This window comes from Heptranchias perlo, chromosome 1 (genome assembly GCF_035084215.1).
Source record: "Heptranchias perlo isolate sHepPer1 chromosome 1, sHepPer1.hap1, whole genome shotgun sequence".
NCBI classification, from domain to species: Eukaryota; Metazoa; Chordata; class Chondrichthyes; order Hexanchiformes; family Hexanchidae; genus Heptranchias; species Heptranchias perlo.
Genome location: NC_090325.1, coordinates 153,181,009 through 153,325,187, shown reverse-complemented (window position 1 = coordinate 153,325,187; position 144,179 = coordinate 153,181,009). Strand labels below are relative to the sequence as shown.

General features: G+C 45.6%; 1 long non-coding RNA gene across 2 annotated transcripts; it reads left to right on the top strand.

Annotated features, from left to right (window-relative positions):
* The first annotated feature begins 86,401 nt into the window (after window positions 1-86,401).
* On the top strand, window positions 86,402-131,857 carry LOC137300290 (uncharacterized). 2 transcript variants are annotated; one of them, XR_010958059.1, is made up of 4 exons: window positions 86,402-86,484; window positions 117,306-117,561; window positions 130,905-130,994; window positions 131,668-131,857. It is a non-coding gene; the product is annotated as an uncharacterized lncRNA (long non-coding RNA). The 2 variants fall into 2 exon arrangements; XR_010958060.1 differs by lacking the exon at window positions 86,402-86,484 and adding an exon at window positions 106,283-106,603.
* The last annotated feature ends 12,322 nt before the right edge of the window (window positions 131,858-144,179 follow it).

Below are 144,179 nucleotides of genomic sequence, written 5' to 3'. Positions count from 1 at the left end.
TAAAAAAGAAATTAGGAGATCAAGGAGGGGCCATGAAATAACACTGGCGAGCAAAATAAAGGAAAATCCTAAGATGTTTTATAAGTATATTAAGGGTAAGAGGATGACTAGGGAAAAAATAGGGCCCATTAGGGACAAAAATGGCAATCTGTGTGTGGAGCCGGCAGATGTAGGAGGGGTTCTAAATGAATTTTTTGCATCTGTTTTCACTATGGAGAAGGACGATGTAGACATAGAAATACGGCAGGGGGACTGTGATATACTCGAACATATTAACATCGAGCGGGAGGAGGTATTGGCGGTTTTAGCAGGCCTAAAAATGGATAAATCCCCAGGCCCGGACGAAATGTATCCCAGGCTACTGTGTGAGGCAAAGGAGGAGATTGCGGGGGCTCTGACACATATATTCAGAACCTCTCTGGCCACAGGGGATGTGCCAGAGGACTGGAGAACCGCTAATGTAATACCATTATTCAAGAAGGGGAGTAGGGAAAAACCGGGGAACTACAGGCCAGTGAGCCTAACATCAGTGGTAGGAAAATTATTGGAAAAAATTCTGAAGGACAAAATTAGTCTCCACTTGGAGAAGCAAGGATTAATCAGGGATAGTCAACATGGCTTTGTCAAGGGAAGATCATGTCTGACTAATTTGATTGAATTTTTTGAGGGGGTGACTCGGCGTGTGGATGAGGGTAACGCAGTGGATGTGGTATACATGGATTTCAGTAAGGCCTTCGATAAAGTCCCCCACAGGAGACTGGTCAAGATGGTACGAGCCCATGGAATCCAGGGTGCCTTGGCACTTTGGATACAAAACTGGCTTAGTGGCAGAAGGCAGAGGGTGACGGTCGAAGGTTGTTTTTGTGACTGGAAGCCTGTGGCCAGTGGGGTACCACAGGGATCGGTGCTGGGTCCCTTGCTGTTTGTGGTCTACATTAACGACTTGGATATGAATGTAAAAGGTATGATCAGTAAGTTCGCTGATGATACAAAAATTGGTAGGATGGTAAATAGCGAGGAGGATAGCCTCAGTCTGCAGGACGATATAGATGGGTTGGTCAGATGGGTGGAACAGTGGCAAATGGAATTTAACCCGGAAAAGTGCGAGGTGATGCACTTTGGAGGGACTAACAAGGCAAGGGAATACACAATGAATGGGAGGACCCTAGGCAAGACAGAGGGTCAGAGGGATCTTGGTGTGCAAGTTCACAGATCCCTGAAGGCGGCGGAACAAGTAGATAAGGTGGTAAAGAAGGCATATGGGTTACTTGCCTTTATTAGCCGAGGCATAGAATATAAGAGCAAGGAGGTTATGATGGAGCTGTATAAAACACTGGTTAGGCCACAGCTGGAGTACTGTGTGCAGTTCTAGTCGCCACACTACAGGAAGGATGTGATCGCTTTGGAGAGGGTGCAGAGGAGATTCACCATAGCTGGAGCGCTTCAGCTATGATGAGAGACTGGGAAGATTGGGTTTGTTTTCCTTGGAGCAGAGGAGGCTGAGGGGGGACATGATTGAGGTGTACAAAATTATGAGGGGCACAGATAGGATGGATACTAAGGAGCTTTTTCCCTTCGTTGAGGGTTCTATAACAAGGGGGCATAGATTCAAGGTAAAAGGCGGGAGGTTTAGAGGGGATTTGAGAAAGAACTTTTTCACCCAGAGGGTGGTTGGAGTCTGGAACTCACTGCCTGAAAGGGTTGTGGAGGCAGGAACCCTCACAACATTCAAGAAGCATTTGGATGAGCACTTGAAATGCCATAGCATGCAAGGCTACGGACCAAATGCTGGAATATGGGATTAGATTAGACAGGGCTTGATGGCCGGCGCGGACACGATGGGCCGAAGGGCCTCTATCCGTGCTGCATAACTCTATGACTCTATGACTCATTTCAATCAAAATGGGAAAGGTTGTCACACATAGTTACTGTATGTGAAATTAATTCCACTTATGCTAAGGAGCATGTGTTAATAAAAAATATTGAGGGATGTATCAGCAAAAGAGCGCTTATCCCCCCAACACAAGGGTTGGATAGATGCAGAAACACCAGTAAGAATATGGTTTAAGACAAGCAAAATCAAGTATCCCATCTCACATAGCGCCCAGACATTTAGCAAGAGGGCGATGTTGTTGGGATGGAGCTCAGCATCTCTGTGAGAACAAGGGCAGCTTGAAAGCAGAACAGCAGTAAGGATGACAGTGAAAGACTGCTTAAAGAAGTAAGAATTATGGAGACATACTAAAGTCAGGAGGTGGCCTACACCAGGACAAGAGATTTGGTGACCAAGGGACCAACATTCCACAGAAATGATAGCATTTAGAAACTGTAGAGATGGTGAGAATTATAGAGCGACACAGGGCACTCAAGGCCATAAAGCACTGGTAAGGAAGAGGCATGCACATTCTGGGAGGACAATAACAGCTTGTAACAACAGAGATGCAGCTTGAGGTGATTAGTTATGCAACGTAAAACAGCTCATATTGAGTTGCTAACGTGGCGTCAGTCTGGCGGGATAATTTAAGACCAGAAGATAAGCCTAGAGATGCGTACATGCAGAATATAGCAGCCAAATACTATAAAGATAGGGCATGCTCCCTCCCAAAGGTTAGAGCTCTCAAGATGACATTTGGAAGTCCATAGCCAAAGGCAGCCTACGGAGGTCGAGTCTGATCATCTTGAGTGCGTAGGATAGTCAGGTTGTATTACTCGCTTGTCATTCAATGTAATGCTGCAGACAGTTGTATTATAATGCTGATTGTTAGCTTGTTATTTAATAACCACTTATGCCCGAATCACACGGAAGTTTTGTTGAAGGACTAACAACCCTTTGTTCTGACAGTAACGGAAAAGATCTGCATACACCACCATAATGCCTCTCCATTAAATCTATAAACTGGACATTCCCAGCCCCATTAAACATCTACAGGCTGATTCCCCAATCGGACATTCACAGCAGCTTTGGATCAGAAATTGTAAGACAACAGTCTTTGATTTTCCATCTAATATCCTGACCTGAGCTCCCAATGAAAGGTGCCCCTGGGCAGGAGTGACTGATCAGGAAATCAGCCTCAAGTAAGGAGGTTGTTTCATTTTATAATCTGAATTATCATTTACATGCCATGTAATTAGGAGTCATGCCCACTGCCAGAATATATTGCAAAAACACGCTTGCAATTTTCCACTTTGTACTGATGATGAAGGGAAGCCTGGCTGCTGATGTGTGCTTTAAAAATTCTCCTTTGTTTGCAGATATATTTGCATTTTGTAGTAAAAGAACAGAAATATTTTCCCAATGTATCCTTGTGCTGTCTAAACTGTAGTCCATATTATATTCTCCAGTTAGCAACAAACCAGTTCAATAGATTGATAAATATTTTGCTTAAGTCAGGTTCACAGTGAACATTAATGGTAAGTTGCAAACTCTGACCTCTTCAGCGCATGGCAGAAACACAAGGCAAGCTTATAGGCCAATGCTTAAACTATGACCCTGATTTTGACTGGGGGGCCAATTTTCAGCAGATGAGTATTGATGTCAGTTCAAAAGTTACCCGCTGCAGCAAGAGGTATTATAACCCCTGGGCCTCATTTAAATCCTGCCGGCCAACTTCCCACCCATTCCGGGTGGGAAGCAGCAAAATTCATGAGACCAGTTCAATGGCTGGATTGGCTTGCAGGCTGTCCCGTGGCAGTCCTCATTGATAGGGGGGTGGGGTGTGGTCGCAACAGGTGAAGCCTAAAGTTTCCTTGTGAGGCCCAGAGGAGCACATCTGGTCCTCCTGGCCCAACAAGTAAAGAAACAACAAAGAAAATGAAATCTTCCCATCTTGGGCCTCTTCTGGCCCCGATTCACTTCCTCGCTGGGTTTGCCTGGTGAGAAATTTACTGCAGTTTCCTACTCAGACCATCGAGTTAAAATTGCAGTCATTGGATCTCAATTGGCAGCTACAAGGCAGGTAAGTGACCTGGATGATTTTAACTGCCCATTGGCACCATTTCCTCTGGGTGGGTAGGGTTAAAATCATCTCTATTTTTTGGGAGTATTAATATGAATAATCTTTTCATTACCTTGTCCTTGATCCATACACCCACAGGCAATAAGCATGTTTTCACTGCCCAGTTAAAATTACCACAGAAATTCAATATGTGACAGGAGTGAGTGTGTTTTCTAACTGTCAGTGGCTTCAAGCAGCACAGTATTCTGAGCAAAACAGTTGCTTTGTTCTTCAAGGGAGCCTTGAAAGCTTGGCTGCAGAAGAAAGGGAACAAATGCAGATGAATCAAAAGTGTTCTGGTCTTGTAATAATTGAGAGCAAAAAATGGCTGCAGGAATATCTGCAGGAACTGAGTTTCCATAGCAGTAAGATGAGTCACTGCTGAGCAAAACAAGGCTGTTGATTATACCCAAGGATACTCTCAATTTTTCTTGGGGGAAGGGAAAGATAGTGGTTTGAAATCTGGGTTTAGGAAGGGCAAAAAGGGACAAGAAGAGAAAAAAGCAACTTTGTAAATAGAGCCTCCCTTTTAGCATCTGTTCCAAGTGGTTGCTGTGTGACTGGAATGTTGTGGAGATGCCGGTGATGGACTGGGGTTGACAAATGTAAGGAATCTTACAACACCAGGTTATAGTCCAACAGTTTTATTTGAAAATCACAAGCTTTCGGAGCTTTCTCCTTCACCTGACGAAGGAGAAAGCCTCCGAAAGCTTGTGATTTTCAAATAAAACTGTTGGACTATAACCTGGTGTTGTAAGATTCCTTACATTTGACTGGAATGTGGCTGAGGCACTCCAGTCACATTATGGAGATTCCTGCTAATTTAAATGAAATGTAGGGCCTTAATGAATCTTCATTACCACAGGGAGAGCGGTGCAGGCAGATGATCAGGGCTGCATGATTTCATGCAGCAGGTCACGGAAATGCCCCATTGCATCTTTGGTAAAACACACTTCTTATGCAGAGCTCCGCAGAGAAGTGCTGATATGACCTGTGCTGCCTGTATATTCTTCAGGGAGATGGGCTGCATCCTTCTTGAATGGAGCCCCACTCTCCTTAGCTCCATCCTGTGCTGCTTTTCCTCCTCCTCTATGATAATATCATTGTGGCATGCACATAGGAAAAGCCATACCTGCTCCTGAATTGCCCTGAAAGCGGGCGGAGGCCCAAAAGTCTTCCAGTGAGGTGCTCCTGTGAGAGACTTTCAGAATCAAGTAAAAAAGTCTTTGTAGAAATTTTTTTTTAAAAATGGCTCAAAAAGTGTTTCCAATGGCTAGAATCCAGAGGCTGTCAGAATCAAGGGGTCTTTGTAGAATTTTTTTTAAAAAAAGGTTTCAAAAGTGTTTCCAAGTGGCAGGAATCACTGTATAAAGTTTCCACACTCTTCAAGTTCACAAACTCCTTACATCTGCCTTGATCAAGTGATCCTGGCAGCTGCTGTGCCTCATTTATCTCATGATGTGGAGATGCCGGTGATGGACTGGGGTTAACAATTGTAAACAATTTTACAACACCAAGTTATAGTCCCCCGAAAGCTTGTGGGATTAAAAATAAAATCGTTGGACTATAACTTGGTGTTGTAAAATTGTTTACAATCATTTATCTCAGTCCAACTTACCCTGAGTTCATTAACAGTGCAAACCCAGAAAACACAGAGCTGCCATGCTACTGGCTCTCACTCTGACTAATGCAAATGAGACCAATGAGGACTGATGGGTGAATCACGAGAAGGCTCGAACAACACAAGCTTGGGTGAGGGGGAGCGTTTTAAAGGTGCACAAGTGGCTGAAATGGCTTCCACCTGAATTTCCTCCTAAAACAGTTCCTGCGCCATTTCTACATGGTAAGTATACTGTAAAATTAGGAAGCCAACACAACAATATTATCCGATTGTTTTCTGTTCATTTTGTATTAGCACCAAATGTCCATTTAATGGCTGCACCAAAATTCATTTTTTCAATAAAAGAATCTGAGACACTGCCTCAGAAAAGATATTAGATTGATTCTTTATGTTACATTAACATTCTCTAAAATGGGTCTCTCAGTATGAGTAATAAAGCAACAAGACTATAGAATGATAAGTGCAATACCCCCTGATATCATTCTGGGCCAAACTTGTTGGATTTCCTGAAGTCGACCCTAATTGTTTTTTTATGCGTTCATGGGATGTGGGCATCGCCAGCAAGGCCAGCATTTATTGCCCATCCCTAATTTCCCTTGAGAAGGTGGTGGTGAGCCGCATTCTTGAACCGCTGCAGTCCGTGTGATGAAGGTTCTCCCACAGTGCTGTTAGGAAGGGAGTTCAAGGCCATGGAGAGGGTGCAGAGGAGATTTACCAGAATGGTACCAGGGAATTCAGTTATGTGGAGAGATTAGAGAAGCTGAGATTGTTCTTCTTACAGCAACAAAGGTTAAGGGAAGATTTAATAGACGTGTTCAAAATTGTGGAGTGTTTTGATAAGAAGATAGGGAGAAACTATTTCCACTGGTAGGAGGGTCGGTAACTAAAGGACACAGATTGAATGTAATTGGCAAAAAAGCCAGGGGGAGATGAGGAGATTTTTTTTTACGCAGCGAGTTGTTATGATTTGGAATGCAATGCCTGATAGGGTGTTGGAAGCAGATTCAATAGTAACTTCAAAAGGGAATTGGATATATACTTAAAAAGGAAAAAAAAATGCAGGACTATGGGGAAAGAGCAGGGAAGTGGAACTAATTGGCAGCTCTTTCATGGAGCTGGCACAAGCATGAGGGGCCAAATAGCCTCCTTCTGTGCTGTATAATTCTATGATTCTAAGTATATATATATATATATATATATATGAAACTTAACCTTGCCTGATAATCTGTTCCACTTTTATTGCTGTTTCATGCAAAGCATGCCGACAACCTTACCGCTCTATAATTGTTGATCATATGTACACGTAATCCAGTCAGCCACTCATTCAAACTGCAACTTACAACTGAAATCCTCGGCACACTCACATCTTCAAAGGGCTTCACACAAAGTCATAGCAAGACAATCTACCATGATTCATGCACTGCAGGATGGCCATATGACTGTCATCAGTGACCCCTCTACTTTGAGAAATTAGGTAGCGTGGTGACATTGGGCAGGCGCGTTATGATTCTGTTGCTATTCAGAGGGAAAGATGAAAGTTTTGGGCATGCTGAACAAGGCATCAGTCATTTGTTTGATACATGCATGGCCAGCACATTGGCTGATACATCAGATGATCCCTACATTAGCCTGGGAGGAAGCAGAGCCAAAAGAATTGAGGTGGGAGGTGATCTTGACTGCCAGTGACAGTGCTGTCCAATGTTATGGTAAAGTTGTAACATTCTTGCAGCTGATGGCACAGATTTTCAACAGACTTCATACTGATCCAAAGTCTGCAAAGCTAATTCCCCATGGTCATTGCCAGTTGGATGTGCAAGGGCCTGCAGATATGATTGGTGGCATAATGGCATGTGCAGGTTATCTGGCAGTGATACCTGTAATCCCTGGCAGTCTTCTTCTATCTTATACCACTTCAAGCATGAAATATTCACTTGGGATTTACATCGGGTTCTTCCAATCACCCGCTGTAACTTTGACGGAACATTAACTGAAACCCCAGAGAAACAGCAATTGCTATTTATACCATTTGTCCAGGGTTTTTTTTTTATTCGTTCATGGGATGTAGGCGTCGCTGGCAAGGCCAGCATTTATTGTCCATCCCTAATTGCCCTTGAGGAGGTGGTGGTGAGCCGCATTCTTGAACCGCTGCAGTTCATGTGGTGAAGGTTCTCCCACAGTGCTGTTAGGAAGGGCGTTCCAGGATTTTGACCCAGCGACGATGAAGGAACAGCGATATATTTCCAAGTCAGGATGGTGTGTGACTTGGAAGGGAATGTGCAGGTAGTGTTATTCCCATGTGCCTGCTGCCCTTGTCCTAGGTGGTAGAGGTCGCGGGTTTGGGAGGTGCTGTCGAAGAAGCCTTGGCGAGTTGCTGCAGTGCATCCTGTGGATGGTACACACTGCAGCCACGGTGCGCCGGTGGTGAAGGGAATGAATGTTTAGGGTAGTGGTTGAGGTGCCAATCAAGTGGGCTGCTTTGTCCTGGATGGTATCGAGGTTCTTGAGTGTTGTTGGAGCTGCACTCATCCAGGCAAGTGGAGAATATTCCATCACACACCTGACTTGTGCCTAGTAGATGGCGGAAAGGCTTTGGGGAGTCAGGAGGTGAGTCACTCGCCGCAGAATACCCAGCCTCTGACCTGCTCTTGTAGCCACAGTATTTATGTGGCTGGTCCAGTTAAGTTTCTGGTCAATAGTGACCCCCAGAATGTTGATGGTGGGGGAATTGGCAATGGTAATGTCGTTGAATGTCAAGGGGAGGTGGTTAGACTCTCTTGTTGGAGATCGTCATTGCCTTGCACTTGTCTGGTGTGATTGTTACTTGCCACTTATCAGCCCAAGCCTGGATGTTGTCCAGGTCTTGCTGCACGTGGGCACGGACTGCTTCATTATCTGAGGGGTTGTGAATGGAACTGAACACTGTGCAATCGTCAGCAAACATCCCCATTTCTGACCTTATGATGGAGGGAAGGTCATTGCTGAAGCAGCTGAAGATGGTTGGGCCTAGGACACTGCCCTGAGGAACTCCTGCAGCAATGTCCTGGAGCTGAGATGATTGGCCCCCAACAACCACTAGATCCACAGATCTTTCACCATTACAGCAGGAGATCGGAAATCGCCTAAGGAAATTCTGTGCCATAATATTTAGGACACTTCAAAAGCAACCTCCATCATTAATTTTACCTTGATGGCATCAGCCTTTTCACTTTTATGCCTTGTCACTCCATGACTTCTTATGAAGATTTGTATTAAAGAGTTCCTTTTTAAGGACTCTATTTTTTCATTTCTTCCTGTTCTGCTGAAATCTTGTAAATTCTTCAATTACAGTCAGCTTTTAAAATTATTCTCAGAAGGCTGTATTTATTGCCCGTCCATAGTCACCCTGAGAAGGTGGTGTTGGTGGTGGACGATTGCTGTCCTTGTGGCGCTGGTGTTCCCACAATTAGGTAGGGAATTGCCGGATATTGACCAAACAAGAATGAAGGAACAGTGGTATTTGTCCAGGTCAGGATGGTGTATTACTTGGAGGGGAACCTGGAGATTCATCACAGTGCTCCTCTTGTCCTTCTTGGTGGTAAAGGTCATTATGCTGGAAGGTGGTGTCGAAGCAAATTTGGCAAGTTGCTCCATTGCATTCTCTATATAGTACATACTGCAGCCACAGTGTAGCAATGATGGAGGGTATGGATATTCAGTCCAGCGGCAAGGGCACTGATTAAACGAACTGCTTTATTCTGGATAGTGTTGAACGGGCCTCTTGAGTGTTGCAGCTGCGTCCATCCAGGCGAGTAATAAGTATTCCATCACTCTCCTGACTTGAGCCTTGTAGATGGTAGAGAGACATTGAGAGGTCAGGAGGTGAGTCACCTGTGAAAGAGTACACAGTCTTTCCCTTGTTTTTGTAGCCATGGTGTTGGTCTGGCTGATTAAGCTTCTGGTCAATGGTGACCCCAGGTGATGGTGATGGTGGACTCAGTAATGATAGTCCCATTGAAGGCCAGAGGGAGGTTGCTGGGGATGGCAGTTAATAGGCATAGATGTTACTTGCCACTTGCCAGCTCAAGGCTGGCTTTTATCCATGTCTTGCTTAGACTGGCATAGGCTGCTTCATTATCGACGGAATTGTGAATGGAACTGAACACTGTAGAATCATTAGTGAAAAGCACCACTCCTGACCTTATGACAAAGGGAAGCAGATAATTTGGCTGTTTTAGGGTCCATATCAAAATAAGGGCCAATTTTACAAAATTGTGCTCTCGGTGGAGAGACTCACCCACTGGGAGCACGTACTGAGAATTCAGTCATACACTCCCAATAACTTTCCATCTGATGGAAGTAGAGACAGTTAATTTAGTAAAATGTTGTGTACTGTTATGAGGGAAGATGGGGTTTCGGTTTAGAATTATCCGAAAATCAACATCTCTGACAGTGCAGCACTGTCTGGAATGGAGCTTGAACCCACAACCAACTGATTCAGAGGAGTGTGAGTTAAAAGGCGTGGATTCAAAATGAAGGTGTGTGCATGTATTTATGTTGGGCAGATAGGAATTCAGCTCTTTAGCACTATTTTACGCAATTGCAATACTTCACTCATACCTGTTACAATTAAAGAGCATTCCAAATCTGGAGATTTTACAGATGGAGGAAGGGAGAGAAAATGGGCATAGTGCTATGACATTGTGCTTCCACGGAAATAAGCTGGACTGGAGGAAGTGAGATACTTCTGTAAATTCTGTACACTATAAAATGCCTCTACTTCATCTTGTTGACTCCTCGGTCAGACACTTGAAATTATGAGTTACTATGGAAACAGATTTCTAAAGCCTCTGAAGTATATCTATTTTAAATAAACCAATAAGGGTGATACTGGATTGACCCGGTGTAACTAACAGAAAAACAGCTCTACAAGTGCTGCCTCACCACTAATATAATAGAAACATAAAGTCCAATTAAACTAAAGGAAACTTATAATTCTAAATCATAATCTTATGATTTATGTCTATTGGACATTCTATACCCCGCGGTACCCACCGGTCACGGAAGGCCCCGAGCGTACCAGTGGATACCGCGTGCTGTACTTCATCTCACATTGTTCTCTTTCTTCTTATCTTTCAGTTTTCTTGAATTGTTCTCCTTTCTATGCCGTCTTTCTTTTCATTCTTTATCTGTTCTCGAGATTTTGGCTACCTAATCTGAAAATCGCAGGAATAAGTTTAAAATGTGCAGCCTTACTGGAACAAGAATGTAATTCATTACTGCCATCATTCAGTGGCTCTGCAATGACTCCATTTGTATGTGATTGCTTTCAGAATGAAAAAGAACAAATGAAAGCAACAGAGCATCATCCATTGACAGTACATTTAACTAAAATGACAAGTGAGCAGCTGTTATACTGTAGCGGTCATTTATTATTACTCAGTAAGATGGAATGATTTGGCCAATAAAGCATTATTTGGGAAAACAGTTCATATTACAAGCAGCAGAAACATTTTGTTAAAATTCTAATGTAACACCTTCAATTGTAGATACTATTGATCTTCATAGTGTTGTTATATTTGTAATGAGATTGGATATTTGACAGATTTTTGATGTACTTTGGTCTCCTTCTGGCATTCCTTCCTTTATTAACTGCTGTTTCTTCTTGATCTCACTGTGTAGAAAGATTATACCTTCAGACTTCCTGTGAAGACAATGTATGATCTGTACAGGGAGGCTACATGCATTTTATTCTGTAGCACTCTACTCACAGATATAGTGACAGGTTGTATCATTAAAAATAATATACATTGACTATAATGGGCCTAGAAATTGCTTTTAAAATAACAGTGAGCTTAACAGTGCTCATCATTATTAATGGTGAAATCATAGAGTCATAGAGTCATAGAGTTATACAGCACGGATAGAGGCCCTTCGGCCCATCGTGTCCGCGCCGGCCATCAGCCCTGTCTACTCTAATCCCATATTCCAGCATTTGGTCCGTAGCCTTGTATGCTATGGCATTTCAAGTGCTCATCCAAATGCTTCTTGAATGTTGTGAGGGTTCCTGCCTCCACAACCCTTTCAGGCAGTGAGTTCCAGACTCCAACCACCCTCTGGGTGAAAAAGTTCTTTCTCAAATCCCCTCTAAACCTCCCGCCTATTACCTTGAATCTATGTCCCCTTGTTATAGAACCCTCAACGAAGGGAAAAAGCTCCTTAATATCCATCCTATCTGTGCCCCTCATAATTTTGTACACCTCAAATCGAAGAGCAAGTTCCGGCGACCGCACATGCACAATTAAACGTGGAAATCCAGTACTTGCTCTTCCTGGTTCGTCAGCAATGTGACAGCTTCGCCTTAAAGGGATATAACCGGCTGCAATCAATGAAATCAACGGTCCAGTGCCAACTTGCTCTCCTGCCCAACTAACAAACTAATCCCACCACAAAATAGGTATGCTCAGTGTTTTAGATCTAATCTAAGTTTAAACAGCGTGGTAAGTCTTAATGAATGCCAAACAATCTCTCTGGCACTAAAAAATAACTTTTAAAAATATGGAGTCTCATTACTCCTGATTGTAATAGTTATTGGGCATTTTTTTAAAAATTAATTATTTTTTTTACTTTTTCCTTCTGTCTCTTTTATCTCAGTCTTTTAATTTTATCCTCTCTTTATTTTGCTTTCTCTATGTCATTTTATAATATTTTATTGGGCACATCCAGATTTTTTTGTCTGCGCTGTTTGTCTATGAACTGCACTTCCTGGTTCTCAGAGCGTGACTTGCTTCAAGCTGATTGGTTGAGGGGCCTTAGAGATCCTTTCACCACTCACATAGCCCGGGAAAGAACGCTGATGTTATTTGAACTCACAGTTCAAGGAAGTTGCTGCCAAAAAGAACACGGTAACTTAGTGGGTGAACTTAAAACTAATGAGTGACGACCACTACTGGTCCCGGCCCAATAATTTCTTGAGCTGGGTTCCTTTTTCAAGACCCTTGTGAAGTGCAAACTAGTCGTGGGTCAAATGGATAACAGTTAAACAAAAAGTTAATTGATTCATGTGTGTTTACATAAAACGTGCATTTAATGTGCCATTGATGACAGGGCACGGGATCATATCAGTGATTCCTCACCCTGTCAGTGACCTGCCATTTGGGATTGGTGCTGCTTGTAGATCGTACACTTTCCCACAGGGAAGGAGGAAAAATTGGAGAGTAAGTCATCCCAGGCAGCTACTGTGCACTTCTGCAGAGCCAACACAACAATTAACAGATGTCTTGAAGCAAGCCTTCTCCTGGGCCTCTATGTCAGTAAAAAAGAAAGACTACAATTTATATAGCACCTACTCACATGTTTCAGAAATGTCTCAACAATTTTCACAAAAAATGAATTATTTTAAGTTCATTGTCTGGTGTTATGTATAGAAGAGGTTTTGTGCAAAACCACAGACTAAGAAAATAAACTAAAAAACAAGGTCATAAATATAAGATAGTCACTAATAAATCCAATAGGGAATTCAGGAGAAACATCTTTACCCAGAGAGTGGTGAGAATGTAGAACTTGCTACCACATGAAGTTATTGAGGTGAATAGCATAGATGCATTTAAGAGGAAGCTAGACAAGTACATGAGAGAGAAAGGAATAGAAGGATATGTTGATAGGGTTAGATGAAGCAGGGTGGGAGGAGGCTCGTGTGGAGCATAAACCAGTTTGGCCTGTTTCTGTGCTGTAAATTCTATGCAATTTTTTGAGAAGTGGACTTTCAGTGCAGAAGTAGCATTCTACCCCAGCACCCCACCCTCCTTTCATTGCATCAAGATGCAAATTACAAATCTTACAATCTTCCAGGGACAAAACATTTTATATGACATCACCAATATGACTCGACTGAAGAACCTTTGTGTCATCTGAGACATTTAAACCTTTGTTACACAGTAAGCTTCCAGCCCAGGACCATTGCAGACCTCTATAGGTGTTCAAAATGTTGAAGAGGGAATTTCACTATTAGGATTCACTTTAGAAATAAACCAAGGTTTATAATCAAAACGACCATTTTTTTTTAGTTTTATTGTGTCGTTTCTGTTAACAGTTTTTAAAAAGGAATAGAAGGTTATGCTGATAGGGTTAGATGAAGTAGGGTGGGACGAGGCTCGTGTGGAGCATAAATACCAGCACAGACAAGGTGGGCCAAATGGCCTGCTTCTGTGCTGTAAATTCTATGTAATTCTATGTAATAAGAAGTTTCTCTAAATCAGCCACCCCAATGATGTTATTTGGAATTGATCATTTAAGATAATGTGACTCCATGAACGCTAAAGACTTTACATAAGAAAGCATGAAATGAGAAAAGGCCATTCAACCCATCAAGTTCAATGCTTCCCCAGACAGTCTTCAATCTGCCTATTCTGTACTCTATCCAACCTAATTCACCTGCTGATAAAAAGGAAAACTGCAAAATACCTATCTGGCCTTATATCCAACATTATTGTTCCTTGACCAGTTGCCTTCCTTGACATTATGGCCAGGGTGTTCTGTTTCTGCACTCACCAGCCTGTGATTTTCTGCCCATTCACTTTAATGCAGAGAAAACAGACTGGAAAGTGCAAAATTGGAAGACCGCAGCCAACATTTCCATGGTCCCAACAGTCCAGGAACCATTATGTTCCAATCAACAATTGATCATCTCCATCTTTACTTATAACTCTCAATCCTGTTCTGAATCACATATCCATACCATTCTTTGTTAACCTGAACGGTATTAATTGCTTTAGCTACGAATGTATTTCTTATCTCAAGGAGGCAAAAATGTCCTTCTCATTTTGAGTCTTCCTTGAAGCGAGGTAATTTATGCTCTTATATATTCCAGTTCATAGTCCAAGTTAAATCATTTGTTTTCATCCACATTATCCATCCCTCTGAGAATTTTAGAAGCCTCTACCAAATTTTTTGAATTTTCTTCTCCAATACAACAAGTTCAGCCCTCTCAAGGGAACCATACCTCCTCTGATTGCGGTGAATTTCTTTGGGGCGGATCGGGGTTCCACCTAAATTTTCCGACCTTTATGGGCAATAAATCATTGCCACATGTGCCCAGATTTTTGATATTTGCTGCCAGCAGGCAAATCTTCCCAAAATATTCACGAAAGTCAGCTTGGGTACAAAGCAGGTTACTCTCAACTGGTTTTTACTAACTTTAGCGAACTCAGGAAAATAAAGCTCAGTATCTGGCAGTGGTTAAGAAGAAATCCAAAGGCTACAAGGGCATAAACACCACACTGCAAAGGATAGGCACCCACAGTTCATAAATTTGTAAATAAATAATTTGGTACTTCATTGCTCATTTCGCTTGTTATTTCTAAGGTTGCCAAATAACTTAATAAACATAACATAATTTCTACAGACAAATACTACAGAGTTCATATTTATATGATTAAAATACTACATAGCTATGACATATAACGATAAATATGGTGGGCCTGAAATTGCACACATGTTCCCTCAATCTGCAGACGTAATTCTGAAGGGAGACAGTGGAACCTCCAAGGAAATGACGTTGACCTGGCTCAGGTCTCCACCACTCCTGGGAGTTTCCTTCGTGCCTTGTAAGGGGTGAAACTTGCTACCCTTACAAGGCAAATGATAGGCTGTGGTGGGACTGGGAGCAGGACTTCCTCAGCCATGAAGTCCTGCTCCTGCTCCACAGTATGGTCCCGAGTGTCGCAGTGGTAGTCGATACAGACAATGAAGTAAGATGCACTGGCCTCCATAAGGGCACATGTGGGTCTCACAGGTGGGTTCCAGTCCAGGCAAGTGCCCTGGGCCCCTGAAAAATCAAAAAAACTCTTCTTTTAAAATCCAGCCACATTGGCCTCTCTGCTCACAGGACGAAAGGGATTGACAGCCTTGGGGAGGGAGTGCTGGGCAACCTCTCTCCCAAGGATGGAACAAGGCCTATGTTTCCGGCAAAAATGCACCTAAAATGATACTGGTACCTGTCTGCCCCATGCAAATTCTGCCAGGGTCAGTGAAAGAGGGCACCGCTGAGATCACAACCATTATAAATCACATCTATTAAGCATCATCATGAACAATGGTCAAAAGCTACTGTCATTGTAGACAATCTTGGTAAGTGAAATATAATTTGAATCTGCACCCAATAAGTGGTTACATTTTTCATTTTTAATGCTTAACTGCATCTAAATAAACATAGAGCAAAAAATGTCAATTGAAATTCACCAAATTTTGCCAAAACCTTGGGCTGATTATGTATTGGGGACGGGTCAGTATTGGTAATATTATTGCTTATTGGTTTACCACTGCTGGGCGGGAGGAAAATTCAGTACTGTTGCACCATTTAAAAAGCTGCTGCTGATTAAAAGAGAACATTTTTTGACAGGGAGCAGCAAAGCAGTGCAGCAATGAGTCGGGAAGGAGCAGCCTTGGGAAGGGCGGGCAGCAGCAGGTAGGGCTCCCAGATTTACAGATGCTTCTAGCAAAAATAAGGTCCAAAAGGATTTCTGGGGAGAGGGCATAAGGCCCCGTAAGATGATGGTCCAGAAGTTATGGAGGGAGGTGGCAGAGTCAGTAAGTGCAACCAGCACCATCTTACGAACTGCCACACAGTGCAGGAAAAGGTTTAATGACCATACACGATTGGCCACTATTCCCGAAGCACAACCTGTAGGAATGACACAGGCATGACTCACTTCCTTACCTCTCATGGCCTCTTGGTTTCATTACCTGAGTGACAGGAAAACTGGCCTATTCACAGGGAACTTCTGGAACCAATAATGTGCCCTATTAACACAAAGCCACTCACGTTGCCCACCGCAATGAGTTTTCCTCGTCTTGAAAAGGAGCTGTTTAAATGGAGCCTGCACTCGTAAGTCTGATTACAATGGTATGCATACAAACATAAGGATAATAAATGAAAGCCAGCACGAACTTATTAAAGGAAAATCGTGTTTGACTAACTAGATGGAGTTCTTTGATGAAGTAATGAAGAGGGTTGATGAGAGTGGTGTGGTTGATGTGTATTTAGACTTTCAAAAGGCATTTGATAAAGTACCACATAATAGACTTGTTAGCAAAATTAAAGCCCATGGGATTAAAGCCCATGGCAACGTGGATACAAAATTGGGTAAGGGACAGAAAGCAGAGAATAGTGGTGAACGGTTGTTTTTCAGACTGGAGGGAAGTATACAGTGGTGTTCCCCAGGGGTTGGTATTAGGAGCACTGCTCTTTTTGATATATAATAATAATCTGGACTGAAGTATAGAGGGTATAATTTCATAGTTTGCAGATGACACGAAACTCAGAAATGTAATAAACAATGTGGAGAATAGTAGCAGACTGCAGGAGGACATAGAAAAACTGGTGAAATAGGCAGACACATGGCAGATGAAATTTTACACAGTGACGCATTTTGGTAGGAAGAATGAGGAGAGGCAATATAAACTAAATGGTACAATTTTAAAGGGGGTGCAGGAACAGATAGACCTGGGGGTGCACATACCCAAATCTTTGAAGGTGGCAGGACAAGTTTTTTTTAAATTCGTTCATGGGATGTGGGCATCACCGACAAGGCCAGCATTTATTGTCCATCCATAATTGGCCAGATTGGATTTGTCCTGCTTTTTGTGGACAGGACATACCTGGGCAATTTTCCATATTGTCGGGAAGATGCCAGTGTTGTAGCTATTCTGTAACAGCTTGGCTAGAGGTGCGGCTAATTCTGGACACAAGTCTTCAGCACTACAGCCAGGAGGTTGTGAGGGCCCATAGCCTTTGCTGTATCCAGTGCACTCAGCCATTTCTTGATATCACGTGGAGTGAATCGAATTGGCTGAAGACTGGCTTCTGTGATGGTGGGGATATCGGGAGGAGGCCGAGATGAATCATCCACTCAGCACTTCTGGCTGAAGATAGTTGCAAACACTTCAGCTTTGTCTTTTGCACTCACGTGCTGGACTCCACCATCATTGAGGATGGGGATGTTCATGGAGCCTCCTCCTCCCGTTAGTTGTTTAATTGTCCACCACCTTTCTTGACTGGATGTGGCAGGACTGCAGAGCTTTGATCTGATCTGTTGGTTGTGGAATCGCTTAGCTCTGTCTGTAGCATGCTGCTTCCGTTGTTTAGCATGCATGTAGTCCTGTGTTGTAGCTTCACTAGGTTGGCATCTCATTTTTAAGTATGCCTGGTGCTGCTCCTGGCATGCTCTTCTACACTCCTCATTGAACCAGATTTGATCCCCTGGCTTGTTGGTAATGGTAGAGTGAGGAATATGCTGGGCCATGAGGTTACAGATTGTGCTGGAATACAATTCTGCTGCTGCTGGTGGCCCACAGCGCCTCATGGATGCCCAGTTTTGAGCTGCTAGATCTGTTCTGATTTTATCCCATTTAGCACGGTGGTGGTGCTACACAACACGTTGGATGGTGATCTCAGTGTGAAGTTGGGACTTCATCTCCACGAGGACTGTGCGGTGGTCACTCCTACCAATACTGTCATGGACAGATGCATCTGTGAAAGGTAGATTGGTAAGGACGAGGTCAAGTAAGTTTTTCCCCTCATGTTCGTTCGCTCACCACCTGCCGCAGGCCCAGTCTGGCAGCTATGTCCTTCAGGACTCAGCCAGCTTGGTCAGTAGTGGTGCTACCGAGCCACTCTTGGTGATGGACATTGAAGTCCTCCACCCAGAGTACATTATGTGCCCCTGCTACCCTCAGTGCTTCCTCCAAGTGGTGCTCAACATGGAGGAGGACTGATTGATCAGCTGAGGGAGGGCGGTAGGTGGTAATCAGCAGGAGGTTTCTTTGCCCATGTTTGACCTGATGCCATGAGATCTGAAGTCAATGTTGAGGACTCCCAGGGCCACTCCCTCCTGACGGTATTCCACTGTACCACCAGTCTGTCCTGCCAGGTGGGACAGGACATACCCAGGGATGGTGATGGAAGAGTCTGGGACATTGGCTGAAAGAAACAATTCTGTGAGTATGGCTATGTCAGGCTGTTGCTTGACTAGGGACAGCTCTCCCAATTTTGGCACAAATCCCCAGATCTTAGTAAGGACGACTGGGCTTGGTTTGCCTTTGTCATGTCCGGTGCCTAGTGGTCCGTCCAGTTTTATTCTTATTGTGACTTTCCTGTAGTGAGATTGTACAACTGAGAGGCTTTCTAGGCCATTTCAGAGGGCAATTCAGAATCAACCACATTGCTGTGGGTCTGGAGTCACTTATAGGCCAGACCACAGGTTTCCTTCCCTAAAGGGCATTGGTGAACCGGATGGGTTTTTACGACAATCCGGTAGTTTCATGGCCACCATTAGTTTTTTTTCATTGAGAGACAGCAATAACTGTACAGGTATCTCTCTGAGGAAGGGACTGAGAGCTACGAATCACGGTCCAGATATCACCCAGAGGAAAGAACAGAGAGACATCAATCACTGTACAGATATCTCCCTAAGGAAGGACTGAAAGACACCAATCATTGTACATTAAAGATTTTCTTTAATTAATTGAATTTAAATTCCCCAGCTGCCATGGTGGGTTTGGAACTCATGACTCTGGATTACTAGTCCAGTAACATAACCACTATGCTACCACAGCCTTGAAAAGGCTGTTAAAAAAGCATATGGGATTTATTAAGTTTTGTTAATAGAGGCATAGAGTACAAAAGTAAGGAAGTTATGCTAAACCTTTATAAAACACTGGTTAGGCTTCAGCTAGAGTATTATGTTCAATTCTGGGCACCGCACTTCAGGAAGGATGTCAAGGCCTTAGCGTGGGTGCAGAAGAGATTTACTGGAATGGTGCCAGGGAAGAGAGACTGGAGAAGCTAGGATTGTTCTCCTTCGAACAGAGAGGTTAAGGGGAGGTTTTCAAAATCATGAATGGTTTTGACAGAGTAAATCAGGAAAAACTGTTTGCCAGGGCAGAAGGCTCAGTAACCAGAGGACACAGGTTTAAGGTGATCGGCAAAAGAGCCATAGACAACAAAAGGAAACATTTTTTTAGGCAGCGAGTTATAATGATCTGGAATGCACTGCCTGAGGGGGTGGTGGAAGCAGTTCAATAGTAACTTTCAAAAGGGAATTGGATAAATACTTGAAGGGAAAAAAATTACAGGACTATGGGGAAAGAGCAGGGGAATGGGACTAATTGAATAGCTCTTTCAAAGAGCTGGCACAGGCACAATGGGTCAAATGGCTTCCTCTTGTGCTGCACCAACTATGATGCTATGATAAGAAGTGTCCTTGTCTGTCATATTCCTTTTAACTCTGTATTCTCTTGTCACAAAGGAAAAAAGCACATAACCAGCACCAAAGGATTGCAACTGGAAAAGGAACATCATATTGAAAATGTTATGTCTTCACAAAAAGAAAGATTTGCAGCTAGTGGGAAGACAAACAGGAGAGGCTGTTGGAGATGGGGAAGTAGAAGACAAGGTCCCAAGATGAGGTTGGTAAAGGCAGGGGAAGAGGGAGTACAAGTCATTGTACAGCTTGATGTGGATGGCCAGAGTTCAACCATTATTTCTTCAAGGATCTTGTACATGAAGGTATGGTAGCATAGTGGTTATGTTACTAGACTAGTAATCTAGAGGCCTGGACTAATAATCTGGTGTTTTGAGTTCAAATACCTGCCATAGTAGCTGGGGAATTTAAATTCAATCAATTAAATAAAACTCAGGAACAAAAAAAGTTTAGTATCAGTAATGGTGGCCATGAAACTACTGGATGAATTGTTGTAAAAACCCATCTGATTCACGAATGCCCTTGAGGGAAGGAAACCTGCCGTCCTTACCCGGTCTGGCCTATATGTGACTCCAGACCCATAGCAATGTGGTTGATTCTTAATGGCCTCGCAAGCCACTCAGTTGAACAATCTCGAAAGTCATAATAAAAATAAAACTGGACGGACCACTAGGCACTGGACAAAGGTCAAACCAAGCCCAGCTGACCCTGCAAAGTTCTCATCAGCGAACATCCCACTGGCGGTACAGTGATATACAGTCAGCAGGGTCCTCAACAGCTAGTCCAGACCCCATGAAATCTCCTGGCATCAGGTCAAACATGGGCAAGGAAACCTCCTGCTGATTACCACCTACCATCCTCCTCCATGTTGAGCACCATTTGAAGGAAGCACTGAGGGTAACAAGGCCACAGAATGTACTCGGGGTGGGGGACTTCAATGTCAATCACCAAGTAGTGGCTTGGTAGCACCACTACTGGCCGAGTCCTGAAGGACATAGCTGCCAGACTGGGCCTGCGGAAGGTGGTAGAGCAAATCAACATGAGGGGAAAAACCTACTTGACCTCGTCCTCACCAATCTACCTGTTGCAAATGCCAGTATTGATAAGAGTGATCACCGCACAGTCCTTGTGGGGACAAAGTCCCGTCATCACACTCAGGACACCATCCAACGTGTTGTGTGGCACTATCACTGTGCTAAATGGGATAGATTCAGAACAGATCTAGCAGCTCAAAATAAGGTGCTGTGGGCCATCAGCAGCAGCAGATTTGTACTCCAGCACAATCTGCAACCTCATGGCCCAGCATATTCCTCACTCTATCATTACCAACAAGCCAGGGGATCAATGAGGAGTGTAGAAGAGCATGCCAGGAGCAGCACCAGGCGTACCTAAAAATGAGGTGCCAACCCGGTGGAGCTACAACACCGGAATACATGCATGCTAAACAGCAGAAGCAACATGCTATCGATTAGAGCTAAGCGATTCCACAACCAACGGATCAGATCAAAGCTCTGCAGTCCTGCCACATTCTGTCATGAATGGTGGTAGACAATTAAACAACTAACGGGAGGAGGCGGTTCTGTAAACATCCCCATCCTCAATGATGGCAGAGTCCAGCACGTGAGTGCAAAAGACAAGGCTGAAGTATTTGCAGCTATCTTCAGCCAGAATTGCCGAGCAGATGATCCATCTCGGCCTCCTGCCAATATCCCCACCATCAGAGAAGCCAGACTTCAGCCAATTCGATTCACTCCACGTGATATCAAGAAATGGCTGAGTGCACTGGATACAGCAAAGGCTATAGGCCTCGACAACATCCCGGCTGTAGTGCTGAAGACTTGTGCTCCAGAACTAGTCACGCCTCTAGCCAAACTGTTCCAGTACAGCTACAACACTGGCATCTACCCGACAATGTGGAAAACTGCCCAGGTATGTCCTGTCCACAAAAAGCAGGACAAATCCAATCCGGCCAATTACCGCCCCATCAGTCTACTCTCAATCATCAGCAAAATGAAGGAAGGTGTCATCAACAATGCGATCAAGTGGCACTTACTCACCAATAACTTGCTCACCGATGCTCAGTTTGGGTTCTGCCAGGACCACTCGGCTCCAGACCTCATTACAGCCTTGGTCCAAACATGGACAAAAGAGCTGAATTGCAGAAGTGAGGTGAGAGTGACTGCCCTTGACATCAAGGCAGCATTTGACCGAGTGTGGCACCAAGGAGCCCTAGTAAAATTGAAGTCAATGGGAATCAGGGGGAAAACTCTCCAGTGGCTGGAGTTGTACCTAACACAAAGGAAGATGATAGTGGTTGTTGGAGGCCAATCATCTCAGCCCCAGGACATTGCTGCAGGAGTTCCTCAGGGCAGTGTCCTAGGTCCAACCATCTTCAGCTGCTTCATCAATGACCTTCCCTCCAACATAAGGTCAGAAATGGGGATGTTCGCTGATGATTGCACAGTGTTCAGTTCCATTTGCAACCCCTCAGATAATAAAGCAGTCCATGCCCACATGCAGCAAGACCTGGACAACATCCAGGCTTGGGCCGATAAGTGGCAAGTAACATTCGTGCCAGACAAGTGCCGGCAATGACCATCTCCAAAAGAGAGAGTCCAACCACCTCCCCTTGATATTCAACGGCATTACCATCGCCGACTCCACCACCATCAACATCCTGGGGGTCACCACTGACCAGAAACTGAACTGGACCAGCCACATAAATACTGTGGCTACAAGAGCAGGTCAGAGGCTGGGTATTCTGCGGCAAGTGACTCACGTCCTGACTCCCCAAAGCCTTTCCACCATCTACAAGGCACAAGTCAGGAGTGTGATGGAATACTCTCCACTTGCCTGGATGAGTGCAGCTCCAACACTCAAGAAGCTCGATGCCATCCAGGACAAAGCAGCCCGTTTGATTGGCACCCCATCCACCACCCTAAACATTCAGTCCCTTCACCACCGGCGTACCGTGGCTGCAGTGTGTACCATCCACAGGATGCACTGCAGCAACTCGCCAAGGCTTCTTCGACAGCACCTCCTAAACCCGTGACCTCTACCACCTAGAAGGACAAGGGCAGCAGGCACATGGGAACAACACCATCTGCACGTTCCCCTCCAAGTCACACACCATCCCGACTTGGAAATATATCGCCGTTCCTTCATCGTCACTGGGTCAAAATCCTGGAACTCCCTTCCTAACAACACTGTGGGAGAATCTTCACCACACGGACTGCAGCGGTTCAAGAAGGCGGCTCACCACCACTTTCTCAAGGGCAATTAGGCATGGGTAATAAATGCTGGCCTTGCCAGCGATGCCCACATCCCATGAACGAACAAAAGAAAACATATTTACACAGCTAAACGAGATTTTGTGTTTTTGAAATCCTCGAGGACTACTTGGACGAAGAGGCCAGATTGGGCTCATAACGATCCACACCAATCTCAGATAGGATCTGATCTGCTCCAGTACCAGCTCTGGTGCATCCACTTGGGAGAACGTGGTCGGGATTTTAACTTGGAGCCGAGAAGAGAGCAGGGGGGATGTTAAGTGAACGCGAGTCATGGAAGTGAAGTTGGTGGGTTGGAATCTGCGATCGCAACTTACTTGAAGGATAAAAATTTTACTTCTGGATTGACAGGCTGGCTGCCTGTCAGCTGGGGAGAGATCAGGATCTTTGGAGGTTGGATGGGGACCGGACCAGGGAGAGATCGGAATCATTGGGGTTAGATTCGGGGGGTGGGGGGGTGTTGGCGAAGAGATCGGGATCTTTGGGTTTAGATGGGGGGGCATTCGCGGGGGGGTGGGTAGGGAGGTGAGAAGTCGGCCACCGCTGGAGAACTGAGAAGTGGGACATTGGGAAGGTGAGCAATCAGACATTGGGGGGCTCTCGGACATCGGGGGGTGGGGGCACTGCGGACATCGGAGGTCTCTTGGATATCAGGCGGGTCTCGGACATCGGATGGGGTCTCGGACATTGGAGGGGTCTCGGACATTGGAGTGGTTCTTGGACATCGGGGGGGGGTCTCAGACATTTGGGGGGGTTCTTGGACATCGGCGGGGGGGGTCTCAGACATTTGGGGGGGGTTCTTGGACATCGGTGTTGAGGGGGGATGGTCAATTGATCACAGGGATCTGATTGAGGCTGGTAAAGTTGTTGGGCCGGGTGGAAATACTCCTGCTCCTCCTGGCCCACAAGCAGTGCAATAAAAACACTTACCTCATGATCCGCCCTTCTCGCCTCCTTTTCACTGGCGAGATTCACCATTCCCGGGAAACCCGCGCCGAAGGCTTAAATTTAAAGTTAATCAAATTCAATTTAAAAATATCTACTTAACGCCTCACAAGGACGTTAATCGATGCTATAAATACCTGCCCGCCTGAACTAATTAAGACCCTGACTGCGGCAAGTAGGTTACTCACACGCATCCAAATGCGGCGAGGTTAAACCCGGAAATGGGCGCGTTGGTGCTGGCTTGCTGTCACACTCCAAAAATCAAGTATTTTAACTACCCACCCACCCCCAACCCACCCATTCTTGGGGGTTAGAAAATCCCCCCTGTGAGTCAGAAGGGTTTACACTGGCTGAAGCACTATTGAGCATGAGGACCTTACGTGGAAGATCGGGAAATTGCTATTCCTTCGCAAAGCATGGAGAAACAATTTTCCTTGTCTGAGGAGCCTAGGGGTCCAGTCTTCAATTGAACAATGATTCAGGAGCATAACTCAATTGTGCAGGCATTAAAGATAGTTAACACACATATGGTTGAGATGAAGGAGAAATGGGAAGAGTCGATTACATGCATCTGCAACACATTGCAGGAAGTTTCTCATAACATGTAGAGCACACTGGGGAGTGACATTTCAAGAAATTTCTGCGACCACAAGGCACCCGGAAGAAGTCCTAAGGATATTGGTGGCTCCCAGAGTAGCAGTTATTACTGCTGCAATAGATGATTTGAATATGACCATTTCACAGGGTTTGCAAAGCTTCTTGAGTCTATTCAGTCTGTAATGACACCAACCAGTAGCACTTTTCAGCCTATGCCCTGCACCAGTGGACTGCAAGGAGTGGTAACAGATCTGCTATCTCTCATGATAGTAACAATGGGTGTAATTTTCACCTTCATCACCTGGGTGTTAATCTGATGGGACAGATTGCCCGCCCATTATAGAACCTGTCCAATATGCATTCCAGTGAAATCTGCCAAATTACCGTTTAGGTGGTGAAGGTGAAAATTAACCCCAGTGTGTCTCTTTCTTCAAAACCTCACCAATGGGCCCAGCTGTCCTTAACAATCCAAAAGAATGGCAATCAAAAGCGAGTCATTCAGGGACAGCAGCTTTACTGAGATGAGAGTCACCTCTCTCATGAATGCGTCAATGCCAGATTCATCAGCCGCACTCACAAGACAGTCCAGAATGTCACCCGAGCACAATGCAACGCCATCGACGCTCTCAAGACCAACCGCAACATCGTCATCAAACCAGCGGACAAAGGAGGAGCCGTCGTCATACAGAACAGAACGGACTATTGCAAAGAAGCATACCGACAACTGGACAACCAGGAACACTACAGACGGTTACCCGCAGATCCGACCAAGGAACACATCCATCAGCTCAACAAACTGATCAAGACCTTCGACCCAGACCTTCAAAGCATCCTACGCGCTCTCATCCCACGTACTCCCCGCGTGGGAGACTTCTACTGCCTCCCTAAGATACACAAAGCCAACACACCCGGACGTCCTATCGTATCAGGCAACGGAACCCTGTGTGAGAACCTCTCTGGATACGTCGAGGGCATCCTGAAACCCATCGTACAGGGAACCCCCAGCTTCTGTCGCGACACTATAGACTTCCTACAAAAACTCAGCACCCACGGACCAGTTGAACCAGGAACACTTCTCACCACGATGGATGTCTCGGCACTCTACACCAGTATCCCCCACGATGACGGCATCGCTGCAACAGCATCAGTACTCAACACCAACAACAGCCCATCTCCAGACGCCATCCTACAACTCATCCGCTTCATCCTGGATCACAATGTCTTCACCTTCGATAACCAGTTCTTTACCCAAACACACAGAACAGCCATGGGGACCAAATTCGCACCCCAATACGCCAATGTTTTCATGCAAAAGTTCGAGCAGGACTTCTTCACTGCACAGGACCTCCAACCAACGCTATACACCAGATACATCGATGATATTTTCTTCCTATGGACCCATGGCGAAGAATCACTGAAGAGACTACACGATAACACCAACAAGTTCCATCCCACCATCAAGCTCACCATGGACTACTCCTCAGAATCGGTTTCTTTCTTCGACACACGAATCTCCATCAAAGACGGGCACCTCAGCACCACACTCTACCGCAAGCCCACGGACAACCTCACGATGCTCCACTTTTCCAGCTCCCACCCTAACCACTTCAAAGAGGCCATCCCCTATGGACAGGCCCTGCGAATACACAGGATCTGCTCAGACGAGGAGGAACGCGATGGACACCTACAGACGCTGAAAGACGCCCTCGTAAGAACGGGATATGACGCTCGACTCGTCAATCGACAGTTCCGACAGGCCACAGCGAAAAATCGCATAGACCTCCTCAGAAGACTAACACGGGACGCAACCAACAGAGCACCCTTCGTTGTCCAATACTTCCCCGGAGCGGAGAAACTACACCATGTTCTCCGCAGCCTTCAACATGTCATCGATGACAACGAACATCTCGCTAAGGCCATCCCCACACCTCCACTACTCGCCATCAAACAGCCACCCAACCTCAAACAGACCATCGTTCGCAACAAATTGCCCAGCTTTCAGGAGAACAGCGTCCACGACACCACACAACCCTACCACGGCAACCTCTGCAAGACATGCCAGATCATCGACACAGATACCACCATCACACGAGAGGACACCACCCACCAGGTACATCGTTCATACTCCTGTGACTCGGCCAACGTTGTCTACCTCATACGTTGCAGGAAAGGATGCCCTGGAGCATGGTACATTGGCGAGACCATGCAGACACTGCGACAACGGATGAACAGACACCACGCAACAATCGCCAGACAGGAGGGTTCCCTCCCAGTCGGGGAACACTTCAGCAGTCAAGGACATTCAGCCACCGATCTTCGGGTAAGCGTTCTCCAAGGCGGCCGACGAGACACACGACAACGCAAAATCGTCGAGCAGAAATTGATAGCCAAGTTCCGCACCCATGAGGACGGCCTCAACTGGGATCTTGGGTTCATGGCACGCTACACATAACCCCACCAGCGAAAAAAAGTTATCTGTTTTTAATACAACGGGTCATTCTCTGTCTTTCTCTTCCTTTCGGATGTTTCTCTCTCTCTCTCTCTCTCTGTCTTTTGTTCTGGCCGTTTGTATATTCGGTGGTCCTGTAGGTAACATCTCTCTGTCTGAACACTTTGATTGCCTTGACAATGGGCAGTTGGAAAGATTATCTGTAATCACCAGATATTCTTCTCTGACTATAAATGCAGTAACCTTCCATGGAATCCCACACTCACCTGACGAAAGAGAAAGCCTCCGAAAGCTTGTGATTTTCAAATAAAACAGTTGGACTATAACCTGGTGTTGTAAGATTCCTTACATTTGTCAACCCCAGTCCATCACCGGCATCTCCACATCATGAAGGATCTAGAGGAATCTTCCCAACCATCCACCTCTCATTTAGTCCATTTCATTGTGCACAGGAGCCCAAGTGGCAGAATATGTATAAACATTGACTCCCTGAATTATCAGAAAGCCAGCAGATCTGTAGAACTATGCTGCCCTATTATGCTGGTGTTGTTGGTCAGTAGTAAAAGCAATGAAATTCTTGGCCTTGCATCTGTCACGTCCTTGGTACATCTGGGGAAAGCAAACTGGTTGAAACTCCATATATTATATGTATTTGCCTGGAAAGAACCTAATACATAAACATTGAGGGTGGCGATGACTTTCATTGCTACTAGCAGTGCTCACAGATGTTCAATAGGGCTGAATTTACTTCAAGAGCGGACTCGAGATTGGACTTCCACCTGCCATCCTGACCCCGCCGTGACCCTGACCCATTTTCCTGGGTTGGGGCTCATCAATGTTTGCAGGGCAGGCTGCCAGTAAGATCCCCACCCCACAGAGGAAGCCTGCTGTTGCTGCTGGGACATGCACTGCAGCGCCATGAGGAGGAAGAAGAACAGTTAAATGTGGCAGAAGTGCCCCAAGGTTTTTCGAAATTTTTTAAATGAAGGCCTCGAACTGGAACATGACCTTCAAATGATTTATTTGGGGCCGTAATGGAATAAGAGATGGCCACAACTAGGCCCTCAAAACTTTAAGCACTGAAATAGCAGGCTGTCCTCAGCTGTCCCAGGATATACCACGACCCCTCTGCTGATGGTCCCTGAAGTTGGTGCGAGATGTAGAGGAGGGCAGAGAAATCAGCCAGCTTCTTGTGCTTTATCATTTACATGCTGCAAAGCTATCAATGGGTAGCCGGCTGCCTTCTCTACTATGGAGGGGGAAGGAAAGTCTATGACGTTGCTGGTATGGCCCAATTTCCCTTGATTTTATGCCTAGTTTTAGATAGTATAGCAGAAGAAAATCCAGCTCATCGTGTCTGGAAGTCTTCATTGCAGTGGCACAGCTCCATCACAGCTTCAGTGTTTTCTGTTGGCTTTTCAGAGTACTGCTTCTCACTCGCTCCCAAATGGCTTTACTGAGATAATGGACTCAATACATCAAGTGCTGGCAGTACCTCACATTCACCCTTAATGCCATCACCAACAACCCTTTATTACACTTGCTCATACTCCTCAGCTGATTGCAGTGCAAGTGGAGCACTGAATCCAATAACCATTACAGTCAAAGTACTCTTCGTTGTACCTCTGTCCTGCAGCAGATCACCCACTAGCATATTCAGGCAATCTGCAATCTCTGCTGTAAGACCTGTTTGAAATGAGGGTTAGGAACCTACTCTATATGTGAAGTGGGAGCCTTGTAAAATAGTTTGGTTTGAATTTAAACATCAATTATGCCAATATTAACGAACTTAACACACCTAATGCTCGTCTTCAGCACTAAAGTAGAGCACCTATATTTCCCCTAACAGTAATTTTACAGCATGCGATTACGAGGAATTAAATGTGCGGTGAGCAACAATCACAAAATTATTGTCTCTAGCACATGAATAGTGCAGGTGTATATTGTAAAACCAACAGTAATTTCTGGGCATTTGTATGCAGATTGTGCATTCATCCAAGTGTTACATTTACTGTATTTTTATTGACTTTTGTGGATGCAGAATGTCTCAATTTACTCAGAATTAGAGCTGCATACTTGTAGCAATTCCCATTGCTGCTGGTCTAATAATCACTTTTTGCACAATAATTATTTATCAGTATTTAAATTGTTCTGTTAAAGTTTATTAATAAGGCAAATAGTCACTTCATATAGGTTGTGTCTTAAAAGGTTGTCATGATCCATTGCTTAAAAGGCCTTAGGATAAATAAGCTGAGTGAAGCCATGTGCAAGTGGTTTTCTGATTTCAAAATAACATTTCTACTAAAAACATCAGACAAACGAATGTCAGACGAAAATGTTAAATGGTCAATTGCTGTTATCCCACAATAAAATGTCAAGGCTTTAGTTACTTTAGGTGGAAAATGACTCAGGATCATTTACTGAATGATTCATCCTCCTTTGTCACAATGCAAGGACTTGAGATAACCCAGAGAAATTACTGCTGCAGAAAATTCTAGGTTCTGTTGTTGAAAAGGGTAGTAAATCTCCAATATTATTGATCAATTTGTAGATCTGTCAACATGCAGTTGCTAATGCTGAATGTTTATGAAGGCATTGTCATCCTTTTCAGGAAGTTCTCAGGAAGCTCAGACTCATCTGCTTGAGCAGCCAGGAACAGTCTGGTATGAAAACAGTTTTCACAGCCACCAGATCAGCTGCTAGTAGAATTTGTGCTGCAGCAGATTTCTGCTGTTTGTGGTGTGACATTTGTTACAGTCCAAAATAATGGGTTGAAGTTTTCACAATACTGTTCATACTTTTTTTAAAGGCCTTAAAAAATTACATTAACATACACAGTCAATGAGACAATGATACATCTTTTGGCATTTCTTTTCACAAATATCGCCATCATTTTATCAGCATAAGTGTGCCTCCTTAAAGAACCAAAAGTTATACATTTTAAAGAGGATCTTAAAGGAAGAGAGTGAAGTGGAGATGCAGAAGGGTTTAGGTTGGGTTTAGAGTGCGGGACTTAGGTGGCTGAAGGCACAGCTTTCCACGGCAAAGGGAGGGTGATGCACAAGAGGCAAGAGAAATGGAGAATTCAGAGGGGGAGGGTGGGGTTTATATAGAATTTTACAGCTTAGAGATAGGCCATTCGTCTTAACAGGTCTGTGCCGGTGTTTATGCTCCACACGAGCAGCAACCAAATTAAGAAGATTAAAATTCATCTCTTTCCGCTTGTTTTCAAGGAGGATTTGAAGAGGAACCAGAAGCATACCCATTAACACCTAAGACATTATCAGCCCCATCATCATCCCTATATAAAACACTTGTAAGACCACAGGTGGAGTACTGTGTGCAATTTTGGTCTCCATACTATAGGAAGGGTGTTCAGGCAATAGAGAGGGTACAGCGCAGATTCACTAGAATGCTGCCTGGTATGAGGAAATGCAAATATCAAATAAGACTGAAAAATTGGAGCTGTTTTCATTAGAACAAAGGTGATTACTGGGTGATTTGATAGAGGTGTTTACAATTATGAAGAGATAGGCAGAGTAGATCAAAACAGATCGTGTTCAGTGTTTAAGAGGTCTAGAACTAGGGGACATAGATATAAGATGAAATGTAAGAGATTTAAGACAGAGGGCAGGAGGAACTTTTTTAAAAAGTGGGTTATGAGGCTGCGGAATGCAATACCGGAGTTGGTAATTGAAGCCGAGACTATGGGAACTATTTTCATGTTTAGCATCGATAGGTTGGGCAGTGGACTCTGTCCATCTGGTAACATCAGCGGGAGGCTTGATCTTTGTGGTAAGGCCTCATTAGCTTTGAGTGGGCGAGCTGCTAGCATTAATCGCACAGTTAATGCTCAACAGCTCGCTGTTTGGAAGGGTGCAAAATCTAGTGGGGCAGACTCTGATCATGGGCTTTGAGGATTACCTTAAAGGGAAGGGCTGGAAAGATGGAAGGTCAGTGGAGCTGCTTATTTCAGCAACGGAGAAATTTAAAAGAGTATATCCAACAGGAAGGAGTTGAAGTTAAGGAGGCCTTAAGGCTCAAAACTCACAAAGAAATCAAGGAAAAATATGAGAGCCAGAGCTGCTTTCAGCTTTTCCTTACTGCAGTTAATGATCCCTTTAAGTAATGCTGCAAGTGGTCACCTCCTGACCTGTACCATCCATGATTTATGGGTAGGTTGAAGAACTACCAGTGACAGTACTGATTAACAAGAAAGTCACGGGGTCTCAACTGCATCATTTGACCCCTATTTACATATGATCCCCACTACCTATCTCCAACAGGAGCACTAGCCTGCTGTATCAAGGTCTACCCAAAATTTGGAATGGACAGACCTCCAGCAATAAGTCGGCAATTTTTTCTTCGCAATTTTTGATCCGCTACCTTGGTCTAAACTGGGCGATAGCAAAATAAAAAATCAACCCCCATGTCAACATTTAACAATAGACTGAATAGTTGGTTGAAGGAAAGGGGAATAATGGGATATGGGAACAGGGTAGGCACATGCGATTAGGACTGCAGCTCATGTGGAGAATAAATGCCAACACGGACTAATTGGTTTGAATGGCCTCTTTCCATATTGAAATTTCTATGTTTTTTTTGGACCTAGAGGAATAGATTGTTCCCACAGCCAATGTCCCCCAGCACCCTGCACCACTCTCACTACTGTTGGCAAATACCAGCACAGCCACAACCCCTCCCCCACCCCAAAGATAATAGTGAGCTTGAATGTGTTGCATCGAGTAAGTCAAAATGCACAGGTGAGGAGGAGTGATGGTGTCAGCAGAAGAGCAGGCATTTGTTGCCCTGAGGGCTGCAGTGCCTAGGGATTCTTACCTAACAGGGCCAGATTTTGAAAGGGGATTGCTGCCTGAAGTGGATTGTCTACTTTTGTCAGTACAAAATACACTGCAAGTGAAAAATATGGACCTGCAGTCATGGATGAACAGTTGTCTGCACTGCAGTGCATCATGGAGCACATGTAACTCATGTGGCATCTGCACCAGACCTCTTACTGATTAAGGCCTTAAGGACAGTGGGAGTATCTCTCATGAATGTTCTGATTGCTGCTATAGAAGCTTTAGGCTTAAACCTAAAGGGGGATCTTATGTCTGGCTTCAACGTGCTGCATGATCGGATGGAAATGACCTTGAGGTAGGGATTCACAGGGCTACTCTGGCACTGATTCTAGATCAACCTCCTCCTTCTTCATGGTTTGGTCTCTTTGTATAACAAACTAATGGTCCACACAGCAGAAGACAATCATCCTGAAGACCTTGAATGGGGCTGTACTGTAACATGGCACCTGATCTTTCCAAACATTCAAGATGCCAATGGCTTGCTCAATAATGATCCACATGGTTGCATGGGTTCTCATTATATCAGCAGTCAGGCTCTGTCTGTGGCTTCTGCAAGAGTATGATTAGCTGGGGGTGAAGAGGGTGGCCTTGATCTTCAAGAGCTAACTTTCTGGTGTCCTTTTGCCTTCAAGTGAGACTGGCACAAAATAAAAACAGTGTGGGTACTCCCTGGACAGCAGGCATTGACCTGCATGATGTAGGACTGGTGGTTACAGACTAGTTGCACATTAATGGAGCAGAACCTCTTTCTGTTGCATTATAGATAGAGTCCCAGATGGACACATGGGTGCAATCAATCACCTCTCATAATCCAGAAAATCCAGCAGTCCTGTAAATTGAACAGCCCCGAGCTGCTGCTGCTGATGATCAGAGGGAAAGAAAATGAAGGTATTGGGCTTCCTAAATAAAGCATCAGTCATTGCTTTGATGCATCTGTTGCCACACAGACTGCAGCGGTTCAAGAAGGTGGCTCACTAAAACCTTCTCAAGGGCAATTAGGAATGAGCAATAAATGCTGACCTTGCCAGCGATGCTAACATCCAATGAATGAATTAAAAAAAAGTTCACACTCTCTCCCAACAATCTTTAGTTTTGCTCATGGCAAAAGGCAGCTTCCATCTACAAACCTGTACCTATGATACAAAACTTAGAACCTTATGCATGGTGTGAATAGGTTAAAATGCTGCAAATTACCAGTACGGGATCCTGGGCTTTATAAATAGAGGCATAGAGTACAAAAGCAAGGAAGTTATGATGAACCTTTTTAAAATACTGGTTTGGCCACAACTGGAGTATTGGGCAGCATTTTAGCACCCGCTATCGAGTGTGTTCCTGGCGGGGGGGCCCCAAAAATCATGAGATCCAGGAGCGGGACCGGAGCCAGCCTCGAACCCGCGCACTTCCGGGTTCCCCGCTGACGCGTCGGCGTGGGCGCGCAGCCCCCGCTGGTGGGAATCCTGCAGGCAATTAAAGCCAGCGGGATGCCACTTGAAAGTATTTATTTAGGTATTTCAGGTCATTAACTGACCTGATTAAGGGATTATGTGAGGAGGGGTGGGATTTTAGAGCAACCTGGGACTGTTTCCCATACTCCTCCTGACAATCAAAGTCACCAACCTGCACACTTACCCCGGTGTCCAGACACATGTACCTACCTTGCGGACCCCCTCAGATGTACATCTTCCGGATGGGGGCCGCCGTAGCTGCAGTCATGACCTCCTCGGAGGGCGAACAGCATCACCAGCCTCACCATCCACGCCGTCCACCTCTGACACGTGGAGCTCCACAACACAGTGCTGTGACACATCCACCTGCACAGCAGGAGGGAGGGCTACCGCAGAGAGAGATGCGTCGCAGTGTCCACAGACCGAGGCTCAGCCTCCTGGACCTCTCTGAGCAGCAGTGCACACGGAGGCTCAGAGTCACTCGACATGTAGTCGTGGACATCTGCAGCCTCTTTCATACCGAGCTGCTCCTGGCTGGCCCGAGCAGCATCTTCTTACCTGTCGCTGTCAAAGTCACCACTACCCTCAACAACCTCTCCTCCGCATCCTTCCAGGGTGCCACCGGGGACATCGCCGACGTCTATCAGCCGCCTGCACAAATACACCTATACCCACTCTGCAGTGACACAATGGGTGGCATCAGTTGTGGGTCTTCATAGTGATCCTCAGGAAAGGGCATTATTGCACAAACCAGACAAGATTCGCAAAGACGTGACAGTAGTGCTGCCAATATATTATGTAATGTGAGTTGGTCAGAAATTTAATATAAGTAACAACCATGACAAACCCTCAAACACCCTTGTGCATCCCCTTCATGCTCACGACACGTTTGCCTTACGCTGCCTACTGCACATATGTGATGCATGCCCTGTGGCTGCAGCACAGGTAGTGGCAGGTTGAGTGAGGCTGGCCGTGAAAGAGATGCATGAGAGGGTGAGTACGAGATAGAGCCATGAGATTGTATGAGGATTGGGTTGAGTGGTAGTGGTGGGATGAGTACTGGCGAGGTGAGTAAGTGTAGGTAAGATGAGGATGAGGTTTGAGTGGGTATGAGGGGTGATGTGACAGAGTAGTATTGGCAGTGCAGAAGGAGATGTGGGTTGGGGGCGGTGATGTGGCAGACGGAGTGTAGGGGAAAGAGTAAGTGTACTCACTTTGGCTGACCTACTGAGGTCATTGGAGCGCCTCCTGCACTGTATGCAGGTGGGCGATATGTTGGTGGTGCTGGTGACCTCCTCTGCCACCTCGAGCCAGGACTTCTTGGTGGCAGAGGCAGGCCGCTTCCTCCCGCCCGCCGGGAGGAAGATCTCTGTCCTCCCCCTCCTCCTCACCCCATGTATTGATACATGGAATGAGGCATCATTAAACTGGGAGCAGCCTTCCCCCTTGGCTGCTCCATGCTGTGATTTTTTCTATTTGTTGCAGCATCTGTCAGTGGAGGACTGCCCCTTTAAATAGAGCTCCTCCAGCTGACAGATCTTACTGCGCATGCGCAGCCCACCCGACGCGCAGATCAGCAGTGGGGAACCCAGAGGACCAGGTAAGTGAATCCAATTGGGCTACGATCGCGCGGGGAGCTGACTGATTTCGCCGGGCGCGTTACCCACGTGCCCGATAGCCCCCCCGCCGAGAACCCGCAGCCCTGCTAACATCGGGCCCATTGTGTCCAATTCTGGGCACCACATGTTAGGAAGGATGTGAAGGCCTTAGAGAGGGTGCAGAAAAGATTTACTAGAATGGTTCCAGGGATGAGGGACTTCGGATACGTCAATAGACTGGAGAAGCTGGGGTGTTCTCCTTAGAGCAGAGAAGGTTGAGTGGAGATTTGATAGAAGTGTTCAAAATCATGAAGGGTTTAGTTAAAGTAAATAAAGAGAAATTGTTCCCATTGGCGGAAGGGTCGAGAACCAGAGGACACAGATTTAAGGTAATTGGCAAAAGAACTAAAGACGACATGAGGATAAACTTTTTTACGCAGTGAGTAGTTATGATCTGGAATGCGCTGCCTGAAAGTGTGGTGGAAGCAGATTCAAACATGGCTTTCAAAAAGGAATTGGATAAATACTTGAGGGGAAAAAATTTGCAGCGCTATGGGGGAATGGCCTCCTTCTGTGCTGTAATCATTCTATGCTTCTATTCTATAATTACTCTTTTACCAAATAACTTTGCACCAGATTTCCATGTGGGTTGACCATCATGTGCCCCTTTCCTTTTCAATGGATGACTGTTAGACCATTTAGTTCAGGCAAGAGTACTGCAAAAAAGTGTTCGATTTACACATTATTTTTTCTTGACTTGAAAATAAAAAGAACTCATATCTTAGTGTCCCTTTGCATAATCTTTTGAACTGAGATCTTTGAATATCTCTTACATGCACCCTCAGAGTCTGGCTCACTGTTGTCATATGGAAATATGTTTGAGCTAATTGAACTAAATGTCTTGAAGAACTTAATTTATTTGAAGAAGCCTGAGGCTCTTTCTTTAGGCCAATAATTATAATATTAATTATTTCTATCATCCCATCGATGGGGGTGTGGTAAGCAACACTAGCACTGTTTGGGGAGATGTTTAGCAGATCAGGGTTGACAAAAAGGTCATGTAATTTTTGTCTGCCATGACACCCCATTAATGGTTTGACGTTAATCACTGACAATGAGCTCCATTTCCCTTACAGTGGCAAACCTATGATAGCAGCCAAACAACCTTAACCTGACTAGATTTAGTTTATAAGCCATATCATAAATAGAAGTGAGTTGCTTGCTTCTGAGTTAGCAACTATTCTGCAGATAGAATTGTCTGTTAAAACTCAACCTAAGGCAAAGACAAAAGAAATGTCATCAGAAGCTAACAGGCATAGCCCATTTTAAACTCACAATGCAATGGTAAAGCTCAACTTCATATAAACAAGATATAATACCGAAATATCTATGACATGAAACAGACTGGAGCTCATGGCCATCATAATTTCTATGAACAGCATCTTGGCTGATGTCCCTGTACTAGCCTGGAAGATGCTGAAGGTAAACACTATGGAGGTTAAATTGGTTAACCCCCGAAAACGGGTGTTGGGATCGCGGTGGGCGATTACCCCGCGCCCGGTCGTTGAGACGCAGGCAGCGCGTAATATTCATGCGGCCTGGTGATTTCAATGATTGCTGCGTGCAGCCAACGCTACCTGCGCTGTTGATTTGCTGCACGCACCAGCAGGGGGCCCCGATATTGGGAGTGGCTAGCACTACTTAAAGGCAGCCTGCACCTCTTAAAGGGGAGGTGCAATCTGGCTGCAGGGAGACCTGGAGTTGGTGTGGCAACTAACTCTGTGGTGGAATATACTAAAGAATGGCTGGGCCTGCGAGAGAGCTTACATCAAGGTTCTCAGACGACGCAATAAAGGCCGTAGTGGAAGAGGTGGAGGCACAGAGGGGCATCCTTTATCCACATGGGGGCAGAAGGCCCTCCAGACACATGCTGAAGAGGCAGTAGGAGGAAGTCGCGCATGAGGTAAATGCCAGGAGCATCGCACCATGCACATGGATGCAGTGCAGGAAGAAGTTCAATGATTTGACATACGTGATCAAGGTGAGTGACTTCAACTGTCAAGGGGCATATCCTACCAACTGCACCACTAGCCTCATCCACTGCTCCAAGGACGACAACTCCCGCCACCCACCTACCAACAAACTCTTTCCATCAGTACGCAACTCTTCAAATCAGATGCTGCATCTCACTCACACACATTACCACTCTTGCAAGCCACACACCCACAACTCACAGGTCACGCACACTGGCAGCTATTCAACCATGACTGCCACATCACCCAAACATCTTACAGGACACTCACTGACACACTTCCCTCTTTCCTACAGGAGAAGATGGCGCATAACAATAGGCAGCAGGAAAGACCTGGGGGAGGACAGGCACGCCTACACATCCTCACCCCCCATAGAGGAGACAGTGCTGTCGATCATTGGGCGAGCCGTCACTGCAGCCGTGGCCAATGGCAGTACTGGAGGTATCAATGATGAGGCTCTCTGCCTGCATACCTAATCCTCCTTCTCACTCCCCACTTCTCCCTCAGCTCACAATCTTTTCTGACTCACATGCTGCAGACGGTGTAAGTATGCACGTCTTACTTTCTCCTCTCTCCTCACCACAACTTAACCAGTGTCCCTTTGTCATTTCAGATATCCAAGAACTGGAACTTGCACTGAGGAGGTAGAGGAAGATGACAGTGATGATGCAGACACATTGTCACTCCATCTTCCACTCACAGAATCATAGAATCATAGAATGGTTACAGCACAGAGCGAGGCCATTCGGCCTATCAAGCCCGTGCCGGACCTTTGTAAGAACAACCCAGCTAGTCCCATTCCCTCGCTCTTTCCCCATAGCCCGTCAAATTTTTTCCCTTCGAGTATTTATCCAATTCCTTTTTGAAAGCCATAATTGAATTTGTTTCCACCAGCCTTTCAGGCAGCGCATTCCAGATCATAACCACTCGCTGTGTAAAAAAGTTTTTCCTCATGTCGTCTTTGGTTCTTTTGCCAATCACCTTAAATCTATGTCCTCCGGTTCTCGACTCTTCTGCCAATGGGAACAGTTTCTCTTTATTTTATCTAGACCCTTCATGATTTTGAACACTTCTATCAAATCTCCTCTCAACCTGCTCTGCTCTAAGGAGAACAACCCCAGATTCTCCAGTCTATCGATGTAACTGAAGACCCTCATCCCTTGAACCATTCTAGTAAATCTTTTCTGCACCTTCTCTAAGGCCCTCACATCCTTCCTAGAGTGCAGTGCCCAGAATTGGACACAATACTCTAGTTGTGGCTGAACCAGTGTTTTATAAATGTTGAGCAAATTTTCCTCTATGTACTTTGTACTCTATGCTTCTATTTGTAAAACCCAGGATCCCGTATGCTTTCTGAACCTGTCCTGCTACCTTCAAAGATTTGTGCACATATACCCCCAGGTCTCTCTGTTCCAGCAATCCCTTTAGAATTATACCATTTAGTTTATATTGCCTCTCCTCATTCTTCCTGCCAAAATGTATCACCTCACACTTCTCTGTGTTAAATTTCATCTGCCACGTGTCAGCGCATTGCAACTCAGAGGCTGACACTGCGTGTACTTTAGAGGCTAGGTTAGAGGAGGGATCTGCACGTGTTGAGACACTGAGCCCAAGTGCGCAGGAGCCAGGTCGGGGAGAACAGATACCACTGGTGTCAGCTTGCCAGAGGGCGAGGTCGTACACTAATCCTGCCGCGGAGCAGTCAGATGATGACTTTGATGGGCCAGGCTACAGAAGAAGGCTGATGGGCATTCAAAACCAAAACCTGCCAGAAAGCCTGCACGAAATGTCAAGGGGCATGGAGGAGTCCAGTTCCAACTTGGCACAGGGCTTTGTGCAGAGCTTGGAGCCTATCCTTGCTAACATGGAATGGGTGGTCACCTCTATCAGTGCACCTATGGAACCCAACATGATGCAGCGTCTGATGACCGTTATCACAGCTTCCATTGCAGCACAGACATCTGTCATCCAAGGTCTGACTGCTGCCTTGGAAGCTCAGACTGCTGCATTTGGAGCTCAGACTGCTGCTATCATGGCTTTGGGTTCCACAGTGGAACAGGGCTTCCAGGGCATCACAGCAGTCCAGCAATCTGTTCTCCAGCAGATCACCGGGATTGCTGAAGCGCCGCTGTGGGAAAGTGGCAGTGGCGCCATGGAAGACGAATCTGCTGTCCTCCCTCAGGATGACAGCATTACTGCTCCCACCCCTGTCACTCCGCCAGTGCCCTTGCTGTTGCCTGTCAGCCAGCCGGCCCAGACTGCTGCAGTCCAGGCCGAGATGATGCAGTCTGAAGCCGGGCCCTCCCGGCCCAGAGCCACTCGAGGTCATCCTCCAAGGCCATCTGCACGCTCCTCCATTGAAGGTCAGCAGCCTCCCACCACCCATGCTCCAAGGAGCACTAGGAAAGGTAAAGGCACACAAATAACAGGCACTAAGGGCATGCACAAAGGTGAACAGTCTTATTTTGTTTGAAATATTACATGTGTTAATTTATAAATTTGGATTTGAATATGCATTTGGTGGTGGTTTTCATTTCTGCGATGAGCTGAGGAAGGAAGCAATGTGTAATCATAATGAGGACGATTTGATGGTCATGTGAGAGAGGAAAGGCAAGGAGTGTAGGACTGTTGGCGAATGGGGAGGTGTCGTTGAGATTACTGGTATCGTGCATTAATAATCTGATCAAGCAGAGCCCTGGCAGACAGGGCCTGTCTATCTTGTTGCCTCCCTGCCTCTTCCTCCACTTCCTGCTGCACTTCTTCCTCCTCCTCCTCCCTCTTCTAGCAGCTTGTCCTTCACTGCGTGGCCTCTCTGTATGCTCCCAGTCATGTTCAACTCCGGCAGCAACCTTGTTCAGTACAATATTTTAAATGCCACTAACAGTACTGCATGACCAGTCAGACCACTCTCTATATAATAGTGCAACTGTCTCCAAGTATAGGTAACTTCCACAAACACCCACAATTGTACCAGCAGCCAGAATAACTAATCCAGAAACTAACCTGTAACTCCTGCATGCTTCCTTTAAATAGCACTGGTGGGAGGGATCCTTCATGTCCTTTAACTCCTGTTCAGCTGTGCGAGGTTAGGACAGTGCGTTGGCTGGAGCCGGGAGTTCAAAAATGGTGCCAGTGCTTCAAATCAGTGTTGCACACTGATTAATGTCCTAATCTCCCTACTTTACATGCTTATTAGGCAATTCATTAGACAACCCCCTTTACCAAGATGGCGTCCTGCGCACATCATGCCGGAAGAGTGTCTCGGACGCCATTTTCAGAGCTTAGGAGTCTGCATAACGCATACAACGGGCGCTACATGGTCTAATTTAGTCCCCATTGAGATTACAACGTCTAAAAAGAGTCAAAGAGATTAAAATGAGAGACTTACCTTGGCAAGTCATTAGATTCCTTCCTGCATTGAGGCCATGTCCTTGGAACAATACTGCTGGCATTGACCTGCTCAGCCACCTGCCTCCATTGCTTCCAGCTAATTTGACGGGATAACCATCGCCCATCAAAGAGGAAGAAGACATCTTTCCTTTTCTTCATTTGCTCGTCGAACACCTCCATGGCTGCATCAGAGAATGTGGAGGCCCTGGATGACATCATGATGCCTGCTGCTTCAATAACACACTTTCCACTGACCATCTTTGAAAAGTATACCTCCCCTTAAAGGGCTGCAGGCTGCCTTTAAGTAATGGCCACCTACCAGATTTTACACCCTTCCAATCAGTGAACTGCCTATAAGGAGCACGATTCACCTGCTGCATTCAAATGAGGTCTGACTATGAAAATTGATAAGGTCTTCTTCCAACCTGATTGGGAGGGTGGGTAGAGCATGCTCCACCCACTTTCCGCCATATACATGCTCCATATGAAAATCGACCCCCGAGTCATAGAACTGACCATACTAGAGTAAGTTGGGATTAATTTAAATAACAAATGTGAATTTTCACAAAACAAATTCCTGCAACACAATGTCGATCAGGATAGGGATAAACCCAGAAAAGGTACAAACAATCAGAAATAGATTCAGCTTCAAATATTCGTAATGTTCAATCTTTCCTTGGCACAACTAAATAACTTGGAAAATTCCCTCCAAATCTTAAAGAGATGTCAAAACCAATCAGAGTTGCTGCCCAAGTACATTGGGTGGACATGGCATCAACCCCATAAGATGGCACTTAAATACAAGGAGACAAATGCAGTTCCCTGCTGGTGTTAACATTGCAAACCAAAGCATGATATAATTGTATCAGCAGACGAGCCTTCATAATAAATGGGCTTAATTCTTTCTGTAGAAGCAAACTGGTGGACACAGGAATCCACTTACATATACTCCACATTCATTAGTGAAGACAGAAGAGAGCTATTCACAAATAAAGTAGGAAGAGGTAAAATATGAAATTTAAACAGAAAATATGAGAAATACACATCAGATCCACCAGTATGTGTAAAGAGTAAAGACAAGTTAACATTTCAGACAAAGGGTCTCGGCGAACCCATCTTCTCTTATTTTAGATGTTGATGAACCCGTTATTTATTTCCAACATTTTCTGTTTTTATTTTTAATAGATAAGGAAGCTTTGGCAATAACTTGGGCATGTTTAGTGATTCATAAACTATCTCATAGGGAGAGTTTTACACATTGAAACCAACCCCAAACCTTTGAAGCCTTTGCTTGGTTCAAAGAATTGAGACAAACTGCCACCAGGAATACATCAATTGCAAGTGAGATTGATGAGAAATAAGTGGTACTTTTCACATGTCAATGGTATGTGTGAGGCATTATGCACACACCTTAAACTTGGAATGTGTTAAAATATATGTATCTATGCTATTTCTTTACTTAATATATAACAGTCAATATCAAATGTGCGGCCAATATAATTTTGCCATGTTAAGGTTAGCTGGAGCTAAAACTTCTGTAAAATTATGTAATTATGACCTTGGAATGCTAGGTGGTGCTGTTGGGCTACATGAGTTACATCCGCAGGATGAGGAAAAAAAATGGATTTTTGCTCATGTTTGTTTTTCATGCGTACAAGTTACAGTCACTTGAATGTCGGACAGAAAATAGCCGAAAAGATGTATTTCCTACTTTGTCCTTTTAAACATGAGCAAACATTATCCTGTCAAGGTTGTGCAAACTGGCACTGAATTTCCTCAAGGGTACTCCAGATCAGCTGTTATAACTTCGGCAGAAGATCGGCACAAACGTCCTTTGTGCATGTATCTGGCATTGCATGAACCACCAAGAAAATATCTGGCATATGTGTAAGATTTTCAATGAGTCCCAAGTCAGTCATGTAGCCGAAGACATAATGGGGGTGAACTCCCTCAAGAGTTCTCTCACTCGGCTGCCCAACTTTGTGGAAACCCTGGAAAAACAACATAAACATAATTTTTCCTGGGTTTCCATGGCACTTCCACCAAAGTTATGCCAGGCAATCAAGAGAAACCCCCAAGGTAATTCCCGGCACACAGTTAACGGCAGCAAACTGCACCACATGCACTACAGGGATGGCTTGTCCATGCTGTAATATACTGTGTTATTGCTGATGCAGTCACTGTGTGTTACTGAAGCCTCTAACCTGAATGAAATAACATAAATCATGTCGGAGTTGGTGGTCTGGATTTTCTAGTTACCAAGGGGTACAGAGGCTGTACAGCAAGTGAAATGGGGCTGGAAGGCCAACTGCTGAAGCCCCATGCTGAAAAATGTCCATCATTATTTTCCTGCAATGGGTTTCCTTTTGGAATTTCATAGTTCCTGTGTTTTAAGGAACAGGGGATGAGGATATGGAGGAAGAGTGGATGGAAGCCAGGAAGTATGCAAGCAGCATCTGACCTGTGGTTATCTATAATAGAAGACCTAAAGACCAAGGAGGTCTTATCTGGATTTTTCCTATAGGTAATGTTTGAGAAGGCTGCAGTTCCCCCCGAATGTAGTAAGTGAGATATGCCAGTCTTTGGCACCTGATCTGCAGCTCCTTTCCACCAGGGGCTTGTCAGTGGGGAGGAAGAAGGAGGAGACAAGCAATGTCCTGATCATGAAGAGAGAACCCGTGAAAGAGAGGAGGTGGCAAAAAGCAAAGTACTGCAAATGCTGGAAATCTGAAATTAAAACAGAAAATGCTGGAAACACTAGGCAGGTTGGGCAGCATCTGTGGAGAAAAGGAATAGGTTAGTCCAATGTTTCAGGTCATACTGACTCTTCGTCAGAACCCAAGAATAGGTGGCACAAGACCACCAAGTGCCAACAGCATACAACATCAGGCAGGAAAGTAGCACCAACATTTTCCAGTTGAACAGTAGCACTAATTCTACATAAAACAAAATGACAGATTCCTTGTCTTGCCCTCAGATAACCATTATACAACTCTGTAATACATTTAATATCCTTTCAGGGAAAGGACTCTTTCAAACCTTGATTGATTAAGAAAGGGAAGATAGATTATGAAAATAAATTAGCAAAAAATATAAAAACAGATAGCAAGAGTTTCTATAGTTATATAAAAAGAAAAAGGGTGGCTAAGGCAAACGTAGGTCCCTTAGAAGATGAGACCAGGAAATTAATGGTGGGAAACATGGAGATGGCAAAAATGCTGAACAAATATTTTGTTTCAGTCTTTACGGTAGAGGACACTAAGAATATCCCAACACTGGACAAACAGGGGGCTCTAGGGGGGGAGGAGCTAAATACGATTAAAATCACTAAGGAATTGGTACTCAGTAAATTAATGGGACTCAAGGCGAATAAATCCCCTGGACCTGATGGCTTACATCGTAGGGTCTTGAGGGAAGTGGCAGTAGGAATTGTGGATGCTTTGGTAATAATTTTCCAAAATTCTCTGGACTCGGCAAAGGTCCCGGCAGATTGGAAAAATGCTAATGTAACACCCTTATTTAAAAAGGGTAGTAGGCAGAAGGCTGGAAATTATAGGCCAGTTAGCTTAACATCTGTGGTGGGTAAAATTTTGGAATCTATTATTAAGGAGACAGTAGCGGAACATTTGGATAAACATAGTTTAATAGGACAAAGTCAGCATGGCTTTACGAAGGGGAAGTCATGTCTGACAAATTTGCTTGAGTTCTTTGAGAACATAACGTACAGGGTGGATAAAGGGGAACCAGTGGACGTAGTGTATTTAGACTTCCAGAAGGCATTCGACAAGGTGCCAAATAAAAAATTATTGCTCAAGATAAAGAATCACTGGATTGGGGGTAATATTCTGGCATGGGTGGAGGATTGGTTATCTAACAGGAAGCAGAGAGTTGGGATAAATGGTTCATTCTCGGACTGGCAACCAGTAGCCAGTGGTGTTCCGCAGGGGTCGGTGCTGGGTCCCCAACTCTTTACAATCTATATTAACGATTTGGAGGAGGGGACCGAGTGTAACATATCAAAGTTTGCAGATGATACAAAGATGGGAGGGAAAGTAGAGAGTGAGGAGGACATAAAAAACCTACAAGGGGATATAGACAGGCTGGGTGAGTGGGCAGAGATTTGGCAGATGCAATACAATATTGGAAAATGTGAGGTTATGCACTTTGGCAGGAAAAATCAGAGAGCAAGTTATTATCTTAATGGTGAGAAACTGGAAAGTACTGCAGTACAAAGGGATCTGGGGGTCCTAGTGCAATAAAATCAAAAAGTTAGTATGCAGGTGCAGCAGGTGATCAAGAAGGCCAATGGAATGTTGGCTTTTATTGCTAGGGGGATAGAATATAAAAACAGGGAGGTATTGCTGCCGTTATATAAGGTATTGGTGAGACCGCACCTGGAATACTGCATACAGTTTTGGTCTCCATACTTAAGAAAAGACATACTTGCTCTCGAGGCAGTACAAAGAAGGTTCACTCGGTTAATCCCGGGGATGAGGGGATGGACATATGAGGAGAGGTTGAGTAGATTGGGACTCTACTCATTGGAGTTCAGAAGAATGAGATGCGATCTTATTGAAACATATAAGATTGTGAAGGGGCTTGATCGGGTGGATGCAGTAAGGATGTTTCCAAGGATGGGTGAAACTAGAACGAGGGGGCATAATCTTAGAATAAGGGGCTGCTCTTTCAAAACTGAGATGAGGAGAAACTTCTTCACTCAGAGGGTAGTAGGTCTGTGGAATTTCCTGCCCCAGGAAGCTGTGGAAGCTACATCATTAGATAAATTTAAAACAGAAATAGACAGTTTCCTAGAAGTAAAGGGAATTAGGGGTTACGGGGAGCGGGCAGGAAATTGGACATGAATTTAGATTTGAGGTTAGGATCAGATCAGCCATGATCTTATTGAATGGCGGAGCAGGCTCAAGGGGCCAATTGGCCTACTCCTGCTCCTATTTCTTATGTTCTTATGTTCTTATAACCTTCATCACCAAACAGGAAAGAGAACAGGATGCCACCATTTAAATAATCCACAAACACACCAATCTGCCAAACATTTCCACACTTACTGATTGTCTCTTCATTTTATCCTATTACTATTTTGTATCATTTTCCTACCCCATTTGCCTAAAAGTGTTTTTACACAGCAACCTAACTTCTTATTCCTACATGGCGCTAACTCAGTGTCAGGAGGTTATGAAGATGGTGGCTGGGACTGTACTGATGGAGCCCTCAAAGACTGAGGTGACACTCATCTCAATGATGCAGATGGCCTTGTAAGACCTGCTTCTGGTGTCACATCACTTGCACATCTAATCCCTACCTGACCTAGACCAGAAGCTCTGCCCTGTGCTGACATTGGAGAGGGCTGGATTGATGCAGCCGCAATGTCAGTATCATGAGAAACAGTGAAATCTGCGACCACTCCTTGCAGCTAATGGGTGCAAATGGTCTGTGTGTAAACAGATCAAATAGTCCCAATTAAGTCATTAATATCCTGAGCTACGGCAATCTTCAGGGTATCATGCATGGAATCCATGGATGCAGTCATGGTTGCCACTCTGGAAGCCACTCTGACGTCTTGTTTCCGCAGAAATTTCCCGGAGAGCTGCATTCACCAGGATAAATGCTTGGTTAATTGAACCACCTGCTTGGGGTGGGTGTCTGAGGTAACTAAATCACATTTCCCTCTCTCCCAGTGATGCAGCACCAGTGTTTTAAACCCACTCTGCAAACTAAATTAGCCTGCCCCACCCAGGAAAATGCTAACATCTGCTGGTGGGATTATATGGGCAGGCAGAAGTGCTTCCAATGAACCCAAGAGAATCCAGGCCCATGATACATTCCTTGCCTGCAGCATCATTACAAGGAAAATAGCCTTTGTAACTTCCCTCCTTCTTCAAAGATAAAAAAAATGCTTGGGAAAAAGCTATTTCTACAAAGAGTGTGCCACTTTGTAAACAGTGAGAGAGACTGGAAACAATTACCTTGCTCTTCCCTTCCCTCCAGAAAACACAAGGACTAAAAGAAGTGAAACTTCAGCATTTCTGTCTAAGAATTAACAGAAGATTTGTTTGCAGCCTATAGATCTGTCAGTACAATACAAATAGTTTCATTTCAGCAAGTTGGCATTTAGGGAGTGCAGATATTTGCTGGCACTAGGTTAAAGTACTGATGTTTTCCTTCCTTTCACATGTCACAGTCTATATCTTACTAAATGATTCCTAGCAGCACATGTACACTAGTCATCACACAATGTGGAACTTGCACTGAGCAATAGATCAGCAAAATCAGCTAAATTACATCCCTGTGGCAATATCTACACAATTAAAACACCTAAACCCAAATGGCAGTATAACCAATCAAATCAAAATGTACAACAATGCTATTCCTCTTTGAATCCGTATTAATTATATTTTATATTTTATGAATTTTAACAACCAAATGGGAAACTCGCTAAATCATTGTTTATTTAATAAATTTGATTGATATCCTTAACTAAAAACAAGGTCTGATGTGATACTCAACCACTTTCAAAGATTGAAATGAGACCTAATGGAGGCATAAGGTAGTCTAGTATCAAACAGAGTTGGCTATTTGTTTTCCCAGAAATAAAACTTCCCTGGATTTCATGAATAGGAAAACTCAAAGGTTTTGGTAGCGGGGCTGACTCATGAGTGTGGTGAAAATCATAAGACCCATAACAATGTAAACTAAGTAGGTTTAATAGGACCCAAAATATAAGAGGAGTGCATTTTCTGATTGACCAATTTCATGTATGAACTTTTAACACACTTGTACTACATCCTTTTGCAGGATTTAATCAATTTATTTGAAACAGGTTAATGCCTGACTAAAGGTAACACACAGAGGAATGTAGTATGAGCAAGTTAAATGCTTGTACCTGAACTTTGTTGATCAGAAAATATACCTTTAAATGCTGGAGAACACAAATTTCAGGCGCTCCGAGGCCAACTTTGAAAACAAACTCTTAGGCCTGGAATTTCCTTGGACCTGCTTCCACTCCAGTGCCATAACTGCACCAGAAATGCAGCAGAAACATTTTGGTGAAAACGCAATGATTGTATTCAGGGGAAGTTTCACAAACAGGGAAGGGGAAAATTGACAGAACTGTTACTGGTGGAGGAACATTAGAACTTTGAAGTTAGATGATCAGTGTTGGAAAATATTATTACTGTTACCAAGGATTGATAATCCTTTTCAATAATGTGCCACATGGTTTGGACATGAGTGTGTTCATAACAGCAAGCTTTATTACAGACCCAAAAATGATGTTTTAATACAGTTATATCAAACAACAAGCCTTGTACAACTTGTTTTTTCCCGTAGACTTCAAGGTGATCAAGCTTGGCCTCCGTAGGGTTGTGGACCACTGAACGTCTTGAAAGCTCTAAAATTAGGGACCCATGTGCCCTGATTTCATATTATTCGGCTGCTATGTTCTGCTGATATCAGTTCTATGGTGATAGACTGCTTTAGAAGTCTGAATGATCAGTTCTATGATGCTAACTGTTTCAGCAGTCTTTCAACGATCCAAATCATTTCAAACGTTCTTAGTAATTGCATCCCTTATCTAGCTGCAGAATTCATAGGTCGCATCTATTACCACCACTGCGGTGGAGCTAACATAGTCTGCTATTGTCACCGACAATACTCACCCAACCCTTTGTTTGGAATGTGTAATTTGATCCAGTCTGCTGCAGAGTAATTCAAGTTCTCTGCAATGTGTAATTTGATCCAGTCATTATCAGGCAGGCTGCAAAGTTCAGACATGGCACAGTGCTAACACAACTGATTTCAGAGAACAGACAGCGCAGACACTTCCGAGTTCAGGGAACACACAGCGCTGACAGAACCGAGTTCAGAGAACGCGCAGTGCTGACACTACTGAGTTCAGAGAACACAAGGCGCTGACACTACCGAGTTCAGAAAACGCACAGTGCTGACACTACAGAGTTCAGAGAATGCACAGCGCTGACACAACCGAGTTCAGAGAATGCACAGCGCTTACGCTGCCGAGTTCAGAAAACGCACAGTACTGACACTACAGAGCTCAGAGAACACACAGCGCTGACACTACCGAGTTCAGAAAATGCACAGTACTGACACTACAGAGTTCAGAGAACGCACAGCGCTGACACTACCGAGTTCAGAGAACGCACGGCGCTGACACTACCAAGTTCAGAGAACGCATGGCGCTGACACTACCGAGTACAGAGAACGCACAGCGCTGACACTACCAAGTTCAGAGAACGCACAGCGCTGACACTACGGAGTTCAGAGAACGCACGGCCCTGACACTACCGAGTTCAGTGAACGCACGGCCCTGACACTACCGAGTTCAGAGAACACACAGCGCTGACACTACGGAGTTCAGAGAACGCACAGTGCTGACACTACCAAGTTCAGAGGACGCACAGCGCTGACACTACCGAGTTCAGAGAACGCACAGCGCTGACACTACGGAGTTCAGAGAACACACAGCGCTGACACTACTGAGTTCAGAGAACGCACGGCCCTGACACTACCGAGTTCAGAGGACGCACAGCGCTGACACTACGGAGTTCAGAGAACGCACAGCGCTGACACTACGGAGTTCAGAGAACACACAGCGCTGACACTACCGAGTTCAGAGAACGCACGGCCCTGACACTACTGAGTTCAGAGAACGCACGGCCCTGACACTACCGAGTTCAGAGAACGCACGGCCCTGACACTACCGAGTTCAGAGAACGCACGGCCCTGACACTACCGAGTTCAGAGAATGCACGGCCCTGACACTACTGAGTTCAGATAGGAAGGTGTGAGGCCATGGAGGGATCTCGACATGAGGATGAGATTTTTAAATCAAGGTGTTGGTGGACCGGGAGCCAATATAGATCAGCGAGCACGGGGGTGATGGGTGAACGAGACTTGCTGAGAGTTAAGATATGTGCATCAGAGTTTTGGATGAGCTCAAGTATATTGAGGGTGGGAGATGGGAGGCCAGCCCTGACAGCATTGGAATAGTCAAGTCTGGAGGTAACAAAGGCATGGATGAGGCTTTCAGCAGCAGTTGGGCTGAGGCAGGGGCTGAGAAGAGCAATGTTGTGGAGATGGATGTAGGTGGTCTTTGTGATGGAGAGGATAAGCAGTCAGAAGCTCAGCTCATGGTCAATTAGAATGCCAAGGTTACGAACAGCCTGTTTCAGCCTGTGAGAGTGTCCATGGAGGGGGATGGAATCAGTAGCGAGGGAACGGAGTTTCTGGCGGGGACCGAAGACAATGTCTTTGTTCTTCCCAATGTTTAATTGGAGGAATTTGCTGTTCATCCAAGACTTGATGTTGGACAAGCTGTCTGACAACACAGAGGCAGTGGAGGGGTTGAGAGAGGTGGTGGTGGTGAGGTAGAGCTGAGTGTCGTCAGTATATATGTGGAACTTGATATTATGTCTTCGGATAATGTCACCAAGGGGCTGCATGTAGATGAGAAATAGGATGGGGCCCAAGGATAGATCCATGGGGGACTCTCGAGGTAACAGTGCGGGGGTGGGAAGAGAAGCCATTGCAGGGGATTCTCTGGCTACGCCTGGATAGGTAATTTTGGAACTAAGCAAGGGGCATTCCCACACAGCTGGACAATGGAGGAGAGGCGTTGGAAAAGGATGGTGTGGTTAACCGTGTTTAAAAACTACTGAAATAATGATGAGAAGGGATAGTGCATCACGACCACAGTCACATAGGATGTCACTTTTGACTTTGATCAGGGCCGAAAACTGATCGGAGAGGTTCAAACCTGGAGTTGAGGGAAAGATGGCAGATAGGTATGGGGCCTTTACTCCACAGCTGCAGATAATACACTGTGTATTTTGGATCACAGGTGATAGCTATTGGGAACTACAGGGAACACAAACTACACAATGCCTCCTCTTCACTCCTACAGTGGCTCTGCCAGTTGGGTTATGTGTATCTATGAATGTTGCTGATCCTCCTTCCATTGCTCCTTCTCGTCTTCATTCAAGGAAAAGAGATCACAAGATAACAATGGATGAACAAGGCCATTTGGCTCACCTTGAATCAAGTGTTGATCCCTCTTTGTGTGAAGAGTGATTTCTTGATATCTTTCCTACATTTGAATCTATGTTGATTTCTCATATACTCGTGATCCTCCTTGTGGCTTTTCTCTGCACTGATCACAGCACATCAGTAGCTTCCTTGTGCCTCGATGACCAGCACTGCATAAGAGAGTCAAGGTGTGATCTGAGCAGCAGACTGTTCACAATTTCCTCTGACATAAAGGCCTGGACTTTTCCAATGGAAACTGCCCACTTCTGGGTGGTGGTCTGGCAAGTGAAGTGGGTCAGGGCACTTTAGCCAAAATTCCACACCAGAACTGGCCCCCTCGATTTCTGCCATGATTTCCCTCCCATGACCCCTCTGTGGTCCTGATTATTCTGCTGGCAGTGCACCCACTGGAAGCAAATGAATGGGGGGTGGGGGTGGGGTGGGGGGGTGATATTTCTAAATTCAAACACATGGGCAGTAACTGTTGCCACTACAGAAGCTCTAATACCCTCCTCCTAATGTTTGGCTGGCGGCTATATTGATCTCCTGGACTGCCTCAGGAACATAGGAATAGCAGTCGGCCATTCAGCCCCTCGGGCCTGTTTCACCATTCAGTTAGATCGTGATTGACCTGTATCGTAACTCCATCTACCAGTCTTGGTTCCATATCCCTTAATACTCTTGCCTAACAAAAATCTTTTAATCTCAATTTTGAAATTTTCAATTGGCCTACTCTCAACAGCTCTTTTTTGGGGAGGGGGAAAGTTCCAGATTTCCACTACCCTTTGTGTGAAGAAGTGCTTTCTGACATCATGTCTCAACGGCCTAGCTCTAATTTTAAGGTTATGCCCCTTTGTTCTGGACTCTCCCACCTGAGGAAATCGTTTCTCTCTATGTACCCTATCAAATCCTTTAATCATTTTAAGCACCTCAATTAGATCACCCCTTAATCTTCTATACTCAAGGGACTACAAACCTAGTCTACGCAACTGTCCTTATAATGTAACCCTTTTAGCCCAGGTATCACTCTAGTGAATCTATGCTGCACCCCCTCCAAGGCCAATATATCCTTCCTGAGGTGCGGTGCCCAGAACTGAATGCAGTACTCCAGATGGTGTCTAATCAGAGGTTTATATAACTGTAGCATAACTTCTACCCCTTTGTATACCAGCCCCATTGAGACAAAGGCCAACATTACATTAGCCATTTAAATTATTTTTTGTACCTGTCCACTAGCTTTTAGTGATTTCTATATTTGGACCCCTAAATCTCAATGCACTTGCACAGTTCCGAGCTTCTTGCCATTGAGAAAATACACTGATCTATTTTGCTTAGATCTACAGCGGATGAACTCTCACTTTCCCACATTAAATTCCTTGGGCTCGATTTTCGGGTGACAGAGCGGGTGCATTTGGGCGGGGGAGATCCAAAAATCGCCTAAATCCCGAGCAGGTTCGGAGCCCGGCTCCAACCCGCCGACTTCCGGGTTCCCCAGTGACGCGTCCGGGTGTGCACGTGCCTCCCAAATGCAGAAGTCCCACCGGCAATTAAAGCCAGCGGGATGATACTTTGCATAGTATGTCAGCTAGTTGAAGTATTTGAAGTATTTAATTGTCTTGACATTTTGGCAGGTGTGCAGTTTTGAAGCATCCTCAGTGTGTTTCCCGTGCTGTGGGAAACACTCCCTGTTGCAACAGACGTGTTTCAGCCAGCAGCCAGTGGGAGATGCAAAGGATTATTTGACAGGTGGAGAGAAAACCTCATTTATTGTAGCAGGGCGCTCTGTCACTTCAGACAAAGTTTTGGCTGCAACACCTTTGTGTTTCCACTCAAAATTGTTACTTTCCACCCAAAACTCTGCTGTTCAAACACAGTTACCTACTTTGCAGACCCCCTCAAACTCACACCGTCAGGATGGGGGGCATCATGGCTGCATTCACCACTACATCCGAGGACGAGCAACATCACCAGCCTGGCCAAGCACGATGTCCACCTCTGCCATGTGGAGCTCCACAACACAGTGCTGCGCCACAGGCACCTGCACAAGAGGACAGAGGGCAACAACAGAGAGAGCAACGTCGCAGGAGGCACTACCCTCGCCACAGGGTCTACAGACCGAGGCTCAGCTAGATATAACGACAGCCACATCGCTACCAGGTCTACAATTGAGCATGTTATAGGGCTGCTCAAAATGCGCTTCAGGTGCTTTGATCGTTCTGGGGGAGCGCTTCAATACGCACCAGACAGAGTAGGAAACATTCTAGTCATGTGTTGTGCCTTGCACAACATGGCACAAAGAGAGGGGTGCCGCTTGAGGAGGCCCCATCCACATCTGCCATCCACATTGAGGAGGAGGAGGAAGAGGAGGAACTCATGGGCAAAACAGCGGCTCATCTGGCTGCTCGTGAGGCCAGGGAGTCACTGATATGTGAACAGTTCTCCTAACATCAGACGGTGTGAAGAGTCCAGTCCTCACACCACCTGGATAGAGCAGCGCCCACACCAGCGCCACCACCCCCACCCCCACCCCTCCTTGCACAAAATAGTCGTGCAACTACACATACACCCACTGTAGAGTGACCCAATGGGTGGCATCAAGTGTCGGCGTTCATGGTGAACCTCATGAAAGGGCCTTATTACAGAAGCCAGTCAAGAATGGCCAAGATGTGGCAGTAGTGGTGACAATAATAATATTTAATGTGAGTTTAACAAAAAGCAAATATAAATAAAAAACATGACCGACCATCAAACACCCTTGTGCATCCCCTTCGTGCTTACAAAACCTTTGCCTTATGTTTACAACTACTTCTACGTGGTGCATCCCCTGGGCTGCAGCAGAGGTAGTGGCAGGTTGCTCTTGTTCATGCCCTGACCAATTAGATGCTTTGTGCCTACGCACTCTGGGTTTTGGTGCCCATGAGGGCCTCTCCAAAGACTGCTCCACCTGCACCTGTTCAGGGGCAGACTAAGCAACCTGGAGAGGAGGCAGCATTACGGGTATTGGTTGAGAGCGGGGGGCAACGGGTGAGAAATGGGAACGCTTTGAGTGGCGTCCCCACTTCCATGTCCCCTTTCACTATCATTCCTCCCCTTGGCCAGGGCCACATCACTTCCACCACTCTGCTGGACAACAGTTTGGAGGACATGTGTGAAGCCCTGTAAGACCAGTGCTAGTGTATCTGCCTACCTGTTTAAGGCAGCAGAATGTTGTTCACTGTGAGTCGGAACAGCCATTGTCAGGGCCTGAACGGACTCATTGGTGAGCCGTGCTTGAAGTTCAATGGAGGCTAGCTTTCCCTCTATCGCAGACATTCCCGCATTTACCCGCGACAGTATCTCAGAGATGCCCTCATGTCCCTGTGACAATATCTCAGAGATTGCCTTCCGTACCTGTGCCACCATTCCACTCATGCAGGAGTTGGAATCCTCCATCCTCTGAGCTATTATGGAGAGTGCGGTGGCACCTGTTCCAGCACCTCGCAAATGTGCTGCTGCCCCTCGATCATTCTCCTTTTAAAGGATGGCTCCCAGGGTTCAGTATCTGTGTCCAGCTGAGCAGAGCCTGGAGAGGAGTGCTCCCGCCGACGCTGACTCTCCGCAGCTGCCCCTGCCACCAGTGTCTGCTCGTGCTCACATATGTGTGGTAACTCACCATGCGAGACCCCAACTAACTGCGGACTCTGACCCATCAAGGTGTGAGTATCTGCGCTGGTGGGTGGCTCGCTCAGATGTGACGGTGCACCCTCAGAGGCCGGCAGGTCCTCTGAGGAATCGCCCTCTGTCGTTACAGCGGTAAGAGAACAGAAGGCAATATTAAGCATGATCACAGATGTGTCATGTTGCGATGAGCATACTGAGGTGCTGAAGATGGCAAGGCATGTTAACATCAATTCATATTGTGTGTGCTGAATGTTAAAGTTCTGTTACCAGCCGTTTGTCGGGTGCCAGTCTCGGCGTCCCCGAGGGACAGGCACTCGAGGGTGCGGCTCAGCTCCAGCGCCTCCTGCTCCGTGTCTGTGAAGACGACGATCTGTTGCCGCCCCCCTCCGGTCCTCGTCCTCTCCCGTGCATTCTGGGCTCTTTTCTCCTATAAGGGGAGAAAGTACAGATGCGTGAGTGAGTGATGGTGACGTGGCCAACCGATTAATGCATTGGTTTGGGTGAGCCTGACCGTGAAAGAGATGCATCAGAGTGTGAGTATGAGACAGAGCCATCACATTGGATGAGGATTGGGTTGAGTGCTAGTGGTGGGATCAGAAATGGGGAGTTGAGGAAGTGGTGAGTAAGTGCAGGTAAGTTGAGGATGAGCCTTAAGTGGGTGTGAGGAGTGATGTGATAGAGTAGTGTTGGCAGTGAAGAATGAGTTGGGGGGGGGTAGGGGCGGTGATTGGAAGTTGGAATGTAGGAGAATGAGTAAGTGTACTCACTTTGGCTGACCTAGTTAGGTCATTGAAGCGCTTCCTGCATTGGATCCAGGTGCGGGATATGTTGCTGCTGCTGGTGACCTCCTCTGCCGCATCGAGTCAGGCCTTCTTGGTGGCAGAGGCAGGCCACTTCCTCCCGTCCGCCGGGTAGAAGACATCCCTCCTCCTCCTCACTCCATCCAGCAGCACCTGGATCGAGGCATCGCTAAATCTAGGAGCAACCTTTCCCCTATGCTGCTCCATTGTGCTGTGTGGGTGTTTGCTTCAGGAGCAGCCATTGGAAGACTGCCCCTTTAAATAGAGTTCCAGCTGACAGCCTGTGATGCGGGTCCGCAGTTCGCCCGCTGCGCAGCTTTTGAACGGCAAACCTGGAAGCCACATTAAGTGGCTCCAATTGACCCGCAATCGCACGGGAACCAAACATTTTTTATTGGGCGGGTTACCCACGTGCCCAATCACCCCCCCACCGCCCCCCCGCCGCTGCTATCCAGCCTCCCCACTAATACTGGAGCCCATCTGTCATAGTTTTCCCCATTCACCTAATCTATTAATGTCCCTTTGCAACTTTCTGCTCCTATCTACATAATTTATATGCAAATATAACATCGCTATTCACAAATGCAACACCGCTATTCAAGAAAGGAGGGAGAGAGAAAACAGGGAACGACAGGCCAGTTAGCCTGACATCAGTCATTGAGAAAATGCTGGAATCTACTTAGAAAATCATAATATGATTAGGCAGTGTCAACATGGTTTATGAAAGGGAAATAGTGTATGGCAAACCTATTAGAGTTTTTTGAGGATGTAACTAGCAGGGTAGATAGAAAATAGGAGCAGGAGTAGGCTATTCGGCCCTTCAAGCCTGCTCCACCATTCAATATGATCATGGCTGATCCTCTATCTCAATACCCGCTCTCTCCCCATACCCCTTTTGTGTCTAGAAATCTATCTATCTCCTTGTTAAATATATTCAGTGACTTGGCCTCCACAGCCTTCTGTGGTAGAGAATTCCACAGGTTCACCACTCTCTGAGAGAAGAAATTTCTCTATCTCAGTCCTGAATGACCTATCCTGTGTCCTGAGACAGTGACTCTTGTTCTAGAGGGAAACATCCTCCCTGCATCCAGTCTGTCTAGCCCTGTCAGAATTTTATATCTTTCAATGAAATCCCCTCTCATTCTTCTAAACTCTAGTGAATACAGGCCTAGTCGACCCAATCTCTCCTCATACTACAGTCCTTCCATCCCAGGAATCAGTCTGGTGAACTTTTGCTGCACTCCCTCTATGGCAAGTATATCCTTTGTTAGGTAAGGAAACCAAAACTGCACACAATACTCCAGGTGTGGTCTCACCAAGGCCCTGTATAACTGCAGTAAGACATCCTTGCTCCTGTACTCAAATCCTCTTGCAATGAAGGCCAACATACCATTTGCCTTCCTAACTGCTTGCTGCACCTACATGTTTGCTTTCAGTGACTGGTGTACAAGGACACCCAGGACCCTTTGTACATCAACATTTCCCAATGTATCAACATTTAAATAATACTCTGCCTTTCTGTTTTTCCTTCCGAACTGGATTTATCCACATTATACTGCATCTGCCATGTATTTGTTCCATTCACTCAACTTGCTAAATCGCCTTGAAGCCTTTTTGCATCCTCCTCACAACTTACAATCCCACCTAGTTTTGTGTCATCAGCAAACTTGGAAATATTACATTTGGTTCCTTCAACCAAATCATTGATATATATTGTGAATAGCTGGGGCCCAAGCACTGATCCCTGCGGTACCCCACTAGTCACCGCCTGCCACCCCGAAAAAGACCCATTTATTCCTACTCTCTGTTTTTTGATTGTTAACCAATTTTCAATCCATTACCACCAAACCCAAGTGTTTTAATTCTGCACACTAACCTCTTATGTGGGACTTTATCAAAGGCCTTCTGAAAATCCAAATAAACCACATCCACTGGTTTTCCTTTATCTATTCTATCAGTTACATCCTCAAAAAACTCCAGTAGGTTTGTCAAACATGATTTCCCTTTCATAAATCCATGTTGATTTTGACTAATCCCATTGATATTTTCTGTTATCACAGCCTTTATAATAGACTCTAGCATTTACCCTGCTACTGATGTTAGGCTAACCGGTCTGTAATTCCCTGTTTTTTCTCTCCCTCCTTTTTTAAATGTCTTTGTGTCACTGATTACATCATTAATTTTCTCCTGAATCTGCAAAAAGTTGTCAACCATCTACTTCGAAGACACTAAAACTTGATGTTGTTCATCCAATGTCCCTGTCACTATCCTTGTCTCCCCTATCATAATGTCCTTCGCACGACTTCATTATGTTCCCACATGCTTCCTACATCTATCCTGTTTCAAGTGGCCGTCCATGATGTAGCCCCTATACCCAACATTCAGCCACTTTCCAACTTTATCTCTGTCCACTGCAGGGTGTGAGGTTATTCCTTGGGTCTGCATCTACATCTCGATCTGAGTTTCTCGCCATAAACTGTCTAAGTTTCTTGGACAACATCTGTTGGTGGAGCCTCTCATAAGTTTCACTGCACAAACCTGGTTACAGTGCAATTTTTGAAAAATTAAACAGAACAGGGAAGATTTCAAATCTCACATTATTATGTAGGGTCTGGCATGTTTTGAAAACCAATAAACTATTGCTGGGGCCCTTGTCCGCAACTGGGCATCCGGTAGAGACCGAATGGGCAATTGCACCTCGACTCTGCATTCTAGATTACTTTAAAGCAGAAGGACCAGGATGACACCCTACTGGCTCCTCTACTGGGTATGCAATCGGCATGTTGCTTTCAGACCTGAAGGAAATTGAGAGAGCTAGTCGTAGCCTGTGTCCCATATAGAGTATGCCAAAAGGCCCAATGTCTCAATCTTTACTGGTGTTCGCACTCATCCGACATCAGTTGATAGCAACCGGTTCTTTTCCCTTGCCGATACATGTACACATCAATCAAAGCCCTTTGCCTGCTGGGGACATGTGCTAAAAAGTCCAGTATTGACCATGACCTGGTATCATTGGTGATATAACTCATGACACAGTCCCAGCTGTCCTGAAGGTGTTCAGCTTCACCAAGGGGCAAGATGCAGCTCAACAAGATAGCTAGCAATAGGTTCATTGTTCAACCTTGGTAATATGTAATATTCCTGCAAGATGTAATATATGCTCTTGGTTACTATCTGACACAATTATTTATTTATTTATATGGTAAGCGTAAAACATATGACTTGCATTGACCAAATTAAGGAAACAGTGTTTTGTACAAATGTAAAGCACAAAAGTTTTCTTCAAATCTCACATATTTTGGGGGCACAATCTTAAATTGAAATAAACTTATTTGACAACCTTATTCATGCTTTCAAGCACCTTAAAAATATTGATCCCTGTAATGGGTTATGAACTCAGATAGTGGCAAATTTTATGTGATAATTATGGGTCTCGAGCCCAAGAATATCAACGTAGTTTAAATAACTAGCTGTAGTGGCCACTCAGAGAAAAACAGTCATATAATTTGATAATTTAATCAAACACACAATCTATCAATTACTCCAAATTAGTTCAAAACTAAAAACAGAAGGACTCAACATCTCAAAAATAATATGCTTATGGAAAAGATATTGATAAAGAGGGTAGAGTTGACACCAAAAACAAACATCACACAGATATTTTTAATAGAGACTTTCAAACAAAAGAAGTGCTGTAGCTTGTTAAACGTTTGTAGCATTCTTAATGTTAAGCCATCAGTAAATTTACTGCTTACTAAATCACAGATTAATTGACACCCTCCTGACCTTCCTCCTTGGTTTCAGTTGAGGGGGTGTCACGTTGTATTCTCCTGAGGCAAGCCACTGTGGTCTTGCAATAGGTCGAACTCGAAGCTCCATGTTTGTTACATTCATAGGATTGGGGTGTGGCCACCAGTCATCAGCACTCTAAATCTCATGCTGGCCATGCTACCCTTAAGTTCGGGTCTGCTATACCGTTTTAACTGATTTGAATGAACCAGCAATCGTGGGATTGATGGTGGGTCCCTGACAGTGTATTTTGTATGCCTGTGGACTTAGTTTGTCGATAATGGGATAAGGGCCTTCAAAATTTGGTTTCCATTTTCCTTCACACCTGTTTAGGCGGACCATCACTTGGTTGCCTATATCATACCCTTCTGAATTAGTCTGAGTCCGGCCCAGTGGGCCTATTCGGGCGTGTCAATAATTGCACTTGTTGTAAGTGCAGTTGTAACTGCTGCATCCGGGTGTCCATTTTTACGCCCTCTAGCTGAGGTGCTGATAAATGCCATCCACACTTCAGGGAGGCACATCTTTCTACCGGTCATTATTTTGAACCGGTTATACCCTGTGCTTTTAGAAGGAGTGCCTCAAGTGGCCATTAGAAGGAGGGGTAGTAAGCCATCCAACAGTTTTCCTGAATCGGAGAGGGACTTGGCTAACCTATTCTTTATGGTTCAATTCATTCGTTCCACTATTCCTGCCACTTGAAGATTATATGGAGTATGGAATCGCTGCTGAATTCTTAATAATCGCATAACTTCACCAGTGAAATGGGTTCCTTGATCTGATTCAATAGTTTCTGGCAACCCCCATCGGGTGAATACATGTTCATTCAGGACCTTTGCTGTATGATGGGTGGTGTTTCTTACCACAGGAAAGGCCTCCATCCATTTCCAGAAACAGTCTACCACTACCAGGGCATATTCCTTCTTTTGCGCAGTGCGAGGCAAGGACCCAATGTAGTCAATCTGCAGGCATTTCCATGGCCCTGTTGTGGCTTTATTATGTTTCGGTGGAATTTAAATTTTTGGGCCAGGGTCATACGTGGCATATGTGGGATACATTGGTTTACCACTTCCTTAACAGTGTCACCCATTGCAGGCCACCATATGTTCTGGAGTAGCCTCTGACTCAGGTCACCTCCCTTCTGATGTCAGCTGGATCTCCAAGAAGATCGCGCATATTGACACAGACATCAAGTTTCTACAGAGCTGCAAGAAAGCAGACAAGATCCCAAAAGGACTACAGATCACGAACCCAAGATAGAGTCCATACTCTCAGCCTATACTCAGCACACAGCAGACCAGCTACGAGACACCGCCAAACAGACGAGGCAACGGAACTACGCTGCCTACATGAAAACCAAAAGCAGGAAGCTTGAGAAACTCTGCATCACCACCAGCATCAACCAAGCCTCCCCCGGTACCACGGTTGCAACCACAGGTGAGAGTGACTGCTCTTGACATCAAGGCAGCATTTGACCGAGTGTGGCACCAAGGAGCCCTAGTAAAATTGAAGTCAATAGGAATCAGGGGAAAAACTCTCCAGTGGCTGGAGTTATTCCTAGCACAAAGAAAGATGGTAGTGGTTTGTTGGAGGCCAATCGTCTCAGCCCCAGGACACTGCTGCAGGAGTTCCTCAGGACAGTGTCCTAGGCCCAACCATCTTCAGCTGCTGCATCAATGACCTTCCCTCCATCAGAAGGTCAGAAATGGGGATGTTCGCTGATGATTGCACAGTGTTCAGTTCCATTCGCAACCCCTCAGATAATTAAGCAGTCTGAGCCCGCATGCAGCAAGACCTGGACAACATCCAGGCTTGGATTAATAAGTGGCAAGTAACATTCGCGCCAGACAAGTGCCAGGCAATGACCATTTCCAACAAGAGAGAGTTTAACCACCTCACCTTGGCATTCAACGGCATTACCATCACCGAATCCCCCGCCATCAACATCCTGGGGGTCACCATTGACCAGAAACTGAACTGGACCAGCCAAATAAATACTGTGTCTACAAGAGCAGGTCAAAGGCTGGGTATTCTGCGGCGAGAGACTCATCTCCTGACTCCCCAAAGCCTTTCCAAGTCAGGAGTGTGATGGAATACTCTCCACTTGCCTGGATGAGTGCAGCTCCAACAACACTCAAGAAGCTTGACACGATCCAGGACAAAGCAGCCTGCTTGATTTGCACCCCATCCACCACCCTAAACATTCACTCCCTTCACCACCGGCGCATAGTGGCTGCAGTGTGTACCATCCACAGGATGCACTGCAGCAACTCGCCAAGGCTTCTTCGACAGCACCTCCCAAACCCCTGATCTCTACCACCTAGAAGGACAAGAGCAGCAGACACATGGGAACAACACCACCTGCACGTTCCCCTCCAAGTCACACACCATCCCGACTTGGAAATATATCGCCGTTCCTTCATCGTCACTGGGTCAAAATCCTGGAACTCCCTTCCTAACAGCACTGTGGGAGAACCGTCATCACACGGACTGCAGCGGTTCAAGAAGGCGGCTCACCACCAACTTCTCAAGGGCAATTAGGGATGGGCAATAAATGCTGGCCTTGCCAGCGACACCCACATCCCGTGAACGAATAAAAAAAAAATGATTTGCAAAATTTGATCAAAGAATTATGAAATCCCTGGGGTAAACAGGTCCACTTATGTTGCTGCTCGCTCAAGGTAAAAGTGAACTTATGCTGACACTCTTGGGTCAGGGGAATGGACTAAAATCCATTTGAAATGTCCAGCACTGAGAAGACGGCGGATTCCGCCGAGGTCTTCCTGGGGATCTCGGGGGACGAGGCAACTGTTGGGGTATGGCCAGGATGTATTTGTTAACCTTCCTGTAGTCTATGGTCAAATGCTATGACCCGTCAGGTTTCCTGACTGGCCAGATGGGGGAATTGTAGGTGCTGTCCGTTTTGCATAGTACGCCCTGATCCACTAGTGAGTGCAGCACATTCATCACTGGTCCTTCTGCCTCCCTTGGGAAGTAGTACTGCCTCGCTGGCCGCGGGGGATCAAGTTCTGGTATCTGGACCTCACGATCCATCCTACCGCACTCGTTCTTATGTGTAGCCCAGCAACCGGCATTCCCCAATATGGTGTCAATGTCCACCTATTCGTTTTGTAGAAGGCGCCTTAGATCATACATTTGTTTTATCTCCACACACCAGATCTTCCCCTCATGTTGAATAACTATTACTTATTGTCTTGCACCTTTTTCTACTTGCCACAGACAGCAGTTAACTATATCCACCATAATGTCATGGCTACCTAGCCAGTCCACTCCCAATATACCATCCTCTGGCTCTCCCTGCTTTCTAGTGCGTACTATATTATGATGCGTAGTCATATTTCCTATGGTTAATCCAGTTTTTTTTTAATTCATTCATGGGATGTGGGCGTCACTGGCAAAGCCAGCATTTATTGCCCATCCCTAATTGCCCTATTGCCCTTGAGAAGGTGGTGGTGAGCCGCCTTCTTGAACCGCTGCAGTCCGTGTGTTGAAGGTTCTCCCAGATGGTCATTGCCTGGCACTTGCCTGCCGCAAAAGTTACTTGCCACTTATCAGCCCAAGACTGGATGTTGTCCAGGTCTTGCTGCATGTGGGTATGGACTGCTTTATCATCTGAGGGGTTGCAAATAGAACTGAACACTGTGCAATCGAACGTCCCCATTTCTGACCTTATGATGGAGAGAAGGTCATTAATGAAGCAGCTGAAGATGTTTGGGCCTAGAACACTGTCCTGAGGGACTCATGCAGCAATGTCCTCGGGCTGAGATAATTGGCCTCCAACAACCACTACCATCTTCCTTTGTGCTAGGTATGACTCCAGCCACTGGAGAGATTTCCCTCTGATTCCCATTGACATCAATTTTACTAGGGCTCCTTGATGCCACACTCGGTCAAATGCTGCCTTGATGTCAAGAGCCAGTCACTCTCACCTCACCTCAACTCTTTTGTCCATGTTTGGACCAAGACTGTAATGAGGTCTGGAGCCGAGTGGTCCTGGCAGAACCCAAACTGAGCTTCGGTGAGCAGGTTATTGGTGAGTAAGTGCCGCTTGATAGCACTGTCAACGACACCTTCCATCACTTTGCTGATGATTGAGAGTAGACTGATGGGCCAGATTGAATTTGTCCTGTTTTTGTGGACTGGACATAGCTGGGCAATTTTCCACTTTATTGGCTTGATGCCAGTGTTGTAGCTATATTGCAACAGCTTGGCTAGAGGCGCATCTAGTTCTGGAGCACAAGTCTTCAGCACTACAGCTGGGATGTCGTCGGGGCCCATAGCCTTTGCTGTATCCAATGCACTCAGCTGTTTCTTGATATCACGTGGAGTGAATCAAATTAGCTTCTATGATGGTGGGGATCTCGGGAGGAGGTCGAGATAAATCATCCACTCAGCACTTCTGGCTGAAGATTGTTGCAAATGCATCAGCATTGTCTTTCACACTCAGGTGTTGGACTCTGCCATCATTGAAGATGGGGATGTTCACGGAGCCTCCCCCTCCCATTAGTTGTTTAATTGCCCACCACCATTAGTCAAAATCTTTTCCCAAAGGTAGGGGAGTCTATAACGAGGGGGCATAGGTTTAAGGTGAAAGGGGAGAGATACAAAAGGGTTCAGAGGGGCAATTTTTTCACTCAAAGGGTGGTGAGTGTCTGGAACGAGCTGCCAGAGGCAGTAGTAGAGGCGGGTACAATTTTGTCTTTTAAAAAGCATTTGGACAGTTACATGGGTAAGATGGGTATAGAGGGATACGGGCCAAGTGCAGGCAATTGGGACTAGCTTAGTGGTATAAACTGGACGACATGGACATGTTGGGCCGAAGGGCCTGTTTCCATGTTGTAAACTTCTATGATTCTATGATTCTATTCACGACTGGATGTGGCAGGACTGCAGAGCTTTGATCTGATCCGTGGTTTTGGGATTGCTTAGCTCTGTCTATAGCATGCTGCTTCTGCTGTTTAGCATGCATGTAGTCCTGTGTTGTAGCTTCACCAGGTTGGCATCTCATTTTTAAGTATACCTGTTGCTGCTCCTGGCATGCTCTTCTACACTCCTCATTGAACCAGAGTTGATCCCCTGCCTTGTTGGTAATGGTAGAATGAGGGATATGCCAGGCCATGGGGTTACAGATTGTGCTGGAATACAATTCTGCTGCTGATGATGGCCCACAGCCCCTCATGGATGCCCAGTTTTGAGCTGCCAGATCTGTTCTGAATCTATCCCATTTAGCACGGTGGTAGTGCCACACAACATGTTGGATGGTGTCCTCAGTGTGAAGACGGGACTTCGTCTCCATAAGCACTGTGAGGTGGTCACTCCTACCAATACTGTCATGGACAGATGCATCTGTGACAGGTAGATTGGTGAGGACGAGGTCAAGTAGATTTCTCCCTCATGTTGATTCACTCGCCACCTCCCACAGGCTCAGTCTGGCAGCTATGTCCTTCAGGATTCAGCTAGCACCGTCAGTAGTGGTGCCACCGAGCCACTCTTGGTGATATACATTGAAGTCCCTCACCCAGAGTAAATTCTGTGCCCTTGCTACCCTCAGTGCTTCCTCCAAGTGGTGCTCAATGTGGAGGAGGATTGATTCATCAGCTGAGGGAGGGTGGTATGTGCTAATCCACCTAAAGTTTCTACTATTTCCCCTTTCTCTCCACCTCCTCCAAATCCTCCTAACTCTATAAATCCCTTAAAACCAAACTGTTGTGGTTTGTCTCTCCACAGACACGTTTGAGATGCCCCGGTGTGAACTAGTAGTACTCTGGAATGGCCTCTTACCCAAGCGTCAACACGGGGTTTGCTGTGGGGGTCCATATGTAATCGACTAATGGACCCGTTTACCAGCGAGGCTGAAAATCGTCAATTGTATACTGGCCGCAGTCATCTAGATTGGACGGCTGGGTGCTGTCTATCTGCCCTTCTTTTCAGGTTTACCCATATGCCTTTCCAGTTGTTCTACCTTTTTCCTCAAGTGTTCTTTCTCTGACTTCTCTCCCTCACTACTTCCCTTTGGGTGAGCTGTGCTTGTCATCTTCTTAGGCTATTCTCGGGATGAAATTACCTGTCTGGCCACATTGCCAGCAGTCTGGTCCTGACCGGTCTCTGGTTAGAGCAGGAAGGGGGCAGGACGGTACTGCGATCTTCCCTCGTTCCTCCAGAGTGGAGACATTGGGCCTCTCTGGGGTTGTACTGCATGTATTTTGGCTGCCCCTGCCTTGTGCTGTTCGCATTTGCGGTTCATCCACCCCATTACCCATGCCTCATTATGGGTTTCTAGAATGGGGGATCACATATCATTAATGGTTCCGTATCTATCATTTAATGCCCCTGGAGATACTGGATCCATTGCTTTGTGCCAGAGATGCCCAAATTCATCCGATCTACAGTAGGGAAGGCGCCTTTATAGTGGTTCCATATATGGTCCGAAAAAACCTGTAGGATTTCGCTAGGTTCCTGTCTACATTCTAATAGCCCTTTTAAGGCCGTTCAGTTTGAATTTGTTCCATGCCCCTTAACTTGCCATACAATCCCTTTTGCTTCATCCCAGGTTCCTTCTCCATTTTTAAGGGTTCCTGGGATTGCCTTATATACCTCTGGGTGGCATACATGAAGTAATAACTTCACCCTTTCCTTAACATCACTGTCGTGTCAATCAGAGGCTTGTTCGATCATAGCCAGACTGGTACCCGGGTCCTCTTGGACCTTTATGGCTGAGATGTTATGTGCCATCTCTTTTAACTGTCGGGCATCGTAGGGGCTGGCCGTCTCCCCTGTGGGTTCCCCTATTGCATACCTTTATCGGCATCATTCCAGCCATGGGACTTTGGCCAGTGTCTCCCTCATAAGGCAGCTCTCTCTCCCTTTCTTCCTCTTTCCTTCTCTTGTACGTCTTGTACTCATAGGCTGCCAAATCCTCTCGGGGGAGGATATCATTGGTACTAATATACCTTTTGGCAAACATTATACCCTTGTGTTGTTTCAATTGCTCCTTTAATTCACTAATCTATTTTTTACATTGCTCGTGATTGCCCCATTTATTAGCCTTACGCACCCACCACAGTGTGGACCCTAATTCCTCCACGTATACCTCGAGTTTCCCCGCTAGCTCCTTTTGTTCTGCTAGATCCACCATGTACTCTCCCACTCACCATGCCTTATTGCTACTATCTGTCTGCAGCCGTGACGCCGCGAGACTTTCACGGCACAGTGTTTTGATGGCTAACACTTTCTGACTTTCTTCCGTTTCTAGATTATGCTGTTTAATCATCTCTCCTTGCCTACTTAATTCTGTCTTTAATTTGGTTACCTGTAGAGTTTACCACAGTGAGAGTACTGCTTTCCAATCATCTTTCTTAAGTTTCTTTTCCTGTAGCACATCTGTAGCATGACTTCTATCGGTATCTTTTATCAATGTTCTACATAACCCTAATTTACCATCGACATATTTCTGAAGTGTCGTCACCAAACCTTCTTGCATCTCTGCCATGGTTTCCGCAAAGATATATATATATCTCTGCCCCGAGGAATCGGCTACTGCTTTTTGGTTCCAACTGTACACTCCTCCCCAGACGTCTAATTACTTTGGAGCGGCCTTATAAGAAGTCTCACATATTACAATCACTTAAACAACTTGTGCCCACCCAGGGATATCACTATGTTGGAAAATATTATTGCTGCTACCAAGGGTTGTTAATTGATTAGGGACTAAAAAGGAGACCTACACATGGAGGCAGAGGGCGTGGCTGAGGTATAAAATGAGTAATTTGCATCTGTCTTTACCACGGAAGAAGATTCTGCCAAAGTCACAGTAAAAGAGGTAGTTGAGATGCTGGATGGGCTAAAAATGGATAAAGAGGAGGTACTCGAAAGGCTGGTTGTACTTAGAGTAGATAAGTCACCAGATCCGGATGGGATGCATCCTAGATTGCTGAGGGAAGTAAGTGTGGAAATTGTGGAGGTACTGGCCATAATCTTCCAATCCTCCTTAGATACAGGGGTGGTGCCAGAGGACTGGAGAATTGCAAATGTTACACCCTTGTTCCAAAAAGGGAGTAAGGATAAACCCAGCAACTATAGGCCAGTAAATTTAACCTCGGTGGTGGGGAAAAATTTTGGAAACAATAATCAGGGACAGAATTAACAGTCACTTGGACAAGTGTGGATTAAATAAGGAAAGTCAGCACGGATTTGTCAACAGCAAATCATGTGTAACTAACCTGATTGAGTTTTTTGATGAGGGCACTGCGGTTGATGTTGTGTACGTGGACTTCCAAAAGGCGTTCGATAAAGTGCCAGCAAAGTAGAAGCCCATAGAATAAAAGAGGCAGTGGCAGCATGGATATGAAATTGGCTAAGTGACAGGAAACAGAGAGCAGTGGTGAACGGTTGTTTTTCGGACTGGAGGAAGGTAAATAGTGGTGTTCCCCAGGGGTCGGTACTAGGACCATTCTTTTCTTGATATATATTAATGACTTGGACTTTGGTACAGGGAACAATTTCAAAATTTGCAGATGACACAAAATTTAGAAGTGTAGTGAACAGTGAGGAGGATAGTGATAGACTTCAAGAGGACATAGACAAGCTGGTGGAATGGGTGGACACATGGCAGATAAAATTTAATGCAGAGAAATGCGAAGTGATACAATTTGGTCGTAAGAACGAGGAGAGGCAATATAAATTAGTGGGTACAATTCTAAAGGGGGTGCAAGAACGGAGCGACCTGTGCACAAATCGCTGAAGGTGGCAGGGCAGGTTGAGAAAGTGGTTAAAAAATCATACGGGATCCTGGACTTTATAAATAGAGGCATAGAATACAAAAGCAAGGAAGTTTTGATGAACCTTTATAAAACACTGGTTTGACCATAACTGGAATATTGTGTCCAGTTCTGGGCACCGCACTTTAGGAAGGATGTGAAGGCCTTAGAGAGTGTGCAGAAAAGATTTACTAAAATGGTTCCAGGGATGAGGGACTTCAGTTATGTGGATAGACTGGAGAAGCTTGGATTGTTCTCCTTAGAGCAGAGAAGATTGAGAGGAGATTTGACAGGTGTTCAAAATCATGAGGGGTTTAGGCAGAGCAGATAGAGAGAAACTGTTCCCATTGGCAGAGAGGTCGAGAATCAGAGGATACAGATTTAAGGTAATTGGCAAAAGAACCAAAGGCGACATGAAGAAAAACTTTTTTACACAGTGAGTGGTTGCGATCTGGAATGCACTGCCTAAAGGGGTGGTGGAGACGGATTCAATCGTGGCTTTCAAAAGGATAAGTACTTGAAGGAACAAAATTTGGAGGGCTACAGGGAAAGGCCGGAGGAGTGGGACTAACTGGATTGCTCTTGCAGAGAGCTGGCAAGGGCTCAACGGGCCGAATGACCTCCTTCTGTACTGCAACCATTCTATGATTCTATGATTCCATGATACTAATCCTTTTCAATAATATTCCACACGGTTTGCACATAAGCGTGTTTGTAACAGCAGGTTTTAATACACGCTCAAGAACAATGTTCTAAAACAGTTATATCAAACAACAAGCATTTCCCGCAAATGTCAAGGTGATCAAGTTTGGCCTCCGTAGGGTTGTGAACCTCCGACTGTCCCTAGAGCTCTAAAATTGGGGTCCCATATGCTCGGTTTTTATATTGTTCGGCTGCTATGTTCTGCTGATACCAGTTCTATGATGATAGACTGCTTCAGCAGTCTTTCAATGATCAGTTCTATGGTGCTAACTGTTTCAACAGTCTTTCAATTATCCAAGTAATTTCAATTGTTCTTAGTAATCACATCCCTTATCTAGCTGCAGACTTCATGACCCAGCATGTCTTTGTAACCCAGAGATGAGAAGCTCCGTCTCCACAAGTACCACTGTCTTGGAAATGCCTGGGGCTTGTTGGGATACTTGACTATGTTTTGGTATAAACCATATTCTTGCAACCACACAAGAAGGAAGTTTTGTAGCTGGTAGGAAGACAAACAGGAAAGGCTGTAGGAGCTGTTGTGCCACAATCAGGTTAGTAAAGGCAGGGCAAGGAGGCACATATGTCATTTCAGCTTTATATAGACTGACAAAGAACAGCAATGGACGTATTATTTCTTCAAGGTGTCATGCACATGTATATAAAGCTAAACAAGCTTTTGTGTTTTTGGATGACTTGGAGAAAGAAGCCAATGGCTCAGACGGTCAGCTGAGCTCATCAAGATCCACAACTCTTGCCCCACCTTCATCAACTCCATTATGGAACCTGATCTGCTCCAGCACCAGCTGGTCCTTCTCAAGATGTAGGCACCTTGAGAAGGACATGATGGGGATTACAGTTCCAAAAGGCTTACAGAGACAGTCAGCAGCTCTGGCATCTCAGGTAGTAGTTAGAAAAAGTACCAGATTAGATAGCTGTGCAAGATTACTGGCACCATAAGAACATAAGAAATAGAAGCAGGAGTAGGCCATATGCCCCCTCAAGCCTGCTCCGCCATTCAATCAGATCATGGCTGATCTTCGACCTCAACTCCACTTTCCAGCCTGATCCCCATATCCCTTGATTCCCCTAGATCTATCTATCTCAGCCTTGAACATATTCAATGACTCAGGATCCATAGCCCTCTGGGTTAGAGAATGCCAAAGATTCACAACCCTCTGCATGAAGAAATTCCTTCTCATCTCAGTCTTGAATGGCCAACCCCTTTTCCTGCGACTATGCCCTCTAGTTCTAGTCTCTCCAGCCAGGGGAAACAATCTACCAGCATCTACCCTGTCAAGCCCCCTCATAACCTTATATTTTTCAATGAGTTCACCTCTCATTCTTCTAAACTCCAGAGAGTATAGGCCCGTTCTACTCAACTTCTCTTCATAGGACAACCTACCCATCCCAGGAATTAATCTAGTGAACCTTTGTTGTGCTGCCTCTAAGGGAAGTATATCCTTTCTTAGAAACGATTGGTTGGTGATGTGCTGCAAAATTGTTACTACCAGTCAGGAAACAAAATAAATGTTCAGAAACTGGTACAATTCATATCTTAACTTGCAATGTTTTAGAATGGTTTGCAAGTGTCTGGGCTGATATTTGATAAATGGGAGCAATGTGGTTTGCTGGGAATGCTGAAGATTTTTGGCATGTTGGATTCTGAGGGAGAGGCAGTGGGACAGTGTTGTTAGGACTGTTAATGCAGTGGGAAGATGTGGCTCTCCAGAGAAGGTGCCCTGAATCAGTTGATCAACAGCAATGGATTCTCTTGGATTGCCTTTCCTTGGTTCTGCAGGCTACCTTCATTCCCCTGATACTTTCGGCTATACTCCTGCTCCTACACAACAAGCCCTGTTTTTAATGTCAAGTTATATAGCATGCAGCACATCATCGCTCTCCCGGACCCTCGTGCTGGATTGCACTGCGGAGCCCCAACAAACCTGTCAAGGCATCTGGAACGATCCTTCAACGTTCCAGTCCTTGCTTTATTATAATCCTGGTTCAAGAATGGAGCTGTTTACGTCCTGAGGAACTGCACAGGTGTCAACAAAGGGTATCCCTTATCACCCAGGGTCTAAGCAGGCACTTGTCATTTTGAAATAGCAATGGCGCCGTGGACTGCTTCAAAATAAACAAAACATGGCAGCTCCCAGGGAAACAACGCTAGTGGTAACAAAATCCAGGTTGACTCTCCAGTGCCATACTGAGGGAATGCTGCACTGTCGGAGGTGCAGTCTTTCAGATGAGATGTTAAACCTACCCTCTTAGGTGGATGTAAAAGATCCCATTTCGAAGAAGCACAGGGGAGTTCTCCCTGGCGTCCTGACCACTATTTAACCGTCAAACAACATCACTAAAAAAACAGATTCTCTGGTCGTTATCACATAGAATTACAGAGAATTACATAGAATGTACAGCACAGAAACAGGCCATTCAACCCAACGGGTCCTTGCCGGTGTTTATGCTCCACACGAGCCTCCTCCTTCCATACTTCATTTAACCCTATCATCATATCCTTCCATTCCTCTCTTCCTCAGTGTTTATCTAGTTTCCCCTTAAATGCATTTGTGCTAGTCGCCTCAACTACTCCTTGTGGTAGCAAGTTCCACATTCCAACCACTCTCTGGGTAAAGAGGTTTCTCCTGAATTCCCTATTCGATGTATTGGTGATTATTATATATTTTGCCCCTAGTTCTGGTCTCCCCTGCAAGTGGAAACATCTTCTCTACGTCTACCATATCAAACCCTATCCTAATCTTAAAGACCTCTATCAGATCACCCCTCAGTCTTCTCTTTTCTAGAGAATAGAGCCCCAGCCTGCTCAATCTTTCCTGATAGGTATAACCTTTCAGTTCTGGTATCATCCTAGAAAATCTTTTTTGCACCTTCTCCAGTGCCTCTATATCCTTCTTATAATATGGAGAACAGAACTGTGCGTAGTACTCCAAGTGTAGTCTAACCATGGTTCTCTACAAGTTTAACATAACTTCCATGCTTTTCATTTCTATCCCTTGAAAAATGAACCCCAGAGCTTTGTTTGCCTTTTGTATAACCTTATTAACCTATGTTGCTACTTTTAGTAATTTGTGTATCTGTACCCCCAGATCCCTCTGCTCCTCTACTCAACAATGACTTTTATTATCCAAGCAGTATGTGGCCCCCTTATTCTTCCTACCAAAATGTAATATCTCACACTTATCTATATTGAAATTCATTTGCTAATCACATGCCCATTCTCCAAGTTTATTAATGTCTTCCTGTATTTTGTCACAGTCCTCCTCAGTATTAACTATACCCCCCAATTTGGTGTCAATAACAAGGAGACTAACATGGTGGGCATGGCATCAGAAGAAGAGATCAAAAAAGATGTAAACATTTGAGATAGAACGGGGGGAGATAATTGATTAACTAATCAAACTTATCCTCTCTAAGTTTGATTAGTTAATCAATTATCTCCCCCCGTTCTATCTCAAATGTTTTTACATCTTTTTTGATCTCTTCTTCTGATGTCATGCCCACCATGTTAGTCTCCTTGTTATTGGCAAAGTAATTATTTAATATTTCTGCCATTTCACTGTCACTACCTGTGGGTTTATCATGTGTAACCCTTAGTGGCCTATCCCTATCCTGATTTTTCTTTTGTTATTTATGTGTCTATAGAATACTTTATTTCTTTTTATGTTCCTTGACAATTTATTTTGTAGTTTCTCTTTGTCTTCCTAATTGTTTTTTTAACTTCTTTCCTAATCTCTTCATATTCCCTTTGTCATCCTTTCCTTTATTGTTTATGTACTTAGAGTATCCTTTTTCTTTAGTTTCAACTTTGTCCTTATTTCTTTATTCATCCGTGATGTATTATTACTGGCTTGTTTGCTCTTGCTTTTTAATGGGATATATTTCTCCTGGACTCTACTGATCACCGCTTTAAATGTTTCCCACTGCTGTTCTATTTCTTTGTTTATCAGTAAATTTTTCCAGTTTATTTTCCCTAGTTCCATTCTCATCCCCTGAAAATCAGCTTTTTTTCCAATATATGCAGAGGGCATGGCTGAGGTACTAAATGAATACTTTGTATCTGTCTTTGCCAAGGAAGAAGATGCTGCCAAAGTCACAGTAAAAGAGGAGGTAGTTGAGATACTGGATGGACTAAAAATGGATAAAGAGGAGGTACTAGAAAGGCTGGCTGTACTTAAAGTACAGCCAGCCTTTCTAGTACACCGGCATCTCCACATCGTACTTAAAGTAGAAAGTCATCCATTCCAGATGGGGATGCATCCTAGGTTACTGAGAGAAGTAAGGGTAGAAATAGCAGATTTGTTAAAGGCAAATCATGTTTAACTAATTTGATTGAGTTTTTTGATGAGATAACAGAGGACAATGCAGTTGATGTTGTGTATGTGGACTTTCAAAAGGCGTTTGATAAAGTGCACATAATATACTTGTCAGCAAAATTGAAGCCCATGGAATAAAAGGGGAAGTGGCAGCATGAAATTGGCTAAGTGACAGGAAACAGAGAGTAGTGGTGAACGGTTGTTTTTCAAACTGGAGGGAGGTGTACAGTGGTGTTCCCCAGGGGTCAGTACTAAGACCACTGCTTTTTTTGACATATATTAATGACTTGGACTTGGGTGTACAGGGCACAATTTCAAAATTTGCAGATGACACAAAACTTGAAAGTGTAGTAAACAGTGATGAGGATAATAATAGACTTCAAGAGGACATAGACAGGCTGGTGGAATGGGCAGACACATGAAATTTATTGCAGAGAAGTGCAAAGTGATATATTTTGGCAGGAAGAATGAGGAGAGGCAATATAAACTAAATGGTACTATTCTAAAGGGGGTGCAGGAACAGAGAGACCTGGGGGTATATGTACACAAACCTTTGAAGGTGGCAGGACAGGTTGAGAAAGCGGTTTAAAGGATCCTGGGCTGTATAGAGGCACAGAGTATAAAAGCAAGGAAGTTATGATGAACCTTTATAAAACACTGGTTCGGCCACAACGGGAGTGTTGTGTCCAATTCTGTGCACTGCACTTTAGGAAGGATGTGAAGGCCTTAGAGAGGGTGCAGAAAAGATTTACTAGCATGGTTCCAGGGATGAGGGACTTCAGTTACGTGGATAGACTGAAGAAGCTGGGGTTGTTCTCCTTACAGCAGAGAAGTTGGAGCGGCAGAGGCGGCCGGAGTGGACCTAGTGGAGCATCAGAGGCGGGGGAGTGAATGAAATAAAGCCCAGGATCGAATACCTACTCTCACTCGGAGAGGCGAGTCTTCCGGAGACAGTCAGTGGGAAACGAAAAGAAAACAAGGAGTAACGTCATAGGACAGCAGGTAGGTGATTGGCTGGTAAGTTTTACAGCTTTTTGCCCTCTGAGTCAGGGAATTGGGTAAAATTAAATTAAAAGCTGGAAGCGTAAAACTGCTGTTAGTTAATTAAATTTAATAGCTTAAATTAGTTTATTAACTAGACTAATAAAACTATATGTAGGGGAAGGAGCTGATTGGCTGGTAGCTGGTGAGCGTTTCTTTTTCTGGAAGTGTTTTTTTTAAGGCTTAATTTATTTTTGTTAAGTTTAGTAAACAACAAAATAAATCGAGGCATGGCAGGGCAGCTCACACCCGTCGAATGTACGGCCTGTGCCATGTGGGAACTCCAGGACGCTTCCCAGGACTAACTGGATTGCTCTTACAAAGAGCCGACACGGGCTCGATGGGCCGAATGGCCTCCTTCTGAGCTGTAACCATTCTATGATTTCATGATTCCATGCTTCTTATTACTTTGGTCTTTGTTGTTTGTGGGACCTTGCTGTGCACAAATTGGCTGCCACGTTTCCTACATTACAACAGTGACTACACTTCAAAATTACTTCATTGGCTGTAAAGTGCTTTGGGACAATCTGAAGTCATGAACGCTGCTATATAAATGAAAGTCCTTTCTTTCTTTAATCTGCAGCTCCTTGTAAATACCTTCAATTATCTTCAGTTAAACCACACCAAAGATTTGTTGCTCTCACAAGTTATAGAGATGTGGGCCAGGATCATTAACCCTCTGCAGAATCTGATAATGTAAACCACCAAGAGAATGTCATGTATCATGTGGGGTAAAAATCAAATCTTTTTATGTGGGTAAATAGCTATCAACTATGATTATTTGTTCAGGACTAATTTTTAAGATGATTTCTTTAAAATTATGTCCTTTTTGCTTTCTTATTAACTTTTATGTTTGAAAAGTGGGTCTGGATTTAATTGATGGCTCGATTCTTTCAATGTTGCTAATAAAATGGAAATATTTTGGATACCACATCAAACATGACCTCTTTATGTACCATTATGTACTCTTTTAGATCAAAGCAACACTTAAATTGTTGATTTAAAGTATGCTGTGCGTAAGAAGCAGCATACCCATGATATAGTACGAAGCTGGCCAACTGTAAAATGGCATCTGCCAATGTCCAGCATTCTGGTTATGTGTGATATGGTTGTTCATAATTCCAAAAATGACAGCAAAATTTTTTCAGCTATTGCGTTGACCAGGATCTGGAAAGAGCATGTTGGAATAAGAACACAGAAACAAGTGTAGACCATTCAGCCCCTCAAACTTGTTCTGTGACTCAATTAGATCATGGCTGATTTATACTCCATTTACCTGCCTTTGTTCTATACCTCTTGATACCCTTACCCAACAGAAGTCTATCGATCTCCAAATTAAAAAAATTCAATTGACCCATCATCCACAGCCTTTTGGGTGAGTGAGTTCCAGATTTCCACTACTATTTATATGAAAAAGGGCTTCCTGATTTCACTTCTAAATGGACCAGCTCTAATTTTAAGATTGTGCCCTCTTGTTCTGAATTTTCCTCAGCAGAGGAAATAATTTTCCTGTATCTACCATATCAAATCCCTGTATCATTTTAAACACCTCGATCAGATCACTTCTCTACCTTCTAAACTCAAGGGAATACAAGCCAAGTTTATGCAACCTGTCCTCATAATTTAAACTTTTAAGCCCTGGCATCATCCTGGTGAATCTGCAATGTACCTCCAAGGCCAATATATCTTACTGAGATTCGGTGTCCGAAACTGAACGCAGTACTCCAGGTGGATTCTGACGAAGGCTTTGTAGAACTGAAGCATCACTTCCTCACTTTTCAATTCCAAACCCTTTTGAGATAAAGATCAACATCCCATTAGTCTTTTTGATTACTTTTTACACGTCTACAATAGCTTTTAGCGATTAGTGTACATGGACACCTACATCCCTTTGCTTCATCACAGTTCCTAGTCTCTCACCATGAAGAACACACTCCAATTTATCTTTCTCAGATCCAAAGTAGATGGCCTCACACTTCCCCTTTTTGAACTCCTTTTGCCATAGTTTTGCCCACTCATTGGGCATCATTTTAGCACCCGCTATCGGGTGCGTTCCTGGCGGGGCGGCTCCGAAAATCGGAGAATCCCGGAGTGGGTCGGGTGCCCGACTCCAACCCGCCCACTTCCGGGTTCCCCACTGACGCGCCAGCGTGCGCGCGTAGCCCCCGCTGGTGGGAATTCCGCAGGCAATTAAAGCCAGCGGGGTTCCACTTGAAGCTATTTATTTTGCTTGTTCAGGTCATTAATTAACCTGATTAAGGGATTATGTGAGGAGGGGTGGGATTTTATAGCAAACTGGGACTGTTTCCCGTACTGGGGGAAACACTCCTAGTTCAAATGGACCTGTTGCAGCCATCAGCCTGTGGCAGATGCAAAGGTTCATTTGACAGGTAGGGGGGGAGACCCTCACTCATTGCAGGAGGCAACTCTGTCACGTGGGACAAAGTTTGGCCTCCACCACCCTCCTCCTGATAATCAAAGTCACCAACTTGCACACTTACCCCGGGGTCCAGAGACATGTATCTACCTTGCGGACCCCCTCAGATGTACATCTTCCGGATGGGGGCCGCCGTAGCTGCAGTCATGACCTCCTCGGAGGGCGAACAGCATCACCAGCCTCACCAGCCTCGCCATCCACGCCGTCCACCTCTGACACGTGGAGCTCCACAACAGCGTGCTGTGACACATCCACCTGTACAGCAGGAGGGAGGGCTACCGCAGAGAGAGATGCGTCGCAGAGGGCACTACCCTCGCCACAGGGTCCACAGACCGAGGCTCAGCTTCCTGGACCTCTCTGAGCAGCAGTGCACACGGAGGCTCAGAGTCGCTCAACATGTAGTCGTGGACATCTGCAGCCTCCTTCATGCCGAGCTGCTGCTGGCTGGCCCGAGCACCATCTTCTTACCTGTCACTGTCAAAGTCACCACTGCCCTCAACAACTTCTCCTCCGCATCCTTCCAGGGTGCCACCGGGGACATCGCCGACGTCTCTCAGCCGTCTGCACAAAAGAGCCCTGCAAATACACCTACACCCACTCTGCAGTGACACAATGGGTGGCATCAGTTGTGGGTCTTCATAGTGATCCTCAGGAAAGGGCATTATTGCACAAACCAGACAAGATTCGCAAAGACGTGGCAGTAGTGGTGCCAATATAATATGTAATGTGAGTTGGTCAGAAATTCAATATAAGTCAAAACCATGACAAACCCTCAAACACCCTTGTGCATCCCCTTCATGCTCACGACACGTTTGCCTTACGCTGCCTACTGCACATATGTGATGCATGCCCTGTGGCTGCAGCACAGGTAGTGGCAGGTTGAGTGAGGCTGACCATGAAAGAGATGCACGAGAGGGTGAGTATGAGATAGAGCCATGAGATTGTATGAGGATTGGGTTGAGTGGTAGTGGCGGGATGAGTACTGGTGAGGTGAATAAGTGCAGGTAAGATGAGGATGAGGTTTGAGTGGGTATGAGGGGTGATGTGACAGAGTAGTGTTGGCAGTGCAGAAGGAAGTGTGGGGTGGGGACGGTGATGTGGCAGATGGAGTGTAGGGGAATGAGTAAGTGTACTCACTTTGGCTGACCTACTGAGGTCATTGGAGCACCTCCTGCATTGTATGCAGGTGGGCGATATGTTGGTGGTGCAGGTGACCTCCTCTGCCACCACGAGCCAGGCCTTCTTGGTGGCAGAGGCAGGCCGCTTCCTCCCGCCCGCCGGGGGAAAGATCTCTGTCCTCCCCCTCCTCCTCACCCCATGTATTGATACCTGGAGTGAGGCATCATTAAACTGGGAGCAGCCATCCCCCTGGGCTGCTCCATGCTGTAATTTTTTCTATTTGTTGCAGTATCTGTCAGTGGAGGACTGCCCCTTTAAATAGAGCTCCTCCAGCTGACAGACCTTACTGCGCATGCACAGCCCGCCCGACACGCAGATCAGCAGTGGGGAACCCGGACGACAAGGTAAGTGGATCTAATTGGGCTGCGATCGCGCGGGTGGCAGACTGATTTCGCCGGGCGTGATAGCCCCCCTGCCGAGAACCCACAGCCCTGGTAACATCGGGCCCATTTAGTCTGTCTACGTCTCTTTGTAACTTCCTGCTCCTATCTACAAAACTTACTGTACCTCTTAACTTAGTGTCATCTGCAAACTTGGATAGACTACTTTCTATTCCTTCATGCACATCATTAATAAATATGGTGAAAAGCTGAGGCCCCAGTACTGATCCCTGGGAAATACCACTTGTCACATCCCACCAATCAGAGAATGTTCCCCTTATCACTTCTCTCTGTCTCCTACCTCCCAACCAATTACCAACCTATGTCAAAAGATAACCTCCAATTCGGTACACTTTCATTTTTACCAATAATCTCTTGTGCGGAACCTTATCCTATGCCTTCTGGATGTCCATATAGACAACATCCATAAACACTTCCCTTACCACCATGCCAGCAACCTCCTCAAAAAATTCAATTAGATTAGTCAGACATGATGTACCCTTCACAAATCCTCGTTTTGGCAGCAAACAGCAGAAACTCTGGGGCATTTTAAGGAGCTTGAGTTTGTTTACAATCTCTGCCTCCTGCATGCTGAAGAGCCTAAATACTCAAGCTCCCTAAAATGTTCCTTAAAAGACCGTAGCCTTGAAATTCTGCAGGGGTTCCCACCCGAGTTATAAGCTATCTACATGAGTGTGCTGCCTCTTCCACAGAGCATACTTCAAATGAACAATTGTAGTGTTGCTTTAATCTAAAAGAGAACCTCCATGGAATTTCAGGGCCATTTTCCTTTCTGAGATACAGTGGGGTAGATTTTCAACTTGGCACCCAGGTGTAAAAATGGCATTGCCGACCGGCCGCTAGCTATAGAAGCAGCCTGATTTTTATTCCCATTGATTTTCAAAACGGGCAGTTTCTATAACTAGCGGCTGATCTGCAACTCCAGTTTTACGCCCATGTGGCAAGTTGAAAATCTATCCCAGTGGCTTTACAACAATCCATTACAAGATCTTAAAATAGGTTCCAATGAAGAAGGCCTTTCAGCCCATTTGATGTTACCTTTCAAAAGTAGCAACCTTACTACATTCCCATTCAATGAATCAACTATCCTGGCATCAACTATCCTTTCAGAGAACCTATTAAGGCTGTTGATTGCCTGCTTTATAAAGAAATACTGTTCCTGGTGGGGCATTCTGTGTCATAAGAGGCAAAAAATGGCACAGATCCTGGCGAATGGGAAAGATACAAAGATCAACAAAGGGTCACAAAACAGATAGTAAGAGCTACAAAAAGAGAGTATGAAAAGAAACTCGCAAGGGATATCAAAACCAATACAAAGAACATTTATAGTTATATTATGAAAAAGAGGGTGGTCAGGAGCAGTTTTGGCCCCTTAAAAACTGAAAGTGGGGATATTGTCATTCACAATGGGGAAATGGCGGACATGTTGAACAATTACTTTGCGTCAGTATTTACAGTAGAAAAAGAGGATAGCATGCTGGAAATCCCAAGAAAACTAATATTGAATCGGGGACAGGGACTCGATAAAATTAACATAGGTAAAGCAACAGTAATGAAGAAAATAATAGCACTAAAGAGTGACAAATCCCCAGGACCAAATGGTTTCCATCTCAGGGTTTTAAAGGAAGTAGGTGAGCACATTGCGGATGCCCTAACTATAATCTTTCAAAGTTCTCTAGATTCAGGAACTGTCTGTCTAGATTGGAAAATTGCACATGTCACTCCGCTTTTTAAGAAAGGAGAGAGAGGGAAACCAAGGAATTATAAACCAGTTAGCCTAACATCTGTTGTGGGGAAAATGCTGGAGTCTATAATTAAGGATAGGGTGACTGAATACCTCGAGAATTTTCAGTTAATCAGATAGAGACATCATGGATTTGTGAAAGGTAGGTCGTGCCTGACAAACCTGATTGAATTTTTTGAAGAGGTGACTAAAGTAGTGGACAGGGGAATGTCAATGGATGTTATTTATATGGACTTCCAGAAGGCATTTGATAAGGTCCCACATAAGAGACTGTTAGCTAAGATAGAAGCCCATGGAATCGAGGGAAAAGTACGGACTTGGTTAGGAAGTTGGCTGAGCGAAAGGCGACAGAGAGTAGGGATAATGGGAAGGTACTCACAATGGCAGGATGTGACTAGTGGAGTCCCGCAGGGTCTGTCTTGGGGCCTCAATTATTCACAATATTTATTAACGACTTAGATGAAGGCATAGAAAATCTCATATCTAAGTTTGCCGATGACACAAAGATTGGTGGCATTGTAAGCAGTGTAGATGAAAACATAAAATTACAAAGTGATATTGATAGATTAGGTGAATGGGCAAAACTGTGGCAGATGGAATTCAATGCAGGCAAATGTGAGGTCATCCACTTTGGATCAAAAAAGGATAGAACAGGGTACTTTCTAAATGGTAAAAAGTTAAAAACAGTGGATGCCCAAAGGGACTTAGGGGTTCAGGTACATAGATCATTGAAGTGTCATGAACAGGTGCAGAAAATAATCAAGAAGGCAAATGGAATGTTGGCCTTTATATTTAGAGGACCAGAGTACAAGGGGGCAGAAGTTATGCTGCAGCTATACAAAACCCTGGTTAGACGGCACCTGGAGTACTGTGAGCAGTTCTGGGCACCGCATCTTCGGAAGGACATATTGGCCTTGGAGGGAGTGCAGCGTAGGTTTACTAGAATGATACCCGGACTTCAAGGATTAAGTTACGAGGAGAGATTACGCAAATTGGGGTTGTATTCTCTAGAGTTTTGAAGTTAAGGGGTGATCTGATCGAAGTTTATAAGATATTAATGGGAACAGATAGGGTGGATAGAGAGAAACTATTTCCGCTGTTTGGGGATTTTAGGAGTAGGGGGCACAGTCTAAAAATTAGAGCCAGACCTGTCAGGAGCGAGATTAGAAAACATTTCTACACAAAGGGTTGTAGAAGTTTGCAACTCTCTTCCGCAAACGGCAATTGATACTAGCTCAATTGCTAAATTTAAATCTGGGATAGATAACTTTTTGGCAACCAAAGGTATTAAGGGATATGGGCCAAAGGTTATGGAGTTAGATCACAGATCAGCCATGATCTTATCAAATGGCGGAGCAGGCACGAGGGGCTGAATGGCCTACTCCTGTTCCTATGTTCCTATAACATCCCTCTTCATTAAAAAAATCCTAACTTCTCCTGTAATTCTTTTGGTGATGAACTTTAATTGATGTCCTCTAGTTACCAGCTCACTGATTAATGGAATTAATTTTATTATTTGTATTTAATATTCCGTAGTGTCTACTTGGCTCAGTGCTAGTTCTCTCACTGCTGAGTCATGAAGTTCACGGGCTTAAGCCCCACTATAGAGTTGAGCACAGAATCTAGTTTGAAATTTCAGTGCAGTACTAACAGATTGCTGCATAATTGGAAGTGCCATCTTTTGAATGAGAAGTTAAACCAAGGCTTCACCTATCTATGCAGATCAATGTAAAAAATTCTATGGCACTCGGTGTCCCGGGTAAGATTTATCCATAACAGATTAACTGGTCATTTACCTCATTTTATGTGCAACCTTGCTGTTTGCAATTTGGCTGTTTTATTTACCCATAAAACAGCAATGCCCACAAGTATTTCATTGGCTGTAAAATGCTTTTGAGACATCCTGAGAACAAAAAAGGACTCATATAAATGTAAATTCTTTCTTTCTTTTTCCTATCAAAACTTTTCAGAACTTTGACCACCTCTATACGATCTCTTCTTGACCTTCTCTGCTCAAAGGAAAGTAGCCCTAGTTTTTCTAGCCTTTCTTCATAACTGTAACACCAAGATGAAACATCAGTCCTAAGGAACGGAACTTTTTTTCTTCTTGTTCATCCATATTGGCTGCCCAGTGTCAGTGTCAAGTACTTCTAGGTTAGATTGAGCTTGGGCCAGCTGCACAATAAAGCTCACTGCTCTGTCCAACCAATGTGCCTTTACTCTGAGTTCAGTATTGTAGCTCCAATCCCTGAGTATGACTTTTTACTTCCCACTATAGCCATTTTATTTCTACTTTATTTTTGCTCTATTTTTCTTCAGTTTCTTCAGTTCAGTGAACAAGTTAGTAGAGAAAACTACTACTGAAACGTCAAGTTGAGGATGAAAGCAGTTGATCAAACTTTGAGTTTCGTGCATGGTAATTCAAGTGTTGAGACAACTTATCCATTTTCTTCTCGCAGTTGTGCTAACAGTCCTATAAACTTGTGATATCATAAATGTTGAATGGCTGAATTTCTGCCAAACTAGTAAACGTTGTATGAGTCTGAATAAATTAGGTGACTAATACAACACTACATAGGAACATAGGAACAGGAGTAGGCCATTCAGCCCCTCGTGCCTGCTCCACCATTTGATAAGATCATGGCTGATCTGTGATCTAACTCCATATACCTGCCTTTGGCCCATATCCCTTAATACCTTTTGTTGCCAAAAAGCTATCTATCTCAGATTTAAATTTAGCAATTGAGCTAGTATCAATTGCCATGAAACACTAATAAGGTCCAAAATTCCATGGGCCAGCAATCGCAGCAATTATGTCAGGATTGTGCCTGCTCGGAACTCCATTGTTGACCCCGGTGGTTGTCCAACGTTGGATGAGGTTAGATAATTAGCCTGTTATTGGCAGACACCTGAGCCAAGAGGGTACATCTGTGGTGCCTGCCACAGTCTGGTAAAGGTACCCAGGCTTGGGGCCTCCACTGCCTGCTTACGAAGGGGACCAAATTTAAACATTTTAAATTTTTTCTTGGCGGGTCCAAGCCACGATCTATGCTGGATACCACTGAAAGTCCAGGGCACAGGAACTCCTGGTGTCGGGAGTCCCCACCCCTGCACAAAATGTGTTTACAGAAAGAGGACTGTTATAGAAGAGATGCCTTATATGCTTTTGTTAAATAGGAAAGAACCTTCAACTATACATGAGCTATGCTAAAGCTGGAGTGTTACAGTTCGTAGTTCCTGTACTTTTAATGAGCCACAAATTACTCACCCGAGGACGTCATATTGCAACCTCTCTGACCACCGGCGAATCGATGAAGTAAGTTCGCGAAAGCGCACATGCATAGTAAAACCCCAAAATCATGAACTTGATCCGATTGGTTCACCGGCTTTTTGACAGTTACAAATTAAAGGGACACCCACGCTACAATCAAACACAATTATTAAACATTCGTAAACTTACCCATCTGCCCAGCTGAAACTAAGCTACTTACACCACCAAAAGATAAAATGGAAAATACCAGCCCTACACTACTTTTTGAAAACACAGTGACTGTTAATGACTGCGAAACAAAAAATTAAATTTTAAAAATGTGAAATGTCAAATTACTCTTATTTGCTATGACGTATTCAAATTTATTTTTCAGGAAATTTTGCCCTAAATTTGCAATGGAAAGGTCGGGGCACGAAGTAGTGTAAATTATGCCTTAAGTCACTGATTGCGCCATTCCAGAAATTTCCAGCTGGCGTATTTGCTACTCAAACTTTCAACAGCCTCCAGGCTCAATACCTTGTGATTCCCACCAGTCTCAGCTGATCTTGGTAACTGCTGCACCTTGTGTTTGTTTTGTGCAAACTTACCCCGAGTGTAAATCCAGGAAATTTAGGGCTCAAGTATCACTGAACATCATTCTAATATATGTTAATTAGGTGGCTGGGGACTCGGTGAGCAGATTGCGGGGAAGGGCCAAATTTTGCGAGGAAATGCAGGGGTGGGAGGGGCTGATCAATCTTGGGGTGAAAAGCGATGGAAACCACTGGCCAGAATAATATTTGCCCTGATTAAACACAGCACACAAAAACAGCATGGAATTTCAGAGCCCAGTTATTAAGAATATCATAAGTTGTTAGAGGGTATTCTGAGAGGCAGGATCTACAGGCATTTGGAGAGGCAGGGACTGATTAGGAACAGTCAGCATGGTTTTGTGAGAGGAAAATCATGTCTCACGAATTTGATTGAGTTTTTTGAAGGGGTAACCAAGAAGATAGATGAGGGCTGTGCAGTAGATGTGGTCTACATGGACTTTAGCAAAGCCTTTGACAAGGTACCGCATGGTAGGTTGTTACATAAGGTTAAATCTCACGGGATCCAAGGTGAGGTAGCCAATTGGATACAAAATTGGATTGACGACAGAAGACAGAGGGTGGTTGTAGAGGGTTGTTTTTCAAACTGGAGGCCTGTGACCAGTGGTGTGCCTCAGGGATCGGTGCTTGAGTCCGCTGTTATTTGTTATTTATATTAATGATTTGGATGAGAATTTAGGAGGCATGGTTAGTAAGTTTGCAGATGACACCAAGATTGGTGGCATTGTGGACAGTGAAGAAGGTTATCTAGGATTGCAACGGGATCTTGATAAATTGGGCCAGTGGGCCGATGAATGGCAGATGGAGTTTAATTTAGATAAATGTGAGGTGATGCATTTTGGTAGATCGAATCGGGCCAGGACCTACTCCGTTAATGGTAGGGCATTGGAGAGAGTTATAGAACAAAGAGATCTGGGAGTACAGGTTCATAGCTCCTTGAAAGTGGAGTCACAGGTGGATAGGGTGGTGAAGAAGGCATTCAGCATGCTTGGTTTCATTGGTCAGAACATTGAATACAGGAGTTGGGATGTCTTGTTGAAGTTGTACAAGACATTAGTAAGGCCACACTTGGAATACTGTGTACAGTTCTGGTCACCCTATTATAGAAAGGATATTATTAAACTAGAAAGAGTGCAGAAAAGATTTACTAGGATGCTACCGGGACTTGATGGTTTGACTTATAGGGAGAGATTGGATAGACTGAGACTTTTTTCCCTGGAGAGTAGGAGGTTTAGGGATGATCTTATAGAAGTCTATAAAATAATGAGGGGCATAGATAAGGTAGATAGTCAAAATCTTTTCCCAAAGGTAGGGGAGTCTATAACGAGGGGGCATAGATTTAAGGTGAGAGGGGAGAGATACAAAAGGGTCCAGAGGGGCAATTTTTTCACTCAAAAGGTGGTGAGTGTCTGGAACGAGCTGCCAGAGGCAGTAGTAGAGGCGGGTACAATTTTGTCTTTTAAAAAGCATTTGGACAGTTACATGGGTAAGATGGGTATAGAGGGATATGGGCCAAATGCAGGCAATTGGGACTAGCTTAGTGGTATAAACTGGGCGACATGGACATGTTGGGCTGAAGGGCCTGTTTCCATTTTGTAAACTTCTATGATTCTATGATTGTAGGACTGTATTTCATAGAGTAATATTCCACTGGGCTCTGATTCCAATAATAATCTGTTCATGCCTCATTCTAGTTTACAATGTCACCTGAATCCCTTGATATATTACTGTCTTATTACATTTTCTAACTTATGTGCTATCCAGTATATAATAAATTATCATGAAGGTTATTAAAGTGTTGCTCTAAGCAAAATGTTTTTATACCAGATGTTTTTCAAAGTAAGCTTTGCTGTGCTTGCATGCCTCAGTGCAAAGCACAAGTACGTGATAATATTTCACTGATTTGATTGCTACTATGCTACAATTTTTTCATTCAGTGTATTAACAATGATTAGCTACCTACCTAGAACAAAGGCAGGGAAATGGCACACTAATGGAGACATCCTGTGCACCAAAGAACATGCAAAAATCATTGAATATTATATCAAGAGAAATATTTTCATAAGCTGTTTGCAGCTGCTCATGTGCCTTGTGAGTGTCGGTGATAAATCCAGTGTTTTTTGGGGGCGGCCAGTAACTGGAGCTTTTGCTGTTTCCATTCTCTTCTGCTGGACAGTCCTTTGTGAGAGCAGCCAATTACTGAAAGAGCAGAATGTGCTGCAGTCAGGAAGTGGTCATATGAAATGTTGCCCATTTATTCTGTGGCATAAGCTTTTCCAGGCTGAATCAGCTGTGTAAACTCTGACCTCAAATTTGTCCTCAGTTTAAAAATTGCCAACTAACATTAATGATGTATGAATATTTTTTTCTTCATGGTTTTGATTAATTTAATTTGTTTTTTGTTTCACCAGTAAACATTGAGTTCAGTCCTGCACATAGAAATGTTTATTGTTTCATTCATTTATTTTACTTCACTGGCCTGGCAGAGAACAATATTTTGGCTTTCATTGCAAAAGAAGCATTTTATTGTTAGTAGTGGAATTAATTAGAGAAAGGAAGTTTTGCGTCTTGAAAGTTAACTTTCGTTGGGAATAACCAGAAATGTCCACCAGGCTCCTGTTCCAAACTGTTGCTCCATTACATTGTTGTTTTCTTTCCTATCTCAGAAACTAATATTTGTACAACAGTCTGTTTAATTTGTTCGACTAGCTTGGCAAATATACTTCCCAACATGGAACTGAGCCACACAGGCTATGAAAATTGTGGTGTATGCTGTATTAACTGAGACTAGTTGTAGGGGCACTACAATTGATGTCAGCAGCCCTGTGTTAGAGAGGGGGAAAAGGAACTGGGAACTCCCAATAACCCTGTTGGGAAGTATGAGACAGATATTGCTGAATCTGCTCCTGGGTATATTGGATTGCCTGGGCACAGTGATAGAGGAATATCAGGTGGGAAGAACTGCATGCCCATATGAGAGCCTGCCTGACTTCCCATCCATTTAAATTAATAAACAGAAAATCCTGTGGGCTCCCTTGCAGATGTTTGATCCTGCCCGTTCGGATATCCTCTATTGCTTGCACCCAGGCCATCCAATATACCCAAGGCTCGATTATTTTTACCACCGCCCTCCCAGCAGGAACTGTGGGGGTGATGTAAGATGGCAAAGGGGCTTTGCGCCACGTTCCTGACTCATTCCCGCCCCCACCATTTTTACTTACCTGACCAGGTCCGGGTAAGTTCTTTTTTTCTAAATTTTTAACGGTTCCTTGTGGGCCAGGAGGAGCTGGATACAGTAGCAATCCTTCCATCATTACAGTACACCTCCTTCAGGGAACTCACTTTGTCTCGGATAAATTTCCTCTCCTTATTAATAAGCATTTTATCTCATCTACTTCTGTTCTCGCTTCTCTGCCCTTTGTCTTACACTTCACTCACTTCCTTTCTTTATTTAATGGCTTTAGACATTCTCTGTATATTGACCGTTCCTTATTTTCAAATTCCTTTTCGTTCCTTTCTTTGCTTTAACTTGAATTACTTTCCTCTGTACTCCTGACCTGTGGTTTTCTTTGACTACCTTGTTTAGTTAGCTTTTCTCCTTGTTTTTCCTTATTTTGGGTTTATACTGTAGTTCACTTTACTGAGCATTTCTATTTATCTAATCTTGCCTGTCAGAGAACTCCCCTCATAGATCAACAGGTGTTATCGACATCAATGGAAAACAAAATCAGGAGAGGTGTAAAACTTGCTGCCAATTGGCTAGCGCCCATTTTTCGGCCAGAGTTAAAGTTAAAATTACCCACAATAAGTTTACCCACCTGAGCCATTCAAACCAAGATATGGAACTAGGGAACTATGATATAGTGGGAATATCCGAAACATGGCTAAATAGTGAGGATGGATGTGAATTAGAAGGCATAAAGTGTTCAGGAAAGACAGAGTGGACAAAAAAGGAAGCGAGGCCCCTGGGAAGTAAACAAAGGCGACCCCGTGGAAAGGCTAAAATACCGAATGAACTACTCTGGGTAGATATCTCTAATGTAAAACAATCCAAGCTAACACTAGGGCCCTGATATTTACAGGGAGGTGGGGAGAGAGCAGGGGGTGACTTTTAGTAACTGGGAAACCCGGAAATACAGGGAACGTGAAGGTCCTACCGAATTTAACGGCAGGACCACATTTGAATTTTTTTCTCCATTTTCCGCCCGGCAGCCAGACACGTTGAGAAGCTGGCTGGCTGTCGGGCGGGAAGACCTGCGGTAGAAGGCCTCAGCCGCGGACCGGGGAGGAGGCAGGGAGATGGGGAGAGATCACAGGGGTGGGAGAGGGCTGAAGGAAAGATTCCAGGTCAGCATCAGGTTGGCCTGGAGATCGCGGGTTGGCATCGCATCGCGGGGACGGGATCTGGAGATCGCGGGGAGCAGGTCAGCCGATCGCAGGGCTGGAGGTCTCATTGAAATATATAAGATTATGAGGGGGTTTGACAGGGTAGATACTGAGAGATTGTTTCCCCTGGCTAGAGAGTCTAGAACTAAGGGGCATAATCGTAGGATATGGGGTCGGCCATTCAAGACTGAGATGAGGAGGAATTTCTTCATGCAGTGGGTTGTGAATCTTTGGAATTCTCTACCCCAGTGGGCTGTGGATGCTCAGTCGTTGAGTATATTTAAGGCTGAGATGGATAGATTTTTGGACTCTAGGGGAATCAAGGGATATGGGGATCGGGCGGGAAAGTGGAGTTGAGGTCAAAGATTAGCCATGACCTTATTGAATGGTGGAGCAGGCTCAAGGGGCCATATGGCCTACTCCTGCTCCTATTTCTTATGTTCTTATGGGGAGATCGTGGCAGGTTAACTTGGGAGCTGGGGGGAAACACTCCTGCTCCTCCTGACCCATGAGCAGTGCTGGAAATGCACTTAACCTGCTGGATCCGGCAGTTCTCACCTCCTGTCGGGTTTCCTGATCCCTGGGAAACCTGGCCCACAGCTGTTAAATCTAAATGGCTGCTAAAATCTGAGGCACACAGCCTCATTAACATATTTAAATTACTGACCCGCCTCTCGAGAGCAGGTTTTTTGCCTGCCCCCCCAACCCACCCTGGTTAAACTGGAAGTAGGCCCGTTCGTGACGGGTTGGGGTCGGGTTTCACATTTTTAAGAATTTAACCTCACCACGACCCTTTCCCGTCTGTCCTGGGGGGGGTTAGAATTCCCCCTAGGGGTATGCTACAGGCATATGAAGGAGGAAAATTTGCTCTAGGAAAAGATAAAGCGTTTGTGAGAACAGGAAAGTTAATTAATAACCTCAACATTTTGCATCAATATAGCATTTTAATGTTGAAAAACATCCCAAGGTGCGTCACAGAAGCATAATCAGACAAAATGGATGCCGTGCCAAAGGAGATATTAGGAGGTTGGCCAAAACCTTGGTCAAAGTTGTACATTTTTTGGAGGGTGTTAAAGGCCACAAGAGGCCAGAAGCAACCTGCATGTAAATCTCTAAACGTTTTAATTCAATTTTTTTTTAAAGTTTGTTTAAGATTGGAAAAGTTTTTAAAGGTTTTTTTTCTAGTCTTTGTGATTTTTTTTAGATTTTTTAATTTTAAAAAAAGTATTTTAAGGTATATTTAAGTATTTTAAAAGTTTGTTTTTAAAAGTTTAAAAGAAATTAATGGGGACTCTCCTCGCCCTTCTCCTGTTCCTCTGCTTTGAGGAGAAAGATAAAGGAGGATCAGGAGGACCATTGCAGAGATACCAGGTACATCAGCATTGTAGGAGGCCGCTTGCTCGCTATCTGCAGATCCCAGGCAGACTATTTCACTGTGGCCCCTTGGCAATGCTTCAGGAGGCTGTGCATCCCTCACAGAGCAGCACCTGAGTTGTATCAGCTGTCCTTGTGGAAATAAAGCTATGCGACTTAAGTTAGCGGCTCGCAGACATTGAGGTCTCCTCTGGAACTGCAGAGGCTCTCAACTGGAGATCATTCTGCTACTCCTTTGTGCAGGCGTTCTCCCATCTTGCTGCAAAACATGCCACAAATATCCTATCAGTGACAAAAATATTTCACTGACAACATACCTGACATTCTTCTTACTGATTAAGGCCACCACATTATCCCATGGTACTTACTCTGGTGTGCCCTTTCAGTATTAGCCTCCTACTTCTCCTACAATAGCAGGAGGTTCTGAGGTGGCTGACTGATGATTTCCAGCAGAAGCCTTGGGGGATTGCAGTGGTCCTTCCTTGTCTTTGGTTGTGGGCTGTTTCCTCTTCAAGATAAAAGTAGCGAGAGTGAAGATACTCTGCATAGATCATATGGAGTGTAATCCAGATTTAATGGGGGTGAGATGGCACTCACTGCCAAGGCCATCTCCTTCGTGGGCATCCTTTCCTCAGGCCCTAAAAGCCACCAAAATGGCCTAGGCCTCTCCCGAGCACCAACGGGTGGGCAAAGCAGCCACTTTGCGATTTGAAAATCATCCCCTGTGAATCCATTACTATGATATGTGGGTGAGTTTGCTGCAAAATAGAGAACAAGTTACTTTACAAATTAGAAAAGAACAATTTATGGAATTGAACTTGCATTTATATAGTGCCTTTAACATAATAAAACATCCCAAGGCACTTCACAGGAGCGTTATCAAACAAAATTTGACACCAAGCCACATAAGGCATGAATAGGAAAGGTGACCAAAAGCTTGGTCAAAGAGGTAGATTGTAAGGAGCGTCTTAAAGGGGGAGAGAGGTAGAGAGGAGGAGAGATTTAGCGAGGGAATTCCAGAGCTTAGGAATGGTGGAGCAATTAAAATTGGCAATCCGCAAGAGGCCAGAATTGGAAGAGCGCAGAGATCTCGGAGGTTACAGAGATTGGGGGGGGGGTGGTTGCTAAGGGTGATGGGTGAGCAGGATTTGTTGCGAGTTAGAATCCAGGCAGCAGAGTTTTGGATGAGCTTAAGTTTATGGCGGGTGGAAGATGGGAGGCCAGCCAGGAGAGCATTGGAATAGTCAAGTCTAGAGGTGACAAAGGTACGGATGAGGGTTTCTGCAACAGATGAGCTGAGGCAGGTGCAGAGATGGGAGATGTTATGGAGGTGGGAATCGGCGGTCTTGGTGATGTGGTCGGAAGCTCATCTCATTGTAAAATAGGACGACAAGGTTGCGAATGGTCTGGTTCAGCCTCAGACAGTGACCATGGAGAGAAATGGAGTCGGTGGCTAGGGAACGGAGTTTGTGACGGGGACTGAAGACAATGGCATCGATCTTCCCAATATTTAGTTGGAGGAAATTGCTGCTCATCCAGTACTGGATTTTGGACAGGCAGCATGACAAATCAGAGAGAGTGGAGGGGTCGAGAGAGGTAGAGCTGGGTGTTGTCAGCATACATGTGGAACCTGATGTCATATTTTCATATGATGTCGGCGAGGCGCAGTATATAGATGAGAAATAGGAGGGGGCCAAGGGTAGATCCTTGGGGGACTTCAGAGGTGCCGCAGGGGGAAGAGAAGCCTTTGCAGGTGATTAACTGGCTACGACTGGATAAATAGGAATGGAACCAGGCGAGGGCAGTCCCACACAGCTGGACAATGGAGGAGAGGCATTGGAGGAAGATGGTGCGGTCAATCATGTCAAAGGCTGCAGACAGATTGATAAGGATGAGGGATAGCTTACAGTCATATAGGATGTCATTTGTGACCTTCATAAGGGCTGCTTCGGTGCTGTGGCAGGGGCGGAAACCTGATTGGAGGGATTCAAACATGGAGTTGTGGGAAACATGTACAGATTTGGGAGACAGTCAGAGAAAAAAGAACATAAGAACATCAGAAATAGGAGCAGGAGTAGGCCATCTGGCTCCTTGAGCCTGCTCCGCCATTCAACAAGATCATGGCTGATATTCTACCTCAATGCCATTTTCCTGCACTATCCCCATATCACTTGATGCCTTAGAGACTGTGACCCCTGGTTCTAGAATCCCCAGCCAGGGGAAACATCCTCCCTGCATCTACCTTGTCGAGCCCTGTAAGAATTTTGTATGTTTCAATGAAATCACTTCTCATTCTTCTGAACTCTAGAGAATTAGGCCTAGTCTACTCAATCTCTCCTCATATGACAATCCCGCCATCCCAGGAATCAGTCTGGTGAACCTTCATTTCACTCCCTCTATGACAAGTATATCCTTTCTTAGGTAAGGAGACCAAAATTGTACACAATGCTCCAGGTGCGGTCTCACCAAGGCCCTATATAATTGCAGTAAGGCATCTTTACTCCTGTACTCAAATCCTCTTGTAATAAAGGCCAACATATCATTTGCCTTCCGAATTGCTTGCTGCACCTGCATGTTAGCTTTCAGTGACTCATGCACAAGGACACCCAGTTCCCTTTGAACATCAACCATTTAAAAAATACTCTGCATTTCTGTTTTTCCTACCAAAGTGGATAACTTCACATTTTTCCACATTATATTCCATCTGCCATGTTTTTACCCACTCATTTATCCTGTCTATACCCCTTTTAAGCCTCTTTGCATCCTCCTCACAACTCACATTCCCACCTAGGTTTGTGTCATCAGCAAACTTGGAAATATTACATTTGTTCCCCTCATCCAAATCATTGCTATAGATTGTGAATAGTTGGGGCCCATGCACCGATCTTTGCGGTACCCCACTAATCAGAGTCTGCCAGCCTAAAAAAGACCTGTTTATTCCTACCCTCTGTTTTCTGTCTGTTAACCAATTCTCAATCCATGCCAATATATTACCCCAATTCCATATGCTCTAACTTTGTTCACCAACCTCCTGGGTGGGACCTTGTCGAAAGCCCTTTGAAAATCCAAATACACCACATCCACTGGTTCCCCCTTATCTATTCTACTAGTTACATCCTCAAAGAATTCCAATAGGTTTGTCAAACATGATTTTCCTTTCATAAATCCATGTTGATTCTGACAAATACTATTATTATTTTCTAAGTGTCCAGTTATCACATCCTTTATAATAGATTCCAGCATTTTCCCTACTACTGATGTCAGGCTAACAGGTCTGTAGTTCTCTGTTTTCTCTCTCCCTCCTTTCTTAAATAGAGGGGTTACATTTGCTACCCTCCAATCTTCAAGAAGCATTCCAGAATCTATAGAATTTTGGAAGATGACAACCAATGCATCCAATATCTCTATAGCCACCTCTTTCAAACCCTGGGATGTAGATCATCAGGTTCTTGAGATTTATCGACTTTCAGTCCCATTAATTTCTCTAGTACTATTTTTTTACTAACACTAATTTCCTTCAGTTGCTCATTCTCGCCAGACCCTTGGTTCTCTAATATTTCTGGGAGGTTTTTTGTGTCCACTTACGTGAAGACAGACAGAAAGTATTTGTTTAATTTCTCTGCCATTTCCGCCTCTGTCTGTAAGGGACCCATATTTGCCTTCGCCAGCCTTTTCCTTTTTACATACCTAAAGAAGCTTTTACAGTCCGTTTTTATGTTTACCGCTAGTTTACTCTCATATTTTATTTTCCCTTTCTTTATCAATTTCTTGGTCCTCCTTTACTGAATTCTAAAATGCTCCCAATCTTCAGGCTTACTGCTTTCTCTGGCAACTTTATTTTTTTATTATTCGTTCATGGGATGTGGGCATCGCTGGCGAGGCCAGCATTTATTGCCCATCCCTAATTGCCCTTGAGAAGGTGGTGGTGAGCCGCCTTCTTGAACTGCTGCAGTCCGTGTGGTGAAGGTTCTCCCTTCATGTGGTGAAGGTTCTCCCTTCTCTTTATATGCCTCTTCTTTTGATTTAATACTATCTTTCATTTCCCTTGTTAGCCACCGTTGGACCACTTTTCCTGTTGGGATTTTGTGCCTTAAGGGAGTATATATTTGTTGCAAATTATGCATTAATTCTTTAAATGCTAGCCATTGCCTGTCTACCGTCATATCTTTTAATGTAATTCTCCAATCAACCACAGCCAACTTGCGCCTCATACCTTCGTAGTTTCCTTTGTTTAGATTTAACACTAGTTTTGGATTGAACTACATCACTTTCAAACTAAATGAAGAATTCTATCATATTATGGTCACTCTTCCCTAGGGGCTCCTTTACAACAAGATTATTAATTCACGCTTTCTCATTGCACAATACTAGATCTAAAATAGCCTGTTCCCTAATTGGTTCCTCAACATCCTGATCTAGAAAACCATCTCGTATACATTCCAGGAATTCGTCCTCCACAGAATTAGTGCTAATTTGGTTTGCCCAATCTATATGTAGATTATAGACCTCCATGATTACTGTATTACCCTTGTTACATACACTTCTAATTTCCTGCTTTATACCCTGCCCTACATTACCATTACTGTTTGGTGGGCTTTTAATAACCCCCACCAATGTTTTCTGCCCCTTGCTGTTTCTTAGCCCAAACTGATTCTGCATCTTGATCTTCTGAGCCAAAATCCTTTCTCACTATTGTACTGATCTCATCCTTTATTAACAATGTTACCCCACCTCCATTTCCTCTTTGCCTGTCCTTCCTAAATGTCGAATACCCTTGAATATTCAGTTCCCAGCCTTAGTCACCGTGCAGCCATTTCTCCTTAATGGCAATGATTATACCCATTTACTTCTGTTTGTGCCGTCAATTCATCTACCTTGTTGCGAATGCTGCAAGCATTCAGATAAAAAGCCTTTAATCTTGCCTTTTTAACATTTTTTCCTATTTTGACCTTATTTGCTGCTGGCCTTTGTTTCCGCTGCCTTCCAATTTCACTTACTACTTTTCTGCCTTCCACTTCCAGCTTTGCTACTCTACCTTCTGAATCTCCATCCAGGTCTCCATCCCCCTGCCAAGCTAGTTTAACCCCTCGCCAACAGCACTAGCAAACCTCCCCGAGAGGATATTGGCCCCGGCCCTGTTGAGGTGCAACCCGTCTGCTTTGTACAGGTCCCAACACCCCAGAACCTCTCCCAATGCTCCAGCATCTAAAGCGCTCCCTCATGCACCACCTTTCCAGCCACGCATGCATCTGCTCTATCCTCCTATTTCTATACTCACTAGCGTGTGGCAATGGGAGTAATGCAGAGATTACTACCTTTGAGGTCCTGCTTATTAATCTCTTTCCAAACTCCTTAAACTCTGCCTGCAGGACCTCATCCCTCTTTCTACCTATGTCATTGGTACCGATATGGGCCACGACCTCTGGCTGTTCACCATCCCCCCACAGAATATTCTGCATTCGCTCAGTGACATCCTTGACCCTGGCACCAGGGAGGCAACATACCATCCTGGAGTCATGTCTGTGGCACAGAAACGCCTGTCTGCTCCCCTAACTATAGAATCCCCTATCACTATTGCTCTCCTGACCTTTCTCCTCCCCCCCGTACAGCTGGGCCACCCATGGTGCTATGGTCTTGGCTCAGGCTGCACTCTGCAGAGGAACCCTCTCCCTCACCATATTCAGAACTGAATACTGGTTGGAGAGTAAGATGCCCTCAGGGGACTCCTGCACTACCTGCCTGCTCCTCCTTGTCTGACTGGCGGTCACCCATTCCCTCTCTGCCTGCACTCTCTTAATCTGCGGGGTGTCCACCTCCTGAAACGTGCTATCCACGTAGCCCTCAACCTCGCAGATACACTGCAGTTGCTGCTGAAGGTCCGAAACCCGGAGCTCAAGCTCCTCCAGCTGACCACACTTCCTGCACGTGTGGTTGTCCAGGACACGGGAAGCGCCCTGGAGTTCCCACATGGCACAAGATGTGTATTCGATGGGTCTGCGCTGCCCTGCCATGCCTTGATTTATTAGATTAATTAAACTTAACTGGAAATAAACTAAAGACTTAAAAAAAAGACACTCACCGGTAAAGAGGATTTTAGGATTCCTCCTCCTCCACCCCCCCTCCCCAGGCCAGACTAAAGCTATTCCTCTATTTTTTCATTTGAGAGCCTGTTTAATATATGTGTGATTCATGCATTCCTATCAACATATACGCAGTGCAAAGTGTAGGTTCGCTGAAGTTCACATAAGAATGCTTAACACTTCATTCAACGTTGCCGTGTGTGCTATTTCTGTTCAATGGGTTAGTGCTTGCATAAAACAGAGCACATGGGAAAGTCATATGAGCATGTTAAGCTTTGCTGATCTGAAATATCTCTGAAGAACCGTATAGATCCACAATCGCAATTAGTCCCAAATCTAGTCCAACAAACTATAGTTTATCAATGAGTACTTCCCAAACTTCCTTAGGAAGCTATAGGTTGTGTTTTCTTAACCTTTATATCTACAGTGTTGCTCTATTTTGAGCTCAAATTCACATCCAGTGGCTATTTCAGGAAATAAACCATTGTGACTCCGTCCCGATCTGTTTTAACAGGAACTGAGCTGCAGAAGGAAAGTGATGTAAGGAGCTAAGCAGTGAATAGCACGGATTTGTCAGGTGGACATTGATAAATATATACAGCTGTGGATTTCAGAAACTTTTTTTTAGCGATGATTACCAAACTCAAAATCTACATCTTAATTGAGCTGAATTGCACTTAAATTTAGAGATTCAATGGGGCCAATTGTCCACTTCTGCCCAAAACGGGCACAAAATTGGCAAAGCGCCCAAGCCACCTCCCAGAACCTCATTTGACTACTGCCGATGAACTGTTGGTGCCAAACGGCTCACCAATTGTGGGAGGCTGGTAAAACAGATGATCTGAATGGAGCTGGCTGCATCATTGGTGTTAACAGGATGGCAAAGTTATCAACCCCATTTTGAGGCTGTTACTGTCAGGTGAGGTCACTCAAAATCGACCCCAAAGTGTTTGTAAAGATAAATGAGTCCTCTATGTATCTGATTGTACTGGTCTGCAATGCCATGACTGTAACGTACAGATATCATATACAACTTCATACTCACCGTGGAATGCTTTCTGATCTTTAATTGCTTGTCTGGAACCCTTTCATTGACGATAGATGCAACCATTAAAGACTCTCAGTATCCTTTATGGCCCGTGAATTAACATCCATTAAATTTACTGCATGGAAAACCATAGGCTGTGGTCCTACAATTTCCTGACTTCGTCTCAATGTCATAATCATAGAATTAGCACATATTTCTCTATTTCTAATTTCCATGTGTTTTTTTCTCCAGCTTTGCCAACTTGCATTCTCAGTTTTTAAACCATTTTAACGAGTTTTTGAATCCCCACCTATCACAGCTCCTCTAACTCTTTTAAAGTCTTACCATTTAGGATATATTTCCTCTGCATTTGCTACAAATATGAATAAAAAGACTTAAGAGACAGCCTGATTAGTAATAATGACAGTTAAAAATTGCTTGATGCTGAAGTAAATACATTTTATAAGTCAGAGTTATGTCTTCATGAATATGAAGTAGAGTATAATTAGCACCTGTACTCAGCGAAATAATCATTTTATTATTTGAACAGCTGAATGTGACAAACACATGTTGTTACATCGGATATTTATAAGATCACCCATTTTATTATGAAATTCTGTACTATGAGAATCCAAGTTTACAGCACAAAAAAGGATTAGCATTTGTTGCAGATGTTTTCTGCTATTGATGCATTTACAATTCAACTCCCTTGGCAATCTCAGAAAGTAAGCATGTGTGTGCCAAGAACAGTATGTTTTCTGGCACATATTTCCTACATGTCTCTTTCTTACAAACATCTCTTGGGCATTATGTTCCAATGATTAATCATTAAGGCAAATATAGTCTGAGTTAGTTCCCAGAGCTTATCTGTAACTCACACAACAGAACTCAATTAACAACTAAGAAACAATAGTTACATGCAGAACTAATTTGCTTTTCCTTTAAGAAGGGACTTTCCTCCCATTAATAAAATGACTATGGGGCAACATATATATTTTTGATTTAAACATTTCTCTTCACAAATAAATGTGTGTACATAAAATAAAGACATGAGGCTTTCATGGGGGCAAGCCAAGTTTTATCTCTTATTTTAATCTTCTTCTTGTCTCTTATATATTTGCAAAATAATTTCATACCAAATAAATGTGTTCGTTGCTGATGCTGACCTCCTTCAGGGAGTTGTACAAAAGTCAATTGAGGATAACTAAAATAAGAATTAGAAGAGGCGAGAGGCCAATGAGAAAACAGTTTGTGACAGCAGCCTGAGGGATCTAAAGAAATAGATTTAGCTGTAGATATAGTGAATGGAAGTCAAGATAAGTGCGTCATCTAAAGAGTCTAAAGGTATAAGGAATAATCAGAATAGATTTACAAACAAAAGGTCTCACACTATGGGCCCGATGTTAGCAGGCCTGCGGGTTCCCGGCGGGGGGGCTATCGGGCGCGTGGGTAACGCGCCTGGTGAAATGAGTGCGTCCTGCGCCCGATCACAGGATAACTGAAGTCATTTACCTGTGGTTACGGGTTTTCCGCTGCTCAGCTGCGCGCCGGCGGCCTGCACATGCGCAGTGACGTCTGAGTGATGGTGGAGCTCTATTTAAAGGGGCAGTCCACCAATGCTCCTCCTGCTGCAAACAAGAAGTAGCACACCATGGAACACCCCAGGGGTAAGGCTGCCCCACGATTTTCTGACGACTCACTCCAGCTGCTGCTGGACGGGGTAAGGAGGAGGAGGGAGACGTTGTTCCCCAGCGATGGAAGGAAGTGCCCTGCCTCCGCCACCAGGAAGGCATGGGCGGAGGTGGCCGCGGAGGTTAGCAGCAGGGGCAACACCACAAGAACATGTATCCAGTGTCGCAAGAGATTCAATGATCTCACTAGGTCCGGCAAAGTGAGTACACTAACGCATTCTCCCACACTCCGTCTTCCACATCACCTCAAACACCTCACAACCCCTTCTGCACTGCCACCACAGCGCTCCCGCATCAATCCTCACAGCCACTCAACTATCATCCTCACCGTGCCTGCACGTACCCACCGTTCCTGTCCCCATTCGAACACTACCACACACCCCAATCCCCATACAATGGGATGGGCACGTGGCACACGCATCCTCCCATCCATCTCCCACACGCTCAACCCACCCACACCAATGCTTGAAGCGTCTCACAATGCAATCATCACTCAATCACGCATCTGTGTTTTACCTTGACAGGAGAAGAGATGCAAGAACGCCCGGGAAAGGGCACGCACCGGAGGGGGCCCGCCACACGAGGTGGTTCTAACGCACGCAGAGCTGGACGCCTTGGAGATCAGCCACACGCTGCATTGCCTGTCCGTGGCGGATGGGGAGGCTGGAGCTGCAGAAACATCCGGTAAGGGAAAGCTGACACTCAGCACTCATGATCGTGAATGATCTTAGCATCACTTGGCATCTGCCGCACCTCTACGTTTGTCCACATGCCTGATATTGCCCTTTGTTCTCTTGCAGGGCCGTCTGTGAGCGCCGTGTCTGTGGAGGGCGATTCCTCAGAGGACATGCCGGTCTCTGAGGGTCCATCGTCACATATGAGCCAAGCATCCACCAGCGCAGATACACACACCTCGGTGGGTCCCCCTCCTCAATTTGTTGGGATTGCACATGGTGAGTCACCGCGCACATGTGAGCATGAACAGACCCTGGTGGCAGGGGCAGCCGCGGAGGGTCCGCGTCGGTGGGAGCACTCTTCTCCAGGCTCTGCTCAGCCGGACCCAGATGCTGAACCCAGGGGGCCACCAGTCAAAAGGAGAGTCGTCGAGGGGCACCAGCACATTGCCGAGGTACTGGAAGAGGTGCCACGCGCACTCTCCACAATCGCGCAGGTGATGGAGGAGTCCAACTCCTGCATGAGGGGAATGGTGGCACAAGTACAGGAGGGTATCTCTGAGATAGTGTCGCGGGTAGGTGCAGGAACGTCTGCGGTCGAGGAAAGGCTAGCCTCCCTTGAGCGTCACGCACAGCTCAACATTGAGTCCATCCAGGCCCTGACAACGGCTGTTCGGACTCAGGGTGAGCAACATTCTGCCGCCATAAACAGGCTGACAGATACATTAGAGGTGGCCTTGCAAGGTCTCACACAGGTCATCCAAACTGCCGTCCAGCAGGGTGGAAGGAGTGATGTGGGCCTAGGCAATGAGAGGGAAGATGGTGAACGGGGACATGGAAGTGGGGATGCTACTCAAAGTGCCCCCACATCTCACCCGTTGCCCCCCTCTCAACCAGTACCCGCAATGGTGCCTCCTCTCCAGGTGGCCGAGTCTACCCCTGCACAGGTGCAGGAGGAGCAATCTGTGGAGGTGCCCTCACGGGCACCGAAACCCAGGGGGCGTCGGCCCAAAGCATCTACCCGGTCAGGGCACGAACAAGAGCAACCTGCCACTACCTCTGCTGGAGCCACAGGGGTAGCACCACGTAGGGGTTCCCGCAAACGTAAGGCTAGGGTGTTATGAACATAAAGGGAATGCACCAGGGTGTATGACAATTTGTTATGTTTTTATTTATAGTTGTTTACTGCACATGCACAATAAACACCACTACTGCCACCTCTTGTCCATTCTTGAGCGGCTTGTGCAATAGGTCCCTTTCGTGGGGCTCATCATGACGACGAACACCTGGTCCCACCCATTGGGTCACACTACAGTGGGTGCAGGAGTAATGGCACCATTCTTCTGTGGAGGGGGCTGGTATGGCCGCTCCTCTGTGCACGTGATGAGGTCTGGATGCCTCAGACAGTCTGATGTTAGGAGAACCGTTGACATATGAGTGCCTCCCTGGCCTGATGAGCATCCAGGTGAGCCGGTGTTCGGCCCATGGGTCCTTCCTCCTCTTCTTGCTCCTCCTCCTCCTCCTCATCGTCGTCCTCAATATGGGTGGCGGATGTGCATGGGGCCTCCTCCAGCGGCACCCCTCTCTGTTGGGCCATGTTGTGCAGGGCACAGCAGACAACTATAATTCGTCCCACTCTGAGTGGCGCGTATTGAAGCGCTCCCCCAGAACGATCAAGGCACCTTGCATCTTGAGCACCCCTATAGCCTGCTCAATTGTAGACCTGGTAGCAATGTGGCTGTCATTATATCGACGCTGCGGCTCGGTGATGGGGTTCCTCAGAGGTGTCATAAGCCACGTGTGCAGGGGATATCCCTTGTCGCCGAGGAGCCAGCCGTTGCCGGTGTTGGGTGAGTGGAAGAGGGGCGGGACAGTGGACTCCCTGAGGACGAAGGCATCGTGGCAGCTGCCAGGGTATCTGGCGCACACGTGTAGGAATCTCTGGCGGTGGTGACAAATGAGCTGGGCGTTCATGGAGTGATACCCCTTCCTGTTGATGAACAGTCCTGGCTCATGTGGAGGTGCCCGTATTGCTATGTGGGTGCAATCGATTACACCCTGCACCCGTGGGAAACCAGCCACAGCATGGAATCCAACCGCCCTCTCCATCTGGCTGCGGTCATCCATGGCGAAGTTGATGTAGTGCGAGGCCATGTGGAACAACCCATCGGTGACCTGCCTTATGCACTTGTGTGCAGAGGACTGACAGACCCCGGTGATGTCCCCGGTGGCACCCTGGAAGGATCCGGAGGCGAAGAAGTTGAGGGCAGTGGTGACTTTGACGGCGACAAGTAAGAAGATGCTGCTTGGTCCATCCGGGAGCAGCTCGTCATTAAGGAGGCTGCAGATGTCCGCGACTACCTGGCGACTGACTCTGAGCCTCCGTATGCACTGCTCCTCAGAGAGGTCCAGGAAGCTGAGCCTTGGTCTGCAGACCCTGTGGTGAGGGTTGTGCCTCCTGCGACGCATCTCTCTCTGTGGTTGCCCTCCCTCCTGCTGTGCAGGTGGATGTGCCACAGCACTGTGTTGTGGGGCTCCACGTGTCTGAGGCGGATGGCGTGGCCTGTGAGGCTGGTGATGCTGTTCCTCCTCCGAGGAGGTCAAGACGGCCCCCATCTGGAAGGTGTAGGTCTGAGGGGGTCCGCAAGGTCGGTAAGAGTGTCCTCACACCGGGGTTGCGGTTCCAGGTCGGTGAATCTTCTTGTTAGGAGGAGGGTGGTGGAGGGCAACCTTTGTCCAATGTGACGGAGTGGCCTCCTGCGTTGGTGAAGGGTCTCCCCCCCCCACCTGTGGAATGCACCTTGGCAGCTGCCACAGGCTGCTGGCTGCAACACGTCCGTTTGAAGTGAGAGTGTTTCCCCCAGTATGGGAAACAGTCTCAGTTCAAGGTAAAATCCCACCCTTCCTAATAAAACAGCTCAATCAGGCCTGTAAACGACCTGAACGAGCAAGATAAATACTTTCAAGTGGCATCCCGCTGGCTTTAATTGCCTGCGGGATTCCCACCTGCGGGGTCTGCGCGCGCACGCCGGCGCGTCCGTGGGGAACCCGGAAGTGGGCGGGTTCGAGACGGGATCCGGTCCCGCTCCGGGATTCCCCGATTTTCGGGGCCCCCCCACCGAGAACGCACCCGATAGCGGGTGGTAAAATCAAGCCCTTGATGTACTTGAAGTACTTAATTTTGTGCACATTGAGGCAGGGATCCGATTTTCAAACATCCTCAGCGTGTTTCCTGTGCTGTGAGAAACACTCCATGTTGTACCAGACATGTTTCAGCCAGCAGCCAGTTGGACATTCAAATGCTTGTTTGACAGGTGGGGATAAAAGGTGAGTTATTGCAACAGGGCACTCAGTTCTTTCAGACAAACTTTTGGCTGCAAGATCTTTGTGTTTTCACTGAAAATTCTTACTTTCCACCCAGAATTCTTCTGTTTACACATATTTACTAACTATTCGGACCCTCTCAAACTGACACCATCAGGATGGGTGGCGCCATGGCTGCATAAACCACTACATCCGAGGATGAGCAACCTCACCAGCCTCACCAGGCACGGCGTGCACATCCGCCACTTGCGGCTCCACAACACAATGCTGCGCCACAGGCACCTGCACAAGAGCACAGAGGGCAACAAGGGAGAGAGCGACGTCGCAGGAGGCACTACCCTCACCACAGGGTCTACAGACCGAGGCTCAGCTTCCTGGACCTCTCTGAGGAGTAGTGCATATGGAGGCTCAGAGTGAGTCGCCAAGTGGCCGCATAAATCTGCAGCCTCCTTCACGCCGAGCTGCTCCCGGCTGGACCGAGCGGCATCTCATTACCTGTCGCAGTTAAAGTCACCACTGCCCTCAACTTCTTCCCCTCCTGATCATTCCAGGGTGCCACTGGGGACATCGCCGGGGTCTCTCTCAGTCGTCTGCACACAAGTGCATAAGGCAGGGCCTCGCACTACGTCAACTTCCCCATGGATGACCTCAGCCGGACGGAGAGGACAATGGGATTCCACTCTGTGGCTGGCTTCCCACAGGTGCAGGGTGCAATCGATTGCACCCACATAGCAATACGAGCATTTCCACACGAGCCAGGACTGTACATCAACAGGAAGAGCTATCACTCCATCAACGCTCAGCTCGTTTGTGACCACCGCAAAAGATTCCTTCACGTGTGCACCAGATTTCCTGGCAGCTGCCACAATTCCTTCATTCTGAAGGAATCCAACATCCCGCCCCTCTTCCACGCACTGAACACCCGCAAGGGCTGGCTCATCGGGGACAAAGGATACCCCCTGCATACGTGGCTCATGATACCTCTGAGGAACTCCATCACCGAGCAACAGCGTCCATATAACGACAGCCACATCACTACCAGGTCTACAATTGAGCATGCTATAGGGCTGCTTAAGATACACTTCAGGTGCCTTGATCGTTCTGGGGGAGCATTTCAATACGCACCAGACAGAGTTGGATGCATTATAGTCGTGTGTTGTGTCCTGCACAACATGGCACAACAGAGAGGGGTGCCGTTTGAGGAGGCCCCATCCACATCTGCCACCCACATTGAGGAGGAGGAGGAGGAACCTATGGGCAGAGCAACGGCTCACCTGGTTGCTCGTGAGGCCAGGGAGTCACTAATATGTGATCGGTTCTCCTAACATCAGAAAGTGTGAAGAGTGCAGTCCTCAGACCACCTGGATAGAGCAGCGCCAACATTAGCACCCCCCCCACTCCCTGCATAAAACAGTCCTGCAACTACACATACACCCACTGTAAAGTGACCCAATGGGTGGCATCAAGTGTCGCTGTTCATGGTGAAGCTCATGAAAGGGCCCTATCACAAAAAAGTCAAGAATGGGGAAGACGTGGCAGCAGTGGTGAGAATGATAACATTTAATGTGACTTTAACCAAAACCAAACATAAATGAAAAATATGACCATCTGTCTGAAACCCTTGTGCATCCCCTTCGTGCTCACGAATCCTTTGGCTTCCTCTTCCTACCACTTCTACGTGGTGCATCCCCAGTGGCTGCAGCAGAGGTAGTGGCAGGTTGCTCATGTTCATGCCCTGACTGCTTAAATGCTTTGGGCCTACACCCTCTGGGTTTTGGAGCCCGTGAGGGCCCCTCTGAAGACTGCTCCATCTGCACCTGTACAGGGGCAGACTTGGCCACCTAGAGAGGAGGCAGCATTGCGGGTCCTGGTTGAGAGGAGGCAATGGGTGAGAGGTGGGAGCACTTTGAGTGGCGTCCCCACTTCCATGTCCCCTTTCGCCATCATCCCTTTCCTGGGCCAGGCCCACATCACTCCTTCCACCCTGCTGGAAATCAGTTTGGAGGACACGTATGAGGCCTTGAAAGCCCAGTTGTAAAGTATCTGTCAACCTGTTTAAGGCAGCAGAATGTTTATCACCCGAAGTCCGAACGACCGTTGTTAGGGCCTGAATGGACTCATTTGTGAGCCGTGCTTGAAGCTCAACGAAGGCTAGCCTTCTCTCCATCGCAGACATTCCTGCACTTACCTGCGACACTATCTCAGACACTTGCTCACATCCCTGTGACAGTATCTCAGAGATTCCCTCCCGTACCTGTGCCATCATTCCACTCATGCAGGAGTTGGACTCCTCCATCCTCTGCGCTATTGTGGAGAGTGTGCATGGCACCTGTTCCAGCACCTCGCAAATGTGCTGCTGTCCCTCGATCATTCTCCTTTTAAAGGATGGCCCCTGGGGTTCAGCATCTGCGTCCAGCTGAGCAGAGCCTGGAGAGGAGAGCTCTCACCGATGCGTACTCTTCACAGCTGCCCCTGCCACCAGTGTCTGCTCGTGGTCACTTGTGTGTGGTGACTCACCAGGTGCCAACCCAACTAATTCACTGCTAAGTCCCACCAAGGTGTGAGTATCGCTGGTGCATGGTTCACTATGATGTGACGGTGCGCCCTCAGATGCCGGGAGGTCCTCTGAGAAATCGCCCTCTGCTGTCACCAGGGTCGTTGAAGGGCCTGTAAGTGAACAGAAGGCAATATTAAGCATCATCACAGATGTGTCATGTTTAATGAGCATACTGAGGTGTTGAACATGCCAAGCATTGTTAACACCAATTCATGTTGTGTGTGATGAATGTTAAAGTTGTGTCACCAGACGTTTGTGGGGCCTGTCTCGGCGTCCCCGACGGACAGGCACTCGAGGTTACGGCTCAGCTCCAGCACCTCCTGTTCCACATCTGTGAGGACCACTACTTGTTGCGTGCTCTCTTGCGTGCATTTTGTGCTCTCTTCTTCTAGAAAGGGACAAAAAACAGATGTGTTTGTGTGTGATGGTGAAGTGGCCAACCGATGAATGCATTGGTTTGGGTGAGGCTGACTGTGAACGAGGTGCATCAGAGGGTGAGTATGAGACGGAGCCATCACATTGGTTGAGGATTGGGGTGAGTGGTAGTGGTGGGGTGACTAATGGGGAGGTGAGGAAGTGCTGTGGAAGTGCAGGTAAATTGAGGATGAGCCTTAAGTGGGTGTGAGGAGTGATGTGATGGAGTAGTTCAGTGCAGAATGAGTTGTGAGGGGGGTGCGGTGATGTGGAACACGGAATGTAGGAGAATCAATAAGTGTACTCACTTTTGCTGACCTAGTTAGGTCATTTCCTGCACTGGACCCAGGTGCGGGAAATGTTGCTGCTGCTGGTGACCTCCTCTGCCACCTCGAGCCAGGCTTTCTTAGTGGCAGAGGCAAGCCACTTCTTCCTGTGGGGTAAAAGACTTTCCTCCTCCACCTCACCCTGTCCAGTAGCTGCTAAAGTGAGGCATCGTTAAACCTTGGAGCAGCCTTGCCCCTGTGCTGCTCCATTGTGATTTCTGGGTCTTTGCTCCAGCAAAAGCCTTTGGAGCAATGGCCCTTTAAATAGAGCTCCTCCAGCTGACAGCCTGTGATGCGGGTGTGCAGTCCGCCCACTGCACAGCTTTTGGATGGCAAACCCGGAAGCCACGTTAAGTGGCACCAATTCACTTGCAATCGCATGCGAAACGGACATATTTTATTCCTGGGGTTACCCATGTGCCCATTCACCCCCCTGCTGCCATCCCGCCTCCATTCTAAAATCGGGGCCATTGACTCCTTGTTAGTGCACAGTTCCATTGTTGCTGATCGTCCTCTGATATCTCATCCCTGTGTCCATTTTTCAGGAATGAGCCTAGATAATGAATGTCAATGGGTTATTTGAACATCATAGTTGAACCCAATATTCTCTTCACTGAGCATCCAGACACATACACTTTCCAGCAGTAAAGTGATCGGGAGCACTGAGACCAATTATGGTGTCCCTACTACCTGCCTGGATTCCTTTAAGAGGAAACTAAATAGGTTGACAAAGGCAATTTTTGTTTCCTGGAGAATAGTGGACATAAGGAAAAGACTCCCAGCTAAAACAGTTATTGCTGTGTCAACTAACAGTTTTGAAAAACAGCCGGATGAACACCTGGTTGGGAATGGGACTGAAGATTGGAAACATAAGTACAGATGGAGGTCATCATCCGCTGTGTGGAACATGATGATTCCCGAGCTCCTACAATCAGGGAAATTCATGCCAAAGAAAGCAACTGATTCGGGGTAGAAAATGTGGAATGTAACACTGGAAAGTTATTTTGGAGTTTTCTTTCACTGACTTCTCCATGAGCAGGAGGAGCTTTGCAGAACCTTTCCTCATGAGGTTAAATGGGCTGGGTAGAGAGTATGACAAAATTAATTGTAAATGGTATGTGGAAGGAACGAGTTTGATGGACAAAACAACCATTTCTTGTTTCATGCTATTTAATGTCAACTTTCTCAACCCACATACTCCTTAATAACTGATCCTATGGGAAAGAAACATCTTAGAATACAGGGATGAATGTTATGATTTAGCACTCCTGTTGTGTGAAGCTCTACTCTGGGAGCATTAAATTGTAAAATGTAAGTACATCAATGTGTACTATGTATAAGGAATAACCACGCATGGAACAATAGAGCAGCCTTCTGACAATAAGCTTCCATACTGAAGTTATGAACACCCATAGTGATAGTTAATACCATGCTGCCTGTGATAAATTATTAACTGAAATACAAACATAACTACTGGACAGCATGCAAATGCAAAAAAAAGGTAAGTCCCCTGAACTTTTTAAATTAAATTTTTAAGTACTGCAGTTTCTAGAAAGCATTTGGTTCTTAATAATTTTGTATGCCTGTTTCCTGATCTATTGCTGCTAATTGCAGAGATGTGATGACAATATTGCCATAATGAGTACAACTGTAGAGCTGAAATCCCAGAGAAGGATACTGTCACTGTTAAAACTCACTGGGTAGATTTTGACTTCTGGGTGGGTGACCCGGGCGGAGCGTGTGATTTTCAGGCTCCGGCCTCATTTGAATTCACCAGGCGAGCTGTCGGGTGTCCTGGTGCAGCTCGCTGCATTGAAGACTGGAAATCGGGCCAGAGCTGCTAACTTTAGTTAGGAAACTGCTGGCCTTATCTAAACCCTGCCAATTTCATAAAGAGAAAGAGCTTAAATTCATGATGCTCATGTGCCCAGTTGACTTGAAGTCATAACCTTTTGCACTTCACCATGAAAAATAATCCTCCACAAATAACCCCCATGGTAAATTTTGGGACATGGGGACATTACGATCTTAGCTTTACTGCACTAATGCAAATTTTATTGTGATTGACAAGGTGGCATATTGAATCAACAGTGATATATAGAAATATATCATTTGTATAATTGTGGATTAAAATGATTATCAGACTTATTAGTTCCTGCCAACATGGATTCAGTGACTGGTTGCACTGTAACTGGGGATGAGTTAGCCTATAGCGAAACAAGACCAGTGCAAAATTTTATAGGGGTATCTAGAATGGTCAAACAAGTAATTCACCTCAAATAAAAATTAAATATCAGTAGCCAAAACATTAACCTTTCCTTTCTTTTTACAGATAGTGATGGACCAGCTGTGTATTTCCAGAATTTTCTGTTTTTATTTCAAATTTCCAGTATTTGTAGTTTTTTTCTTTTTCTGTGCAATTTATCTCCATTTGATAAAATGCAAACCACAGAGGGCTGAACTCAGGAAATCAGTGACAAGCAGGAAAATGTTCCATTTGGGAGTCATCTGTTTCCACTTCCTTTAACTATTGTGATAAGACATCAACAGATGAATTAGAATCAAGCACAGGTTTATCTGGCTGTGGCCAAAATGATACAGGCCCTATAAGAGTTTCCTGCAGATGACTGGCAAACTGGTTGAAATCGTGCTTTGCAATATTAGTACCAAACACATCAACATGTTTGGATGAGATTCCTCAATCTGGAATTTTAACAAAAAGGTCAATCCATGTTAAATAAACAGGTAAATGTTTTCATTAAATAGCAAACAAAAGAATTCCAGACAGACTGTTAACATATTCATTATTAATTCTCGCAGTGCGATTTTAATCCTCAAATCTGCAACATGTGTTCTCCAGATTCCCTGACTGCCAGGTAACAGAATCAATGACATTTACTACTGTGAGAAAAGATGAATTACATTGAATGTACAGCACAGAAACAGGCCATTTGGCCCAAATGGTCCATGCCAGTGTTTATGCTCCACACAAACTTCCTCTCACCCCTTTTCATCTAACCCTAAATGCGTAACCTTCTATTCTTTTCTCCCTCATGTTTGTCTAGCTTCTCCTTAAATGCATCTATGCTACTCACCTCAACTTGTTGTAACGACACAAATGGAAACAGATTAGGAGCAAGAACATTACACTCAAGTAAATGTTGAATATTCAGACAATCTACAGTGAAAATGGTTGTAATGTTTGCAACTTCTGTACCCTATATGAATAAGTACAGCAATGGATAGTGGCAAACTCTGCTGCCCGTATCCTAACTTGCACCAAGTCCTGTTCACCCATCATCCCTGTGCTCGCTGAATTACATTGGCTCCCGGTCCAGGAACACCTCGAATTTAAAATTCTCATCATTTTTTCAAATCCCTCCATGGCCTCGCTTCTCCCTATCTCCGAAATCCTCCAGCCCTACAACCCTCCGAGATCTCTGCGCTCCTCCAATTCTTGCCTCTTGAGCATCCCTGATTTTAATCACTCCACCATTGGCTGTGCCGTCAACTGCCTAGGACCTGAACTCTGGAATTCCCTCCATAAATTTCTCCGCCTCGCTACCTCTCTCTCCTCCTTTAAGACGCTTCTTAAAACCCACCTCTTTGACCAAGAGATCTGTCCTAATATCTCCTTATTGTGGCTCGGTGTCAAATTTTGTTTGAAAACACTCCTGTGAAGCACCTTGGGACATTTTACTACATTACAGGCACTATATAAATGCAAGCTGTTGTTGTTGCATGCAGTCCTAGCGGAATGCTGTTTCACATTCAGTCAGTTTGAAATGCAATCAGCACCCCTCTTAAAATAGAATACATGAATATCAAGCTTGTTGACACTTATAGCTCCTTGAAAGTGGAGTCACAGGTGGATAGGGTGGTGAAGAAGGCATTCAGCATGCTTGGTTTCATTGGTCAGAACATTGAATGCAGGAGTTGGGATGTCTTGTTGAAGTTGTACAGGGCATTGGTGAGGCCACACTTGGAGTACTGTGTACAGTTCTGGTCACCCTATTATAGAAAGGATATTATTAAACTAGAAAGAGTGCAGAAAAGATTTACTAGGATGCTACCGGGACTTGATGGTTTGACTTACAGGGAGAGGTTAGACAGACTGGGACTTTATTCCCTGGAGAGTAGGAGGTTAAGGGGTGATCTTATAGAAGTCTATAAAATAATGAGGGGCATAGATAAGGTCGATAGTCAAAATCTTTTCCCAAAGGTAGGGGAGTCTATAACGAGGGGGCACAGATTTAAGGTGAGAGGGGAGAGATACAAAAGGATCCAGAGGGGCAATTTTTTCACTCAAAGGGTGGTGAGTGTCTGGAACGAGCTGCCAGAGGCAGTAGTAGAGGCGGGTACAATTTTGTCTTTTAAAAAGCATTTGGACAGTTACATGGGGAAGATGGGTATCGAGGGATATGGGCCAAGTGCAGGCAATTGGGACTAGCTTAGTGGTATAAACTGGGCGACATGGACATGTTGGGCCGAAGGGCCTGTTTCCATGTTGTAACTTCTATGATTCTATGATTCTATGATTCTATCAGAACACATTATAATGCGCTCAGACCATCAGAGAACCACACCGTTTATCATTGGAGATCATTCCAACGTCAAACCGATGCTTTATTTAACCAATGGAATGAGGGTGAATGGTTTCATTTACTGACGATCAGAGGTGGGATAGATCCTAAACAGATTCTTTTAAGGATAATTTTCCGATTGGTGGGAAGCTGAGAATGCAACTTGGATATTCCAACCTAGTTTGCACAAGATTTTCCAATCATTTAGCACAGAACTGTAGTCCAGCTCAAAAAATTACCCCTTATGAATCAGTTGAGAATATTTGATTAAAATCGGGTTATTACACTGGTACTGGGTTAGGTATTACAGGGTTACAGGATGGGGATCATTGCAGCAAGATAAACTGTCCAGCAAACACCTGCAAAGGGATTGCCGCATTTTATTCTTACACTGAGCATTTGGTTATTAACTTATATCAACAGCTATCCTTCTCTGAAAGCATATTAATTACATTAATTAAATTAGTGTTTGCCAAGAATTTTTTTTAAATTCATTCATGGGATGTGGGCATCGCTGGGAAGGCCAGCATTTATTGCCCATCCCTAATTGCCCTTGAGAAGGTGGTGGTGAGCCGCCTTCTTGAACCGCTGCAGTCCGTGTAGTGAAGGTTCTCCCACAATGCTGTTAGGTAGGTTGTTCCAGGATTTTGACCCAGCGACGATGAAGGAACGGTGATATATTTCCAAGTCAGGATGGTGTGTGACTTGGAGGGGAACATGCAGGTGGTGCTGTTCCCATGTGCCTGCCGCCCTTGTCCTTCTAGCTGGTAGAGGTCGCGGCTTTGGGAGGTGCTGTCGAAGATGCCTTGGCGAGTTGCTGCAGTGCATCCTTTAAATGGTACACACTGCAGCCACGTTGCGCCGTTGGTGAAGGGAGTGAATATTTAGGGTGGTGGATGGGGTGCCAATCAAGTGGGCTGCTTTGTCCTGGATGGTGTCGAGCTTCTTGAGTGTTGTTGGAGCTGCACTCATCCAGGCACGTGGAGAGTATTCCATCAAACTGGGGATTTGGCGATGGTAATGCCGTTGAATGTCAAGGGGAGGTGGTTAGACTCTCTCTTGTTGGAGATGGTCATTGCCTGGCACTTGTCTGGCGTAAATGTTACTTACCACTTATCAGCCCAAGCCTGGATGTTGTCAACGTCTTGCTGAATGCTGGCATGGAATGCTTCATTTTGAGAGGGGTTGCGAATGGAACTGAACACTGTGCAATCATCAGCAAACATCCCCACTTCTGACCTTATGATGGAGGTAAGGTCAAAGATGAAGCAGCTGAAGATGGTTGGGCCTAGGACACTGCCCTGAGGAACTCCTGCAGCAATGTCCTGGGGCCGAGATGAATGGCCTCCAACTACCATCTTCCTTTGTGCTAGGTATGACTCCAGCCACTGGAGAATTTTCCCCCTGATTCACATTGACTTCAATTTTACTAGGGCTCCTTGGTGCCACACTCGGTCAAATGCTGCCTTGATGTCAAGGGCAGTCACTCTCAACTCACCTCTGGAATTCAGCTCTTTTGTCCATGTTTGGACCAAGGCTGTAATGAGGTCTGGAGCCGAGTGGTCCTGGCGGGATCCAAACTGAGCATCGGTGAGCAGGTTATTGGTGAGTAAGTGCCGCTTGATAGAACAGTCGACGACACCTTCCATCACTTTGCTGATGATTGAGAGTAGACTGATGAGGTGGTAATTGGCCGGTTTGGATTTGTCCTGCTTTTTGTGGACAGGGCATACCTGGGCAATTTTTCACATTGTCAGGTGGATGCCAGTGTTGTAGCTGTACTGGAACAGCTTGGCTAGAGGCGCAGCTAGTTCTGGAGCACAAGTCTTCAGCACTACAGCCGGGATGTTGTCGGGGCCCATAGCCTTTGCTGTATCCAGTGCACTCAGCCGTTTCTTGATATCACGTGGAGTGAATCGAATTGGCTGAAAACTGGCTTCTGCAATGGTGGGGATATCGGGAGGAGGCCAAGATGGATCATCCACTCAGCACTTTTGGCTGAAGATAGTTGCAAATGCTTCAGCCTTGTCTTTTGTACTCACGTGCTGGACTCCGCCATCGTTGAGGATGGGGATGTTTGCAGAGCCTCCTCCTCCCGTTAGTTGTTTAATTGTCCACCACCATTCATGACTGGATGTGGCAGGACTGCAGAGCTTCGATCTGATCTGTTGGTTGTGGAATCGCTTAGCTCTGTCTATAGCATGTTGCTTCCGCAGTTTAGCATGCATGTAGTCCTGAGTTGTAGCTTCACCAGGTTGGCACCTCATTTTTGGGTACGCCTGGTGCTGCTCCTGTCATGCTCTTCTGCACTCCTCATTGAACCAGAGTTAATCCCCTGGCTTGTTGGTAATGGTAGAATGAGGAATATGCCGGGCCATGAGGTTACAGATTGTGCTGGAATACAATTCTGCTGCTGCTGATGGCTCACAGCGCCTCATGGATGCCCAGTTTTGAGCTGCTGGATCTATTCTGAATCTATCCCATTTAGAACGGTGGTAGTGCCACACAACACGTTGGATGGTGTCCTCAGTGCGAAGACGGGACTTCGTCTCCACAAGGACTGTGCGGTGGTCACTCCTACCAATACCGTCATGGAAAGATGCATTTGCGACAGGTAGATTGGTGAGGACGAGGTCAAGTAGGTTTGTCCTTCGTGTTGGTTCACTCACCGCCTGCCGCAGGCCCAGTCTGGCAGTTATATCCTTCAGGACTCGGCCAGCTCGGTCAGTAGTGGTGCTACCGAGCCACTCCTGGTGATGGACATTGAAGTCCCCCACCCAGAATACATTCTGTGCCCTTGCTACCTTCAGTGCTTCCTCCAAGTGGTGTTCAACATGGAGGAGGACTGATTCATCAGCTGAGGGAGGGCGGTAGGTGGTAATCAGCAGGAGGTTTCCTTGCCCATGTTTGACCTGATGCCATGAGATTTCATGGGGTCCAGAGTCAATGTTGAGGACTCCCAGGGCCACTCCCTCCTCACTGTCTATCACTGTACCACCACCTCTGGTCGGTCTGTCCTGCCGGTGGGACAGGACATACCCAGGGATGGTGATGGAAGAGTCTGGGACGTTGGCTGAAAGGTATGATTCTGTGAGTATGGCTATGTCAGGCTGTTGCTTGACTAGTCTGTGGGACAGCTCTCCCAATTTTGGCACATGTCCCCAGATGTTAGTGGGGAGGACTTTGCAGGGTCGACTGGGCTTGGTTTGCCTTTGTCGTGTCAAATGCCGGGTGGTCCGTCCGGTTTTATTCTTGAATGAGACCGGCGAACCAATTTCCCGTGGTCCCCCTTTAGGCATGTGCAGCGTGTGCAGCAACAGGATCACGGCCCAATTCGAGCACGATCCAATTTCTCGGCCAACACTTTACAAGACTATCTACAATATGTCTCTCAAAACTAACTCACAGCTAGACTTGACTATCTTGTTGATTATAGCAGGAAATGTTCCAGTAACATTTCACTGTGTCAATTTTTAAATATATCTGAACATAAAGCATGTTTTACTAATATTCTATTAATATCTCATAATGGAGAGGTTTTCTTTTGCACTGCTTCTTAAATAGGCTCTTCATAGTGTTCGACCGTATTCATTTTTATTTTTGAAACAGCTGCATTGGGAGAAATTATATCAATGAGGTAAGCTGAAGGAAAGTTTTCCAGACATGGAATGGAACAATAGAATATAATGGATAGAGAATGTGGCAACAACTACACCTGGAAAATAGGAGCAGGCGTATTCTATTAATAGCACTCATGATCTAAGGGGCACCGGTTTATATTCAGTGGTTTACTTTTCTGTCTGCGCTGTTGTAATGGGGCTGGCACAGGTCTCTCACCAGTTCAACATGTGCCTTATTTATCACTTCACAGATTGTACTGGAAAATACTGGAATTGGATCAACCTGAACTTGAATCACCGTGGGGAAGATTTCTGTCTTTACCGCCCGGGTGTTGAGCATCGTCTGGGTGGAGCGCAGATAGGAAAATCTGGCAGGGAGTATGGCTCGCCAGTAACATGGCCCACCAGATTTTCCTTACATTGAAATTAATGGGAGGAAATGTTGGTTAGTTCCGTAAGGGGAGTGAAATACTCCTGGCTAGATTTTCCACCCCGCGCTTCACCCAGGTGATGTTTAATGCCCAGGTAGTTAAAACGAAAATCTATCCACTTATCTCCACAATTCCCCTGATTGAGTGTCAAATAACTCTGCCCCAAATCTTTTACATCCCAATCACTTAGCTTGCACTCATTTCTAAGCAGTTGATTTCACATTAACCTAACTCCTTGACCCAAGTCCTCGTCACTCCTGCACTCAAACCAACACTAAAGCCCTGATTTTAACACAGGATGGGAATCGGGGTGGGGGGCGGTGGGGGGGGGGGGGCGGTGGGGGGGGGGGGGGGGGCAGCGGACAGTGGCCGGGGCAGATGGCAAAGCGCCCTGAGCTTGGCAGCCTGAAGCCCAAGAGATTTTAACTTCCAGGCTTCATCTACATGCCCTGGCCAGTTTCCTGCCCGCATTTGGTGGGAAGCAGCAGCTGGCTGGCAGACGGGCACACAAGGAACAGTCCCCAGCATTCAGCTAAGTTAATTGGAAGGAGGTAGGGGAGCCTGGGCCAGGCCTAAACTTTCCTTGTAGTGCCTGGAGGAGCATTGTTACTCCTCCTGGTCCCACAAGGAAAGCAAAAAAACATACCTCTTTGGGCCGCTTCTGGCCTGGTGGGAAAGCCATGACCACTTCCTCGCTCAGGCCCACAGGTAAAATAGCAGTTGCGCTCCGATGATATAATTCCCTGACTGCATGACAAAGAACTCTGCACCTATTCTTTTGCACCCCAATCCCTTGACTTGCACTCACATTAGCTTAACTCCTTGGACCAAGGGATTGTCACTCCTGTAAACAAATCAACAGCAAAGCCTGATTTTAACCAGGATGGGAAGCATGTGGGGTGGGGACGGCAGCTCACCTGCCCAGAAGAACAGGTTAAAATTGTAGCTGCAGGAATGGTGTGGGACATTGGCGGTGAGCAGGGTTAGAATCACCCCTTAATTTTCCAACTTTCAGGCTTGCCACTTCTCTCTTCAGACATATTATTATCACACCTTGATTCATATAACAATGGCCCCTAGACTTTTTCTGATATGCAACCCCAGTTCCTGAATTGATTCACAATTGATTCCAGATTCCCACCATCAAAATTTTGAATTTTAGTTCCTAGACTTGAATTCAGCCCATCACTCCAGAATGCACAACATTTAAACTTGGCTTACTACAGCTTCTGGACTATCAACACTCAAATCATTGGACTGACATAAGGATGAAACTTCCGCTTTGCTGCTCCTCGGATTGTCTGGTTCCATTCCTATCGTAGACAGAAAATCTCCTGCAATGGCTTCTCTTCCTGCCCCCGCACCGTTACCTCTGGAGTCCCCCAAGGATCTAACCTTGGCCCCCTCCTATTTCTCATCTAGATGCTGCCCCTTGGTGACATCATCTGAAAACACCACGACAGGTTCCACATGTACACTGACGACTCCCAGCTCTACCTCACAACCACCTCTCTCGACCCCTCCACTGTCTCTGATTTGTCACACTGCTTGTCCGACATCCAGTATTGGATGAGCAACAGTTTCCTCCAATTAAATATTGGGAAGACCAAAGCGATTGTCTTTGGTTCCCACCATGAATTCCATTCCTTAGCCAACGACTCCATCCCTCTCCCCGGCCACCATCTGAGGCTGAACTAGACCATTCGTAACCTTGGCGTTGTATTTAACCCTGAGCTGAGCTTCCGAATTAATATCCTCTCTGTTACCAAGACCGCCTATTTCCACCTCCGTAATAATCGCCTGTCTCCGCCCTGCCTCAGCTCATATGCTGCTGAAATCCTCATCCATGTCGTTGTTACATCTAGACTTGACTATTCCAAAGCTCTCCTAACTGGTCTCCCATCTTCCACCCTCCATAAACTTGAGCTCATCCAAAACTCTGCTGCCTGTATCCTAACTCGCGCCAAGTCCCGTTCACCCATTACCCCTGTGCTCATCGACCTACATTGGCTCCTGGTCTGGCAACGCCTTGATTTTAAAATTCTCATCTTTGTCTTCAAATTCTTCCATGACCTCGCCTCTCCCTCTCTCTGTAACCTCCTCTAGCACTACAACCCTCTGAGATCTCTGTGCTCCTCCAATTCTGACCTCCTGAGCATCCCCGATTTTTTTCACCCCACCATTGGCGGCCGTGCCTTCAGCTGTCTAGGCCCAAAATTCTGGAATTCCCTCCCTAAACCTCTCTGCTTCTCTACTTCCCTCTCCTCCTTTAAATCACTCGTTATAACCGACCTCTTTGACCAAGCTTTTATTCACCTGTCCTAATATCTCTTTATATCGCTTGGTGTCAAAATTTATCTGATAAGAGAAAGGGTGGGGCGAGACCATGGAGGTATTTGAAAACAAGAAGCGCCTTGGGACATTTTTACTAGGTTAAAGGTGCTATATAAATGCAAGTTGTTTTTGTTGTTGGGATGTGCCAGGAGCACATAATGCAAAATTGTGCACTCGTAACCCGTGACTTACCATGCATCAACTTTAATGGACGCAAATCATGGGCTGGAAGAGCACAATATTGCCATATGTGCTCCTGGCAGCCATTTTACCTCATAATTACCAAAGCCAAGTTTCAGGGCTTTCTGCTGCACTGCCGATGAAGATAAGGCGGCGGAGTGGCAAAAAGTCCGAGCAAATTCTGGGCCTGGGTATTGTAGTGAATGAAACACTTTTTGTCTCTTTGACCTTCCCTCTCACTATCAACAAGTATGAAGCATTAAAGCTCCTAGGAAGAAAGCCAATAGAGGAAGTGAGATGGGGAAGTAGGAGAGCAGGTGGCTGCTGCATGTTCATGATGATGTTCTGCTACTCTTCCTTTTCATCCTATTGTACCCGGCATTACATAAGAACATAAGAACATAAGAAATAGGAGCAGGAGTAGGCCAATCGGCCCCACGAGCCTGCTCCGCCATTCAATAAGATCATGGCTGATCTGATCCTAACCTCAAATCTAAATTCATGTCCAATTTCCTGCCCGCTCCCCGTAACCCCTAATTCCCTTTACTTCTAGGAAACTGTCTATTTCAGTTTTAAATTTATTTAATGATGTAGCTTCCACAGCTTCCTGGGGCAGCAAATTCCACAGACCTACTACCCTCTGAGTGAAGAAGTTTCTCCTCATCTTAGTTTTGAAAGAGCAGCCCCTTATTCTAAGATTATGCCCCCTAGTTCTAGTTTCACCCATCCTTGGGAACATCCTTACCGCATCCACCCGATCAAGCCCCTTCACAATCTTATATGTTTCAATAAGATCGCCTCTCATTCTTCTGAACTCCAATGAGTAGAGTCCCAATCTACTCAACCTCTCCTCATATGTCCACCCCTTCATCCCCAGGATTAACCGAGTGAACCTTCTTTGTACTGCCTCGAGAGCAAGTATGTCTTTTCTTAAGTATGGAGACCTATCAGCAAACTAGATCATGTAACCCTCATGTCATTCCTTCTACTTATAGTCACAAGTAAACCCTGGTCCCTGACAACCCATTCTAACCTCTCTTCTTTTCCTCCTGTAGATGTGCCCAAAGAAGAAGAAGCAGAGGAGGAAAAGAAGAAGTAATCCTTGTGCTTTTAGCCCTGTCATTAATCATTCACTCCCTCCCAAACATCACCCAGAGGCAACTGGGCAAGATTTTTCCTTTTCTTACATTTACTGCCTGTTTTTGGGTGATCCCAGAGCAGCCAAAAGAGCGAAACTGGGAGAAGTATTGATTTAGTGCCCCAATGGCTTTACCAGTGGTTGAGGAAAGTGGCATTAGAAGCCTCAAACAGGTGAGTACCTATTTTAACATGTATTTGGGGGCATGTGATGCCTGCATACCACTTTCCATAGTTCTCGTACAGGACACCTGATGTTAGGAATGCCCATTTTGAAAGTACGTCCATATTTGCTAGATGGTAGTAGACATCTCACATGTCATGGAAAAGATGTGTCAGTGTAATGGTAAGTGTGTTTGGCCATTTAATTTGTACCATTTTTATTTATTCTTTTCGTTTTTGTCCTTTTGACGCAGGCCTCGATATTTAAGGGTAGGCAGAGAGGGCGAAAACTGCCAGGGAACGTGTCAAGGCTGGGGACGTGGAGGTCCTGCCAAATTTAACGGCAGGACCCGGATGAAATGTATCCCAGGATGTTAAAAGAAGCAAGGGAGGAAATTGCGAAGGCTCTGACCATCATTTTCCAATCCTCCCTGGCTACAGGCATGGTGCCAGAGGATTGGAGGACTGCTAATGTTGTCCCATTGTTTAAAAAGGGAGAAAAGGATAGATTGAGTAATATCAGGCCAGTCAGTCTAACCTCGGTGGTGGGCAAATTATTGGAATCAATTCTGAGGGACAATTTAGAAAGGCATGGGTTAATCAAGGACAGTCAACATGGATTTGTTAAGGGAAGGTCGTGTCTGACTAACTTGATTGAATTTTTTGAGGAGATAATAAGGAGGGCCGATGACGGTAGTACATTTGATGTAGTGTACATGGATTTTGATGTGGAGATACCGGTGATGGACTGGGGTGGACAAATGTAAGGAGTCTTACAACACCAGGTTATAGTCCCACAGCTTTATTTAAAATCACAAGCTTTCGGAGGCTTCCTCCTTCGTCAGGTGAGTGTGGGATTCCATAAAGGTACAGCATATATAGTCAGAGAACAATGCCTGGTGATTACAGATAATCTTTCCAACTGCCCATTATCAAGGCAATCAAAGGAGTTGAATAGTGTTCAGACAGAGAAACATTACATACAAGACTACTGAATACACAAACGGTCAGAACACAAAGACAGAGAGAGAGAGAGAAACATCCGAAAGGCAGAGAAAGAGAGAGAATGACCTGTTGTATTAAAAACAGATAACTTTTTTTTGCTGGTGGAGTTACATGTAGCGTGACATGAACCCAAGATCCCAGTTGAGACCGTCCTCATGGGTGCGTAACTTGGCTATCAATTTCTGCTTGACGATTTTGCGTTGTCGTGTGTCTCGAAGGCCGCCTTGGAGAATGCTTACCCGAAGATCGGAGGTTGAATGTCCTTGACTGCTGAAGTGTTCCCTGACTGGGAGGGAACCCTCCTGTCTGGCGATTGTTGCGCGGTGTCCGGCGAGACCATGCAGACATGGCAACAACGGATGAATGGACAACAATCCATTGTCAACAATCACCAGACAGGAGGGTTCCCTCCCAGTCGGGGAACACTTCAGCAGTCAAGGACATTCAGCCTCCGATCTTCGGGTAAGCGTTCTCCAAGGCGGCCTTCGAGACACACGACAACGCAAAATCGTCGAGCAGAAATTGATAGCCAAGTTCCGCACCCATGAGGATGGCCTCAACCGGGATCTTGGGTTCATATCACGCTACATGTAACCCCACCAGCGAAAAAAAGTTATCTGTTTTTAATACAATTGGTCATTCTCTCTCTTTCTCTGCCTTTCGGATGTTTCTCTCTCTCTCTCTCTCTCTGTCTTTGTGTTCTGACCGTTTGTGTATTCAGTAGTCTTGTATGTAATGTTTCTCTGTCTGAACACTATTCAACTCCTTTGATTGCCTTGATAACGGGCAGTTGGAAAGATTATCTGTAATCACCAGGCATTGTTCTCTGACTATATATGCTGTACCTTTATGGAACCCCACACTCACCTGACAAAGGAGGAAGACTCCGAAAGCTTGTGATTTTAAATAAAACTGTTGGACTATAACCTGGTGTTGTAAGACTCCTTACATGGATTTTAGCAAGGCTTTTGATGAGGTCCCACATGGCAGGCTGGTCAAAAAAGTAAAGGCCCATGGGATCCAAGGGAAAGTAGCAAATTGGATCCAAAATTGGCTCAGTGGCATGAAGCAAAGGGTAATGGTTGACGGGTGTTTTTGTGACCAGAAGGCTGTTTCCAGTGGGGTTCCACAGGCTCAATACTTGGTCCTTTGCTTTTTGTGATATATATCAATGATTTAAACTTAAATGTGGGGGGCATGATTAAGAAGTTTGCAGACGATACAAAAATTGGCCGTGTGGTTGATAGTGAGGAGGAAAGCTGTAGACTGCAGGAAGATATCAATGGACTGGTCAGGTGGGCAGAAAAGTGGCAAATGGAATTCAATCCAGAGAAGTGTGAGGTAAACAAGGCAAGTGAATATACAATAAATGGGAGGATACTGAGAGGTGTAGAGGAGGAGAGGGACCTTGGAATACATGTCCACAGATCCTTGAAGGTAGCAGGACATGTAGACAAGGTGGTTAAGAAGGCATACGGAATACTTTCCTTTATTAGCCAAGGCATAGAATATAAGGGCAGGGAGGTTATGCTTGAACTGTATAAAACACTAGTTAGGCCACAGCTGGAGCACTGCATACAGTTCTGGTCACCACATTACAGGAAAGATGTGATTGCACTATAGGGGGTACAGAGGAGATTTATGAGAATGTTGCCAGGACTGGAGAATTTTAACTATGAGGAAAAATTGGATCAACTGGTTGGATAGGTTGTTTTCTTTGGAACAGAGGAGGCTAAGGGGAGATTGAGGTGTATAAAATTATGAGGGACCGAGACAGTGTGGATAGGAAGGACCTATTTCCCTTAGCAGAGAGGTCAATAACCAGGGGGCATAGATTTAAAGTAGAAGGATTAGAGGGGAGCTGAGGAAAATCTTTTCCACCCAGAGGGTGGTGGGTGTCTGGAACTCACTGCCTGAAAAGCTGGCAGAGGCAGAAACCCTCATCGCATTTAAAAGATATGTGGATATGCACTTGAAGTGCCAAAACCTACAAGGCCTATGGACCAAGTGTTGGAAAGTGGGATTAGGCTGTTTAGCTCTATTTTGACCGGCACAGACATGATGGGCTAAATGGCCTCCTTCTGTGCCGTAAATTTTCTGTGTTTCTATATAAATGCGAGTTGTTGTTGTTGTTGTCGTCGTCATCAATTTCCATGCACCAGCTATCCTTCTTCAACCCCAGAAAGAAACAACAGTGATGAACTAACACCTTATTTTATAACCAATTCTTTCAGCATGGAAAGAGGCATGTGCCTCTCTATTAGCCCTTTCCCCAGTTTGATATAAAGGGGAGTTCCCAGAAATATGTCCCTCAAAGAATTCAGAATCTAGCACGAGAGAAAGGTTACCAAACTTGATCAATTCCTCCAAAAGGGCCAGGTTATACCCTTTCTCCAGCTGATAAATTCCAGCTCATCAAACATGACCTACTTTCCCTCCAAGAACCAGAGACGTTCACCTCAACGGTAAGACGCAACACAAAAAAACCTGAAGGGAGTTTGGGAACAAAACCAAGCTTAGCAGTTAATGCAAGTTAACTTTGTTGAATTTTTCGAGGAGGTGACAAGAAGGATTGATGAAGGTAGTGCAATTGATGTAGTCTACATGGATTTTAGCACGGCTTTTGACAAGGTCCCACATGACAGATTGGTCAAAAAAGTAAAGGCCCATGGTATCCAAGGGAATGTGGCAAATTGGATCCAAAATTGGCTCAGTGGCAGGAAGCAAAGGGTAATGGTCAACGGGTGTTTTTGCGACTGGAAGGCTGTTTCCATTGGGGTGCCGCAGGGCTCGGTACTAGGTCCTTTGCTTTTTGTGGTATACATTGACGATTTGGACTTAAACGTAGGGGGCATGATTAAGAAATTTGCAGATGATACAAAGATAAGCCATGTGGTTGATAGTGAGGAGGGAAGCTGTAGTCTGCAGGAAGGTATCAATGGACTGATCAGATGGGCAGAAAAGTGGCAAATGGAGTTCAATCCGGAGAAGTGTGAGGTAATGCAATTGTGGAGAGTAAACAAGGCAAGGGAATACACAATAAACGGGAGGATACTGAGAGGTGTAGAGGAAGTGAGGGACCTTGGAGTACATGTCCACAGGTCCCTGAAGGTAGCAGGACAGGTAGATAAGGTGGTTAAGAAGGCATATGGAATGCTTCCCCCTATTAGCCGAGGCATAGAATATAAAAGCAAGGATATTATGCTGAAACTGTATAAAACCCTGGTTAGGCCACAGCTTGAGTACTGCGCACAGTTCTGGTCACCACATGACAGGAAGGATATAATTGCACTAGGGAGGGTGTAGAGGAGATTTATGAGGATGTTGCCAGGACTGGAGAATTTTAGCTATGAGGAAAGATTGGATAGGCTGGGGTTGTTTTCCTTGGAACGGAGGAGGCTGAGGGGTGATTTGATTGAGGTGTACAAAATTATGAGGGGCCTAGATAGAGTGAATTGGAAGGACCTATTTCTCTTAGCGGAGGGGTCAACAACCAGGGGGCATAGATTTAAAGCGATTGATAGAAGGGTTAGAGCGGAAATGAGGAAAATGTTTTCACCCAGAAGGTGGTGGGGGTCTGGAACTCACTGCCTGAGAGGGTGGTGGAGGCAGAAACCCTCAACTCATTTAAAAAATACCTGGATATGCACCTGAAGAGCCGTGACCTGCGGGGCTACGGACCAAATGCGGGAACGTGGGATTAGGCTGGGTGGCTTGTTTCTCAGCCAGTGCAGACACGATGGGCCAAATGGCCTCCTTCTGTGCTGTAAATATTCTATGATTCTATGATTGACAAGCGGTAAGAAGACTAACTCTCAATATTACCGCATGTCGTAAAATGTGTAAGGACCAACTTAAAATCTTGCACGGTATGTACCATACTCCAGACAAATTCTGTTCCATCACAACCAACTGGGTAAATCTTAGAGGGGCTGTGTTCAGATGGTACCCCCTCCCCCCAACACATAATGGGACAATTTTGTGAGATGAGGCTCCAGCACAGAGCCTCACTCATTGGGAGTCTCACTCGCCAGAAAATTGGGAGCACCTTGAATCAGGAACAATCACCTTGCGCCTAATTCTCCGATTCATGCTTCACGTAATCAAGGCTCCATGCTGGGAGTCATTTAGCCACTCTGGTCTATAGTCCAGGAGGACATAAGGACCATGATATCCCTTGCCATTCCAATAGTCCCAGTCTTGCCAGCTGGGCCTATTTACTAGGTAGAACTCTGCTGCACACCATTCAGATTAGCAAAAACTCTCACTGCTCGGTGCAAAAAGGTAATTCTCTCCCCACCCTTTCCACTCTGGTGGAGCACAATTCTCTCCACAACAAATATGTGATAAAGAATCTATGGGACAAACAGAATGAGTGATTTTAGCTTCTGCCCAAGAAGGGAATTGAAATCACCATAGGCTAGCACGATAGTCCCATCCCACAGTTAAAAGTTAGGTAAATCTTCTTGTCTCGCTCCTCTTACCCCAACACTTACCCCTAATGATCAAATAAAGCACACGTTGTGACTCAGCCATGCCAAGAAACTCACTATATTAATGTACTCTTTGCCCAAGCACAACCTATATGTACTATGCCTTCATTAAAGGCATGTACCTGAATGTAAACATTTGAAAATTCAATAATAAATACATAAATTGAATCATCTCCTGGCATTTTTGGGCAGTTCTTTTAAATGCTGTTATAGTTATGAATTTGAGATGATCCTATGTTAAATATTATTGGTAGGAGTCCAGAACAAGGGGGCGTAATCTTAAAATTAGAGCTAGGCCATTCAAGGTGATGTCAGAAAACATTTCTTCACACAAAGGGTAGTGGAAATCTAGAACTCTGTTCTCCCAAAAGCTATTGGGGGAAAAAATTAGATAAGGGTCTGTTCTGGGCGATGGTAGCGCGTGCTACCACCCCGTGCCCGACGGACCCTACACAGGCAGCACGTGAACTTCGTGCTGCCTGCTACTTACCATGAAATCTCCGTGCAGCAAGCGCAGACCCTCGCTGCTGAGAGGCTGCACGGAAAATGAGGAAGTTGGAAATGGGCCGTGCACAGCGCACGTCATCAGTAGCCTGCGCTTCTTAAAGGTGCAGGCACAGTTCCAATGGCAGTTACACAGCCAACTAGGAAAGGGAGAATGGCATCACGAGTAGTTGCACCGGCAAGAGGAAAGGCTCCACGATTCTCGGACGATGCTCTGGAGGCCCTGGTGGAAGGCCTGGACCAAAGGAGAGCAAGCATGTACCCATAGGGTGGCTGGAGACCCTCCAGACTACAGCTGCATAGGCATTGGCAGGTTGTGGCGCAGGAAGTGAATGCCAGGAGCATTGCACCACACATGTGGGTGCAGTGCCGGAAAAAGTTTAATGATTTTACATGAGTGGTCAAGATGTGTGAATGCAAATGTCAAATGGCACATCCTACCAACTGGACCAATACTCCATGCACGACACCTCCCGTCACCCACCCACCCGCCCACCAACAAACACTGCCCATCCATACGCAATACTGCATCTCACCTGCATATAGTACCATACTTGCAAGCCACACAACCACCACTCACAAGTCACACAAACCTGCAGCTATTCGACCATGACAGGCACATCACCCACACGCCTTGCAGGACACTCACTGACACACTGTCCTCTGTCTTGCAGGAGAAAGTGGCGTATAACACCCGGCAGCAGGAGCGACCTGAGGGTGGACGGGCACATTTACACATTCTCACCCCTCTAGAGGAGACGGTGCTGCGAATCATTGGGTGGGCTGCCGCTGCAGCCATCACAACGTGCCACGCTGCAGGTCCTGGTGAAGGAGGTCTCTGTGTTTCTGATGCTCCTTCTCCTTTTCCACAACTCCCTCCTCCCATAATCTTTTCTGACTCACGTGCTGCAGATGCTGTCAGCACGCACCTCTTACTTGCTCTTCTCCCCACTCCACAATTCAACCTGTTTCCCTTTGTCATTGCAGATACCCAAGAACACATGATGGCACCCAAGGAGGAGGAGGAGGAGGAGGAGGGGGACACTGAAGCCACACCGTCACTCGATCTGACACTTGCTTCCACCAGCTCAGAGACTGACACTGCGCGTCCTTTAGAGGTTAGGTTAGAGGAGGGATCTGCACGTGGTGAGACACCGAGCACAAGTGCGCAGGGATCGGGGCGGGGGGAACGGATACCACAGGTGCCAGCTCGTTGGAGGGTGAGGTCACTCTCTAGTTCTGCTGCAGAGGAGTCAGATGAGGACTTTGATGGGTAGGATTACAGAAGACGGCTGATGGGCGTACACCATCGAATGCTTGGGGCACTGGAAAGCCTGCCAGAAAGCCTGCGCACAATGCGAAGGGTCATGGAGGAGTCCAGCTCCAACTTGGTGCAGATCTTTGAGCAGAGCTCGGAGCCCATCTTTTCCAACATGGAATGGGTGGCCACCTCCATCAGCGCACTTGTGGAACCTGTAGGGGGTGGTGGTGTGTGTCAACTTCACCTCTGACTTCTGAGCGGTCCGAATCGCTCCCACTCCCTGGGTTCTCGACCTTGGACTTATTTGGGGATTGTGACAAAGTGCAGCAGACAACTGGTTTTGGTGCAAGAAACTTTGATCTTTATTCAAGAGAGAAAATACAACACAACAATCTTAACACTCTAATAAAATGGGGAACACTTCAGTACACACGAGGGAAATCACAGTAGAAAGATACCTCACCCCTCCCAATCCCACTGTACTCGCTAAGTTGGACTCTAAAGGACCAGAGATAATGCTCACCAAACGAATCCTTGACAGTAATTCACCCAGAGATAAGTCAGAAATAGATTGTAGAGTGGAAACTTTGCGGATCTTCGGTTTTCTCCCGAGTTGGTTTTCTTTGGTCTCGGTGGCCCAATATTACCCGGTTGGTTGGTGGTAATATTCGGTTGGTTGTTTCGTAAGGCCCTTGTTGCCATGAGGTGTCTGATGGTCGCTGGGGCTGTTGCTCTGGTTTTTTCTTGTGTGTCGGCCGGCTTCTAGAGCTGCTGACCTTCTCTGTTGAACTGCTTTCCTGTTGCCCCCTTGCCTTGTTGAACTGTCGTCTCCCGAGCTGTCGAACTCCTAGCTGAACTGAACTGCTTTGCCCTTGCAGGTCTGGCTGACCGGTTCTCTCACGTAGGGTTTGTTGGTTTCACCAGAAGCTGCTCTCCTTCCAGAGACAGGCAGAACAAGAGAAGCAGAACACCAGAGCCAGCAAGAGCCAGAGAGAGAGAGAGAGAGAGAGGTTTCGAGTTTCCACTTCTATATCCCTCTCTTACAATGGTCTTCGTCACTTAAAAAAAAAAGCACTTCATGTCTGTTTAAACAGTTCTTACAAAGTCCTTAAGAATCTTTGATGGCTTTTGATGGTCCCTCATCATGTTGCAATTGCTTCTCCCGATGGGCCATTGTTAATTCCGATTTGTTGATCACCTGGTATACAGGGCTCCTTTTGTATCCAACGTCCTAGGTATTGATCAGTTTTGCTTTAAAACAAAGACATGGCCCCACCAAGTCTGGAGCAGTTGCCTCTTTCAATGGCCTACTGCCTTTCGAATTAGTGCTGAGTGTTGACCACCTGCTGTAGGTTTTGCATTAAAACAGAGACATGTCTGAAGCAGTAATTCCCCCACATTCCACTGTGTGTGGTTGTTGATTCGTCTGGTGACCTCTCACCTATCCTTCCATCTTAGGATTTTAGTCAATGGCCAAAGTTTTCCATACTCAGGGAAAAGGTGAATTCCCAGAATTCTTACAGTCGTCCCTACGAGGAAGCGAGTCCCTTAAAGGACGTGGATTCCTCGAAAAGTATTTTTCCCTGGTTGATGCTTCCTGGTGTGGCGCGTGTGTGAGTTGGCCCAATATTTCATCACCCTGAAATGGTTAGAAAAGAGTCCAAAGTCCTTTTCTTTAGGGTTTTTCTCCAAGTTTTGGGGGATCTGTGAATTTTGAGAATCTTATATTCCCCCCGTGATACTTTACTTGCTAGAGTATCATGCTGGGTGAGCAAAATTCTCGATCCTCGAGAGCCAACCTTCCCCTGTAGTTTACCTGTCTAAGACCCAAAACATACATTCCCCTTTAGGTGTAGTGTTCAGATGCAGACACAGGTAAGAATTCAGTTACATTCATATCCAAGCACGGAGGGGGTCCAACACCCCTGCACCACTTGGAAAATACGGTACATACATCGAAAAATAATGCACGGTAAACAATAATACTTAAACTACCAACCACCTTATTTAAAATTTAACTAAAACACCCAAACTTAACAATCTCAAAATTAAATAACAGAAGCTATGTACATCTGCCGCCCGTCCCCGGATGGCCAGGCTAATCCCTGTTCGGGCTACAGCACACTACTCCCTTCGGTGTGGCCGCCCTGTCCTGTACCTTTGGTCCCTCGCAGCCTGTGGCTGCTGGCTGGGACCTCTGTCCTCAGATCGATCCCTGACTTGAGGGGCTACCCTTTTAAACTGGGGAGCCGGTGACCACGGTTTCTTTGGCCGTGGCGTTCATCGGGGCCTTCTAGGGACTCTGGCTGGTGGGGGTTTTCTGGCTGGTGAGTCTTTAACTCGAGCCACTGTCCCCTCTTGTGCGGTCTGTGGACTCTCCACTGCCGCTGGCTGGGGATTTCTATCCTCAGGCTGTACCTCTTCTAAACCTGTGTCAGGGGCAGGTAACTCTCTGCCCTCAGGTCCCACCTCGTCTGAGGCCCAGATGAGTGGGGGAGTGTCCCAAACGGTGGGTGGGATGGCCCTTCCTTTAAAACAAGCCACTGCTCCTGTTTGTGCAGTCTGTGAGTTTGCTCCTGCTGCAGGCTGAGGATCTTTATCCTCAGACCTTGCCCCAACTGGCTGTTCCCTTCTCTCGGATTTAAACAACTTACATTGGTTAATGTGGAACCATTTGGTGCGCCTAGGCAGCTTTATGGCGTATACCATGGGGCTTGCCTTATCTACAATGCTGTAGGGCCCCATGATTAATGGTTCTAGACTGCCTACCCGAGCAAGAATCCGAACCATAACCTGATCCCCTATCTCCCACTCGTGGTGCGTACGGGGTTCTAACAGCAGTCGGTTACTCCGATGCTGTTTTCCCATGTAGCTAGCAGCCTGCCAGTGAACCTGTTTAAGGTGTTCAAACAGATTCCTGACGAAGCTGTCCCGGTTCACCTCTCTGAGCTGACCCTCCGTGAGCACCGGGGCTAGCACATGGGTGGGGGTCCGCATAACCCTACCAGTCATGAGCTCGTGTGGGGAATACCCCGTGCTTTTTGACTGGCTGGCTCGGATCCCCATTAGGACCAACGGTAAGACTTCTACCCACTTTCTAGGTGAGTCTACCGTCTCTTTCCTCAGCCTTTCTTTCAAGGTTCTGTTCATCCTCTCTACAATCCCTCAGGACTGCGGGTTGTGTGCAACGTGCCATTTCCCCTCTATGCCGAGTACCATAAAGGTATTCTGCATGACCTGCCCGGTAAAGTGGCTCCCTTGGTTGGACTCCACGTACTGTGGTAGCCCCCATCGTGAGAACACCTCCCTGGCCAGGATCCTGGCTGTACTCAGAGCTGTGGCTGTTTGGCAGAGGAAGGCTTCCATCCACTTTGTGAACACATCAACCAGGACTAGGCAGTACTTATAGCCTCCGGGTAGGGGCCCGATTTAGTCGACCTGCATCGACTGCCATGGGTGCAGCGTCTGATGACTGATGTCATAGCTTCCATTGCAGCATAAACATCTGCCTTCCAAGGGCTGACTGCTGCATTTGGAGCTCAGACAGCTGCTATCGTGGCTTTGGGGATCACTGTGGAACGGGGCTTCCAGGGCGTCACAGCACTCCAGCAATCCGTTCTCCAGCCGATCACCAGGAGTGCTGAGGCGCCACCCCGGGACAGTGGCAGTCGGATCTGTTGTCCTCTCTCAGGACGACAGCATTCCTGCTCCCACCCCTGCCATTCCGCCAATGCCCCTGTTGTTGCCTCTCGGCCAGCCAGGCCGCACTGCTGCAGCCCATGCTGAGATGATGCAGTCTGAAGCCGGGCCCTCCCGGCCCAGAGCTGCTCGAGGTCGTCCTCCAAGGCCATCTGGACGATCCTCCATTGAAGGCCAGCAGCCTTCCACCACCCATGCTCCAACCACAGGGGAAGCACCTCGTAGGAATACTAGGATAGGTAAAGGCACACGAACAACAGGCACTAAGGGAATGCACAAGGGTGAATAGTTCTGTTATATTTGCATGATTTCATTTATTCATCCATAAATGAGAGTTTGATTTTGCATTTGTTGGTCGTTTTTATTTATCCAATGAGCTGAGAGGGACACCAATGTGTAATCAGATGGAGGGCGATTTGATTGTCTTGTGGGAGGGGAAAGGTGGGGAATGTAGGACTGTTGGTGAGTTGGGGAATGTAGTTCCAATTATTGATAGCGGGCATGGATCAGGCGAGCATGCACAGCCCTTGCAGACAAGGCATGTGGTTCCTGTTGCACCCTTGCGTCTTCCTCCTCTTCCTCTTCCGGCTCCACCCCCTCGATCTGCTCCTCCTCAGCCTCTTCCTCCTCCTGCTCCTCCGCCTCTTCTTCCTCTGCCTCCTCCTCCTCCACCTCTGGCTCAGGATCTTCTGCATTCATTGGTGGCAAAGGCTGGTCCCTCAAGATGGCGAGGTTGTGCAGCATGCAGCAGACCACCACGAATCTGCCCACCCACTCAGGGGTGTACTGCAGGGCTCCTCCAGACCGGTCTAGCCAGCGGAAGCATTGTTTGAGGAGGCCTATGGTGTGCTCCACGATGTTGCGTGTGGCAGCATGGCTCTCATTGTAGGCCTGCCAAGCACGTGTGCGTGGGTTCCTGACCAGTGTCATGAGCCACGGAGCGAGGGGATAGCCCTTGTCTCCCAGTAGCCAGCCTTTGACTTGCCGAGTCGGGTGAAAGATAGCTGGCACGTTGGACTGCTGCATGATGAAGGCGTCGTGACTACTCCCAGGGTAGCGGGCACCTACCTCCAAGATGCGATGCGTGTGGTCGCACACCAGCTGCACGATGAGGGTGCTGCCCTTTCGGTTGATGAAGACAGCTGAGTTGATGTGCGGGGCACGCAGGGCAATATATGTGCAGTCCATGGCACCCGGCACCATGGGGAAGCCAGCAATGCGAGCGAACCCACGTGCTCGCTCGTTCTGATTGTCTCTGTTGAGAGGGAAGGTGATGAATCTGTTCCTCATCTGGTACAGTGTGTCTGTGACCTCCCTTATGCAGCAGTGCACTGCATACTGCGAGATGTTGCACATGTCGCCAGCAGAGGCCTGAAATGATCCTGAACAATAGAAATTCAGCACCATGGTGACCTTCACAGCCACAGGCAATGCCCTGCTCTGAGGCTGCAGTTGTGGCCACACCAGTTGACAGATCTCAGTCACGGATTCCTTGGTGAACCTCAGGTGTCGGATGCAATCCTCTTCGGTCATGTTGAGGTAAGAGAATTGATCCCGGAAGGCCCTCATTGGGTAGGGCCTCCTGCACAGTGCCCTGCGCCACCTCGTCTTCCATCTCCTCGCAGCTTGACCTGCTGGGTGTGGCCTCTCTGCATGCCCCAAGTCATGCTCAATGTCCAACGGGAGCCCTAGCAGACCTCCCTTGGTTGGCAGGAATGTTGTTCCACCAGGGTTGTAACTTTCCGACCCATAAAGCAGTACTTACCAAAGCTCTCTCATAAGTAGTGTAGGAACTCTCAATAAAAATAGGGAGCTTCAAAAAACACTTCCTACTCCTCCAGCAGCCAGAAGCAATAATCCTGCAACACCTGCATGGCCCTTTAAATAGCGCTGGTGGTGGTCCTTCAGGCACTGTAAAAATCATTTAGTTGGGCCGTGTAGCGCCGAAACAACAGGCACTACACGGCCCAATTTAGTGCCCATTAAATCTAGGTCAATTGAAAATTTCAAAACTGAGATTGATAGGTTTTTGTTAAGCAAAGGTATTAAGGGCTACGGAACCAAGGCGGATAGATGAACTTGAGATACAGATCAGCCACAATCTAATTGAATGGCGGAACAGGCTCGAAGGGCTGAATGGCCTGTTCCTATTATAATATAATAGCATATCAAGTGTATTTTTTAATCATTTTAGAAAAAAATATTAGACAATGATGATTATGATGCTGGCACTTTAACAATTAAATTTGACAACAAAAATGGAAAGTTTAAACTCCTGAAACCTCAGGTGACCGGCACTGATAGCACAGACAGCTGCAGCTCTAACATGGAGATTTGTCTTGTATGTGTTTCTTTTGATGTTCCATTTATTTTTTTAAAATGTCTGTTCACAGGATTACTGTGGGAATTCAGATGTCGTATCTTCAGTGTTGTTTTGAAACACTGTACCATCAACAGAACATCGATAAGAAGTAACAATTCGGGTATTGCATAATTACCCTCAACTCCTACATGTAGCATTTATGTTGGCTGTAATTGGATAAATTTCAAGGACAGACCATTGGATGCCATGAGAATTACTGAGAATGCTGTGACCCATAATCAACACATTAAAATGCATATTTTTTTAACAGTGGCACATTCAAAGAGCTTGTTTTCACAAAGAAAACGATGGCCTTCAGTGGAAATAACTGAGACTTGACAGCAACCAGTATGTAGTAATAAGACAAACTATTAATGATGGGCAGAGCAGCTACATAAGCGGTGTGTGGAAGCTAAAACATGCCTTATACATGTACCAATAGTTTGGGTGCTGGAGCTCAGAGCCAGTTTAAGAATTCTTGGGGTCTGGACACCTGCATACATTTCATAATCTATTAAAACACAAACGTGTAGTAAAGTGCATGAAGAAATAGGCCCGTAGAATGTTTGCACACTGCATTAATAATAAGGCAAATCAGATCACTGTATACTGCGCTTAACTGAAACTGCCCTCTGGTGGGGGCCCTGTATTTGACTGCGGCCCCTGGGCATAGGACCGTGCATTAATCCACCCCTGCTAAAGCTTAACCCAGGGAAAAAAATGTAACTCTAGTACTTCGCACAGTGAGCAGTTTTCAAATGAAACAATAACACACCATTTTTTCTCTCCCCCAGCATTGTCCTTGCCAGGTGTTGCCAGGAAGATATTGTAGAAAGTTACAGAAAGTCTGTTCAGTAGACCATCAATGACTGAACAAAAGAATTCATCAGAAACCGGTTGTAAACTCATAAATTCTGTATCAGCTGCTTCCCAACTTGAACCAATGAAATGTAGAATTTATCTCACAAATAACAAGCAAATAATAAGATTCTATGTGAATTGTATAAGTGGAATCTGTAGTTCAATACATCCAAATGTCACCTGCTAACATAAAACGAAAGGGTTTTAAAAAAAAGTTTTGTTTTATTTTCAGTCGTACTTTCTTCTTTGGCAGTGTATTTGTTTATCTTTGCATCAGATAGAATGTTCCCTCCGGCAGGTACATTGGCCTCTGGTCTGGGCTTTGCATCAATCACTGCAACTGCAGAATTTTCCTCTCCTGTTGGTAACAATGACAGGAAGCTAATATTGCTGACACCGTTGATATGCGGAAAGCCTGGGTCAGTCAGGAAAGCAGTGGGTCATCCTCTGTTGGGAGTCTCCACTTTTGCCCTCAAAACTGAAGCAAATTTCAACTTGGGTCTTTTTGCAAGTTCAAACCAATGCTCCAAAATGAAAGCTACATTGAAAAAAACACTCAGAACTCCAGCAAGCTCCTGAGCACCTTGTTTACTTTACTGGCAGGGACCAATTTAGCAAGAACATCAACAACTTCCCTTTATAGAGCACCTTTATCCTAAAGAAACATTCCAAGGTGTTTCACAAATAAGTGCAAAGAAAAGAGATGCTGCAGAAAAATTGAAGAGGGTTAATGTACCATGATCATAGTCACAAAAAATGTCACTTATGAATTTGACTAGAACCATTTTAGTACGATGAGAAGAATGGAAACCGTGCTGGAGAGATTCAAACAAGGAGTTTCAGGAGAGATGAGTACAGAGCTGGGAGGCAAGGATGTGCTTGAGAACATTAAAGAGCAAGGGGAGGTTGGTGATGGGGTGGTAGTTGGAGAAGACAGATGAGTGAAGGGTGTTTTTTTTGAGGAAGGGGTTGATGACTGTTTTTTAAGGAGATGGTGCCTGAGGAAAGGGAACCATTGACAATGTTAGCTGGTATGTGGGCCTGGAAGGGAGTTGACAGCTCAGGAATTGAGTGAGGAAGAATCAGGGGAGCAGGAGGTGGGTCTCAAGGATGTTATGAGCTTTGAGATTTTTAAAAAATTTGTTCATGGGATGTGGGTGTCGCTGGCAAGGCCAGCATTTATTGCCCATCCCTAATTGCCCTTGAGAAGGTGATGGTGAGCTGCCGTCTTGAACCGCTGCAGTCTGTGTGGTGAAGGTTCTCCCACAGTGCTGTTAGGAAGGGAGTTCCAGGATTTTGACCCAACAACGATGAAGGAATGGCGATATATTTCGAAGTCGGGATAGTGTATGACTTGGAGGGGAACGTGCAGGTGATGTTGTTCCCATGTACCTGCTGCCCTTGTCCTTCTAGGTGGTAGAGGTCGCGGGTTTGGGAGGTGCTGTCGAAGAAGCCTTGGCGAGTTGCTGCAGTGCATCCTGTGGATGGTACACAATACAGCCATGGTGCGCCGGTGATGAAGGGAGTGAATGTTTAGGGTCGTGGATGGGGTGCCAATCAAGCGGGCTGCTTTGTCATGGATGGTGTGGAGCTTCTTGAGTATTGTTGGAGCTGCAACCATCCAGGCAAGTGGAGAGTATTCCATCACACTCCTGACTTGTGCCTTGTAGATGGTGGAAAGGCTTTGGGGAGTCAGGATGTGAGTCACTCACCGCAGAATACCCAGCCTCTGACCTGCTCTTGTAGCCACAGTATTTATATGGCTGGTCCAGTTCAGGTTCTGATCAATGGTGACCCCCAGGATGTGATGGTGGGGGATTCGGCGATGGTAATGCAGTTGAATGTCAAGGCGAGGTGGTTAGACTCTCTCTTGTTGGAGATGGTCAGTGACTGGCACTTGTCTGGCACGAATGTTACTTCCACTTATCAGCCCAAGCCTGGATGTTGTCCAGGTCTTGCTGCATGCGGGCTCGGACTGCTTCATTTTGAGAGGGGTTGCAAATGGAACTGAACACTGTGCAATCATCAGCAAACATCCCCATTTCTGACCTTATGATGGAGGGAAGGTCATTGATGAAGCAGCTGAAGATGGTTGGGCCTGGGACACTGCCCTGAGGAACTCCTGCAGCAATGTCCTGGGGCTGAGATGATTGGCCTCCAACAACTACTATCATCTTTCTTTGTGCTAGGTATGACTCCAGTCACTGGATGTGGCAGGACTGTAGAGCTTTTATCTGTTCCGTTGGTTGTGGAATTGCTTAGCCCTGTCTATAGCATGTTGCTTCCGCTGTTTAGTATGTAGTCCTGTGTTGTAGCTTCACCAGGTTGGCACCTCATTTGTAGGTATGCCTGGTGCTGCTCCTGGCATGCACTTCTACACTCCTCAATGAACCAGGGTTGATCCCCTGGCTTGTTGGTAATGGTAGAGTGAGGAATATGCCTGGCCATGAGGTTACAGATTGTGCTGGAATACAATTCTGCTGCTGCTGATGGCCCACAGCACCTCATGGATGCCCAGTTTTGCACTGTCAGTTCTGTTCTGAATTTATCCCATTTAGCAGGGTGATAGTGCCACACAACACGTTGGATGGTGTCTGCAAGGTCTGTGCGGTGGTCACTCCTACCAATATTGTCATGGACAGATGTATCTGCGACAGGTAAATTGGTGAGGATGAGGTCAAGTAGGTTTTCCCTCATGTTGGTTCGCTCACCACCTGCCACAGGCCCAGTCTGGCAGCTATGTCCTTCAGGACTCGGCCAGCTCGGTCTGTAGTGATGCTAGTGAGCCACTCTTGGTGGTGGACATTGAAATCCCCCACCCAGAGTACATTCAGTGCCCTTGCTACCCTCAGTGCTTCTCCAAGTGGTGCTCAACATGGTGGAGGACTGATTCATCAGCTGAGGGAGGACGGTAGGTGGTAATCAGCAGGAGGTTTCCTTGCCCCTGTTTGACCTGATGCCATGAGATTTCATGGGGTCCAGAGTCAATGTTGAGGACTCCCACGGCCACTCCCTCCTGACTGTATATCACTGTACCGCCACCTCTGGTGGGTCCGTTCTGCTGGTGGGACAGGACATACCCAGTATGGTCATGGAAGAGTCTGGGACGTTGGCTGAAAGATATGATTCTGTGAGTATGGCTATGTCAGGCTGTTGCTTGACTAGTCTGTGGGACAGCTCTCCCAATTTTGGCACAAGTCCCCAGATGTTAGTGAGTAGGATTTTGCAGGGTCGACTGGGCTTGGTTTGCCTTTGTCGTGTCCAGTGCCTAGTGGTCTGATGCCGGGTGGTCCGACCAGTTTTATTCTTTTTGTGACTTTTTGACGCGAGATTGTACAACTGAGTGGCTTGCTAGGCCATTTCAGAAGGCGATTAATAATCAACCACATTGCTGTGGGTCTGGAGTCACATATGGGGAGAGATGGGCTAGAAATTGAAAAAAGACAGGGGTACTCAGCTGGAATGGGTGGGACACTAGAGGCAATTGGAAATAGTGGGTGGGAGGACTGAGAGGAAGCCATAGAGGCAGCTGCACAGACAGTCTTGATCTTGGAGACAAAGAAGTCCGTGAACTCCTTGCATTTGATGTTTGAGGTGAGGATGGAAGGGATGGGGAGAGGGATTTAAGGAGGTGGTTGATCATGGGGTTGTCATTGCCCTTCAGGGGGGTCCTAGAGTAATAGGCAGATTTGGCTGAGGAGAATAAAGCACAGTCATGTTCGACATAGTCCAGCCAGCTCTCTGGATTCATGACTAAGCCAGTTATGCAACAGGTGTATACGAGTTTGTTCTTCTCTGACTTGAGGGAGGGTTGATGGGCAATATAACAGCAGGAGGAACAGGAATGGGACAAAGTAATTGGTTTGCTGAGAACAAGATTGTCAAAGGCAGGGATGAGGGAATCGTTAAGCGGACTGCAGAAGCTGTCGTTTGTGATGGTTGGAGGGTTTAAGGTGAGGGAGTTGAGAAATTAAGAATGAATTTGTGAGGGAACGGGGGGAGATTTTATTCCAAGAGTAGGTGTTGAGAATAGTGGGACTGTGGGAAAGTTGGGGGATGTGGGTATCAAGCGAGACGAGGAAGTGGTCAGCGTATTCTGCCGGTTTCTTGCTGGAGCTACGAGAGGAGGTCGGGAGAAACCCCGCAGAATGGTCGGGCGGGAATTTATGATTCCTTAGATATACCAAAATGGAGGAAATCTTCACAAAGATATTGATGTTGTTACCATACATGGTAGCCAGAGGAATATCACCAGTTAGATATTATTAAGAGATTACTGGCCAGGATATCACTGCATCAAGCAATTTCCTTCCCCCCTTAGATATTTTTGAGACATAACTCTCATAAATGCACAGCATTAAAACAAAATATCCACCACCCACTTAACCAATCATATCAGCTTGATCTGGAGAAGACGGCTCAAGGCTTTATAAGATACACAAGATGGTGAATATCTCGATAACAGTCTCATCCTTTTTTCCCTGTGCTGCTGCCTCACCTAATTACCCCACCCCCTTCCATTACATACTTTCTTTGTCTCATCTCTCAAACTGCTATCGAGGTGGGGGAGTAACAGATCGACACATGCCTGCTCAAACACATACAGGGAGCGCAGTTTAGTGGCTCCTGTATTGCTGATGTTTTTTAACTGATTGAAAAGAGCTGACTCGACAGGCAGTCAGCTCTTTTCAATCAGTAGAAAACAGAATAGTTGTGCAGGAGGCCAGCTAAGTTTAAAGGGGCATTGTCTTCATGATAAAGTGTTTGGCAAATCCTGTTTTATTTGGAGAGGGAGAGGAATTAAGAGAAGTTTGTACCATTTTGTTGTTACATGGAAGTTATGAAATGATGTGTTTTTTAACATGATTTAGACAATGAAGAACTTATAAAAATGATTTCACATGAAGCTCACAAATATAAGTACAGAGGAGGGAGGCCATTCAATTCATCCGATTCAATCGACACCAATCGATAATTATGAAAACTGTTGAAATTTCAAGATATTTATTATTTTTGACTCCAGTTTAAAGTACAGGTGAGAAATCACCTGTTCTTTTATTATAATCTATTGTACTTACCCATGCACCTGTCTGGCTTTACTTACTAATAAACCTGATTCTTAGGAAACGATTTTAACCTGCCTACCTTCATACTGAATATCAGGGCAATCGGTACACAACATTTTTATTAAAGTCTCCTGTCCATTGGGTCCTGAGGCTTGGCTGACTCGATTTTTATGCGGACCTCAAAACAGTGTTCCTGCCCGAAACAGGCCTTATTTCAATCTTTAATTTGGGACCCTAAGCCAGTTATGGAACCTGACACCATTTTGATGTACCAATGGATGGAGTGCATGCCGAGCACACTCCGCCCATTGGTACCAGGCGCCGAACAGCCTCAATGGACTGCTGCGGGCTGCTCAAAAACAGGTACATTTCAGGTTTTAAAATTATTTTATTGAGGTCAGGAGCATCACCTTACTCCCCACCCTCCCACCACCTCCCCCCACCTCCCCACCCCGCCCCAGGCTCCACACTGCAGTTCCCAGATTTTCCAATCACCGAGCTGCTCAAATTGCACAAGCAACTTGCCGATGATATGGAAATAAGGCCCGACCATGAAAATTAGTCAGGCCTTGGACCGATAAAATTGGGCAGGCAACAGGCTCACATTGCTTGATGGAAATGGTCACCCGAAAATCGCCCCAATAGTTTATAGCCTGAGATATGGGGCTAATTTCCTGAGTATAAGTTGGCTGTGGGAACTTCATCTCCAACAGTGCATTCTCAGAAAATTATCCCAATTAGTCTGTCAGATTTTTATTTGTCATAGGAACATGAGTAGGCCATTCAGCCCCTCGTGCCTGTCCATCTATCCCAGAGAATTCAAGTCCCCACAAGGCACTTCATACTCTATTCAGTAAGCTTATTAGCAATATAAGGGGGGAGAATTTCTGCGGGAATGTCCTGAATTCCCGTCTTAATTTCAGTGGAAGGTAAATGGCTATTTCTGCTGTTTCCCCTGGTATCCACTGATTTTCCACCAAAGTTACAGTGGGTGATTGAGAGAAACCCCACAGAAATTCCAGTCGAAGGAGTTTAATGTTTACCTGGGGACACTACCTTCCAGAGTAATTCATGCTTAAGGTTATGTTTCAGTTCATGTGGTCATTTCATGGGCTTGCATGAATACAGTGGGGAGGAAATTAAACCTCACTTTCAATTGTTTATTTGGTGCAAAACAGAGGGAAAATAGCCAAATTTCGCAAGGCAATGGCTCACCCCCTAAGGGGGCCTGAAATACGTTCATCACTATATTGGCTTGGACGATATTCAGGCATCCCTGGCAGATGCCTTACACAGATATTAGGCCGCTTGTATATGCTAATGATGGTCCTAACGCCTTTTAAAGGAACCTCTCCAAATTGATCAGAAACTGAAGGAGCATGCGCTGGGCATGCTCTGCTCAGTTTTTCCACCATAACATCATGGATGGAAAAGGCCTTGTTTACGAGTGAACAGGCATTCTGGAAGGAAATGTGCAGAGGTGCACTGATTGTTAGTCCACTGGCAGAGGCCAAGGTGGCAGTGGTGGGCAGGGCTAGTGGGACAGGACATCCCACCCTCACCCCGGACGTGTTGGGATAGGAGGTTCACAAGGGAGGAGGATGCAGTAGTTGGGGTTGCAGCAATGGTGCCTTGATGAACCCTTTGGAAAATGCCAAGAGAGGCTCAAAGGGTGGCTGTGGGCTTATCCAAGGGGGATTCAAGCCTGGAATGGCAGCAAGAGAGTAGGAAGGCAGAGGAGTAGTGATGGGTTGAGGTAGGGATTAGGGGAGGCAAAGCACCCAAGAGGGTAGAAAAGGAAGGTGGCATGACTGGACAACAGATGAGGAGACAGAAAAGAAGGACCAAAGAGGGGGCTAGAGGAAAAACTAGGAGATAAAAGTAATGGGTTCAGGTCTGGAGCAGCAGCCAAAATGTGCACCTGAATAGCCACAGAAAGAATTCAGGTTACATAAGAACAGCAGAGAACTCAAGGGAAATAAAGGGGAATATGCACACAAAGAGTAGGTAAAACAAAATCCACCATTTGCTTGAGTTTTGTTTATGTTTTGTTTATGCTTTACTGGAGTCAGTGTTCCTCTGAGACTCTGCCACTTGTGGGCTCCACAGGGAAATTTACATCAATCTGACTTTCACAGTCTAGATGACATAGCAACACAGGATGCCAGGAATACCTCGTGTGAAGCTTTTCCAGCATTGATGGGCGACATGGACATGTTGGGCCGAAGGGCCTGTTTCCATGTTGTAACTTCTATGATTCTATGATTTGAATATGTTGACCCGTATTCAACATCCACCACCACCTGGCAAGATATTCTGAAGTTAACGGGCGGAGCAATTCCCGGCCACGTTTCCTGTCCTGCTAACACCAAAACCAAATGGTCCTGGTGAGGAAAATCTACCCTAATCGATTTTCCACCATTGCCATTTAGGAGTTTGGCACCTACTTTCAGTGAACCTACACTAGGGTATTATTCTCGTAGGAACTTTTTGGCAAGAATGGGATTGAAATCAGGCACCCCTGGTTGAAAAGCTAACATCTAAACACTGGAGCACATGAGCTATCAGTCACAGGTAATTCCTACAAATATCAAATGAAGCGGTAGAAGCCAGGGGGAAACAGGAAAACAGGTTTTTTATGGGAAACAGATTAATTCATCGATGCAATTTTTTCCTGTGGAGTCCACCAACATTTGTAATGGCAGAAACTCAGAGGAACTTTGACCAGCAAACTCAGCTGAAACAAAACTCAAACAAGAGATGGATTTTGTTTCTCCTACTCTTTTTATGCATATTATCCTGATGTACTTCCAGCACATGGGGGGTGATTTTAGGAGGCAAATGCAAGTGCGTCGGGGGCGGAGGGGCTCCAAAAATCGCACAAATCCCGTTCGGGTTTGGAAGCCAGCTCCAACCTGCCAGCTTCCGAGTTTCCCAGGGACCCACCTGTGCGCACGCGGGCGACGCGAGAACGGAAGTCCCGCCGGCAATTAAATCCGGCGGGATGACCGTTAAAGAGCCAAATGTACCTCATTGAGGTACTTAAGGCACTTTACCTGTGACAGATGAAATGATTAGAAAGATTTTTAACTTACCTGGGCGGCTTGCCCACCGCTTCTGATTCACGCCTGGTGAATCCAGGCATGGAGGGCTGGATCAGGGAGAAAGAAACTCAATAAATGAAATAAAAAAACATGCAATGAAGTGAAAACACTAAATGCACCTACCTTTGAAACCTGCTCCGATGTCCGATGTCTCCCATTCTGATGTTCCCCCTCTTCACCCTCCCGATGTCCCCCCGATGTCCCCCCAATCTCTCCCCTGATGTCCCCCCCGATCTCCCCCTCCCGATCTTCCCCTCTCCCCACCCTGATCTTCCCCCGATCTTCCCCCCTCGATCTTCCCCTCTACCCCCTGATGTTCCCCCGATCTCCCCCTGCCCCTGATCATCCCCTCTCCCCCCTACCGATCTTCCCCAAACATACAGGTGCTGCAGGATGCTTGGTGCTCTCAACATATGGGATTGGTCTCTAGTCTAAAATAAACCAGGTCATAAAATGACCTGTTCCCAATCAATGGACCAGTGTGAAAGTCAGACTGTTAAATGAAGCTTGTGAAGTTCAACAATCATTCGTTGCTGGGCCCAAAGGTCAGTCTTTTAGAACAACTGGCATAATAGCTTAGTACCTCTAAATTTTATATGCATATTCATTGTTGTTCCCTTACTGTAATCCTGTACTGTAAAGAACAAAATAATAATGATCGAATCAGGCTATGCCAGAATTTAATTTCAATCTGGTCTTACTTAGAATAGCAACAAGCTACTGATTAGCAAACAGGAATAAAGTGAATTAATTTTTTTAACCCTGAATTTACATACAGTATTTCATTGGCACTGGGATGGCCATTTTATTTTTTGAAGCCTGCAAATTGGGGATCACATTTATGTGGGTTTATCCCCCTATAGTGACTGCACTGCCGTCTAAAATCAGGTCTGCAGTGTTCACATGATGTGTGCACCAACGCTGCCTGAAGCCCATTGTAATAACTGGAAATGAGGATGTAGGTCATCATTGGTAAAAATCCATGACTTGCGGCCCATTGCACTGAGAGAAATTCAGAAAGACATAGAAGAGGCGTACCTGTTTCCAGCTTCAGCTGAAACTGGTGAAAGTGCTTTACATTGGAGCCTGTAGCCTGGAGAAGGTTTGAAAAGTGATTGCTTGACATACAAGACAGATTTTGGAGCACTTTTTTGTGTTGTACCTGGAGAGAGGTGGAGTTAGAAATTGGTCTAGGCCCATTTTTGGGCCTGAAATATCTAGTGGCTCTGAGACTGCGTGCCAGAAGCCAGAAGCTCGCCCAAATTAGGCATTGGGCCTCATCAGCATATTGCCAGTGAGCTGCGAACACCAGTCGGGCAACCAGGAACAGCTCGCCGGTTAGAAGAAGCCCAATTTGGGCTGGCTTCCAGCAGTGGCCCTCAGGTATGTTCTGAGGGGGAGGGGCAGAGGAGAATAGGAGGGGAGCAAGCCCGGACCAACAGTGGCCTGCCGTAGTGTGGTGAAGCTGGGAGGAGCCCCCCCTGTCCACCCAGCTCCTCATAAAGCTAGGTTTAAAAAAAATACTTAGCTTATTGGTGGTGGTTTCCAGCAGTCCCTCTAAGCACATTAGGCTGCAATGGAAACCAAAAAACTGAGAGGAGCATGCCCACTACCTGCTTCACTCAAGGCTGACGAATTTCTGGGCAAGGTCCTTAAACAGGCATCAGGCCCATCATTAACATATGTAAGGGTCCTAACGCCTGTTTCAGTTGGCCGCCAGGGACAGCTCCTTTACCAATATGGACCCATAAAAGGCCCTATTTAAATGCAAGTTTTTTTTTTCTTTCTTTCTTTCTTTCTTTCTTCCCCTTCTCAAACATCCTTCTTTTCAGGTGAATACTCATGAGATCCCCCATGATTCCAAAGCCAAAGACAAATGTTCTCAGACTCTGCTGGGAAAGTGGCTGCTGGATTTCCACTAGATTGGTAAAGTAAGTATGCCTGCTTCATGCTGGTGAATTTAGCCCTAATAAAGATGGAACTGGTAGGATTTCTGACAGATGACATCACTGTGCCAATCCCACCTCCTTGTGTGGCGTGATGATAGAAAGGAGATATGTGCAAGCAACACCCGTCCTCTCCTTCTGTTGGAATTTCAAAACTTTTTTTTAAAAAGGGCAGATACCTGACAGAACTGAGTCTTGCCCCAAATTCCAGACTCCATCCCCCAGCCAATTTATACAGTGGTACCTCCCTCCCAAGCTCAGGAATTTCAGTGCCAAAGTTTTTCAAAACAACATTTTCACATGTCAATTATTTTTGGCATTTGGGTGCAGCTGAAAACAACTATAAGAATGGTAGATGTTTCATTCATTTGGCCCTGGTGGTTGCTGGAAGCACAGAAAGACTTAGCCAAGAACTTCCTCAAAACTGTTCCTGCTCCACTGCTGTAATTTCACCAGATGTGCCCGTTTACATGCGTACTTCCGGTAAAGTTACAGAGGCGGAGTGGGAGCAGTTCCAAGGAAATTCTGAACCTGAGAGGAATTGTACCACTGTCAACACATTCTGTATAGTCTAATAAATAGTTTAGCAATCCTAGTTCAGCAAAAGTGGCTAACCTTGCATGTGAACTTCTAAATAGAAGGCCTTGAGTCCCACACAATGACATTGTCTGGGAGAGAGTTACAGGCAGCAGAAACAGTGTGGGGGCTTCATCAATGACATTCATTCTTCAGTTGTAATGTAAGAGTGACAGGGATGTCAGCCTCTAGAACATTTTATCATCAGTTCAATACAGGCTCTGACCCTTTTACGTTGCCAAGTTCAAATAGAATACTGGACACTGTACAATAAAACAAAAAGCGGTTTATTTACGTACACAAAGGCAGGCAATCATTCAATACAAAGCATGTGTGACACTGAAATACACTACACTAGAAACAATCTCAAAACCCAGAAATAGACCTGTTACAGCAAGCTTTACTCTATACACAAGTAAAACATGTAGAAATAAACATTACCGTGTCTGGTTTTCCACAATTTTTCTGGTTTAAGGATATAAGTTGTTACATTTAATGTTACATTTAAAATCTTCGGCCGGCAAGTGAAGTTAAAATTTAAAATTTCACTTCATCATGTGTCTCAAATGGTATCTCAATTCTAACCTTTTAGGCAGCTTATTTCCCCTCACTGATTAGGCTAAAATAGCTTTTATGTACTAAGAATGCAAATATTTTCTTGTCTACAAGACAATCTAGTAGTTAAAGAGAAATAACGACCTTTTGACTGACCTTAAGAGTGTATTGGCTATCTGGGTATATTTTCTAACCAGAACTGTCCATGCACACTAAGCATTCATCCAAGAACACAGCCAATCAGAATCATAGGGCTGATGATAAAGTCAGGTGTGCAGGTAGTGCAGGAGCCAATCTGGTGAATGGAAAACTAAGCAAGCACGCCTTAGACCTGTATCTCACCCAATGTGCAAAAAGTGCTACCTTGTAGCCAGATTGTGTTTTTAGCCCAGACGAGGTGGTACCCTCTAAAAGGATTTTAAATGATGATAATTATCAGGTGCTGACCTGGTTCAGCACTTCCAGCCTTTGGAGATTGCATATTTAAAGAAGAGTGCCATTATTAGCTCTGGAGCTTTGTTTTGCTGCAATACTAATTCACAAGGTTTTTGCACTGTTTATATTGCACTGGCTGCTGATTTCAGTTCTGCCTAGTTTTTAATCATTTTTTGGATTATTTGCATTCGTTATTTTCCATCTGTGGTTTGTTGCCAGCTGCAATTTAAGTTGCCACAATCAAAATTCTGAAGATGGACATTCCACTGGGTATATCTCTGTTTATTTATTTTGGCAGAGGAAGAGATGGATCTGAGGGAGCATGAAAGGGAGGTGCAGCTACACCTCAAGCAGTTTACCATAATCCCCCCCCCACCCCCAGCCACCCCACCTTATCCAACCACCCATGTCTACAAACCAGGTGCACCTACTTAGACATGTCTGAAGGGATCTGCCTTTTCTGCCTTTGCATTGCTAGTGAGGTAGTGACAGGAATATCTCCCCTCTCAAGCCAAACCATCAGAAAATTTCCAGGACAGTGATCAATCTTACAGTGTCTATCAAGGTGAGCACAGCTTTACACTATTACATTGCTGGATGCTTCGAAGCACTAATGGGATTATATGCCACATTTTGCAATCAGCAGTACACTATTGCATAAAGTGTGTGGCAGATGCCTGGTTTGTCAAGGTTAACTTCTTCATTACTTCTCCCATGGAAAGCAACCAGCAGCATGAGAGAGCACTCTACTCTTTCCATATTG